The 121,309-nt window shown below is 40.8% G+C and overlaps 4 protein-coding genes across 8 annotated transcripts; 3 read left to right on the plus strand and 1 right to left on the minus strand.

Annotated features, from left to right (window-relative positions):
• Nucleotides 1-24,048: 24,048 nt before the first annotated feature.
• Nucleotides 24,049-26,800, plus strand: LOC131232725 (subtilisin-like protease SBT1.3). Its single transcript, XM_058229169.1, has one exon. It carries the CDS (start codon nt 24,302-24,304, stop codon nt 26,642-26,644), a length of 2,343 nt encoding a protein of 780 aa, XP_058085152.1. The 5' UTR covers nt 24,049-24,301; the 3' UTR covers nt 26,645-26,800.
• LOC131232726 (copper chaperone for superoxide dismutase, chloroplastic) lies at nt 26,663-60,586 on the minus strand. 3 transcript variants are annotated; one of them, XM_058229170.1, is made up of 6 exons: nt 60,297-60,586; nt 60,004-60,030; nt 57,965-58,049; nt 57,642-57,776; nt 54,807-55,030; nt 26,663-27,127 (listed from the first exon to the last, which is right to left on the minus strand). In XM_058229170.1, exons 1-6 carry the CDS (start codon nt 60,528-60,530, stop codon nt 26,864-26,866), a joined length of 969 nt encoding a protein of 322 aa, XP_058085153.1. In that variant the 5' UTR covers nt 60,531-60,586; the 3' UTR covers nt 26,663-26,863. The 3 variants fall into 3 exon arrangements, with proteins under 3 accessions (XP_058085153.1, XP_058085154.1, XP_058085155.1); XM_058229171.1 differs by having other exon boundaries at nt 57,965-58,037; nt 60,297-60,584; XM_058229172.1 differs by lacking the exon at nt 60,004-60,030 and having other exon boundaries at nt 57,965-58,037; nt 60,297-60,585.
• Nucleotides 60,587-67,513: 6,927 nt separating this feature from the next.
• On the plus strand, nt 67,514-79,087 carry LOC131232645 (protein CDC73 homolog). 3 transcript variants are annotated; one of them, XM_058229030.1, is made up of 4 exons: nt 67,518-68,748; nt 76,075-76,157; nt 76,301-76,418; nt 78,916-79,087. In XM_058229030.1, the coding sequence occupies exons 1-3, from the start codon at nt 67,704-67,706 to the stop codon at nt 76,391-76,393; spliced, it is 1,221 nt and encodes a 406-aa protein (XP_058085013.1). In that variant the 5' UTR covers nt 67,518-67,703; the 3' UTR covers nt 76,394-76,418; nt 78,916-79,087. The 3 variants fall into 3 exon arrangements, with proteins under 3 accessions (XP_058085014.1, XP_058085013.1, XP_058085012.1); XM_058229029.1 differs by lacking the exon at nt 78,916-79,087 and having other exon boundaries at nt 76,301-76,569; XM_058229031.1 differs by lacking the exons at nt 76,075-76,157; nt 76,301-76,418; nt 78,916-79,087 and adding an exon at nt 72,394-75,763 and having other exon boundaries at nt 67,514-68,748.
• Nucleotides 79,088-92,872: 13,785 nt separating this feature from the next.
• On the plus strand, nt 92,873-102,580 carry LOC131234018 (phospholipase D beta 1-like). The gene is made up of 10 exons (XM_058230973.1): nt 92,873-94,221; nt 95,438-95,554; nt 96,864-97,058; nt 97,670-97,921; nt 98,014-98,082; nt 98,172-98,319; nt 98,937-99,085; nt 100,493-100,666; nt 101,369-101,566; nt 102,084-102,580. Exons 1-10 carry the CDS (start codon nt 93,256-93,258, stop codon nt 102,375-102,377), a joined length of 2,562 nt encoding a protein of 853 aa, XP_058086956.1. The 5' UTR covers nt 92,873-93,255; the 3' UTR covers nt 102,378-102,580.
• Nucleotides 102,581-121,309: the final 18,729 nt, after the last annotated feature.

The following is a 121,309-nucleotide window of genomic DNA, read 5'->3' on the forward strand; positions in this document are numbered from 1 at the left end:
TTTCATAGTAAAGATCTGTCACTTTGTGTCATAGTTTTTTACGAAAAGGTTTTTCACATTAAATCTTTGTATTTTCTTGTGTTTGTTTGATGCTTTTGGATTGTTATCGTATATCCATTTCTGTGTGATTCGCAACATGATCCCTAACAATTTTATTTAGAAAAAAACAAGGCACAAAGCGATAGTGAATCACTATGAAAGCAAATTCAAAAAAAAACATCTTTCATCTTTCCGAAACCCTCAAAAATGTTGTCCTCTTTAGAATAATTTAGGAAACATTGTAATTTACCATAATTCCACAATTACACCCATATATAATGTTGCACCCATATTAGAAAAAATTCATGTAATTTTGTAAAATTATGCCCTTTTGTTGATAGGATCAGCATCATTGAAGGGATCTTCAATTATATCAATTTGGACCTAAAAACAATTGTGCGAACAAAGGGAATAAGATTGAAATTTTCTGGATGAAATCGAGTGGGCTGTCAATGGGATTGAGAGCCCATTGACAGCTGCTTGATGGAATCATTGAAGACATCTATCAATATATGGAACACGTGTTTAATTAAGATCTGTGCGTTCTACCTGATTACATGAACTATATCGATCCTTGATCCTAAAAATCTGGACATTTCAAACCTCAGGTACACCATAAAATCCATGAAAAATGGACGGCTAGAAAAATCGTTGTAACTTCAGTAGACAGTGGCCCAGCGCTCCGTGAAGAGCCAAATAACTTACTAATACAGACAATCAAACAACTGTTTCCAACCATGGAAAGCTTAGACCCAACACGTGATGTGCCAGGCTTCACACGTGCAAGCTTAGACGCATCAGATTTTGTCGCATTACATGTCTTATGATGGGCCTACCAAATCAACGTTCTGGATCATTGTATTCAACACACATGCCCCTAACTTTTGAAGAAGATAGGTAATTGCTGCCCTCATTAATGGTGCATGTACAACTAGTGACGTATCATTCAGCAAACGTGGAAAAAGGAAATACAGTTTCCGAGAGAGGAGGGTAGGAAAGTATTTTAGAAATCTTGCTATCAACTTTTATACATTGGAAATACAATTTCCAATATTTCTTATAGTTTGGATTATCCAAGCGGCCTACAATTTCTCTCAATCCATGGCGGAAACTAGAAGAAATAGTGGAAAATTGCATTTCCAATGTAAGTTTATGACAAAATCTCTAAAATCCGTCTCTGCTTTCCTTTTCCACATTTTCTGACTCGTCATTAGTTTGTACATGCACTAGTACCAAGGCAGCAATTACCCATCTTCTTCAAAAGTTAGGGGCATGTGTATTGAATACAATAATCCAAAATATTATTGTGGTAAGCCCTTTTCTTTTTGTACAGCACACTTGAATATATGTTCGTCGAATTTTTAAATAAACAAAGTTTGTGTTTGTTCTAACAAAAATAGCTAATTAAAAAAAAAAGATAGGTAATTTGATGCAGGGAAGGATGTGATGAGGTCAATGGCTGAGGAAGGGATCATTACTCCAAATCTATAAAGCTCTTTAGATTCTTCACAAAGTTTCTTCAAATACACAAGGGATAAAATAGAAATAATTTCTAATAAATTTGAAAATAAAATGATGAATGATAAAAAAAAAATGAAACTATAATAGTTTAAATAGTTAACTCAAAACTTAAAAAGAAGTTTTAGACTCGAACTCCCTAAAATCCCGACTTACTATAAGTAGTAAACTTACTATTTATAACCAATCATGATTCCTACTAGACTCCATGATTTTTGGCCAAAAGTGGTAAGTGTCCAATTTAGCTTAACCACATTATTCTCCTAATTTTTCTAAGCCCTTTTCATGTTGGGCATGGCTACTAAGATCAAAAGTTATGATCCAATTAAAACTTAGTATTTATAGTAAAAATGAAAATAAAGTGGACTTTTTACTGTCGATCTAATGGAATCTCACAAATTCGGAGTGAGCAACCCTGCCTAGCCAGTTGTTTGGCTAAAGTAGCTTTTCCTCCCCAAAAATCATATATGATATGTCGAAAAACACGGTTTGATTTGCGAGATATGACAGTTTTAAGGTTATAATAATCATGATTACTTCCACCCCCAGTCAAGCCTTCTCTAGTCCATCTTTGACATGAAAGTGTCTGCCACCCCTTCTACATCATAATGTGACCAAATCTGATGTGCCTAAGCTTACATGTGTATCCTGGCACATCAACATAGATGCACATATGGCATTATGGAAGGTGTTGGGTCTGAGCTTTCCATGGTTGGAAACAGTTGTTTGATTGTCTAAGCTTTACAGGAACTTTTCTATCTGTTTATTTTTCATATATTTTATTAGGGTTGCACACGAACTGAGTTAACTTGGTTAGCTCGCTTGATTTGACTCGAAACAGTTAGATTTGACTCGGTTCGAAACTGAGTTCAAGTCGAGTCGAGCTGATTTTTTGAGCTCGAAGAAATTTCAAACTGAGTTCGAGCTTACCTGAGCTCGTCTCGACTCGAATCAAACCCCAACTCGAATCGAACCAGTTCGATGACTCGGTTACGTTGATATTGATGTTGCTCACCAAGTGTTCAATGAAATGACTCAACGAAGTGTCGGCTGGTGGCAAGGAAAGTATGTATATGAAACAAATACCGTTTTTTCTTAATTTTGACGTTGCCTACAAGGTGTTTAGTGAAATACTTGTAAACAGCTGCTGCTATTTTGCGTGCAGTAAGAAATTGAAAGTACACTCCATGTGTTTGTGAAAATGCCGCACAGGCTCGAACTTGGATCAAACTCAACTCGAACTGACCGAACCGAGCCAAGTTGGCCGGTCAGGCTCAAGAACCGAGCTGATCTGAGTTCAAGCTGGGGTCAGCTAGTAGGAGCCACGTTGAGCTGGCACAGCTTGACTCGGTTCAACTCGTGTACACCTCTAGCTATTTTATGGTGTGCCTGAGGTTTGAAATGCCCTGATTTTTAGGATCAAGGATCTATATCATGTAATCAGGTGGAAAGCAAAGATTTCAAACATGTGTTCCATATTGATACACGTGTGCATATGGATGTGCAGGGTTTTCAACCACGTGTTGAATTAGCAATCCTTGCCCGGGTGATGAAGATGCTCATATATTGTTCATGTGACATGCATTGGCTCAACTGAAACCGACTAGATCACTCGTTTGGAGAAGTAGGAACATACAATTTTTTATTTTTTTTTTCATTTTTAACCGTCCAATAAATGTCTGCAACCATGTGGACCGTTGTTAGCTGCTACAAGAACAAGTCATCCTAAAGTGGCGCCATCTTTAGATTTTACATTTTATGTCATGAAAGGAGTCCACATGATTTGTTCATAGGTTTTATAGTAGGTCTTATCTCATAGGTTTCATAGGCTTTTAAATTTAAAGTTTTTTGATAAATACTATTTCCTGTCTCATGCTTTTCACGGATACAAATAAGAGCCAAACGAGGCAGGTGGAAAATTCATGACTTTACTGGCTCACGCACGAAACTTGGCGTCTGTGGTCTTATTTCCCAGGTCGTACTCTTCTCCACCAAGTGGCCCATCTCAATCCCAAACAGTCCCTGTAAGATGCTTTCTGGGATGACCGTGACGTGACTATACGTCTCAACAAACCGTCTCAGTTGATTACAGCCGTTGAAGCTTGGTCTACTCCAACAAGATACCTGCATATTATTTAGCATGATCGGGACAGTTTGATTGCTTCACATCAACGGTTAGTGATATTTTACATGAGTGAGGCGAGTGCAATCGATTGTCGTCACTGGTACAAACTACAAGCAGAAAACCATAGACGTTCATAAGTGGTACAGTTTAGAATACATCCGCAAGTGTGGGCAAGTTATAATCGCATATATGGTGGAGATCTTGCAAACAACACAGTTAGGGCGTACTTGGATTCGCGTATAATATTGTAATGGAAAGTAAAAATGTCCCATCAAGGTAAAGTGGCCTTGTAGCAGTAATGCGTCTGCAAATTGCAAACCTCTCACAATGTTTGATAAGAGTGCACTCCTATTGCACTCTGACCATGGTTTCCAAAATCAGTGTTTAGGAATGGAGTGATCATCAGCCGCACTGCTTTCCAAACATGAAATAGGTCTGAATTAATGTGGGCCATGAGAGGAAAATTGTATATAGACACCCAGCCCTCAAATGATGTATTTACTGTCCAAAGTCAATGTGGGCCCCACCATATATTGAGTAAGTAAAACCCCAACAGTACACCTGATTTATATATCCTAGATATAATCAGTATAATTAGTTAGATTGGTATCAATCCACGTACAACGATCTACATTTTAACGGTCCAAATTTTAATTATGCCTCCAGGCCACAACCATTATGGATCATCAGTAACCAACCATATCTTAGATGTCGTCACATGAAGTGGGACCACTATGACATATAATAATGCCCTCAATAAAAGAACATGTAAAAATGTTCATAGGATGATTTGGATGTGAAACATAGCTAGTGGTGGAGAGCAGATAACAGAAAGAGACAGATATGTACCACAATTTTTGTTGACAACCAAAAAAAATTAAAAAAAATAAAATAAAAAAGAAGAAAAAAGGAGCGTCTATATTTCCAAAAAAGAAAAACAATATCACTGGAACTAACAGACAATACTACAGCCGCTGCTAACCCGACACAGATGGTAGATGAAACAAAATGCAAGGTGGCTACGTAAAACAGCAGACGTATTTTCACTTGAGGAAAGGTTTGCAACGAATATGGACATAGCCCTGCAACTATATGTTTAGCCCTTCAACTATATGTTTAAGATACGATAGCAGAAACAATTCAGGCAATGGCTACATAAATCAACAACACCCAAATCACAACTTTGATTAGCGCATTCATCATCCCATTTTCTTGGTGTTCTCCTATCAAGTGTGTATGCAACACGCGTGGAGATTGCGTCCCAATAAAATCCGATTGCCGATGAGCCGAGCCCTGAGGAGGAGAAGCTTCAGTCCAAAATCTCCTGGTGGGCCCATCATAATGTTGGCATGTGGTGGGTCTTTCATGAATCTGCTATGTGCTCTGACAGACAATTAAGAACACAATATTCAACAAGATTATGATTGAGATGGTATACAAATCGATTCTCAAAAAATAAAGCTGGAATGTTTGATTCCAGCTAAACATAAGTTTCTTTTTCGCACCTGAAAATCCGGCCAAGCACTCGCAGCCTCCTCATATGACTTGTACGATTGGTGCCTACATTCACTGTAGTGATCGACATGTGCTCGTGCATCTTCCCACTTGTAATATAATCCAGGATGTCTGCCAACAAATACTACGTAGTATTTCCCCATACGTTGTTGAAAAAACATTTCAAATATCGGTCATTAATAAAATGAAATGAATACAACATGTGCCAGCACTTTCGAATCAATGAAAACTGATATTAGAAGAATCAGATAATAATAATAAGTACAACTGCTTCCATCCACACCCAATCCTGGGTCTTACCTTATAGTAGGTATTGTTGAAGTGATGAACCGATATTCAATCCCATTAAATCATAGAATTTAACACAATCCTTGCAAGAAAATAAAATATACATATCCTAGTTCATATTAGGTGGTACTGCAACAATGATAAAGTGCATAGTGTTTCTAGCATCAGGTAAAAAAATAGATAATGTACACATATGAAAAGAAGAGATGACATTTTCATCTGCAAGGAAATAGAACAGACAGTCCACATATAACAACATATACAACATGGAAATTGGTCCTAATGCAATATATGCAAACATTCGAAAGTAGTTGACTGTTCCTGCGTTCTGAGGCAAATAATCAGTTTTACCTGCACTCATGCATTTCACTCTCATTGCTAACAGATATTAGAAGTAATCCTACCACCAAGTATCAATTTGCAAAGTCAAAACTAGTAAAACATTATCAATAAGATCCATCTTGTTGGGTGCTAGTACCCATGTAGTACCCTAATCATCCAGCCCACCAAAAACAGAAATCCAAAAAACCACCTATTTAAATTACAAAAAATCAAAACAAAATATTTCAGTAATAGTTGTTTAAGAGTTTCAGAAATTGCCAGGGTAGGGATGTCTCAAACATCTGTGTGTCGGTTGAGGAGCTTTTCTACCCACTCCTTCTGCCTTTAATGTCCCATCTTGATGAAGAAATCGGCACTAATAATATCATTCTGCATCAGCCTAGCAGCCCGGACCTGGTCCTCATGGCTGAGACCATCGACATCCTCTAGAAGGCCCAGTATTTTTTGTATTCGGGTTATTGTTTTTTCCGTTGTCATAGTAATTGTTAGGGACCTGACAGCCTCAGTCACTTCACCCATCTTGTCTCCAATTTGGTCACTTGGTTTAACCCTTCGTTGACGGGTCGTGCCAGTACCAGTGCTCTGACTGTTTCTAGACCCAAACGAAGTCTCCATAGGGCCTGTATGAACCCTCTTTGACTGCTTGTGTGACCCCTCATTGGGACATCGTGCTGAACTACTACTGTTTTCATCATCATCGTCTAAAGAAAGACGTACTGTGAAATTACCATCATCTTCAAACTCATCGGAAGAGTCAACTTCATCTCTTGGGCAGCGGCGTCCAGAAATGGGGGATGAGTATGCGGTACTGGCATAAGATCCTTGGGCACAATCATTACCAAACATAAAACTCAGGTCATTATACCTGTCTATATGTTTTCCTCATACCCTTTCCGCATATGGATGGGACTGCAAGAAACAAAAAGTACAAGTTAGCAACCGAGCAACTATATAATTAGATACGACCACCCAAAGAAAATGAGGTTGGACACATAATTTAATTTCAGAGATGTCCATCTAATATCCCCAATGTCCATAATCATTTTTAAATCAGATATTGGATCTATAAAATTATTAGCAACAACCATTTTTCTCTTCTCAGATATGCATAGCTAAAACATATATATTCGACGAGACCACTTAAACAGAATAACACTCCGTTCAGTCCATTAAATTTCAGATATGCATTGCTAAAATTTGGGCAATGCATAAAAAATGCATAGAGATATGCATAAGACTGATATTATCAGCAGCAACTGCAGTTTCTCATCAATGGATGTGCATATATTAGTTGTTCCGCGTTACATAGAGAATGCATTTATCTTACCGCAATATAGGACTCTCATACATCATCGGTTGCAATGACCATTTTAGAAAGGGGATCCCAACCAAAACCACTCGCGTTTAACATATCCTTCACAGCCTAGAAGAATTTTTTCAAAGTACAAAGACGGTTGGATATATGTTTATTCTCTTGCTCGACTCCACATCTGACACTGATTTCAGTTATAGTTGCTTTGTACGCCTCCGGCTTGAAACTGACGTTGCTCTTCCGACCCAGATTTACCAGCTCAACTAGTGCATCGACCAATGTGTTATCCATGATATCAGACAATTGTATGCGAACAGTTTTTTTAGGGTGTGTAGATCTTCGATTTTTTCTAGTTGGAGACACAGGTGATGCTACTATCAGTAGTGCTGCTAAGCTGGTTGTAGCTGGTGTTCTGAATATTTTGTTGGGTGATGTCAGGGGACTGTTGGTAGAGCCTTTGCGTTTTGACGGAGATGCTAACACATTCTTATCTTTGCCTATCTTGTTGGAACTCCGTAGGAAGTTCAAATTACCTACGAAGCATTAACAATCAATGGAAATTAGTCTGAAACAAATAAGCATGTGGACAAGAAATATGAGTATGAGGCATTATAAGATTATACAATGCAAACTGACAATATTAATCGATTAATCTGTCAGACATCATGAAGTCCTTCTATAAGAAAATGAAAAGGAAAATTGTCGTAAGTTCCCAGAAGCACACCAAATGCAATATTAAAAAATGTAAATTTGTTGTTACAAAAAACAACTTAATACATGACAAAAAAAAGAGAAATTAACACTGTCGCCGGGTACGAGGAAGGCTGTCATTCCACATCCTCTTTGCAATTTGATCCCTTTTTTTGATCCACTTATCTCTCACGCGGTCTGTCAGACATGACAACCGCGATCTTCATTAGCATTATTGACCTCGATAGTGGAAGGCGAGATTTCCTCAGAACCATCTCCAACATCATCAACTGCTTCATAAAAATCATCTTCACTAGAAACACGGATGAAATTGTGTAGCACACAGTAAGCTATAATAATTTTTACTCGTGTTATAAATTTGAACTATGGTGTTATCCGCAATATAGGGAATCGGCCCTTTAAAAGACCGAAACACCGTTCGATAACATTTCTTAACTGGGCATGATGATAATTGAATAGTTCTTTCATATTTGCAGACTTCTTGTATGAAATTCATTCAAATGATATCGGATACCTCGATAAGGTGCCATAAAACCAGGAGAGTGGGCATATCCCACATCCACAACATAATATTTTCCTACACAAAGCAATATATGAGAATTTAGCATGTGAACAATCGCATCCTACATATGTACATGTATCAGTAAGTGTCATTGATTACCATGAGGGACAAGGAAACAATCAAGGCGACGAGTTAATGCATTTTGCAATACACGAGTATCGGAGGCTGAACCATCCCGACCCGCTAGCACATATACAAATTTCATATCGAACGTACATGTTGCCATTATGTTCTGTGACAGAAAACTTTTTCGATTATGAAAAGTTACACTTTCGCCTTTTAGCAAATAGGTTGGAATGTGGGTGCCATCGAGTGCCCCTATGCAATCCTACAAGCAACATTCATCTTACATTTAGGTCGTTATTACGCAAACGACAATATAACTGTATTATTATTTCAATATTATGGGATCGTATTACCTGAAAATAGGGGCTCCACATTAGATTATCGGATATCTCTTTCGGAGTATGTAAGCCCGGGAACTTGACATATTCCGGATAAAGGCCAATTATAACTTGAAGAACCCTATTGAAGTGTCGACTCACTGTCTCTCCAGACCTTGAAAACCGATTACCAATGACCCGATTTCACACATTGTGGCTAATTGTATGCAGGAACATGACAACTTGTTCCTCTAAATTACACCTTTTAGTATCACAAAGCAAATTCCTATCTCTTAACAAAGAACATAACTCGAAAAAAAATTCACAACCCATACGTAGTTGGGAAAGGCAGTCTGCATCACTTTTCCTTATGATTCCATTCACAAATCTATTTCTAACTACATGACAATCTCGAGAGGACGACTTCAAACAATAATAACGATAATATTCGGCAGCTCCCATGATACATGCAGAGGCTGCAATTACAGTCATTGCAGCTACTACCTCATTTTCATTCCAGTCACTATTGGATGAATCCTCGCTACTAGAGACATCGCTAACAGACCCCATGAGACAATTTGTGTCTGCCCTGTTACTAGGTCCAAGTTACTTTGAATATACAAATATAAATGTCATGAAAATGCCAAATGTACAGCAACATTATGATATCTTTTGCAGAGTTTTTCTGTTAAATATTAGTTCGATTATCAACATAATTGCGAATATCACATACATCTATTTCATCTAAAACATGAAAACCATTTTCATTCATCCGAGATAACACAGGATACTGACATTGTTCAAGCAACCAACAAGCATGTCTTGAAATACAGTTTGGGAATAGATATTAGTAATAGCAACGACATCAATTAGGGTAGCCTGACAATATATTCACATATTTTTTCATGCCTGCAAATGGAGAAATTTTTATAAAACATACATACACCGATCACCTTTCCAAAAATCGATCAACTAAGCTACGGAACGTGTGGAATGAGAAGAAGCATGTTCAATATATTAGAAAAGATTGCTGACACAGATAAGGAGGTAATACCTGGCCTAATGCAGAAGACCTGGAGTCAATGCAGCAGTTCACTATTTAAGGCTGAAGTTGAATGAGAGAAGAAGGAAGATAAAGATAGTTTATATAGAGTATCCGTAAATGGTTATGAGGCGCTTCAAAGATTAGTACACCCTATTCATTGACATGTTGTTCATTGACATGCACAGGTCAAGTCGCATGTCACGGTGTAGTGCATCCATCAACTGGATACACTGCAGATTCACAGTAAAAACAAAAGATTCATCTACCAGGAATATCTTTTCGATGAAAGCCTTCACACAGGGTCCATCATCTTAGCGTGAATCCCCACTGTGATCGTTACTCAACCCATACATGCATATCCAAATGGTATGTACATTTGGTCGTTTGGGGAGTAAACAGAGAGATGGCATCGTACTACATCAAATGAGAAATCTCTCCCAGAGATTCAAGGAATTAGGTTGTATATTACTTGTATTCTCGAAATCACCCACCTGTAATGTCTACAGGGAAGAAGGCGAGTGGTACAGCGGCACTAAGGATGTTCCTCAACTCCTATTCAATCAGTTCCATTCGGAGGCGATGGTGGAGGTATTTGGAGAGATGCACAACAGGACGAGTGAGGGGAGGAGGGTGGGAATCGCCTGAGACAACCAGATAGATGAGAAGAGAGAGTAGATGATAAACGATGGTCCGCAGATTTGCTTGCAAGGCTGAGGATTTTTTTTCGCTCTTTCTTAAACTCCCGTCTGCTATGGCGGTGCAGTGCTTTCATTACACTTGACAGACGCCTACGTTGTAGCAGTCTTTTACAAGACGCGTCATTTCGAGAAACTGGGCCGGTGACGTACTCGGCTAGCCAGCGTACCACGTGGCGCTGTTTGGAAAGCGTCGATTTGGACGTTGTATTTTACTAACATATACGATACATTACCATATGGGCCCGACATCCAAACACGCCCTTAGGGAAATACAATGACATGCACTTAATTGTCCACCGTTTCATGAGTGGAACTGGCAATGGGTTCGATTCGGGTCAGCACGAGCCCAACATCTTTACATTAAACAGGGCCGAGTATTGTGGCTTAAACCCCGACGTGCAGACCATTACCCTGGGGCCTGAACTGGCCCACTTAAAATTCATCAAGCCCAAGCCCTACCCAACCTATTTAATTCTAATCGGACCATGCTTGACCGACTCAACCAGACTGGCATGACCACGCTCAAGTTTAAGACTGGAATATCAGGTCAAAGGCATGTCGTGCCCAATTAGTGGATAGATACAAATGCACATGTATCATGTGTATGGATTCATTATGGGTTTTGGCCAGGTCAGGTCAGATCGTCTGGCCCAGCCCATTAGATAAGCTATGTAGCTGCTCACCGAAGCCTGACCTATTCATTTACTTAAACAGGCCACCTTTTCTAACCCGAGCCCGACCCACTACCTATTTAGCTTGACCCGAACCTAACGCAGGGAAGGACGTGAGGTCGAGCACCGTCTTCCTCATGGGGATAACTATTCTGAATCCACGGAACTTCTCTGGACTCCTTACAGATAAACTTCGAATCCACGAGAAAAAGAAAATAGAAATAATTCTAAAATATCCTAAATAATGTTATTGATGATGAAAAACGAGTTATCAACTCTTTAAATAAGGCTATGAACCCTTGGAGAAGTTTCAGAATCATACTATAACTAAAACTCCTGTAAATTGCGACTTACTACAAATAGTAAACTTACTATTTATAGACGGCCATGATTTCCCTAGACTTCATGGTTTTAGGCCAAAAATAGTGTCCTATTTGGCCCAACCATGTTATTCTCCTAATTATTCTAAGCAGTTTTCATGTTGTTCACGAATGAATGGTTATACTCAAACTAAAACTTACTATAAATAGTAAAATTCAACCTTCGCAAATTTGGAGTGTGCAACCCGACATAGCAGGGTTGGGTGGCTAAAGTAGCTCGTCCTACCCCAAAATCATATATGGTACGTCCAATAGCTCATTCTAGTTTGCGAGATCGTCTGTTTTAAGTTCTCATAGTTCGGATCACTTCTGGCCACGATTGGGCCTTTTCTGATCCATCTTGGCCATGAAAGTGTCCATGACCCGCTCTACATCAAAACCCACATAAGAAGCGGGTCAAGCGAGCTGCGCGGGTTGACTCAACCGGTCACCACCCTAGTCGAGCCATGGTGTTGGTTGACAATCAACCGGGCTGGACCTTCTGGGTTACGGGCATGGTGGGCGTCTTTCGAGACCGACAAATGTTGCTGGACCAGACAAAACTAGCGGAAAGAATCCAATTCGGACCCAGGTTTACCCCATTTATTGCTGTCATAAGTCTGGACCTGAACTTTAGGCCCAAAAGATGAAAGGGCTGGACCTGGACTGACATGGCCTTCTGGCTCTGGCCCATTTCTATCCTAAAATTCTCACCTGATTCACAGTCCTAAACACCATAAAAATTCTATTAATCTTTGCCCATTGAATCTAAACCGTTGATCACTCTCCTTTTTTACTACCCACTTGCAAGACATCATTGGCATGATTAGAATTGAATGGACCTCCGTACAATTTCCGGTGTAAACAACCAAGAGGTGGCCCTTCTATTGAATGGTGTGGATTGATCAGCTTGAATGCACTCTGCGGTGTGGATGATCAAGCTCATGATCTTGGTAATGTTAGACCATACCATCAATTTGCATCTATGCTAGGGCGAAGTGACAAGACAAAAAGAAAGTGCAACGAATGCAACTCCGACTCGTACTGATTGGACATTTGCATCAGTCGGTCAGTTCCTATGGTTGATTGTACGTGGTCCTCACTGTAGTGGGACCCGTGGAGATGTACTGTAATTTATGCACTTGCCAGTTAGAATTAGCGGGTTACAATTTAACAAGTATCAAGAATATGTTTGCTACTTAGGTGGGCCTACATGGCCAGCTTTGATTGTAGCTACAGCTCGACCGTCGGTTGCCGTTTGCCCCATGAAATCAAATTAATTATGTGATCCTAACCACCCAATTCGTGGATCACTCAAGAAGACTATTAAGTAGAAAATGATTCACATTCAATTGTCAGATAGAAAGTAAGAAAGGTTTGCTAATTCCAATGGCGTTTGGGAGCCACAGACAAGCACACGTGCAGGAATGAAAAACATTCGTGAGATCTCAGCTTTTCATCAGGTGAGCTACAATGTTACATCTTCTAGCATAAAATTCAGGCCATTTCACAACTTAGCCAGGCTACAGACTCTCAAAACAAATAAATAATTAGAAAAGAAATTAACTATGCAGTCCACCTGAAAATTCTTGTTTTTTAAGACAAAATCTACTGCTATTTTCAACCATATAGAAACTGTAGTTCTCACTGGGGTTGCCTTGCGGATGTTTACAGCTCTTAGTGCCTGTCAACTTAATAAACCTTTTAAAAGAAATAATCAAGTGGTAAAACTTTGATAAGTGCGGTGATGATGGATGATAGGCATGCACTTAGGGCCTGTTTGGATAGTAGTATTTAACGGTATTGTAATGAAAAAAATGTCATGATTATAATTTTGTGGTGTTTGTTTAAATAAATAACTCAATATATAATTTAATGATTAAATGCAAATATAAAAGGAGGAAAGTAAAATATTTGCAATTATTATGAATTTGCCAATATAGTATAGTAGAAATCTCTTTTTCAGAAATGAGACTTAGCGCATTTTTCTACCGGTTTGACATCTAAATAATGTAAAAGTATTACCATTACGTTTATATTACATTTATCCAAAACTTGTGTAGGAATTGTAATTTGTAATTATTGTACTTTTATAATTTATTATATTATAAATCATTTACTAAGTTACATTAAACTGTCCGAATATCTAAATTATGTTTGTAATAAAGCAATATTAATTGACCATAGGATTGTTTGACATTTCTTAATAGATAATTAAACATGGAAAATATCCAAGTGTTCACGAATCAGATGTCTCATTTGGCAGCATGAAATTGGAGGAATTTGTGTTTTATTATTATTATTATTTTTTCCCACTTAGGTAGCAAAGAACAAAAAGGAAATTGTACTAAAAATTATTTATATTCACGGAGGGGTTCTTTTTGAACTTTCACTTCACAAATATCATTTCATATCCACTGGATTCTATTCAAACTAGGTCCGCCTGATTTCACAGATTTCAAGGGTACAATTTCTGAGTGCCTGCGTGCCAAAGGAGCTCCACCCATTTTTTGAAATCCAACATCAAATCTATCATTTCAAATCCTCTGGATACGTACGGGCTAAAATTAAAATCCAGTCTACCAAACGAGTGGATTTCACAGTTCACTCGGTTTAGTTCCAGGGAATGTTTGCCAGCGTGTACAATTAAGGAGGGGAGCAGATTAGGTTCGGCGGGCTTCACCCAAGACGGTGCGGCCTACCCTGATGTATGTATTCTATATCCAAACTGTCCAGCCGTTTCAGGTCATTTCAGGGCATTAACCCAAAAATGAAATAGATCTAATTCTCCGGTGGACCATACCACAGAAAACAGTTGCGATTGACCATTAATGAGCCATATAAAGTTTTGAATTGTTTTTTCCCTTCATCCATACCGTTCATCACCACAGTTTCTTATAATATGGTCCACCTGAGATTTGGATATTTTTTATTTTTGAGATCCTGCCCTAAGATGATCTAGTAAAACGGATGGATGCCGTGGATGTAGAATACATGCATCAAGGTGGGTCCCATGGTAAGGGCCGCACCACCCTCGATGAGGCAGGGGCTGCACTTAATCTACTCCTGTTACACGGTGCGTGCGTACCGAAGTTATATGCTGCATGTAAGTACCATATAACCCGCCATCGTATCTAACTAGAGGTGTACACGCGTTGAATCGATTCATGCTTGGCACAGCTAGACTAGGCTTGATCACTAGTTAACCGTAGTTTGAACTTGGCTTGACTTGGTTCGGCCAACAACACGGTGAATTCGCATAAGCTCGATCCAAGATCAAGCTTCTACAATATTTTCTCAAACATATAGGGTATTCCTTCAATTTCTCACAAAATGTATAAACGTAGCATCAATGTACATGTATTTGAGGTAAGCTGTAGAAAAATCAAAATATAAAGGCAATTATTACATATTCATATCTTTTTCGCCAAATCATTTCATCAAGTACTTGCTGAGTAATATCAATATCAAAATCACCATGTCACTAAACTGGCTTGATTCCAGTTAAGGTTTGATCTGAGTTGAGTCGAGCACAAGCAAGCTCGAAATCCGCTCGAAAGTTTTCCAAGCTCAAAGAATCCGCTCGAACTCAATTTCAAACCAAGTCAAATCAAGCTTTTCAAGCTGCGTGGTGTACAGCTCTCATCTAACGTGAGTCAGCACCAAATATATGTGCAGGCATACTTAACAACCGTCCAATCAAGTCATATGATGTCCAACATGATATCTGATAACTATCCCACAATTTCAAGGCCGTTAGGTTCATTTGCACCTACTCCTATGATTTGGTAAGACTATTTAAGGATTTTGATAAGGTACGGTGCCACGTACCAACTGCAGCACAGTATGGTGAAGTGCAAGGCTTCGATCACCTGATACAATCTTATATGATGATTGAACCGTTCATGTTCTATAGATTATATGCTATCCGGGCCGTCTTAAGAAGGTGATTGTGTATAAAGATGAACGTTTAACGGCTCAAATTTGAAAGGTCTGGATCATCAATGATTATACGAGGATAGCTTCTAGTTGGTAGTAACTACAACATCAACGGTTCAGATCATTCTAAGGATGCAAACCGGGGAAGAATGAAGGTGGCACCGTACCCTATCAGAATCTTGGAAGGTGAGGAAAAGGATCGTGCCGTGAAGCACTCATCTCTGTGGCTAGGCCCCCGGTGGATGAGCCCTAAAGCATACCAATTGGTTGATCACAACCCCCAAATGAACTTTTGATGTTTACGGATGAACGGCTTGGGAATAAAAAAAGGGTCCAACAAGTGGTCAACGTTCAATGGAAAAAAAATCTTCCAATCAACGGTGAGAATCACCCATAAATTGAGATTTTTGGGATATGGGCCATCGGTGGCTGAGTCCATCGGTTGAATGATCTGGATCATTTACATGACTGCCAATTGTACAGATATGGATAGAGAGTGCTTGATGAGTAAGTTAGACATGTCCGGATTGGTTACTCCCCCTGGTGGCTGTGGTCGGTGCTCTGTGGGCCCCACTATGGTGTATGTGTTTCATCCATGCCGTTCATCCATTTTTACATATCATTTTACAATTTAATACCATAAATGAGAAGGATATAAATCTCAGGTGGACCACACCGCATGAAAACAATAGTGATTGAATATCCACCTTTAAAATCCTCCCAAGGCCCACTGTACTCTTTATTTGACTTCCAATCTGTTGATTACGTCATACTGATCTAGATGTGGGGGAAAAAATAAAGATTAGTTTGATCCAAAACTTTTATGGCCCCAAAAACGTTTTTAATGGTCAACGATCAATCAACACTGTTTCCTATAACGTGGTCCAGTTGAGATTTGGATATACTTCATTTTTGATCTCATATCATAAAATGATCAATAAAAATAGATGGACGGCATGGATGAAATACCTACATCATGTTGGGGCCATAGAGCACCGACCACCAGCCGGGGGAGTAGCCAATCCGTTTCCTGTCTTTTGCATCTTTTTTCCTCGAGTGCTGAAATGCATCAAAGCTCACTAGCTCAGGCCATATGTCGGCGGACGCGGATCATGTGGTATCGCCAACACCGACCCCGTAAGTGGTGTGTAGATGTGTTTGGGGTTGTGGGAACTAACGTGATGTATGTTTTATATCCATGCCTTCCATTCTTTTTCTCCCATCATTTTAGTTCATGAATCAAAAAAAAAGCAAATCAGAGTCTCAAGTGGACCACACTGTAGGAAACAGTGATAATTGAACACTCACTATTAAAAAATTTTAGGGGGCCATAAAAGTTTTGGATCAGTCTAATATTTGTGTTTTCCCTTCATCCATATCTCAGTGTCCTTATCAACAGCTTGGATGACAAATAAGCATAACGGTGGGCTCGAGAAAGGTTTCAATGGTGGGTGTCATTATCCCACTGTTTCCTGTGGTGTGGTCCACTTAATATTCGGATCTGCTTCTTTTTTGGGTTCATATCCTAAAATGAGAAGGAAAATGGATGGACGGCGAGGATATAAAACACATTACGTTACGTTGGGCCCCACAGCGCCCAACACGTCAACACACCGCTGATGGGGGTGGCACTGGCAACACCATATTATACGCGTTCTATGTCGGCAACAAAAATCTTAATATTTAAGAGAACACAAAAGAAAACAAGATTTTTACGCAATTATCGTTTTTCAGCAAATTCTGATTTAAAAAATATATATATATAAAAAAAGGTAGGTGGTTATTTACTCTCATGAGAACAGTCACATGCAGGCAAGGTACCACAGGTTGCGGTACTGTACAATCCTTCCCGCCAACATGCCACGTGGGTAGTACATCAGTGCCATAAAAACGGTAGGCCCCACCTAGGAAAAAAAGGACGCTTTTCAGGTGGGCCACTCCATTAGAATCATGGGAAACCAAGGAAGCGGATTGGCTGGTGTACCGCACATAAGCTAAATAGATGGTGTGTTGAGGTCAGCAAGTTCTGTGGGTCCTAGCATGAGGTATGTGTTATATCCAAACCGTTCATCCATTTGGCGAGCTTGTCTTAAGGCTCGAGCCTAAAAATAAGACAGATATAAAGATCAAATGGACCACACTGAAAAGAAAAAAAAAAGGTGGGGGATTGAACGTCTACTGTTGAAATCCTTTTGGGGTTACAAAAGTTTAAGATCAATATGAAATTTATTTTTCCTCTTCATGGATATATTTTTCACCTTATTAACAGATTGGATGGAAAATAAACGTTACGGTGGACCCTATGAATTGTTTAAGGGTGAAAATCATGATCCTCGCTGCTATTTTTAGTGTGGTCCATTTGGGCTTTGGATATGATTTTTTTTTTTTTTTTTTCTAAAGCTCTTGGATGGAAAATAAACGTTATGGTGGACCCTGCGAATTTTTTAACGGTGAAAATCATGATCCTGCTGCTATTTTTAGTGTGGTCCATTTGGGATTTGGATATGATTTTTTTTTTTTTCTAAGCTCTAAAATGATATCAAAAAATTTATGAACGGTATGGATATAATAAATACACCGTTTTGGGCCATGTAACTTTGATCTCATTTGAACCGTTCGTACAACTCGGAGCTCGAGGAGCGTCGGCGCTCATCTTCCCACGACACGTATTTACACCAGCTATATAGCTGGTGTGTGGTACACCAGCCAATCCGCTTCCGGAAACCAACAGTCTGACTGGACATACAGGTGTGGCCCACCTAGTGAAAGGCTCATCCTGATCTTGGAGAATTTGATCTTAATCGTGGGGCCTACCATTATCCTACACAGGCGGCATCTTTGCGGAATTGCGGGTAGCAAGTTACAGTACATAGGATATGGTACTATTGCCTTTTTATGGTCGGTTGTCGGCATTCATTCAATAGAGGTGAGTTTCTTGAATGAAGATTTTAAATCGGTGATCGTTGGTAGAAGGTGAGAAAGGACTAAGGTGTAAAGAAGAGAGAGAGACAGAGAGTCAGCTGTCAAAGATGCAAGTATCATCCTATCTTTATGAAATGCAAATGCTACTCGGACCAGTAAAGTCCCGATCCAAACCCAGGTGGGCTCCATTTTCACATTAATACATCAAATGTGGCCCACCTCATGATTCTTGAACGAACGACCAATCTTCTTAATTGCCCATTTATTTTATATAGGCCCACCTGATGAGCGTGCCAGCCATGTATGGCACGTCCACCAAGGGTATGGGTCAACGGTCCGGATCTTCACGTGTACCACAGCTATGTACGCGAGTAGCCTTAGATGGCTGAGAGGTATGCTGCAAATACGCCCCAGATAAGGTAAGATTGTAGGCTTGTAGCTGTTGAATGTGTGGTCATTTTTTAATGATTGAAAGCGTTGTATATGATGGGGCCTCCCATGGATAAGGCATGCCCCAAAAAGACACTTGCATTGAACGTGGACCATCTCCTTAAACGTTATTTTGTGGACCACTGATCCAACGGTCAGGATCTTTTGATGTTAAACTTTTTCGAGGCAGCCACCATCCACTATGTATCTGGCGAGTTCAACGGTTCCGATCATCGATCATGAATGCATACCCAACGGCTATAATCCTGATGTATCATGTAATAATAGTCGGTACGTATGGTAGAAAACCTTCACTAAGGGCAATTCCAGTAACCTGAATCCCCATGTGAAGTGGGACCCACATCACTTATTTTGAAGCAAGGGTGGGGAAGGGAAATGGCGGTGGATTGATGAGTCCATGTACACGTCACATTGATATTCCTTTTTCCAAAGGAGTTGGGAGAAAGATATCCATCCCTACGAAGGGGCCAAAGGTATTCTACCCCAACCGCTCTCATTAATACATTTATGATAAAAGGTTGATACTACATCCTAATGAGACACTCCTACACCTACTATCCTCAAAGGATTTTCAAAGGTAGAGTGTCCTTTTCAAGGTCAATATAAAGAACAAACACCTTCCCTCTTTATCAGGACTCCCCCTAGATGTTTTTTGGCAATATGCTGCAGCACGTGCAAGGCACGTGTGAATAGATAATTATCGGACAGAATTTATCAACACCTGATCTTTGCTCCATTCACCATTAGCCTGAGTTGTGAATGTCATCATTTACATCATCACCGCATGAAATTGCAGACAGGATCCGCACTCGAATTTATCTAATGGGGATTCGGAATCGGGGTTGAGTCGGTTGACACCTCTACTACCCATTTCCCTTTCGGTGCTGAAAAAGACCGGTGGGTCCCACCATGATGTATGTATTTATACATGCTGTCCATCCATTTTTCCAAGTCATTTAAGGGCATGAGCGCCAAAAATGAGGCACATCCGGATCTTAGGTGGACCGCACCACAGGAAAAAGTGGTGATTACCCACCATTAAAAAGATCCTAGGGTCCCCCAAAGTTGTGAATCAAGCTGATATTTGTGTTTTCCTTTGATTCAAGTCTGTGTGACCTAATCAATAGGTTGGACGGAAAACAAACGTTACATTGGGTCTTAAAAAGTTTTTATTTGTGGGTATTCAATTACCATTGCTTCCTATGGTGTGGTCTACCTGAGATTTGTACTTGCCTTAGTTTTTGGCTCATGCTCTAAAATGATCTGTTAAAATGGATGGACGGAGTGGATTGAACATATACATCATAGTAGGGCTCCCATGACCAACCAGTACCAAGATCTCAGCACTGGAGGGGTCACTAACAAGTCCGATTCCAGGGGGGACAGACACTTGGACAGGGGGTTCTACTTTCGATTGCACGCATGTCAATGAGACGCGTGTGTAAGATCCAAGCTGTCCATCAGGTAGTCCCACTGGCCCGAAAATACGCTTGCCGTGTCATCACGTGGGAATATGGATTTTTGGACATGTTGTCCTAACTCCTAACCGCATATTTATTCATACATGTGCTGGGCTATGTACTGTCGCTCACATGTCCCACATGTAGGAGAATCAAGAGTAGCCATCGCATTTCCTCGCATGCAGCACTCCTGCACAGCTATCCAGACTATCCAAAATGTGGGGGACGGTGTGGATGGAGCATATCACTAAAATCATGATGACCAAGCAATTGTAACCATCCAATTGATGGATATCAAATGGATGGTTAAAAGTAACATAATGAGTGGTCCAATTTCTAAGTGCAAAATCAGATGGTTAATATCATCTTCTCAGTGAAATTTGTGTTATGGTCCAGAAATGTGGTTGGTCTAGATTGCCGGACAACTATGCCATATTTCTCCGGTTGATGAGTCACAAGCATTGTTTAAATGGGGCCTCATCCCTAACTGGAGTCTTAACCCTGGAAACAAATGTTACAAATAATCTACCTATTTTTCTTCGTATTTGTGCATTGATGTAGAGCGGGTCGCGGACAGTTTCATGGCCAAGATGGATCAGAAAAGGCCCGGTCAACAACAGAAGTGATCCGAACTATCGGACCTTAGATCGGCTGTATCTCGCAATCCGAAATGAGTTATCTGACGTAGAATATATGATTTTGGAGTAGAACGAGCTACTTTAGCTAACTAACCCAACCACGCAGGGTTGTGCAACTCGGAATTGCGAAAAATCCCTGAATCGATGGTCGTTTCCCTGTTTTAATTTCATTTTTACTATGAATAGTAAGTTTTAGTTTGATTATAACTCTTCATCCGTTGGGCTTTAGGAGTTACGCACAACATGAAAAGAGCTTAGAATAATTAGGAGAACGGTTTGGTGAAGCCAAATAGGACACTTACTATTTTTCGCCGAAAACCTTGCGCACTAGTAGACATCACGACCCTCTATAAATAGTAAGTTTACTATTTATAATAAGTCGCGAATTCTAAGAGTTTTAGTTGTAGTTTGATTCTGATTTTTTTTCCCATTGCTTGATTCCCCTATTTAATGGGTTGTTAACTCGTTTTTATGCATTCATGAATCAATTTCGAATTTATTAAGATTTATTTCTATTTTCTGATTTCTTTCCTCGTGGATTCGAGAAGTCTCTGTGAGGAGTCCAGAGAAGTTCCATGGATTCACAATAGTTATCCTCTCGAGGAAGACAGTGCTCGACCTCACGTCCGCCCCTACGTCATGCATGGATAGAGGTTCCATACGCCCAAAGTTTGGTACCGTTAGGATTTTCAGTTTGTACAAGTAGGGCCCATAATTCGCTGATCCAAGCCGTTCATATTATAGATGTGCGTGAATGTGGATGGCCCATGCCCCATCTGGGACAATCGAAACCTTACTTTAGGTGGCCAACAAGTACAGAGATGAAAAGGAAAATACAACCCAACGGTTCACATTCAATACAAAAGAAAGGCCAAACATTCAACGGCTATGATCTTCTGATCCAAGAGATTTTGATTCACCGGCCATCCGTAGTGACTCCCATCATATCAGCGTTTCGGATCCCGGAACCATGGGCGACACTTGTACGAGATGTACCTACACTTGTATACTCGGAAGATATGAAACATAAAACAACAACAACAACAACAACAACAACAAAAACTCTCTTTTGACAAACGAATTATTAAAGTTTTTTACAATAAAATACATTTTCTTTTTTTAAAAAAATAGTTTTGGAGTCAATTTGACAATAAACACATATGGGTTTGTATGCAAATTATTTGAAGAGGAACATTTCGAGAGGGGTGAAGATAAAATGCATACATTGTTATTTCTACATATAGAAATTTTAATTATTTTAATTAAAGTATTTATTTTAATCCTTTTTTTTAAAATTCTGCTATGGGACCCACACGAAAAGTAGTTGGGACTTCCCACTAGTGGTGTATGAGCATTTTGGAAGCGCATTGCGTGCTAAGCACGCTAAACGCACTGAGTAAACTTTCTGGGGCGCACCTGTGATCTATGCGTCTTATTCATGCTATCCATCCGTTTTACCCATTCATTTTAGTGTACGAGGCGAAAATTGAAGTATATCAAAGGTTCCAGTGGACCACACCACAGGAAGCTCTGTGAATTGAACACCTGCGGGGAAATCTTCTTAAGGATCACGGAAGTTTTGAATCAAGCTGATATTTGTGTTTTCATTTCACCCATGTTTGTCTAACCAGTTGGCACCAGAAAGGTTTCAACAGTGGACATCATTATCCCCACTGTTTACTGTGGTGTGGTCCACTTGAGTTTTGGATATGATTTAGTTCTAGGCTTATACCCAGTATGATAAGACACATACATCCACAGTGGGCCTCACAGGGTTTACTTTTTTAAAAAAATTATTGTTAGCCGCATGCCATTTCCTTAAGGGGTGTTTGGCGTGTCGTATTAAGTGGGATAGAATTGATGATACACCAATTAAATCGCATACCGTGCTTATTTTACCATGTATATAAGTATTGTGAAGAATTAAAAAGAATTTCATGGAATTATAGAAGTCTTTTCAAATCCATTTGAAAATTATATTTGAAATTTGAAATATAGCACGCTCGCCCATGCTTTGTGACGATCCAAATAAGGAGTACGTTAATGTCAGCAAACTTTGTGGACCCCACCATGATATATGGAATAGCCAAACCATTCATCCATTTTTCAAGATCATTCTAAGGCATGAGCTAAAAAATTAGGTAGATCGAACGCTCACATGAACCACACCACATAAAGCAATGCGGATTGAACGCTTACTATTGAAAAGTTCTTGAGGGCCACAAAAGTTTTGAATCAAGCTGATATTTGTGTTTTTCCTTCGTTAAAGTCTATCTGATCTTATGAACAGATTTAATAGTTAAAAATACATCATGGTAGGCCCTAAGAAGGTTTCAATTGTCAACGCCATTATCTTTGCTACTTTCTATTGTGATCCATGTAAGCTTTTGATTTTCTTTACTTTTTTACCCACGCCGTAAAACGATTGCGAAAAATGGATGGACGGTGTGAATATAATACATACATTGGGGTCTAAATAATTTGTTGAAATCAATACAGTAAGAAAGCCCGCAATATTTCCAAACAGTGTCAACAAGTGGACGGTAAGTTTTGTTGATCTCATCTATCAATTTAAACATGATTTCAGATAAATCTTATGATTTAACTTTTCAATCTTTACAATCCAAACATAAAATATGGTATCTACAAAACTATAAAATTTAAAGACAAACCATGACACCGTGTCATCGTTACAAAATACCAAATCTATCCCACTTAACTCCACGCGCCAAACACCCATATGGCTTAAAAGGTAAGACCCATGTTAGCTGGAGTACAAACAAATGTACGCACTCGAAACCCAGCCCTGAGAACAGATATATGATCATGGTAATTTTGTCAAAGAAACCTCAAGAGCGACCATCAGATCTCACGTGTAAAAAGCCTATGCCTCTTTGAAAATTAGTTATATAGAAATTAGTAACCGTATACATAACCTTTCCATAAAAGAGCCCTTCAAATATTTATTTACTTCTGTTATTTTCTATTATTATATTATCTAAAACATCTAAAAAGTACATGCATGCCCATCCATTTCATTTGGATTGAGTTGCATGCATAGATGCCATGGGTGTTTGCATGACCACCATATGTCCATACTCAGGCAATGTCCGATACAATGACGGTGTGACTAACCTACGGCTCTGATTACAGACGCTGTCACAAATTCAATTCGACACCATTCATGAACAACCACCACCTTTATTACTCTGCACAAGTAGACCAAGAAAGCTTCCCAAGAAGCATCACTCACTCTCTCTCTCTGGAATTCCATTTCTCAGCAAACTCAATTAGTTGGAGAGTCTTCTTCTTCTTCCAAACTCTATGATGAAAATGGCTGGAAATCCAGGGAAATGGCTATTCCTGTTCCTAATATGCTACTCTCTAAGCATATCCTTCTCCATCTCTATCACCCCACCATCCAAGAAAACATACATCATTCATATGTCCAAATCAGAGAAGCCATATTCCTTCACTGACCATCTCGAATGGTACTCCTCCAAAGTAAAATCCGCAATCGCTGAATCCGAAATAGAGGACGACGCCAAAGAAGGCGCAGCCCAGCGGATCATCTATAACTATGACACTGCTTTCCACGGCTTCGCAGCTCAGCTCAGCCAAGAAGAAGCTAAGAGGCTGGAGAGCAGCCACGGCGTGCTGGCCATGTATCCGGAGACGGTCTACAAACTGCACACGACAAGGAGCCCTGAGTTCCTTGGTCTCGAACCAGAGGACAGCAGCAGCATCTGGTCGGCTGCCCTCTCGGACCATGATGTTATAGTTGGGGTTCTCGACACTGGAATTTGGCCGGAAAGCCCGAGTTTCAATGACCGGGGGATGGCTCCAGTCCCAGCTCGTTGGAAGGGAACCTGTGAGACTGGCCGAGGCTTCACGCGTGCCAATTGCAACCGGAAGATCATCGGTGCACGTATGTTTTACCATGGCTACGAAGCGGCCATGGGAATTATCAATGAGAAGGATGAATTCAAGTCGCCAAGGGATCAAGACGGGCATGGGACCCACACAGCAGCCACGGCTGTGGGCTCCCCAGTGCAGGATGCAAACCTCTTAGGCTATGCTCGTGGGACTGCGAGGGGGATGGCACCCGGAGCCAGAGTGGCAGCTTACAAGGTCTGTTGGGTTGGTGGGTGTTTTAGTTCTGATATCCTATCTGCCGTAGATCAAGCCGTGGCCGATGGCGTAGATGTGCTGTCGATCTCACTCGGTGGTGGGGTTGCTTCCTATTACCGGGACAGCTTGTCGATAGCAGCTTTCGGTGCAATGGAGATGGGTGTTTTCGTTTCCTGTTCAGCAGGGAATGGAGGGCCAGATCCAGCCAGCCTCACCAATGTTTCGCCATGGATCACCACGGTAGGTGCAAGTACCATGGATAGGGATTTCCCTTCCACAGCGAAGCTAGGCAACGGTCGGATACTAACCGGCGTCTCACTCTACAAAGGCCGACGAAACCTGTCTGCCGGAAAACAATACCCACTGGTTTACATGGGTGGTAACTCAAGCAGCCCCGACCCAAGGTCCTTGTGTCTAGAGGGAACTCTGGATCCTCACATCGTCACTGGGAAGATCGTGATATGTGACCGCGGCATCAGCCCCCGGGTGCAGAAAGGCCAGGTAGTGAAAGATGCGGGTGGTTTGGGCATGATCCTATCAAACACTGAAGCCAACGGGGAGGAGCTAGTTGCAGACTGCCATCTTCTTCCCACAGTCGGAGTTGGAGAAACTGCTGGAAAATTAATCAAACACTATGTACAGACCACACCGCGGCCCACCGCCACTCTAACCTTTGCAGGAACGAAGTTAGGAATCCGGCCTTCCCCAATAGTAGCTGCATTCTCATCCAGAGGACCCAACTACCTCACACCAGAGATCTTGAAGCCCGACGTTGTAGCACCGGGAGTGAACATCCTCGCAGCATGGAGCGGGGCTGCCAGCCCATCAAGCTTGCCAACTGATATACGGCGGGTGGGGTTCAACATCTTGTCAGGAACCTCAATGTCATGCCCACATGTCAGCGGCATTGCTGCATTGCTTAAGGCCAGCCACCCTGAATGGAGTCCAGCTGCAATCAAATCAGCTCTGATGACCACTGCCTATATTCATGACAACACCCACAGCCCACTGAAAGACGCCGCAACTCGAATGCCCTCAAACCACCACGACCACGGAGCAGGCCACATAAATCCATCAAAAGCTGTCGACCCGGGCCTGGTCTACGACATGGGTGCGCATGAGTACATCCAATTCCTCTGCTCACAAAAGCTAACACCAATGCAGCTGAAAGTCTTTACCAAGACTTCGAACCAATCCTGCCAACATGTTTTCACCACCCCAGGGGACCTTAACTACCCAGCCATCTCAATTATATTTGGAGAACCACCCTCTACTTCCGTGTTGACCGTACACAGGACCGTCACAAATGTTGGCCCACCCACTTCAACATACCAAGTTACAGTTTCCCCATTCAAGGGTGCTGAAGTTACAGTCGAGCCAACGACCCTGCACTTCACAAGCAGAAACCAAAAGTTATCTTACAAGGTGACTGTCACCACAAAATCTCGGCAGCCAGCCCCAGGTTTTGGTGGTTTGGTATGGAGCGACGGCATTCACACAGTTAGAAGCCCGATTGTGATCACATGGCTGTCATGATCACATGGCTGGCACCGATATAAAACCGTTCCCTCATGTTTTGATAGAAAACCAAGCTGGTTTGAACTTGAAATGTTTCAGCCACAATAAACAATGTTTCCTAAAAGTACTGTGACTTTCTCAGATCGTTTTATTACATGGAATGCTGTTTTTTCATCTGTTTTTTTTTTTTTCACATGATCTAATGCTGCTCAAGCATATCTAATATACATAGGATACTCAAGCCTTGCTCGTTGCAAAATCATTGTTACTCGATTCCCATATGGTAACGCCGTCACATGTACAGATCTTTTTGTAGTTTTCACCAACACCTGCACTTCTAGCAATGACTGCAGCAGCAATGCCTGTGTCTGATTTGTCTTCAGTTTCATACACCACGATGGATCGGCCAATTAGATCTGCAACTCTCAGCATCTTTTTAGAACCCGAAAAGAAGGCTTCACCAGACTCCTGTGCATCGAGCGTTCCCAGGTCGCCGAGTGGCTAAACAAACCCATACAATAACACTCAGGAAACTCTCTAAAATGCATTCTGGAATTGGCACTTGCCAAAATGGCATGAGAAACATTGCATAATACTAAACAGATTCAAGAAAAGAGAACAAAGATTAAGTTGCATGCGGTTCTCTTCAAAGAGGAATAATCGGGTCCTGATGCATCAGGATGTGGAGTGTCATGATCAATGTTTTCCATATCATTACCGAGTAACGTATTGCACCCTTGGCGTATAGATACATATCGGTTATCACATGGGATTATATCAGTTGTATCGCGTAATTTATTGCTATTGTAGGGAAACATTAGGAAATTGGTAGAATTTTTCAATGAAACCACGGGGATTGTTAAAAAAAGACACCAATACACACTTACAAATTTACACACACACACACACACACAAAAACAAACAAACAAGTTCACATAATACATTTCCCTTGTATAGGGGTCCTAATATATGCATTGTCTAACTAAATTAATACAACTATATTCAAAGTCAATTTATAAATGTAAGAAGACATGTATGGAAAAACAAGTATTACATTCAATAAAAAAATTTTTAAAAAAAAAAAAGAAGAAGAAAACTACCTATGGATTTCGAAAATAAATATTTTTAACATTTTTCATTTTAAAAAATATTTTTTTTCCAAAAAAAAACACCAAATTGTCAAGACTGTGTAGATAAGGTTAAATATATATTTGCTTTCGTGTTTGGATACTAAGATTGTAACCGATTTGGGAAAATTTTGAGGAAATTTCGATTTTCCTCCAATTTTCCACAACTTGACCAATCTCCCCCCAAATCTCGAAATCGAAGTTCCAAATCCATAATTTTTCATGCAAAACATGAAGAATCATGGATTTCTCACCATTTGACACTATTTACAACATATATAAAAACGAAAAAAAAAAAAAAAAAGATTCAAAACTAAAAAATATGCACCTTTTAGAATCCGGCCCCAAGAAGCTTCTGATCGTGATTTCGGTAAATTTTCAAGGATTTTCTTCCAACAAACCATAATGGACTGGTCGAAATCACCTTACAATGTAATAGGAAGAAGTTTCTTTTGGGAGGGAAATAATTTTTGTGAATTTTTTAGGATTTTCCAAACAAAACAGTGTTGGTTTCCTTTTCTCCCTTTCGATATCACCGAGGAGTGTGAACATATCGCATGATATCGCAATATCCACAATATATCGCGATATCATGCGATTAAGTGTGATGCCATAAAAAATTGAAGGAAAATCCATGGACCAATCCCATTGTCTCCCAACCCATAGGAACTACGGGATCACCCCAAGGACAATTAATGCAGGGGCATTTTCACATCAGGCTCGAGCGAGGTCGCCTGTGAGATGCAGGGGCACATTTGGGGTAGGCGGGGCCCACGAGGGAGGTCTCGTGTTCAAGACTCCTCACCGGGGGTGATTAATTTGCATTTCACACCGGGCTCAAGTGGGGTAGCCCATGGGATGCGGGGACACACTCGAGGTGGGTGGCCCGTGTGAGGCGGTACTCATGTGATTTGGGGCCCACAAGGGGGGTCCGGCCGAAGTCCTAACCCATGAGATGTGGGACCTTGGCTATGAGATAAATGGATTAATTCACCATGCTCTAACAGTTCGAGCTTTTAGAGGCAGAGCAAGTGGTTAATTGTCCTGCATCAAATTGGTATTAGAGCGGGAGGTCCCGTATTCGAGACTCATCATCGGGGGTGATTAATATACGGGCATTTTCACATCGGGCTCGAGTGAGGTCGCCTGTGGGATGCAGGGGCACACTCACACTCAGGGTGGGCGGGGCCCACAGGGGAGGTCTCGTGTTTGAGGCTCCTCACCGGGCGAACTTTTAGAGCAAGTGGTTAATTGTCCTGCATCAACACTTTTGGCATCTAGGGGTCACAGACCAATCATAGACCTTGTTCAATAAGTGGAACACATTAGCTGTCCACTCTCCAATTGGGTAGTATGGGTCGGAGAGCCCAATTGCAATAACCGATATATTGTGGGATATATCAGTGATATCAAAAGATACTAAAAACACTGATCATGATGTGCACCTGGAATGTAGAAGAAGGCCCATGTTTAGATGATCCAACCCATTGATTTGGCGGGAATAACCATGGATAGTGTCACCCCTAAACTCTTCTAAGTAGAAGTTAGGATCCCATCCATCCAATTTTTGGCCTCTTTTTCTGAAAGCATTGTTGTATGTATTTGTAGTCCGGTAGTCAAAGGATTAGGATCTTCCAATATGGGAGATTTTTGGGTACTTCCATCTACTGTGAGACCCATCAGATTGAAAGCTCGGATCATCCAACCATGGGCCTAATTTTATAAACAGTTGGTGCATCAGGATTTGTTAATTCCTCTTCACAATGCATGATTATCCAACCATGTCTTCCTCCAACAACATATGCAAGCATTTTTCACATTAAAAAAATAGCACATATTTCCATTAAAAATAATGCACTAATTTTGGAGAGACTTTTTTTAACATTATTTTGGAGAAAGATACCGAGCCATAGGTGGCATCAAACTGACCACAACATGCAGCCCATATAAACAATTGCCAGTTTTCAGAGAAAATTCTGGCCTGGTGATATCTGAGAAAACGTTATATTAAGGGAAATTTACCGGTGTTGGAATGCTGAAGACAAAACTTCTAAGTAAGAAAGCACCACTTGGAATCAGATCTAATGATAAAAATGAGATGGCAACACCAATTTCCAATACTCTGCTAAACTCTGAAATATCAGTGGACCTCAAAACTAAATGAAATCTTCAAGTAATGCGTAGTTACAGAAACTGACAAGAGCTTCAAGATCAAACATCAAATCTGATGCCATCTCACTAAGATCAGCACCGCTGTCAAAAGTAGGACCTCACAAGTAACATTCTACGAATTGGGTATTTGGGATTATTTATCAACTGATTTTGATCTTCCACTCAAACTCCTTTGTAGTTTGCCTTCGAAGGGGTGCCATCCCTCCTCAAAATAAACAGTTACAATAGGATGTGGAAGTCTCGTGTCAAAATAAGTAAATAATGTATTGTTCAAGTGTGATTGTTGCCGCATGGATCGTCCCTCGGTCCCATTTTGATATTATCAACTTATTTCACTACAATTATTGTCAACAATGTCATCATAGGCTCATTGCCATTGGCTTTATGAATCCTCTTTAAACATGAATTCACATGATTGCTTATGAAAATTTGCTGACCAGACTGCCCCCCTGACATTAACCCTTATGGTTCATATACTTCTTGAAGTTGATCAAAACGGTCTTCATTAATCATATTTCAATACATATAAACTGATGAGTACTTGCTCAGTGGCAATCCAGCAAGCAATTGATTGGGGAATATTTTTCCTTAGTGTTTGTACCTATGGAGCATTATATTTTTTTAGTGTGGTTTCCCCCATGTTCGGAGGAACCTGTTGGATGGGGAAGAAGATGAGCTCATCGGTCTGTTGAAGCAGCTCCAAGGCATTGGTCCTAATCCGGGTGTTAGGGATGCTTTGAACTGGAATAAAGAAAAGTCCAGTTGGTTTACAGTTAATTCGTTCTATAGGATGATTTGTGGGACATCCTCAAAAGGGCTCGAGGAGCACACTTCCTTTGTTTGGCATTATGGGGCTCCCCCCAAGGTAGCAGCTCTGACATGGTTGGGGGGCAGAAATAAGGTGCTTATAGTTGATAATATTTGGAAGAGGGAGATGGTGATCACCAATATTTGCTTGATGTGCATGCAGAATGAGAAATCAATTGATCATCTCTTCATACATTGTCCCTTAGCTGGCAAAGCTTTGGACGAGATTCTTGGTAGGGTCCAGTTTGTTGTGGGTGAAGCCAGGCTCCACTGAGGGCCTCTTTCTTGCCTCGCACAGTGGCAGGACTAGGAAGAAAGGAATGATGCTTCGGAAAATGGCCTTATTGGCTGGGATTTGGACTTTATGGGGGGGAGAGAACTAACCGGTGCTTGGAATCAGAGTGGCTTGGTTTCAATTGTTTTGATAGGGCAAAATTGGACGTAATAGAGTGTGCTTCAAAGTTTAAGGCTCTTGTTGAGTGTCCCCTTTTGTCTATCTCTTGGGCTGTCTTGTAGTCTTTTCAACCGATTTGGCCTTTCTTTAATATGACCTTACCTTTTGGGGAAACGAAGAAAGAAAATTTATGGATTGGTCAGCAGATTATGATGATGGGTGGGCATTGTTTCCCAACCTCAAATGAAGATTTATTTTTTTTTAGGGAGAGAAAGATGTAAGATGATTTTTTAGTTTAATTGATGAGAGATTCATGAAAACAGAAACTACAATCCATAAGTTAGTTACGATGAATCAAATAATGGTCACAGTCAAGAAGACCAAACAAAAGTAAAAGAATCACCTTAATCCAGCTGTCCGTATGCTTTTACCTTTGTCTACAGGCAAAAGTTCTGAGATATGTTACCTTGGAATGGGTGTCATCCTCCTTACAATCCTCTTTTTTTTCTTTTTTTTTTGAATGGTAACTCAATTTATTGCTAAAAGTGGAAAATGAAAACAATACAACAGAGATGATAAGAATGCATACATCACAACGAAATCACTTGAGGGCCAGAGAGGAGGATTATCCCTTTTTTTAAATGCGGGGTTGATCCTAGCCCACTCTAAAATCATAAACAAAATCTTCCACTTCTTTTTTTTAAAGAAGTGGAATTTATTAAGAAAGCCAAAAAGGCCAGCAAAGACAAAAGTTGTTCTGTAGGATGCCTTGATTCTGCCAATCTGTTGTGAAGAGTCGTCCTATCTCGGTTTAACCGAGTCCACTTTTGGTTCGACCGAAATTTGGTGGAAAGACAGTTGCATGCTGTGATGTTTTGCACTTTTTCAGTTTGACCAAAAAGTGTTTCGGGTTGATTTGGTCCGACCGAAGGTCCTATTCAGTTCAACCAGATTTGTTACGCAAAGTAGCGCAAATCGAGCTATTTAAGCCAAATCCGCGTTATGGCTTGTCTTATTACGAACATTTTCTCTCTAAGGGAAAGGGTTTGTGAGGTGAGAAGGTTTCCAACATTTATAAGGGCTTGAGAAGGGTTATTCTCAAAGGGCCAAAGTTTCCTAGGGTTACCGTATATCTGTAATCGAATAAGGTGAGTTGGTGTAAACTCTAAAGGTTTAATTATAGTGGATTTACGTCGCTTTGTGCCGTGGTTTTTTCCTGCAAGGGTTTTCCACATAAATATCTTTGTGTTTTGTGTGTGATTGTTTTATTGGTTATTCTACTTTATTGTAATTGTTCCATCTTCCTTATACGTGCTTCTGCAAAGCGCACGGATTAGGGTTAATCCGGGTTTGTTGTCGGGTTCACATCATTGTGGTGTGATATAAGGAGCTTGTACTCCAACAAAGTGGTATCAAAGAGTCAGGTTTAAGGACATTCAGGGATTCAGCGAATATGTTAGGGTCAAAATTCGATATATAAAAATTCGATGAAAAGAACAATTTCAGTTTGTGACAGCAGAAGGTAAAGGATATTCTAGTCTCATAAGGGTTGAGCAAGGCATTGTTAGAGACTAAACCGGAGAAGATGTCAAATGATGATTAGAGCGATCTCGGGGAGAAGGCTATGAGCACCATATGTCTATGTTTGTCAGACGAGATCATGTAAAACGTTGTATATGAGAAATCTCTCTTGAAGATGTGGAAGAAGCTAGAAGACCTATACATGCAAATGTCCCTCACAAATAAATTGTTTGTGAAGAAACAACTTTTCAAGCTACAGATGAAGGAAGGATCTGATCTCCTAGAATACATGAACTTCTTTACAAAACTATGCAGTGAGTTGTTAAGGCTCAGAGTGATGGTCGATGAAGAAGACAAAGCGGTGATACTACTAGCATCGCTTCCCACATCATATGACCATCTTGTCACTACTTTGTTACATTGGAAGAATACAGTGAAGCCTGAAGAGATCATCGTAGCTCTCATTTCCAACAAGATGAGGAAGAAGTCAGTTAATGAAGACTCTTAGGTGGAAGGGCTAGTCGCGAAAGGAGGTCAAGGACGTGAGAGATCCGTGGAGCAATCTCGGTTTAACAAGAAGAAAAAGTCTATGTCAAAATCAAAGGCTAAAGACGGATGCTTCTAAAATGGCATTAGGGGACACTTCAAAAGAGACTGTCAAAAACAGAATGATGACCTAGAAAGCAAAGGAAAAGAGAACACATGTGAATCAACAAGTGTAGCGGAAGAAAACTCAGAAGGAGACCTCTCAGTCTCTTCAGGTACAAGTCGTCTCACAGAAACTTGGATACTCGATTTAGGATATTCGAATCACATGTGCCCAGATAGGACTGGGTTCGATTCCTACATGTCCTATAATGATGGAAGTGTTCTGATGAGGAATGACACAACATGCAAGGCCATTAGAATATGGACCGTCAGGGTAAGGCTGTTTGACAAAGTTATACGGACTCTAGGTGATGTCAAGCATGTCCTAGATCTAAAGAAAAACTTAATATTCTTGGGGGTTTTAGATATGAACGGTTGCACGTTAACCAAAACGGGCGGTGTAATCAGGGTCACCAGAGGTGCGATGGTGTTGATGAAGGGACACAAGGTTGGAAATCTGTACAAGTTGGATGGGAGCACAGTTATGGATGAGGCCACTACCACCTCACACGCAGAATTCGGCACAGATGACTCAAATATGTGGCATATGCGGCTAGGGCATATGAGCGAGAGAAGCACGATAGAACTCCACAAACGGAAACTATTAAAGGGAGTTAAGGTGTGCAAGGTGAATTTTTGTGAGAATTGTGTCTATGAGAAGCAATGCAGGGTAAGGGAGAGGCATGATACTTTGTGACCTTCATAGATGATTTACTCGAGGAAGGTTTGGGTCTACTTCTCAAAACACAAGTCTGAGGTGTTCGTCAGGTTCAAGTAAAGGTGTACACAAACCAAGCTAGCTCGGTTAGCTCGCTCGACTCAACTCGAAAAAGCTCGATTCGACTCGGTTCGAAGCTGAGTTCGAGCCGAGTCGAGCTGATTTTTTTAGCTCGAAAATGAGATCGAGCCGAGTCCGAATAGGCCCCAGCTCGACTCGACTCGAATCGAATCCAGCTCGAATCGAGCTCAGATCGAACCAGTTCGGTGGCTCGGTTACTTTGCCATTGATGTTGCTCACCAACTGTTTGATAAAATGACTCAACGAAATGTGGCTGGTAGCAAGGAAGGTATGTACATGAAACAAATACCCTTTTTCTCTTTGTTTTCTTGGTTTTTATTTTGCTTAGAAGGTGTTTGATAAAATACCTGTAAAACCATTGCCTCTGTTTGTAAAACAGTGGGATTTTGAAGTTGCAATTCAGGTGTTTGTGGAAACACCTCAATGGCGAACTCAGCTCGATCTTGGCTCGAACTCAGCTCGAGCTGCTGACCGAACCGAATCAAGCCGAGCCGAGGTCAACCAGTGGCCGAGCCGAGTTGAGCTGAGGCCAGCTCGACTCAGTTCGACTCGATGTACACCCCTAGGTTCAAGCAATGGAAAGCGAAGGTAGAGAAGCAAACTTGGAGACAGCTTAAGTATCTCGGATCAGATAACGGTATGGAGTATAGCAAGGAATTCGGAATCGGTTACGTATCCGTCGTTACGTAACAGTAACGGGTCACGGCGAAACGGCAACACCCCGGATTTTGTATGCGTAACAGCCCCGTAACAGCCGTTACTGCCCTGTAACGGTCAAAAAATGGCCAGTTTTTTTCTTCTTCATAAGGTCCGATTTTTCACTTTTTTTTATACTTCTTCCAAACTCTTTCTAAATCATTCTATTGCAATTTTCGACCACTCTTAGCTTGAAATTACAGATAAAAACAACTTATATCAAGGATTTTCTTGATTCGAAGCTCCATGTGTTAATCATAGGAGAACATATTAATGTCCATTTTACAGATTCTTATTTGAATTTATATTTTTATATATTTTCGAATTAGTGACTTTATGTTTATATTTTCTTATATTGGACAGGTTTTGGAGTTTCTTGGGGTTTATAACATAAAATCATCTTTATCAATTAGATTTTGAAAACTGTATACAAATTTAGAATAGTGAGTAGACTCACAATCTCAGATAGACATAGGTCATATCTAATCTATATCTAGTATCTACCTGAAATGTCTGGGACTGGCCAATAAGTAAGTGAGGATACTGAATGGCAACATTGTCAGAGGGTTGGTGGTACTGGGCACCAAATGAAGTGCAATTATTATGATAGACTACTAACTGGTGGAATTACGCGTCTCAAACAACATTTGACACATCAAAAGGGTCAAGTTGTGGGATGTACTAGAGTACCGAAAGAGATAATGATTTTAATGCAAGCCAGTCTGAATGAGTCGAAAGGTAAACGTGCTGCTAGACAAAAGAAGAAAGATGAGATTTTGGATGCGGCTCACCAGGAGGTGTTTGGTCCTGAATATATAAGCGTTCGTGATGAAAATATTATTAATTCTAACAAAGATTCAGATTAGGAATTAACTATAGCTAGGAGAGAGAGCTTGCGTCTAGCTCATGAAAAAGAAGAATGTCGCCGCATGTTTGGCATGAACGGATCAATACGTGATACGGGGGGGTAGATTTGTTGGGTTATGACATATGTTTGGAAGCTGACGAGAGACATCTTTACGTGATGCCCCTATACATTTGGATGAAGAAGTAAATGAGCCTAGGAGACCCTCTATTGATCCAATCTTGTTTTGGAAAGAATCAACTAAAGAAAAGAAGATAAAACAAATGTGGAGTAGAACTTCCGTTGAGAAGCTAGGTAGGGCAGTAGCAAAGTTATTTATACATGCAAACATACCTCCTAACGCAGCCAATTCTCCATATTGGCAGGTGGTAATTGATACAGCAGTAGAAGCTGGTAAAGGAATTAAAGCTCCCACGGCTAGGGATATTAACGGAAAATGGACAGATGCAGAGTATACGGATGTGAAAGCATACGTGGCTACCTTTAAACCTGTATGGCAGGCCAGAGGATACACGATCATATATGATGGTTAGACTAGCCCAACCAGACGCAGCATGATCAACTTCATGGTATACTGCCACTTAGGAACTATATACCACAAGTCAATTGATGCCTCAGACGTAACAAAAGATTCTAATTATATTACTGGCCTAATAGATAAAGTTGTGGATGAGATTGGAGAGGAGAATGCAGTGCAGATTGTGACAGATAACGAAGCATCATATAAGCTTGCAGGATATAAGTTGATGATAAAGAGACCACATCGTTTTTTATCACCATGTGCTGCCCATTGTATTGATCTTATATTGGAAGATATTGGAAAGAAAAATAATGTTAAGTAAATGGTCGAAAGGGCAAGAGAAGTGACAACGTTTATTTACAATTATAATCAAGTAGTCGCAATAATAAGGAAGTTCACAAAAAGACAAGAGTTGTTGAGGCCTGCGGCGACTAAATTCGCAACAAACTTTATAGCATTAAAGAGTTTATACTAATATAGGGGAGAGTTGAGTGAGATGATCGCTTCTCGAGATTGGCTCAACACAAAACATGGGCAGAAGACATCAAGGACACCAGTTGAAGTTGCAAACACCATACGGGATAATAAATATTGGAAGTGGGTCAAGTCGATCCTAAAGATGATAGAGCCACTAATGAAAGTACTCCGTCTTGTTGAAATTGACAAAGCACCATTGGCTTCCTATACGATGCCATGGATAAGGCAAAGTTGGCAATTTAATGTTATTGTAAAAGTTGAGTCTTATTGGAGGATGATCGACAAGAGATGGACAAAACAACTCCATCACGATCTTTATGCAGCAGGTTACTACCTAAATCCTAAGTACAGATATCCAATCATTTGCTATGGATAATGAAGTTCGTATCAGGCTAAAGAACGTGATAAAAAGATTATAGCCTCATTTAGATTTGCAAATAAAGGCGTTGAATAAATTGGATACATTTAGAAATTGCCTGGATAGCTTTGGAGATGCTCTTGCACAGTGATACAGGACATGAAATTTAAGTATGAGATGCAAGAATTCAGGCTTAGATCATATCAATTCAGAAACAGTTACACAAATTCCACATCCCACATGACAATCCAAATCATTCAATTAAAAATGGGAATCTATGCGGGTCCAGGCCGACACAGGCTACGACTGGACCAATAAAAATTATAAACCAAACGATGTCAAAGGGAAATAGAAATCAACCACACATGCATAAAAATCAGTCCCTAATCCAAGGGATTCCTCAATTTCAATTCAAGGAACCCTAGGGTAAAAAAAAAGGAAGGGGGGGGAGGGGGGGAATAAATTAGGGCTAATGCAAATTAAGGCTAAGGTTTAGGAAATAAGAATGAAAAGAGAAAAACCTGACCCGGAGAAAGCTCCTGCGCGCAGATGGTGACCCGAGGCTGACGCACGTGCGCTGGTGGGCTGGCCGCACGTGTGATGAAAGCCCGCCTCCCCAAAGTGACACCTAGGCCTTGGTCGGCTAGGGGAGACCTCCAATCCCTCCAAGTTTCACGACGATCCGACGTAAGGTCTAGGCGTAGTGCTCCGCCGAAGTTTCAGCCCTCCTACAGGTCCACATTTTGGAAACTGGCTGTAGGGGGATGAATAGCTGAAAAAGCTGAGAAATTCAAAACAATAATGAAGATAGAAGATGAGAGATATGGATGGAAGAGGGTAGGGGCGGATGGGGATAGATGTGGCTTCGCATCACGGTAGTTAGCCCTTCGAAGAAGGGAGGACTTCGCACCCACTTTTGAATTCTTCCACAACTCACGAAGAGAGCAGGAATTTTTATTAAACTTAAATAAATGAAAAGAACTACAAGGGGTGCCTATTTATAGAGAAAATCCCATACCCCAAAACTCGCACCATGTACGCAACCTATTACTTGGCGGTGAAGTAAACTAAAATAAAAACCAAACAAGGAAATCTAAAGCGTTCACGATGTTCTAAATAATAACAATAAACAAAACCTAAAATATGACATCAATCCAAAGAGTGGGCCACGATCATGAGGTCTCATGATGGGCTTTTCTTGACTATCGGGCCCCCCCTTTTGAACCAAAACTTCGTCTTCTAGCTAGGAGGCCCTCCCTGGACGTCATCATTAAACCAAATCAATGGTGGGGCCCTCCTGTGTATGTACGTGCGTAGGGGGGTGGCGTGGGTGCGCGTGTAGGAGGCGTACGCACAATGTCCTCATCAACTCTCTCCGGCTGCGAAGATTTCGCTATTGGCGAAATAAAACTCCTAAACTGCTCCAAGATGTCAGGATCAAGTCTCTGAAGCTCCTCCTCAGTGAGTCATGTGCTATCTAAAGCTAGGCGTGACTTCCATTTAACTAGGTACTTCTGAAACCCGCCATCTGACGTTGAAACTATCTCATGGTCCAGGATATCCTCTATTTCCTTTCTGGGTGTGTGAAGGCTAGGTATGGGAGGCAAAGGCTAGGATGAAAGGTTGGGAAGAGGCCATGGATCAAGGGGTAAATCTGGGGAACCAGGATGAGTGGGCGAAGAACCGGACAAAGTATCAGTGAGTCCCTGAAAAGCAACTAGATCCTCCACATTGAATGTGGAACTAATTCCCATGGAAGGTAGAAGATCTATCTCATACGCATTGAGACCGTTTCGCTTTATAGGCCCAGTGCTACGCGCGTGTAACTTACGAACGGCCCCTGGAGGGTACCGCTCAGGCCTGATACAGACCATCACAGAGTCCCCAATATTGAATTCTTTGAAACGTCTATGTTGGTCTGCAGAAAATTTATAATGTTCATTACTAGTAGTGATCTTTCGCCTGATTTCTTAATGCAATGAATGTATGTGATGCGCAAAAGACTGCAAACTCTGATGGCCTATGGGACGATGACATGGGGATAAGATCAATAGGCTTTCTAGGCTTGTAACTAGTAACGACTTCAAAAGGACTTACGACCTGTGGATCTATTGACAGAACTATTGTATGCAAACTCGGGTATGGGTAATATGGTGTCCCATGTCCTGGTATGCTCCCCCACTAAACATCGAAGTAAACTCTCTACGCTCCTATTAACCACCTCAGTCTGGCCATCGATCTAAGGGTGGTAGGCAGAAGAAAATTAGAGCCTAGTATTCATCATGTGCCATAGTGTCTTCCAAAAGTAACTCATACAACGCACGTCACGGTCAAATACTATGGTTTTTGGTAACCCATGCAGTTTGATGACCTCACTAAAGAACAGCTTGGTAACATGAGATACATCGGAGGTCTTAGAACAAGGAATGAAGTGGGCAATTTTAGAGAAACGGTCCACAACAGCAAATATGGAATCGTGTTTCCGAATAGTCTTGGGAAGTCCAAGCACGAAGTCCATACTGATGTCCTACCAAGGGATGAATGGGACTGGCAAAGGTGTGTATAATCCTGTATTCTGTTTTCTTTGCTTTGCCAATTGATAAGTACGGCATTACCCTATAATTTTGGCCACGTCTCGCTTGAGGCTTGGCCAATAAAACCTATCATCCACTAGGGCAATGGTCTTGTCACGACTAAAATGACCTGCGACCCCTCTGAATGTAACTCTCAGATAAGAAAATCGCGGAGGGAGGTGCGTGGTATACACAAGCGGTCACTCCTAAACAAGTATCCGTCCAAAATCAAATATTCACTGCTAGCTCCTGACGAACTCTCTAACAATGACTCGTACACAACTCCGAAATCTGGACATATAGAATACTCTTCTTTGATGCGCTCAATGCCTGTAACTTCAACGCTCATGGAGATGAGTAATGCGACTTGACGACTCAACGCGTCGACAGGCTTATTCTCGACACCGGCCTTGTGCTTAAGCATGAAAGTGTACTCTTGAAGGAATTGAACCCATTTGGCATGCCTGGGGCCTAATTTCTTCTGAGAGTTCAAGTATCTCAAGGCCTCGTGATCCAAGAACAAGACGAATTCTTACAGTAATAGGTAATGACGCCAATGGCGTAGTGATTGCACTACCGCGTAGAATTCCTTATCATAGGTGGAATATTTTTGTTTCGCCTCATTCAGTTTCTCACTAAAGAAGGCGACATGGTGCCTTTCATGACTAAGTACTCCTAGGCCGACTCCTGACGCGTCACATGCGACTTCAAAAGCTTTTGAAAAATCTGGAAGTCGTGTGACTGGAGCTTCAGTCATCTTGACCTTTATCTCCTTGAAGGCCTTCGAGGCAACCTTTGTCCATTGAAACTCTCCCTTTTTTATATAGTCCGTGATGGGAGCCACAATGGAACTGAAGCCTCGAATGAACAGCCTATAAAAGGTGGCTAAGCCATGAAAGCTGCACACCTCATGAATATTGCAGGGTTCAGGCCAATTAACAATGGCCTTGACTTTCTTGGGATCCGCCGATACGCCCTCAGTTGACACAATAAAACCTAAGAAGATTATACTACTAAACAAGAACACACTTCTTTAGGTTAGCGTACAACTTCTCGGCCCTAAGGATCCCACAAACCTGCCTCAAATGGTTGAGGTGTTGCTCCTTGGTCATGCTATAAATCAAGATATCATTAAAGTATACGACCAGGATATTCCCATGAATGGTTTCAACACTTGAGTCATCACACGCATGAAAAGTGTTTGGGGTATTAGTTAACCCAAAAGGCATAACTAGTCACTCATATAGCTCATCCTTCGTCTTGAAGGCCGTCTTCCACTCATCACCAGGGCGTATACGGATTTGGTGATACCCACTTTTGAGGTCAATTTTTGAGAAGATAGTAGCATTGGTCATCATATCTAGCATATCATCAAGACGCGGTATGAGAAATCAATACTTGACGGTGATTTTGTTGATGGCCTTACTATTAACACACATCCTCCATGTACCGTCCTTAGGTGTAAGAAGGGCGGGCACGGCACACGGACTCATGCTCTCTCGAATGAAACCTTTCTCTAGGAATTCATCAATCTGCCTCTTCAACTCGGTGTGTTCCTTTGGGTTCATTCTGTAATGCGGGAGGTTTGGTAGAGTCGCCCAGGGATTAAATCAATGGCATGTTGTGTATCCCTCATAGGGGGAAGCTCATTCGGTAGATCATCAGGAAAGACATCAGGAAACTCATGTACTACCTGATGGCCTCAGTGGGTAACTCTACGCTAGTCTCTAGTACACTCTCCCTAGCCACAAGGGTGTATATCATCTAGTCCGCCTCCGTTTCTCGCTCAAAGTCTTTGGCATTCAAAATATGGAGCGGTTTGGACTTGGACTTCGACTCCACTTCTTTTGGGCTGCTTGCACCACTCTGTGTGGTGGACTCTTTTCCAGTCGTATTCTTAGATGGCAAAGGATTGAACTTGACTTTCTTTCCCTCAAACCAGAACGTACACACATTTGAACGACCAAATATGGTGACATCCCTGTCATAGAGTCACGGCCTACCCAAAATGATATGGCCCACGTCTATAGGAACAACATCACACCAAATTGTCTTTGTATGATCCAAACTGAATAGGGACAAGACAACGGTGCGAGACTGGAATGGATGTTTCATCAACCCAAGAGACTGTAGGGTTAAGGATGGGCTTCCAGCTTCAAACCCAAACGACTCACAGTGCTAGTCGGTGCCACGTTGGCATAGCTACCACTATCCACGATCATCTTACAGCTCTTTTCCCCACATTTTGCATAAGTGTAGAAGATCGTGTTGCGGCACCAGTCATCGGTGATCTTAGCTTGAGCCAAAGCACAACGCACAATTGCGAGGGTCGCAGACTCTTGCGTTCCCTCTTCCTCATCACTAGGAGTTTCGACTGGCTCATATTCCTCCTCCTCACCATCTCTCTGGGGGCACTACTACTTGCCCATCAATAAGGAGTACTTTGGTGCCCTCTCGTGCCGCACTGGTGAGCAAAATGACCAAACCCCTGACACCTAAAATACCTAGTGGCCCCGCTTCCACGCGAACTAGACCCGACAATCTCTTTACCCTTATCATCCTTGGGTCTGGGCTGAACATTAGAGGAAGGTTTGTTTTGGAATCCCGTGTTAGGTCTAGCCCAAGAGGGGTTGACCTTAGCACCGGATTCACGACAGTCAAACCGTCTTCCCATAGATGCTTTAAGGTATTGCTCGACATCTAACACTACTTGGTACAATTGTTCAATAGTGTCTATCTCTTTGGCGAGCAATTCTCTCCTGATGTCAGGACAGATGCCCGTTTTGAAACGAGCAAGGGTAAGTACTGGGTCCTCATCAACCTCACAGCGGGTCGAGTATTCTTCAAACTTCTCGATATAGTCCGCAACACTCATGCAACCTTATCGAAGAGACTGTCACTCCTCAATCAATCGTAAGCGATAAGAGAAAAGGAGGTACTTTTCTTTAAGTATTTCTTTCATCTCTACGCAATGAACTATTGGGAGTTCCCTCACTTTCTTTCCTTCGTTCAACCGTCGCCCAAAACCTCTTTGCTTGACCCACAAGCTTCGTCTTGGCGAATCAGACTCGTCGAGCATCTGACATATCATACCACTCAAAATAGTCGTCCATATCTGTCAGCCAATCTAGAAAGGCTTTAGGGTCCAAGTGGCCATCAAATGTAAGGGCATCTACCCTAACTCCCTTGAGGAGTTGTGCATCTGGGTCATATTGATCATGATATCCCTCACGGAGTGGGTGCACAGGTACGCGCCCATGACCAGCTCCTTGGCCGCCTCCATTCCTTGCTCTAACCTCCTAACCAACTGCCTGAGAATAGGCATCCTCACCAATGGTAGGGTTTGCCCTGAAGGAGGCCTCTATTTCTTCAAGGCGTTTATCTATGCGTTGTTCCAAGTGCTTATTCAAAGACTCAACCTGCTGGGCTAACTTGGCCATTGTTTCTTGCAGTTGCTCCATGTTTAGTGTGGGGTGCAAACCGAAACCACGACCCGTACGTGTGGACATACACTGACTTGCTCAACCTAAGGACCTGTTACGGCAACTATATGCGTCTAAAAACTAAATAACCCTACGAGACTCTATATGAAGGAGACTACACACCGTTACGAAAATTCAGCTATATATATCAAGGACTACGATTTTCTAGCAGCTATATATGATGGACTGGATGCATGAAGGACTCAAACAAACTAAACCCTAAATATGTGGTGAATTCCCCTACAAGAACCCTAGGCTCTGATACCAAATTTGATGCAAGACATGAAATTTAAGTATGAGATGCAAGAATTCAGGCTTAGATCATACCAATTCAGAAACAGTTACACAAATTCCACATACCACATGACAATCCAAATCATTCAATGAAAAAGGAAAATCTATGCGGGTCCAAACCGACACAGGTTAGGATTAGACCAATAAAAATTATAAACCAAACGATGTCAAAGGGAGATAGAAATCAACCACACATGCATAAAAATCATTCCCTAATCGAAGGGATTCCCCAATTTCAATTCAAGGAACCCTAGGGTTTTAAAAAAAAAGGCAAATAAATTAGGACTAATGCAAACTAAGGCTAGGGTTTAGGAAATATGAATGAAAAGAGGAAAACCTGACCCGGAGAAAGCTCCTGCGCGCAGATGGTGACCCGGGGCTGATGCACGTGCGCGGGTAGGCTGGCCACACGTGTGATGGAAGCCCGTCTCCCCAAAGTGACACCTAGGCCTTGGTCGGCTAGGGGAGACCTCCAATCCCACCAAGTTTGAAGACAATCCGACGTAAGGTCGAGGCGTAGTGCTCCGCCGAAGTTTCAACCCTCCTACAGGTCCAGATTTTAGAAACTGACTGTAGGGGGATGAATAACTGAAAAAGCTGGGAAATTCAAAGCAATAATGATGGTAGAAAATGAGAGATGGATGGAAGAAGGTAGGGGCGGATGGGGATAGATGTGGCTTCGCACCACAGTAGTTAGCCCTTCAAAGAAAGGAGGGCTTCGCACCCACTTTTGAATTCTTCCACAACTCGCGAAGAGAGCAGAAAAATAAAGTAGGAATTTTTATTAAACTTGAATGAATGAAAAGAACTACAAGGGGTGCCTATTTATAGGGAAAATCCTATATCCCAAAACTCGCACCATGTGCGGAACCTATCACTTGGCGGTGAAGTAAACTAAAATAAAAATCAAACAAAGAAATCCAAAGCGTTCACGATGTTCTAAATAATAACAATAAGCAAAACCTAAAATATGACATCAATCCAACGAGTGGGCCACGATCATGAGTCCCATGATGGGCTTTTCTTGACTATCGGGCCCACCCTTTTGAACCAAAACCCCGTCTTCTAATTAGGAAGCCCTCCCTGAATGTCGTCATCGAACCAGATCGATGGTGGGGCCCTCCTTCTGCTTACGTACGTGCGTAGGGGGGGTGGCGTGGGTGCACGTGTAGGCGGCGTACGCACGATGTCCTCATCACACAACATGCAGTATCTAGGTCGCAACCAGCCGAATGGTGGATGAATTTCGGAGATAGTACGAAGGCTCTTCAAAAAATTACAGTAAAAGTTTTGAACCAGACATCTTCTTCTAGCTGTGAAAGGAATTGGAGTTATTTTGCGCTTATTCATTCAAAGAATAGGAATAGATTGTAAAGTAGGACATTGGATAGACTTGTCTTCATGCACTACAATATGAAGCTAAGAATGCGACGACCTCATATGAGCATTACAGCTGCTGATAACACAGACTACTGTCCAATAAACTTGAACAATATTTATAATGAGAATGACCCGCTTCTACCTTAGTTGGAAACAAGGGAAAAGTAAATTGAAGAGGATAGTAAAGAATTGGAAATTGATGACCCACTAATACGCGCAATGCAACAAGAGAGTCATGCAGATGTGTTGGACCCAGTAAGAGGGGCAGCTTTTATGCCAGGTACGGCTCAAGATCAATAAAAGAGTATGAGCAGTGATAGCGTTACCGTGTCGGATAATGGTGATGATGACGCCCCTGCCCCTGGTGCTGGCACTTCTGGTGTTGCTTAGCACACCATACAATCATCTACGGATCGCAATGCTGATGAACATCGACAAGGTAGTACACGAGGTCGGACTTATGAGTGTACTGAGTCACGATACAGCCAACAGGACGAGGGTAGGTCTAGTGGTGCACCGGGTCCGGGAGGTCCGGAACATCAACAGACTCATGGTCCTGATTATTATAATGGATATTCTTATGGCCAATTGGATTATGATTATAATTATACTGAGCCTGTTCCATCACATTCATCTTGGAGTAATCCTCCCAATCCGTATCCATATGATTATAGATATACAGATCCAAATTAAGTTACTCATCACAGACACACTCTCAATCTCAAGATTCTCAACAGCTTGAGTACGGGCACCAGTATGGCTATTCGACGGGCACTAGTGGATATCCTTACTTGGGGTCGGAGTCGTTGCCTAGTCAAGGATCAGTCTTCCTCTGGTTTCGTTGATTTAGTATTTCCTTCTAGCACTGGATATTATGGATATGCAGCACCTCCACCTATTAAACAGCCTCAGCCTGATGATGACGATGACGTGGAGGTCGAGCAACCACAAAAAAGTAGATTTTTATTTTGGTAGTGACTTGTGATTGTAAGTATATATTTGTATTAAGGTAAGTATTTGCAGCAAACAACAGTATTATTGCAAGTAGCCAAGCACACACTTGACACTGCCGAACTTGTATATAAAATAGCTCCCCTAACAACCAATCAAGTAATCCTTAATCAAGTTGCAAGGGAGTATATCAGACACTACTAATTTATTTATTTTTAATATTCTTGACTTGAGGATGACAGGTCACAGGACAGGAATCCCAGTCACAGCCACAGTTATGTTAAATTGTTAATAACTTAATATAAAATAAATTATGAAAAATAATTGCAAACACCTACACATGTAAGATATTTTCATATTACATTCATTCTAATATATCTATCATTGATAGTAGATAGTTAGAAAATTAAATATATGAGTTTTGCAATCAAATCCAGGTTGTCTGGTTCATAAATTCATTAGACAGTCCGATACAACTTCTCACCAAAGAGTGGACCGTTACACCACCATAAACATGTTCCAATTTATAAATGAATGTATATTTGGAATGCTTAGAATATTCCAGATTTAATCCATATTTTTTTGGCAAAAAAAAATTGCACCATTACGGGCCATTACGCCCCCATATCGCCGTTACACCCCCGTATCCGTATAGGTAACGGCGGGCACCGTTACACCAACCGATATCGATACGGAATACCTTGGAGTATAGAGAGGCAGGATTCATGGAATTCTGCAAGGAACAAGGCACTTCTCAACTCCACGGACCCCACAACAAATTGGTGGCAGAGAGGATGAATAGAAGTCTATTAGAGAGGGCAAGAAGTATGAGGTTGCATGCGAGGCTGCCTAAATGCTTATGGGTAGAAGCGGTGAACATGGCATGCTGCATAGTAAATCAATCTTCATCTACAGCGCTAGACTCCAAGGTTGCAGAGGAAGTATGGACAAGCAAGGATGTCAATTACTTAGTATTGAGGATATTCGAGTGTCCAGCATACATCCACGTGCAGAGTGGACAAAGGTTGAAGTTGAATCCAAAGTCTAGGAAGTGCATCTTTGTCAGATATAAAAAAGGCATCAAGGGCTATAAGCTTTGAGATTCAGTTTTACAGAAGGTGGTCATTAGCAGAAATGTTATCTTCGATGAGACATCAATGTTGAAGGCCAACAAGGAAGCTGCAGATAAGTCAGACAAATATGGTGAGACCGAAAAATTGTTGGTGCAGGTGGAGCCAATTAAGCCACTTACTAAAGGGGAAATTCAACAAATGCAAGAAACTAAACAAAATAATCAGCAGGATACACAGGAATGTATAGCTAGGAACAGGGAGAAAAGGACCATTAGAGCTCCGGTTCGATACGGGATCAAGGACATATTCTCTTTTACATTGTTCACAGGGAGTGAAGTTCCATCCACCTTTTAAGAGGCGAAATCTAGAAAGGATGGCGACAGGTGGATGTCGGCCATGGCGGAGGAGATAGAATCTCTACACAGGAATCAAACATAGGAGTTGGTGAAACTTCCAAAAGGTCAGCAACGTATAGGGTGTAAATGGGTCTACAGGAAAGAGGAAGCATTAAAAGAAAAGGAGGGCAAAAAGTACAAGGCATGGCTTGTAGCAAAGGGGTTCTCACAGAGGAAAGGAGTGGAGTACAATGAGGTTTTCTCTCCAATCATGAAACATACCTCAATCAAGGTGCTAATGGCGATGGTAGCGAAATCCAATTTGGAATTGAAGCAGTTCGATGTGAAGACGGCATCCCTTCATGGGAACTTGGAGGAAGTCATTTACAGGAAACAATCTAAAGGATTTGAGGAGTTTGGTGAAGAGGGTCACGTGTGTAGACTAAAGAAGTCATTGTATGGGCTGAAGCAGTCTCCTAGGCAATGGTACAAGCAATTTGACTGCTACATGGTGGAGATTGGGTATAACAGGTGTGAGTGCAATTGCTACGTTTATTACATGGCACTTGATGACGGGTCCTACAATTTACTAATGTTTTGCATGGATGATATGTTGATCGTTGCAAAGGACAAGAATGAGATATGCTTGCTTAAGTCTCTGTTAAGCAAAGAGTTTTCCATAAAGGATCTAAGAGTCGCGAAGAAGATCCTAGGCATGGATATACACAAGGACAGAGTCTCGAAAGTTGTCGTTGTCTCAAAGGGGATATGTGCAAAAAGTGCTAGAGAGGTTCAACATGGAAAGTGCTAAGCCAGTTAGCATGCCTCTAGCAGGTCACTTCAAGTTGTCAGTCAAGTCGTGTCCAAGTACAAAATAGAAGATTTCAAAAATGTCACGGATGCCGTACGCAAGTGCAATGGGGAGTAATGTATGCAATGGTTTGCACGAGGCCGGATAACTCATAGGCAATCCATGTGGTTAGCAAGTATATGGTGAATCCAAGGAAGGAGCATTGAAATGATGTTAAGTGGATTCTTAGGTATCTCGAGGGTATAACTGATACTGAAATCATGTTTGGGGGATGTAAAGCTTCAAGTGAAGTTGCAAGCTATGTGGATTCATATTATGTAGGTGATCTAGACAACAGAAGTTCCACTATGGGATATGTTTTCATATTAGGAGGTGGACCAGTATGGTGGAGATCTACTCTACAGTCTATGATAGAGTTGTCTACAACCGAAGCGGAATACATGGTGGCAATGGAGGCGTCAAAGGAGGCATTGGTGGTTGAAAGGTCTGATAGAGATCTCGGGTTGAACCAAGAGGCGATTCAGTTGCACTGCAATAGTCAAGAGTGTTATCCATTTGGTGATGAATCGAGTGTATCACGCACGAACCAAAAACATCAACGAGAGGTTCCACAAGATACGGGAGTTCATTACTTCAGGAGAGATTCTGTTTCAGAAGATTCATACGAATGAGAATGCCGCGGAGATGTTGCCAAAGTCAGTGACCGCAAACAAGTTCAAATGCTGCTTGGGCTTGATCAATCTCACTAGCCATTGATGAGATTGGGCACTCTTGCATAGGGGTGCAGATGGAGCTGTGTTCCAGGTGGAGAATGCAAAGAGCGGTCTACACTCAAGGTGGAGGTTGCAAGGTCTTTAAGGTGACTTGGTTGAATGCAAGTCAAGGTGGAGATTGTTGTGTAGGATGCCTTGATTCTGCCAATTTGTTGTGCGGAGTTGTCCTGTCTCGATTCAATCGAGTCCATTTTCGATTAGGCCGAAAATTGGTGGAAAGATAGGTTAAACATTGTGATGTTTTGCACTTTTTCGGTTTGACCGAATGATGGGGACATCACCGCGCACACGCGCACGCACGTTGCCCCCTACGCACGTACGCCAGAAGAAAGAGGACCCCACCGTCGATCTAGATCGATGACAACGTCCAGGGAGGGCCTCCTAGTTAGGAAACGAAGTTTTGATTCAAAAGAGTGGGCCTGATAATCAAGAAAAGCCCACCATGGGATCTCATGATCGTAACCCACTAGTCAGATTGATTTCATATTTTAGGTTTTGCTTATTGTTATTATTTAGAACATCATGAACGCTTTAGATTTCTTTGTTTGGTTTTTATTTTAGTTTACTTCATCGCCAAGTAATAGGTTGCATATATGGCGCAAGTTTTGGGGTATAAGGTTTTCCTATAAATATGCACCCCTTGTAATTCTTTTGATTCATTGAAGATTAATAAACATTCTGCGTTTTCCTACTCTCTGAGTTGTGAAGCCCTTCCTTCATCGAAGGGTTAACTACCGTGGTGCGAAGCCACATCTATCCCGATTCTCCCCCATCCATCGCCATCTCTACTACCCATCTTCTACCATCCCTTCTTCTCATCTCACCCCATCATCTGCACTTCGAATCAATCATCTATTGCAGCAATTCTCCTCCCCACATCAGAATTTCATAATCTGGCCCTACAGGAGGGCTGAAACTTCGGCGGAGCACCACACATAAACCGTACATCGGATCAAGCTGAGATTTAGGGGTTTTGGAGTCCATCCCTAATCAACCAGGGCCAAGGTGGCCTTTTTCTGAATAGTGGGCCCCACACACGTGCGGTCGGGATCACACGCACGTGCGTCTGGGCCATTGTTGTTGTCCACGCGTGCGGTACTTCTCTAGTTCGTCTCTCCTCTCTTTCACTCCGCTTTCACCCAAAATCCCTAAACCTAACCCTAAATTACTCAAATCTCTAATTTTATGCCCATTTTCTTATCCTAGGGTTCTCCGAATTAGAATTTCTGAATCCCTTGGATTAGGGACTGATTACTATGCATGTGTGGATTATTATTTCTTATCTTTGAGTATTGTTTGGTTCATAATTTTTATTGATCCAGCCCTATCATGTGTAGGCCTGGACCCGCATAGATTCCCCTTAATTGAATGTTTGGACTTTCATCTGGGATATGGAATTTGTGTAATTTTTTCTGAACTAACGTGATCTTAAGCCTGAAATCTCACATATCATATTTAATTTTCATGTCTTGCATCACCGAAAGATGCTTCTGGTTTATTCGGTCCGACCAAAGGTCTTGTTCGGTTCGACCAAATCTGTTAGGTAGAGTTACACAAATCGGGTTATTTAAGCCTAATCCGCGATTAGGACTTGTATTATTACGAACGTTTTCTCTCTATGGGCAAGGGTTTGCAAGGTGAGAGGATTTCCAACGTTTGTAAGGACTTAAGAAGGGTTATTCTCAAAGGGTTAGGGTTTCCTACAGTTGCGCATCGCAAGGAGAGATCGGGTACATCTGTAATCAAATAAGGTAAGTTGGTGTAAACTCTAAAGCTTTGATTATAGTGGATATTTGTCAATTGGTGTTGTGGTTTTTTCTTGCAACGGTTTTCCACGTAAATATCGTTGTGTTCTGTGTGTGATTGTTTTATTGGTTATTCTGCTTTATTGTGATTGCTATATCTTCCTTATATGTGTTTCCGCAAAGCGCACGGATTAGGGTTAATTTTGGTTTGTTATGGCTCGGGTTCACATCATCGTAGTGTGATATAAGGAGCGTATACTCCAAAAAAAGCAAACAAAAAAAAAACAATTAAAATACAGGCAGCAACTCAGGGCACCCACTCCCTGATACACAGTTTAATCCGACCAATAGCCCTCAAAAGAGAGTCGTTACTATTACGGAACCAGCGGTTGTTCCTCTCTCTCTCTCTCTCTCTCTCTCTCTCTCTCCAGAGTCCAAAGAACGATGAGCAAAGCAACCCTCCACCTTGACCTTCCGTTCTTCCCGGAACCCCCAACATGCTGAGATTGGAAGAGTCGCTCAATAGAGCTCGACATCACCCAGGAGACATTAAAAGAAACCAGAATACTAGACCAAACACCCCTAGCAAACTGGGCAATGGATGAACAGATGGTCTACCAACTCCGCATTTTTAAAGCAGAGAAAAACATATGTTCAAAAGCATCATAGCCCTTCCGCAAAGGTTGTCAATGTTAAGGACCCTATTCCTGCGTACAAGCCAGGTGAAAGCCGAGACCTTAGTAGGGGCTTTGTAGGACCAAAATCGTCCACTTAAAAGCAGTTGGGTGAAACATTTTATCCTCAAAGATCCTGAGGTTCCTCTCTTTCCAAATATCCAAAGAATCACACGAGGGTCGATAGACCCAATAGGAGTAAAAGGGCCTTTGTCCTACCAAGCTAGAAGATCCGGAATAGACTCATTCATAATACAAAAAGTTTTGAAGAGGTTAAAAAATGGCTCCATGTGTCCCTCACAACCTAGTTGTGAATAAATAAATGAATTAAGAACTCTTCCTCCTGCCAGCAAATAGCATGCATGTTTCGGATGGTGATATTCTTCTTTTAAGATAGTCAATTGCAAGGATCTTGTTAGCCATTGGCCATGGCTATACACGCGAATGCTTCCATTCTATGAGGAATGGAGCCTTCCACCTTAGCAAGCGGAGATGGATGATCACCTCTCCCAAATATTGACTAGAGATAAGAGCTTGAAGAGTATTCTCAATTTCAACACACCAAAACCTTCTTCTCTTCAACTAAAGACCCATAAACCTACTAAAAGAACTGATTTCTTCATCTCGAAGACATTCTCCTCAATAGAACATTCCAAATCACTGCATCTCTATCCAAAGTATAACAATCCTCCAGCTTTGCTACTTTACAAACAGAAAGCAAGAACAGAGTGAGAAAAGATCCGCCAAAGGAGCCTCACCTAAGCAAACATCAATCCGAAACCACATCTTATCACCTCAGCCAACAAAAAGTGAATTCCCTTTCTTGAAAGTCTTACTCACCTTGACCACAAGACTTCAATTATCATTGTTGACTCCACACTTCCTAGTTGGCATTCCTTCGGGGATCCCTGCAAACTAACCCCTGGATATCACATATTTACAATTAATGGCATTCCTCCACAAGTCCCTAACTCTTCCCCAAACCTCCTCCACCAGTTCCCAAGCAGAGCTAAATTAAAATTCTCTCCCATGATATCCCAATGTCCTTTTTTTTTCAGAAGGTATACTGTCCCAATGCCACCTTCCTTTTCAGGCGTTTGCATGCCCTCCCACTTTACCAAGTGAAATTTATGCTCATTCTTTTTCATACCAAAGTCTCTCTGAATTTTCTACATGGGAGAAAGACACTCTTAACTTCAGTCAAAAAAGAAAAATATCATTTAGAATATTCATCACACTCCATGCTGTGGAGAAAAAAAAAAGTGAGATTATTCCATTTCATGACATCAAATGACACACTTTCAACCATAAGAGTACCAAACAAATTAAATAAGTCTTAGGCCTTCCAAAAGCACACGTGTTTCACGACATTTGAGGCTCCGTACACCAGAATATAAAATCTGTGTAACAAACAATGCAAGCGAGCATCTCCTCTAGCATATACTAAGTTCCTAAATACCAAGTGAGCAACATAAAAAGCCTCAGTCAGTATAGAAGTATGCCTTTTTCCATATCTACCTCACAAGTTTTGATCTTCTTTTCAGCTTTCAGCCATCCAAAAAATAAAGTTTTGATCTTCCATTCATACATATCTAGTCAACGCATTCATGAACTGCCAATACACCATGTAAGATTTGTCCACCTCTCACAAAGACATCTTGAGGGGAACACAAAAAATCCATGACCTCATGAATCCTCTAGCAGAACCCTTCAGCAATATCTGGAAGCCAATCCAACAAGCCAAAGATTAAAAACCAGCAGCCCTCTCAGCTCCTTTCTTCAACACCATGCTAAAAAATATCAAGTTAAAACTTCAATCTAAAGAATAACCTGTGCAATTTTGGCCTCCTCAAGTAAGGGGGTAGCAAGAAGCAAGAACATGGAGGATCTGAGTGCCAAGTGACTGTCTTAGTCTCTCACACACAAGCCAAAACAATATGCAAGACAAGAAAAAAAAAAACGCCAAAAGGACGCAAAAGGCATAGATAAGAGAACAAGGGACTCGACAACACTAAGAGCTCCAACCTTGACACCCCAAAGTCCCCACCCTACTCCCCTGAAATATCCGCCACTGGGCATCCTTGGAGCTCTTGCCTCCACAGCACCCAACTAATGATCATAGGCATGACACCTCTTTTTAGGGTATCACCTGACACGCATTGTTTCATCAACTATTCATTTTATTCCCCTTTCCACAATCCCTGCAGAACCCCCAAAAAAAAAAACCATATTCCACAAAAGCTCCTTTCGGCCTTCGAATAATCCATAGCACCATTCCAAATGCAAATCACCGGGGGAACCATCAAAAGAGCAACAAACCCCAAAACAGGCAAGGAAGAAAGCCCATATCTCCCTCACCATAGTGCAGTGCATGAACAAATGATCAATTGGTTCCTCATCATTCTGCACATAATGCACATGTTGGGATAGCCTATGCTTCATTTCATTAGGTTATCCAGTGTCAAGATCTTGTCAGCCAAAGTGATCCAAGCAAAGCCTTGGCTCTTGGAGGAACAAGAACCTCCAAAACAGTACAGGGGGGGATGCAAAATCACTGACTATCAACTTTGAAAATGAAGATTTCATTGAGAAACTTCCACCTGGCAACCATCTGGACACGTTCATGTCTTCCTTTGAAGCATCTTTAAACATATACCTCAACCTGCTTAAGAGATTCATGAAGAAAGATGTTTCCTCATCCTGCAAGTTCCTTCTTAGCTTGATATTTCACACCACAACATCAACCATCTGAGCAAGAGATTCATGAAGAAAGATGCAAAATCACTGACTATCAACTTTGAAAATGAAGATTTCATTGAAAAACTTCCACTTGGCGACCATCTGGACACGTTCATGTCTTCCTTTGAAGCATCTTTAAACATATGCCTCAACCTGCTAAAGAGATTCATGAAGAAAGATGTTTCCTCATCCTGCAAGTTCCTTCTTAGCTTGATATTTCACACCACAACATCAACCATCTTAGCAAGAGATAACAAAGAATTGTAAGAGTTCATCAACAGCAACTCAACCAACGAGGCATCCTTCCAAAAGCAAATTCTATCCCGCCCTTGCCCCCAAAAGCAGATGCCCTTGTAGAATTCCATGACTATCCTATTCACAATGCTCATAATCTTCATTCAGGACAACCCACTCTTGCTAATAGCCTTCCACACCTCCGACCCATTAGATGTAACATAGACGCCTGGATGTACAACCTACATGTGCATATTGATTAACCTACAGTGGTTGAAATCGAGAGAACTCCATGTATGTATGCATGTATGTTGTGCATATAATACCCAAGAATGACCACAATAGCTTGGTTTTACCAGTAACATAATACAGGCACCAGCATGCAAGATCTAACTATATCAGCAGTATTTAATTTAAGAAATCTACCTCCAACCCATTAGATGTAACATAGACACCTGGATGTACAACCTACATGTGCATAATGATTAACCTATGGTGGTTGAAGTCCAGAGAACTCCATGCATGTATGCATGTATGTTGTGCATATAATACTCAAGAATGACCACAACAGCTTGGTTTTATCAGCAGTATTTAATTTAAGAAATCTAGAATGATTCTATTATCAATGCAAATCAATAACTGAGAAAAGTAGTGCAAGAAACTATGGAATTGAAGGCATATTGCTGACTACAAATATAAAAATACAGCAAACAAACACAATTATGTGCAAACCTCTTCCAAAGCTGCTTGATTGTTTGGGTTGAACACTTTTCCAGTGCTTGCTGCTCCTTTTGTGAGATCTCCAAATTCATTTATAGTCCAACCATGTTTACCAGGTGACAAACCACTGAAGCTGGCCTCTACTCTCGCCAATTCCATATTCACTTGAGCCAAGCGAACGACACCAAAGATAACTGGACCTTTGAACTCAGCAACAGCAGCCGAAACTAAAAAAGCTGCATAGCAATACTACATTCCTTTAACAACTGGATGTTAATTGCCAATGTAGAATATAATGGCACTCATGGAAATATCACAAATTAAAAAGGCAAAAGATATGTCAGTAGGCAAACTTTCAGTTACTGATAAGACTCTGAAGAATATTAAGATGCACTTAAACAGTCAAATTATAATTTCCCTACAACACTTCTGCATCTCCTAAAATGATTTCGCTAGATGAGTGAAGTTTCTTGCTTGTGTTTTTTTAATTTGCTTGCTAAAATGAGAATAGAAAGCAGATTAAAACACAAGCTTAGCCTGGTTCCAGACAAATTTACTGAGCTCACCTTAGTGTGAAATTCGAGCACTAGTTTTCCACAATCTCCTGGATTCTCCAACTTAGATCAATCACATTTGACAATGTGTTTTTTTCTTTTTTCTCTTTTTTTTTTTTTTGCATTTCTTTTAGACCTTCAGCATGAATTTATCCTGAATTCAGAATCCACATTGGTTTCTCATCAGGTTGAACAAAGTTGTAAGTAAGGTTAACACGTCAAGGGCCATTCCACTCTATCAAGGGCTGTAACTTCAGTTAGACCATAGGTATGGAATGTCATATTGTTTGGATTCATGTTGGAAGTTCTGGCATAAGTTTGATGCTGCCTGCCAACATGAAGCATCCTTCCTCCTTTTTCCAGGCTATGGACCTACAAGAGAGCACAAAAACCCCACAGACACAATGTAATAGACTATACATGGGTTGCTTACAATCAACCGTTATCTAATAGTCTATTACATAGCTTGATTACAATCAACAAGTTACCAACTTTTCATAGCTTTCCATCAAATAGTATAGTAAAATTACCAACTTCCACATAGGTAAATTGACTAGTCATGATCCACTACATAGCATACATTTATTAGATACCTCTGCTAGTTAAGTATTTTGGTTCAAACAGCTTGTAGCCCTGTCATCATCACCATCCACGCCTTATCCCAAACACAATATATGGAATGCAATTTAGGTAATAATAGGAATGAAAACGAGGAATTAGTCAAGATTGTCGACCAAGAGGTACCTCAAAATGACCACTTTCAATATCTTGGGGTAATAATTAAGGAGAGCAAAGAGATTGAGAAGCATGTTGCTCATAGAATCAGAGCTGGGTGGATGAAGGGGGCTGGGTGGATGAAGGGGAGATGTGTCTCTAGAGTTTCATGTGATTGCTGCATACAAATGAAACTCAATGAGCAATTTTATAGGATAGGTACAAGACAAGATATGCTTTATGGGACACAATGTTGGGCAATAAAGGAATAGCATGTTCATAGGATGAGCGTAGCGGACATGAGGATGTTGAGATGGATGAATGGCTTGTGGCCCTGTGTTTCTTTGCCACAGAAAATGTAATGGCAGATAAATACTCAAGAATGAAAATTATTTCAGGGGAACTCAGGTATTGAAGCCTAAAACCTTAACTTTCCTAAATTCACAAAAGATACACTATCTTACAACCTGAGGTCTTTTCTATGAAAGCCACACATTTCCTTGGTTCATGCATATAATACCTTTTGTGTTTTTTAGATAGCAAAGAAAATGGTGGATTCCACCAAGAAATACTAGCCTTTTCCTTAGTTTGGATTCTCGAGCACAAGTACGAGGTGACCATTGTGAGAAGAATATGAGATTCATCAAAACAAGACCCCTAAAAATGTAATCCATGTTTGCATAGTGCTTTGGAAATAATCATTACATAATGATCGAGATTTCCAATCCAACACCAAGGATCCCTCCAATCCAAACATGCACTTAGTTTCTAGTACTACAACATCGCTAGGGTGCAGTTTAGTCATGCAATCTACTCCTACAACATCGCTATTTGTAATTATTCTACTTACGGTTCTATTTACTAGAGGAAATCAAGTAGCTGCAAAACATATTTTGAGGTTTAAATTTCTAGTACTAGTTTTCGGTCATGAGACCTGACCAGCAATTTGAACTATTACCCTACAATTTGTGTTTATTAGACTTGAGCTCATGAACATGCTATATATCAGCAGTCTGAAAGTCTAATCATGAACAAGTGAATGAATATCATTTGGCATACATTGACATTAGACATTATAACCTCCAATTTTCACAAACACTAAATTTTATGAACCACTAAATCAAAGTCTAAATATAAGGTTGTTTCAAATCCCAAGGAAATATACCAAGGGGATCTACATTTAGTGTTTAGGTAATTAATCTTTTCAACATGGATGGAAAGTACAGTGCCATTATCTCTGTGGAGACACTTTCAGGTCCCACTTGAAGTTATCAGAATGGGATTGGGGTGGAAAGGTGTCTATTATGGACATGGTTTCCAAAGAATCATCTACAACAGATGCCATTTTGTTTAGATGTTTATATAGGTGGCCATGGATCTCCATCCATTGGTGATGTGGAGTACATTCAAGCAGCCTATTCCTATTGAGTTGAAATGCATTCCACACTTAGACATCAAGTTAGCAAATTGATGATGGAAGGAACAACAAGATACACAACAATTAAGGCAAGATAAAGAATAAGTCAAAGACTCAGACTATGAAGATGTGCATCAAAAAAGTGGTATATGGATGCCCAACCTTCGGGGATCCCTTGACCAATCAAACGAGTTTTTCGACCCGTCTGTTCCAAAGCATCAACCATGGTCTTCACAGGTAAAGACCCAAGCACTCTTACTACTTGATTAGTCAAGTCTACATCAACTCCTTTGACTCCTGAACACAAGTTCATTTCTTGTAAGGACTGATGACATAAAAGAACAATTAGAGTTGTAAAAAGATTGTAAAAAGATTGTAAAAAGAGAGAGAGAGAGAGAGAGAGAGATTCGAACAAATAAAAACTGAACATGAGCACATATTTAATGATTGATTTACTGGTTCCTATGCGACTCACGGTCACTTACCATCAATCGTCTGCAATTTATTCTTGACGGCTGAAACACAACCATCGCATTTCATATCCACCATGAATTCTGTCTGAAATCCATACTAAACAAAACTTCAGAATAAAACCCGCATACTTCAGATTCAAGAAATCCGATGACAAATGATCACAAGTTGAAAAACTTCTCGCAAGTGAAGCAAAAATAGTTGGTTCATAAGATTGAATTCATAATGGCAACTGGATTAAGAACTCAACTGTGCTGAAAGTTGATACTAATTATAAGTTTGGAACTAATATGAGAATGAAGATCACTCCATAAACAAAACACTAATCATATGGGAAATGGATAATCATTTTGTAGTTATCAGCTACTGCAACTCATCATGCTTAGAGAAAACCACAGTGCCTTATGAGCAAATCCCCAGCCCACACGTGTGGTTTGCCCAAGGGGGTACCCCAGGGCACCCCACTTGATTGCATGCTTGGTCCCAGTAAGTTGTATTCGGGGATTGGAGAGTGTAAGATCAGGAATATACTCAAAACTACAATTTGATTGTGTGAAATATACCAACATACTATACACATGTTTACAGCTTATACTTCTGTACGGTGTGCAGTAAAGTTAGGAGTCTTTTATCTATTCTTTCTATTTTGTGTTTTAGAAATCGGTTCGGGTTCAACCCAGATATTGAGTCGATGATATCTTGACACCAAATTGCAAAGAAATAAACACATATACACTCATAGGGAATATTAGAATGAGAGAGAGAAAATAACCTCATTGACATTCAAACTTCTTCTCTTACAATACTTAAGAAACTCACAACTCAAAGAAATGTGGAAACTTCTTGGTCAACAATCTTAGCTAATACCTCGTTCCAACTTCTATTGTTACTGGAATTGCACTCCATATACTCTGCTTTAGTCCGACTGATTTTAAATTCTTTAGGTTCTAAAGAACCCCTTCCGTAAATCTAGCTTTGTGTTTACGCCTTCCTTGATCTTGCTAATCAAAACTATGTCATCTGCAAACAACATACACCATGGGATCTCTTCCTGCAAATGCATTGTTAACTCGTCCATCACTAATGTGAAAAGATACTGGCTCGATGTTGACCTCTAGTGCAAGACTACTATAATTGAGAACTCACTTCTGATGCAACCAAATGGCCACACAAGCAGATTGATCAAGATTTGAAGAAATGGCCCACATCTCACACGTGCACGCTCCGCACGTGTGTGCAAGAAAATGCCCACTTTCCCTTTCTAGATCATCTCAACTTTCCATTTTTAGGCAAATCTCTACATTAGGAAATATCCTCACTTTCTATTTCTTTTAAATTTCTACATTAGGTCATTTCCTTTGATATCTATATATTAGGCAAGAAGTAATCTCAAATTCTTCTTATTTAAGTAATTTCTTATTTAAGTGATTTCTTATCTAGGTAGTTTCCTATTTCCTGAGATCTTGGCTAGCTAGGAATTCTATTTCTAGATTCCATAGCTTTTATTGTAGATTGTAAGGATTGGTTATAAATAAGGCCTATCACCTATGGAATAACATAAGTTGGATGATATTCTTTTTTATGAAATTCTCTTAATTTCTCTACGGTAGTTGTTGAAGGGGGAAAAGTGATCTCTAGTTCATGATCAGAGACGGTTTCAGATTCAATTCAGAATATAAGTTTAAGAAGCGTTTGGATGCACCATTGAATTAGATAAAAAGAAATAGCATGATGAGTACTATAAAAGTGGGAATAACCAAATTGGCAGTTTCATTCCTTAGCATCCACATTGACTGACGGTTGAGCTCCAATTTGCAATGATGTTAATTTCAAGTTGGACTGAAAGGAACACAACTTCAATCTTATGGCTAATTTCTCATTACGAATACCCACAAACATCAATAACTTTTGTCACTTCCTCTTGATCAAAACGATCATTCACAATTCAATCCGCCCGGGCAACTAAACACAGCTTAATTCTCACATCAGCAACAAAACAAGAAGAATCATAGAAAAAGAAGAACTCCTAACCCTAACGGAACGAACAGCTTACCAGCAGCTCCGGTAGAACCTCATTTTTCTGCACATCAATAAGAAGAAGAAAAAAAAAAGACTTTTAAAACACAAATAGGTATAACAATCACTCCAAAAGAAGGATATACGTATGTGAATACGTAATTCTTCTTTTTTCCTTTGGATAATTCAAGATTTGAGTCTTATAGGGTGTTTCAATAACAAATGCAAGCCGAAGAAACAGATGGAAAGGGGGAGAAAAGAAGGATTTGAGAAGATAGAAGAGAGTGGAGGGAGTTATATATGTGGTGGATTTCGGCGCACGTTACTAACCTGCTCGGTGGTTGCCAGGGAATCCATGTGAAGGGCGGAGTGTAGAGGGGTGAAGTTTCTGACGAGAGGGGAGGAGGAGCGATCCGGTCTGGGTTTTGATGGGAAGGAAGAGAAGGGTAGAATGGGAAAGTGAGGTTTGGAGGGTTGGGATGATGAAGAAGAAGAAGAAGAAACGAATGCGAGCGCTGCAGAAGGGAGGATTGACGCTGTTGTCAAGGACCTGAGAAATGCCATCCCAAAATTCTCTGTACAGACTCTTTTAACTACTAAACACTTCAAACGTCACGAATAAAAGAAAACGAAAAAAAAAAAAAAAAAAGGGTAAAATGGTCATTTGAGTTTACAAGGCTAGAATGCACCAGCGCCTTCTAAAGGATATAATGTAATGCAGTGCGTCTAGCAAACCCGGGGGTGATGCCGTTGATAATTGTGGAAGGGAGTGCAAACGGAGCCGTTGATCGAAGAATTCCATATTATTAGGAACCGTCTATCTAATTGCTATTATTTGGATGCTTGTGATCGTTCGATCAGGGGACTTTCCGGCTAGGCACCATCCACAAAATATGCCACGGCTTGAACGGTCCAGAGACTCCTGACCGCAGGGTGGACTAGCAACCGCGAGCGTGGATTAGGTGATACAGGGATAACAGCTTAGCAGGTGAGGCTCTGACCGTGGGGCCCACCACGATTTATACGTTGTATATCCATGCCGTCCACCCATGCCGTCGATCTGTTCTTTTAACAATAGCAGGTGGAACACACCATGGGAAGACGGGTGACTGAACGCCCACCGTTAAAATTTTCCTAGGGCCTGTTGTAATGTTTATTTGCCATCGAACCCGTTGATAAGGTCACACAGACCCGGATGAATGGAAAACACAAATAGCATCTTGATTCAAATCTTTTGGGGCACAGGAAGTTTTTAATGGTGGGAATTCAATCCTTTTATATGGCCCACCTGAGATTTAGATTTACCTCATTTTTGGGACCATGCCGTACTATAAGCTGGAAAAACCGATAGACGGCGTGGATATACAACACTATACATCTAAGTGGACCCCATTGTCAGAACCTCACCCACAACTGACTCCAGCAACAAACATGTGACGGGCTTTCACATGTAACATGGTGAAAAGCCTTGTCCGCGTGTTATTCACAACTAACGAGACTTCTCGCGCGACTGGGATCTCCTCGTAGGCTTCCACGCACGTGCTGTTACCGCAAGTGTTTGGTTGCCCACCCCACTCTCCATGTAAAAAGGCCGTCTACGAGTTGGCCTGTAGATCTTGGATCTGGGCTGATTCGGATCGGGACCTGTGGGTCTGGTTCTCAATTTTTTAAGACTTTGGACCTTATTGCAGTTTGGTTTTAAGCTGACTATGTCCACATCAAATAATTGTATTTAATAGTCAATTTCATCATCAATTCAATCGAATTAAGCCACACATGTAAATGAGAATATTGATTGATTGTTAACATGAGAGTAACATGCACAAGCTTGCCAAAGTCTACTTAACTCAAAGGTTTTGATTGAATAGTTGTTGTTTACATACATTTTTTGGTGACAAAATATGGTCTAATAGAAAATTGTCACATGGTGACACGACTTATTTACCATACACGGAAAACGTACTCGCACTCAAAGAGATTTTCAATTGATTTTCCTTTGACCTTACTTATTTAATCATGAATGTGATGGTATAAACCCTTACGCATGTCTTTAGAGGGATGATTCGTCGCATGTCTTATGGCCATGATCAACGTGCTCATTTATGAGGTAGCATATTTATCACCTCTAAAAAAAGGATTACCGAGAAAACAAATCTAATCACAAATTTGGCGATGATATTTTCAATGAAGTCACTTTTCACGATCCTTCTAAAATGAGAGATTTTCCTGAAGACATTCCGAGAAACAAAAACAGTTGAGAAAGTTCTAAATATCAAAAGATCAGACCATGTCCAAGCTAATCCAGCTATGGGGCTATTAGCAATGTCCAAATACTTTTGAGACATATAGTGTCTAATTTTTTATCCTAATCGTTCATTCATTTATAGAATTGGGAGCAAGCAATGATGAAAAGATACACAAATTGGATTATCATAAACACAATTAACAGCATAGAAAATGAACAATTAAGTTAAAGTAAAACAAAAACAAAATAGATCCAAATATCATATTCAAACATTTATTCAATAGATCCAACTTTATACTAGTTATGATTCCTGTAATTTGATTTGAAGAATCTAACCATGTGATCTATAGCTTGTAAAAATACAAATAGTTGTAATAAGTTGGCTCCATTCAAATAATTATGATCATTTGCTCAACATGATTTTTTTCACCATGGCTTGCCTTTAATTTTATGAATGGATGAATGGTCCAAATCAATGGTTATACACTCCACATGTCATTATGTCCGAACAAATTAGCAAAATGCTACACAAGTTATTTTAAGAAGGGTTTAAAAGCAACTACGTGACTTGAAAGACTTTAGAAAGACTAGAAAGTCGTTGAGATGACTTTGATATATATATATATATATTTTTTATTTTTTTTTTGTTTTTTTGTTTTTTTTTTTGGGGGGGGAGAGGGGGTGTTTTTCTTAATCTAAGATAGTTAAATCTTAATTAAATAAATTATCCTTACACATGCATTTTTACTAGCTCTTTCCTAAAAGACTTGTGAAAAAGTATTACAAATGTAAGGGGTTTTAACTCCAACATCCTTGTGAAGGGCCCATTTGGATACTACCAAATAAGTAGCCTCTTTAACATGAATCCAGATCCTCTACTTGCTACAAGCACGAAAATCTTACTTGTTGCAATCTAATTGGATTGTATCATCACATTGTATTTAATGAAGTAGTGCTGACATCGTCAGTAATGACATGGACCAATCATAGAAAAGCATAATTTTTCTACTTGTGATAAGTAAAGGATTCATATTATTTTAACTTACGTGAGTTAATAAGTTAAATTTTTTCAAATAAGTAGTTTTTTTTTTAAGTAATTTATTTTTATAAGTTATTTTTTTTTATTGCTTTTCAACTTTCAAAAGTAACTAATTTCCTTCACTTTTACTAATGATAGACAGCTTAAGAAAACATTTAAGAGCTTATGTTTTTTGTGGCCATGAACCCATTATAAGTTCACGAAATAAGAAAATCATCCGATGAATGAGTAGATGATCTAGTGGGCCCCACATTGCGATGGTCCATATCAAAGTGGCCCTACATAATGGACAATCCACATCAAAGGTCCGCCCCTAATGGTGAATGGCCCGCATCTAAGGTGAATCAACCTACATCCAAGGTAGGGCTCACATGATGGGCAACTCACATCAAAGGTGAGCTCCACATGATGGGCAATTAATAATGGTGGGGCCTACACGATGGATGATCCACATCAAGGTGGACCCCACATGATGGATAGTTTACATCAAAGGTCAGCCTAATGATGAGTGGCCCATATCTAAGGCGGGTCCTGCATAATGGATGGCCCACATGATGGACGGTCCACATCAAAGGTGGGCTCCACATGATGGGCCATGGATATTGAAGATGGGCCCCACGCAATGGACAATAACATTGATGGTGGGCCCCATATGATAGATAACTAACATCAAATGTGGGCCCTATCTAATGGACTATGCACATTAAAGATCAAGCCCTAATGATGAATGACTCACAACCAAGGTGGGCCCTGCATGATGGACAATCCACATCAAAAGGTGGGACCAACAATCCACATCAAATGTTAGCCCCACATGATGGACAGAACTTATGGGATAATTACTTTTAATGTTGGGAACCAAATATGCTTTTTTATTTTTTGGATGATAAATACATTGTTTACCCAATATACTTATTGGTTAATTAAGTAGAAACCAAAATAAGTTATTAATGACATAAGTAACTTATTAAAAGTAACTTATGGTCTATTCACCCCCTAAATGACAAAATTAATCTAAACTCCCTACTTAAAACAATGGCACCCCTCTCTCAAATTCACAATTACAATGGCCTTCATTTACAATGTTCAGGGTCTGTTTGCATGCATCATGGATTTCAAAGTTTAATAATTGACATCCTCATGAAATAACGATGTTAGGTTCTGCTGTTTGGAGTGTTGCATATCAATTTTTTTTTCTTAGATTTGTTCTGTAGTTGGGCTAATTAAATTTCTACATTTTGGATCATTCAAACCATCCAATCATTGGTCATGGAATTCCTAAATGAAATAACGCTGTAAATTTTATTTTTAATTTTAAAAAAAAAGCTCCACTTCCTCCTAAACAAAAAAGGTTCCGTGCTCAAAATCTTTACTAAGCACACGTATTCTTGAAGGCACAAACACATGTATGAGATAGATCTTGCAAACGCCGTCCCACCATGTGGGCACAATACATGGAATGAGATCAAATCTACCCATCATAACAATCACTCTACATTGATTTCCTCGTCTAAGCATAATGTCAGGCCTCTAATCAAGTGGGCCAGAGTTTACGAAGTAAATGCACAACTCTGAAAACTGGCTGAAGTTTTCTAAGCCATTCATCTCTTTCTAACATAATGGCTCAGCTGACAAGTGGCCAGGGCTGATTTTTGGGCAAGAATGCCCATATGATTAGACTCACCTAATAAACGTTTTAGATATCGCACTTGCCTATCATGGTGGCACGCGTGGAATCATCCAGATGGCATGCCATTGTACTTGAACATAAGCTAATGGGATGTTAAATTAAAAGGGTTAAAAAGAAATATTTTAAAAAATAGTTTCTTTCTTTGTTAACTAACTTGTCTTAATTTGATTTAGTTTTGCCTACTTTGAAAAATTATTAAGAAAACTAAGCTTTTATATTAAAGCCTCCGGGTTGCAGCACGGCATGATATATCTTTTGATCGAGCCTTCTAATTTTCTTAGCATATGTTTTGTGCTTATGCCCATGAAGATAAAAGTGTTATTGTACACTTAAATTTTGTGAGCTGGCATGCACTGACATGCATTTATTATGTCGCTCGCATGCATTTTGAATCTCAACAACTACCTATTTTTCCTTTATAAAGACATATCCTCTCTACTGTAAAATCATTCATTTAAAATTTTTTTTTTTTCTCATCTCTGATTTTTCCCTTTATGTTATTTTTTGGTAAATCAGAACAGACATCCTTAAATTCATGTGGTAGAGATTGAAAGTGCACTTGATCAACACCGTTCATCTTGAAAGAAGGGTGTTATATTTCGGAGACAGACTTATCGGAACCGGTGCATCTAGAATCTTTCTACGAGAGTAAATTTGTATTTAAGAAAAACTATAGTATGCCTCAACTTCCGTATTCTTGTTTTATCTTTCTGAGTCTATTATTTTGATTTTTTTCTTTTTTTTTTTTGCTGTATGTATCTCGGTGCATTAAAATAAACACGAGATTCTAGTCCAATTTATGTCATGAATTTCATGCTTTTCTGTGCACGAGGCTTGATGGACCTCCTTGATTCTTACAAGCACACCTAGTATTTATTTTTCAGTGGAGAACAATAGACAGTGTATGGGCCATAAACAATAAATGGCAATGCCTAGAGGATTTCAAGCATGTAATTAAGCAATATACGAATGGGCACTAAAATGCACAACCCACATTATCCGATGGCTAAGATTGTTCTTTCAAGTGAACTTACAAGCCGGCTGGATGGCATGTGTATGACGTGGTAGACCCATGTTCCATTTAGAAGTTTCTATAGCGGGTATTGTCCTCTTCAATGTCTACCATAATTCCCTTTGGCATGGTCCATCTAAGTTATTGACGAGGCCGGATATCATATATAAAACGAACTGTGGCCTGCAACCTTATGGCTCGGCTCAGTGGTAAACTCACAAGAATCTCAACTCCAGGTCATGGGTTTGAGCACCCATTAGGGCGTCAGTACGTGTGAAAAAAAAAAAAGCACCAACATTTTGTGCATTTAATGGGCAAGTTGGAATGGACTCACAAATCAAGATAGGCCATACAGCTAAAACATATTGTAATTACTAGATTCACGTATTATTAGATCAGTCTAAAGTCTAATAACCCATTATGCCTGCCTAACTCATTTTCACCCTTACTGATACCAAACAGTAAGGCTGGCTCTATTGGCCCAGTCCACATGTGGCTCACCTAGCGTGTGCATGTTATGGGCCAAAATGAATAGGCTCAAGCTTGACTATGTAAGCTAATAATCTACTTAGCTAGAGTGTGACCCTAATCCAACTCTAAATATTAATTTATACTGATAAGTTATTTAATCTACATTAGTTATTAAATATTTCAATAAATTCGTTAAAAAAGAGTGAAACTTATGAATATACTTTTGGAAATCATAAATGGATTAGGCGGGGGTGAGACTCAAGCCGGGCTGATGGGCCTTTTTACATAGCCTAAGTCCAACCTGGTTAATAAATGGACTTCTTCAATATTAGGCCGAAGCCTGGCCCTTGGACCATATCTCCCAACCCAATTCTAGCTTGAAGCAGGTGAAGCTAGAGCGCCCCAGGGGGTTATTGATGGGCCCATTCATACCTAGAGGTGGGTATTGAGTCCAGTCGGACAAAGCTAGGGTTGATTTGACTTGATTTGATTTTGAAAAAAGGCTTGAATTCGACCCGACTTGGTACTGAGTCCATCATACCTAACTCAATCCAAGTCCGGGTCTAGCGTGGACTAATATGGCCTAAGTCCGATCCAATCACAAGTACCAGGCCGAGTCAAGTATCCATAGGCTGAAATCATAACTCAAAACCTATATTCACTTGTTAGAAATGCAGTCTCACCCACTCGGTTCGATGGGATATAAATGAGTGGGACAGTCGATTTTATCGAGTCAAGTCAGTCAGTGCCCAGCTCCACGCCTTTTATCTCCAACTGTTAGATGAGCTAGTAGTCTCTACGTGTGTGTCAATGAGCCAGGTCCGATCCTGGTATTCTTACATTATAAACCTAACACCTACTCAATTATGCACACCACTGCATCAACTCAAGTTAAACGGATTAAACTGTACTAACTCATAATCGAGAGGTCCAGTTGCCAAAATCAAATTGATTGAATACTAATAACCTCTGATTCGTGGACACTTGTTTGTGACCATTGGATATTTTCATTTGTAACCGTCCAATAAATGTCCACCAATCCGACAGACAGAATCAAATAAGCGAAATCTATCATGGTTTAGGTTAAAACTACTTGGTACCAGGTACGCCATTTCAAGCAACTCTGTAGCATCATCCGTCGTACGCTACGCAGGTCTTTAAACTTTTACCTGCAAACGGCTTGCCGTCACTCCCTCTTTCCCTCCTATACTGCTACTCTTCATCACTCCCATCTTGAAGAAAACCCTCGTATCCCCTCGAAATTGCACTGCGTGCCCTCAATGGACCCGCTCTCTGCCCTCCGAGACTTCACCATCCGGGGCGAACTCGACAAAGTAGTGCGAGTCGGCGACGAGTTCCGGTTCGGCTCGGACTACTCCTTCCCCTGCTCGGCCTCCACCGGCTACCGCTCCAAGCAAGGGAATCTATATACCCTTGAAACTCTCGTTTATTACATAAAGAACCACCACCTGAAGCACATAGAGTACCTTCAGAACGCTCGCAACCTCAAGATCCCTTCCGTCACTCTCCCTGACAGGAAGCCCTTGCTCGAATACCTTCAGGGCAAGATCGCCTCACATGACGCTATCGAACTTCTCATCCCCACCGTCCATTCCTCCGTTGTTGACGTGGAAGAATACCGCCCCGAGGATCCATCCCTACCCTTCCCCAAAGACGGACCCCCTGCGGAGAAAGACGAGAACGGCGAGGATTCGAGGATTCTACCTGAACGGCCTGTCGACTATGTTTCCATGATTAAGGCTCTGGAGAAGCCTCTTAAAGACAGGGAGTCGCTCCTGGAATGCCGGCACCGGGACTTTTACGGTGTTCTAGTGGCGTCAACGCGGCGGGAGGAGGAGCGGCAGCGGGCGGAGTCGCAACAGCGGAAGGATGGGCTGGTGGCGAAAAGCCGGCTGCTGGGGCCTGACGGCGGGGTTGGTGGGGGTGATGATGCGGGATTCGAGTCAACGCCGAAACCAAAGATGCATCTGAAGGGGAGCAAGATTGGGGAGGGGGTCCCAATCATCCTGGTGCCGAGTGCATCCCAGACACTGATCACGATCTACAATGTTAAGGAGTTTCTGGAGGATGGGGTGTTTGTGCCGACGGATGTGAAGATGAAGATGGGGGCGTCGAAGCCGGACTGTGTTACGGTGCAGAAGAAGTTCAGTAGGGATCGAGTGGTGGCCGCATATGAGGTGAGGGACAAGCCATCGACGATGAAGTCAGAGGACTGGGAAAGGGTGGTTGCAGTCTTTGTTTTAGGGAAGGAGTGGCAGTTCAAGGATTGGCCTTTCAAGGATCATGTCGAAATCTTCAATAAGAGTGAGTCAATAACGAATTTTATTTTTATTATTATTTTCCTTTTTCTGGATTCGTAGATGGTGATATTTTTTTAACAAGCGAAGATGCATTCGGTTGATGAAGGTAATGCAACTGGATCAAGGAAGAAACTAATTGCAATAAGATTCAATGTATTAGATTGAAGTTCGAACCACAAAAAGAGAAAGAATGCAAGACTATGATCAAGCTTAATAGTCTTCTAGTCTTAGACCAGAGATCACTTCTCCCCTTTCAACAACTACTTCAAAGAAATAAGAGACTTTACTCAAAGAGAATACCATTCAACTGTGTCTTATTCCATAAGCCGAAGGCTTATTTATAATAAGTGCTTACCATCTTCTTCATAATATATGAAATCTAAAAACAGGATTCCTAGGTAGCCAAGATCTCCAAAATAGGAAAAATAATGCTTATTTCCTGATATAGAATCCCTAAAATAAGAAAGCACAAAGTAAGAAAAATCTAAGATTTACTTATTTCTTAATATAGAGATATGAAAGAAAAAGGAAATTAGATATAGGCTTAAAAAAGAAAGTGGACCTTTTCTCGTGCACATGTGTGGGATGTGGGCCGATTGCATCAAAAGGCTTAATGTGTTTCAAGATCGACCAAGAACATGTACAGAGCAAACGCATCTGAAAACTTTACGAGCTATGCAAAAAAGATGAACATCAGGTCTCAATGCTTTTAAAGGATAGCTACCATCAAGCAAGTGCTAGGTGTTGTATTGATCACATAAGTTACCATCAGTGTAACCTCATTCCAATAAGATTTTGGAGTAGACATGCCAACCAAAAGAGGTTGTGTGACCTCAAAGAGGCAATGATTCTCCCTCTCTGCGATGCTATTCTATTTTGGGCACAGGGACAGGGTGGTTGAAACTCTACCTCATTTTGTGAAGATATCCTTGTGCATTGTTAGAGCAAAAAACATTTAATTTTGGTATTAAATTGAGTTAAGACTGTCTTAAGAAAAGTCTTTGTGATCATAGATGCCTCTTCTCTACCTTTTATTATGTAGATCCATGTGTGTTGGGAATAAGCGTCAAAGAAGGAAATAAAATATTGAAAACCAAAGATGGTAGTAATTGGGGCAGGCCTCCAAACATCAAAATGAATAAGATGAAATGCATTAGTGCTTTTATTATGGATGGAAGGAAACAAATTTCTACGGTGTTTATTATTTCACAGGTTTCACATTGGAATTCATGAATACTGTCAAATTTATTGGGAAATACTAAACAAAGATTTTGGAGACAAATGTCCTAATTCAGTTTGCCTAAGAATGACTCAAACTTTATTGTTGGAATTAGATTTAGACACCAAAGCTGATTTTTTTTTTTTGAAGATTGAAGATATTATTAAGGGAACCAAGGCAATCCAAACAAAGGAAAAAGAAAAAGAATTCCACACTTCACAAAAAACAGACTCAAAAAACAAAGAAGCTATACAACTTGAAACATAAAACTGAAAGAAGTTGAAACAATTGAACCCAAAAAAGGGAGAAAGGCCATCCCAGGAGAGGAAATAATGGAGGAATCACTGAGGGAAGAACTCACAACCTTATCCTTGAGATCCCTGAGAAGGGAGGAAAACACCCGAGTGGAGGAAGAGGAGAAATTCCGAAAGCAGCAGGAGTTTCTCTCTCTCCAAAGAGACCGTAGAGAGGCCATCATTGCTAGGCGCCGAATGGTAAAATAATCACCACCATATCTTCTTTCGAACTAGGCAAACAACAGACCAGAAATCGAGTTGGGCATCACCCAAATGAGATGAAGCTTTCACAGGATGGCCGACCAAACTTCATTGGCAAACGAACAGTGCCGGAAAAGGTGCTTGATCGACTCAGCATTGCTACTGCAAAGGAGACAAACGTTAAGGAGTATCATGCCTCTCCTTTGCAGATTGTCCACCATTAAAACTCTTTCTCGAGCTAGGAGGCAGACAAAGGCAACCACCTTAGGAAGAGCTCCAACCTTCCAAATGAGGGGAGGGAAGAGCCCATCTGGAAGTTGGGAGGGAGCTTTGAGTAAGGGCAAGAAGAACTTTGTTGAGGAGGGAGACCAACGAAAGGAATTATCCATTCCAGCAGCCAGGTGAACGCCTTGAAGAAGCCTCAAAAGCTCCAGCAAATCATTGATTTCGCTCTTAGAAAGTCCTCTTCTGCAAGGGGAACTCTAGACTCCTGAACCAATAGTCGAAAAACAATTAGCAACAGAAATAGAGAGATTAGGAGCAACTTTGGCTAGAGCAGGGAACGCATATAAGCCAAAGGTCTGTCAGGAATCCAATGATTGATCCAGAAGAAAATACGAGATCCATCAACCACACCGAAGGAGACATTTTCCCAGAATTGGGGGAGGATTCCAGATATGGCTTTCCAGATTGAAGACCCTCTCTATAGAGGAGGAGGATTTGGTAAACCAACCACCCTCCTCAACCCCATATTTAGAGGCAACGATTCTCCACCAATGACCTTCTTTTGAACCAAAGCGCCACAACCACTTCCCATGAAGAGAATATTTGACATTGGAGAGGATCCTAATGCCAGTTCCCCCTTCTGTATAAGGTTTGCAGACGTCATACCAACTTAGGAGGTGAAACTTGTGGCCATCTAAATTGCCATTCTAGAGAAAATCTCTCATAAGCTTATCTACTCTTCAAATGCTGGACTTCGGACATCAGAATAAGGAGAGGTAATAGGTAGGAAGGTTTGAAAGTGCTGAAATGGTCGCTGGAGTTCTCATGTTCAATTGAAGCTGAATTGGTTCGAGGATTTTAACTGAACTCCTTGGATGAAGGTTTGGATTTAGAATCCAAAATTGTTCTCTAGCATGCTGTCCCTGGGTGGGTACTACACAAATGATTTTTTTACGTGTATCCTCATCCTGGTCCTTGCCCCTTAAATGCCTTGGATTAGATTGCTAGAGGAGATCTTTCTCGTTAGTATTGTTTTCGACTTTGGTGGTTCGTCTACTGGCCTTACCCCTTTTGTAGTTGTATACTGATTCTAGGGGAGGTAACTAGGCAAGGGTTCTCTCCTAAGATTCTGTACATGTGGCAACTCAAAATTGGGCGAAGACCACCCAGAAACTTAAAGATTCTTAGCTGCCCTATCTGTTTCTAGACATCCTCAGGATTTAAAGATGGTTTGGCAGTGATCCAATTATTTCCATTATTGTTGTAATCCAGCAAAGTATTCCTTAATGGATCTTCCTCCCTGCTGCAGGTTGGAAATTTCTTCATGAAGTTGATACAGGTGGGTAAGATCGTGTTGTTGGAAATGTGTTTTGCCACAAGAACCTAAATCTCCTTTGCTGTTCTTAGGACTAACAATCCATGGCTTATGCTTGGTTGCATTGAATTGCAATTGCATGACATTACAGTCAGATATTCACTTTCCTAGTCATTGTGGGGATGGATCATCTGCTTTGGGTTCTTTTTTAATTGCAGGGTATGTAGTCTAATTCCTTTTTAGCTCCGATGAACATCTTTGCTTCTTTTCCCTCTCTTCTTTCTTTCCTTCTTCTTAATGAAGTATAACATCGTGCTATTGGCAATACTGAACGAGCAAATTAGTTGGATCTTATAGGACAAGTTATGCCTTCTTGTTGTGGTTTTGCTGTAGTTGCATGAAGCGTGAAGCAAAGCGGCAACATATTCGGGAGTGGGAGCGGGGAAGTGTTTGTGTCAACATGTTGTTAGGTATAAAAAGGCTAGGAAGCGGGAGTAGAACCGCAAGTAGTGTTGTCATGTGCGATCAATAAGTGATTATGTGTTTGCACAATTGCATACATTGGTCGCACAATCGCATACATTGGCTCAGATTACATATGCGATGATCGCATATGCCATGCACGGAGTATGCCCTGGCAATATGGCATACTAAAGTATGTGATGGTTATGCCATGACATAATCGCATAACCATGGCATACTCTAGTATACGATGGCATAATGGCCAACGGTCATATTTCTTGTAGATTGTAATAAGTTGTAACTTGTAACTTGTAGAGTACCTTTAACTTGTATTGTATGCATCAACTCATCAAGATTCAATTTATCAATACAATTTCTATTTTCGTAGTTTTTAATAATTAATTCTCTTTTAGTGTAACTTGTTGATTGTTTAAATTTATTTTGTTATATAACGTATAAATGGTCTAATTGACAAACTACAAGGAAATAGGTAAAAAATACCCAATCAAATCACTTGTAGTAATTAGACAATTTTCTTAATTAATGATTTTTTCAATATTATTTTTTTAAAATTTTTTTTAAAAAGCCATTAGTCTGAGAGATCACATAAGCGATCAGCCTAGGCTGATGGCTTATGCAATTATATGCTATTTGACGACATTGAGCACAAGTCCGAAGTGGGAGCGGCACCTCAAGTTTCCCTCAAAGCCAAACTTGTGGCTGTAGTTTGGACTCGAGCGCAAAGGTTTTTGTTGATAATCATGGGGTCTTCTTAAGGAGATCGTGGGTTGTCCTCTTTTATCCTGGTTGATGTCTTTCATTCTTTTGTATAAGTTCTTTTCTAATAAAATATCAAAATCCTTCACAAAAAAAAAAAAGGTCGAAGGTTAGCATGTTTTCCAAAGTGTGATGTCTAATAAAATGGGACCTTTTTTTCGTTTCCAAAAAAGAAAAAAAGGGACCTTTTAGCTTATTTCTTTGGAGAAAAGCACTCAGAGGATGTATGATTCAATGTCACTCTCATGGACCATTGTTATTTGATACTCGGAACACTGTGGATACATAGTTGAAAAGCCATCCATGATGAAAATAAGAAAGCATATAAATTCATGAAATGTGGAAGAAGGATCATCAGTGAACCTGTTATTTGAGATCTAGCTGTTCTTCAGGACTTCAGGAGAGGAAGGGCGAAAACTGGCGAAAGTACCAAAGGAAAAGATGGAACCTAAGGAAGTGGCATTTGAAAATCATAAGATGTTCCTTATGAAAGTGTCCCAATCCAAGGAAATGAATATGAGTAATCGACTGTTGGATTGACTAATATATCAATGGATGGATTGACCAACGGATAGGAATCACAAGGTGAAGTGGTTGTGGCTCAAGCATCAAGTTGAAAGTAAAGGTGGCTGTGATTTGGTATTCAAATTGGTGAATTCCAAGGAAATTGTCAAAGGTCAGTCCCATGCCAACAACCAAAGCTCATAGATTGGGACTCGTGGTGAGAAAGGTGACAAAACAACAACAGGAAGCCTATCAAGAGCAAAGGAAGAAGCCATGATCAACAATCCGGCCTTCAAGTCCAGCTAATCCACTGCTATAGAAGAAACGAAAGCCAACGTCTAATATTCAGAGGACAATGATGTGGATTTCTACTTGATTTTTTTTTTTCCTAACATGTTGAAAAATAAAATGAACTCAAACAACTTTTTTCACCCTTGGCTTTTCAACCTGATTCTGCTCTCAGATCATGATTTCTCCATCACATTCGTGATTTAATGCGAAACAACTCAAGTGGAGTTGTTAAAACTTATCTAGGAATATACGTCTCCCCAAAAATGTGGTCAATTTTTAATTTTTTGATATTTTTTCAAAGATATTTATTGTTGTCATTGTCGTGCTTAGAAATATTGCAACTATTAATTGATACCTGGTATTTAAGCAACAGGACCATTGTCAATATATCATAATAAATTCAATAGTGTTATATCGGCATGTATTGGTGATAATATCGTAGATGCATTGCATCTTTTGTTACACACCCCTGTTTAGAATATCGCACACCTGTGATGCTGATAGTATCAGCCAATACAGTCGATGATTCGAACAACACTGGAGTTTTGCATGGTTTCCGTGTTATACTCTGTGTTTGGGACTAGCGGCCTTCAATGATTTTGTTGTGAATATGGAGAGCCTGCTCATCCATCTTGATATCATCCATGCGTGCAACCTCTTTTCTGGACTCTGTTTACAATGTTTTTATATGACTTTGTTCGGTAACATATAGTAGGTCTTGATTGATTTAGCAAGGAAAAAAAAGGAAAAAGAAAAGAAAAAGAGTCTTAGTATATAAACTCTCTAGCTATATTTGCCTGGATTATGGTCTCAGAATTTGCTTACTTGAAAAGGTTCAACCACCTATTGTTACTGTTGGATCTCGTTATACTTGGAAGTTAAATTCCATGTTTTGGAATGTTAGATTCCGTCAATGCAAAAGTTTTCTTCAAATGGTTCCTTCATACTCTACATTTTCTATCCATCAAAACTTGACGTTTCAATAATAAACTTGAGTTATTCCAGTCCATCTCACCAGATTGAAGGAATTAACCAGAGTATTATGTTGCCTCATTGGCCCCAATAACAAGATAGCATCCTTGAATATATACCCATCAATAAATCTTCTCTTTTGATTATGTAATCATGTCAAATTGTCCTACTCAGCTGCATAACCAGCATGCAGTCTCATATGGAACTAGTTGGCTTGTGGGGGCTCACCATGGTGTTGTATGGAATCCAACCCATCCAGAAGGATTTCACCACTATGACATGGGACGCCTCAAAAATTAGGCCGATCCAACCATTAAGATGGGTCCCATGTGAATTTGGGGTTTTTAGGTGATTTTCCAATGGCTTCTATGCTGTGGCCTACATAATGGTTGAATTGGCCTGTTTTGGGTGCATCCATTCTCATGGTGAGGGGACCCTGCTCAATTGGTTGGATGTACAAACGCCATAGTACGCCCCACAACTGGCTGCACGAAGAACTCATCTTCAGTCAGTGCATGAGATGTTTGCTTGTTTGGATTTCTGTATGCATTGGGTGCAAACTGGACAACACTCAAAGATACCCCTAAATGACCTCATTTTCGATCAAAATATCTTGAAAGAATGACTAAATGTAGACCTAGAGGAGCAGCTGCACTTTATCACGTTCCTGAGGAAATCATCATTATGGGCTATGTCTCACTTTTAACCATAATTCTAGGAGTAGAATTGCATTAAAGGGCTCTACCAAAATGTTTTTTTTCCTCCTGAACAGCCCAGTCCTTTCAGTTCACTTGGCCAAATTTCTCTATTGCCTTACTTGACTGGCATCATGGCTTTTAGGATTCAGTTCACAAGGACTAGATTTCATTCCCAATTCTCTACTTCCTTTGAAAGTAGCCTATGAAACTCTAAGCATTCACATGAACAGGAAAGGATTTGTTGCATGCCAGATCTTCCTTTGTAAAAGTTCACCTGCTTATCTCAGTGCTTGTTATCTGTGAACTGACTCAAGTAGAGTGAGAAAGGAGTGGGTTCCACTGAAAATGTATGTTGTTTGAATTAATGCAGTCATCGGGTTTTACATGCGTTTTGAAGATGACAGTGTGGAGTCTGCAAAGACAGTGAAACAGTGGAATGTTAAGATTATTTCGGTGAGTAAACTTATCTTTTTGACCTCCTTGGTTTGTTGGAAAACTCAGGCATTCATTATATCGCTTGAATATCTCCTCTTTTTTCTATCATGGTTGTTTTGTCATTTATCTTAGATTGTGTGTGGTGTGACTTTGATGGGCAGATTAGCAAGAATAAAAGGCACCAGGACAGGGCTGCAGCACTTGAGGTATGGGACAGGCTAGAAGAATTTGTGCGTTCAAGGTCACATACGTGAGGTTTCCAAAGAATTATAAAAATATGTGAGTTTCTGTTGGTGCTTTTGATATGCTAATTTGCAAATTATGTTGGAAATTCATCTTTCAAAAATTTCTCACTCATTTGTATGAAAGATTCACAATCAATGTAAATTTGATTTATGGGAACGTTAGTTATTGGACTGTGATGATCTCACGTGTGGTTTCTCAGTATTATTGGGCTAAAATATGTTTTAGAATAGAGTTTAGGCCCATGGGCTTTGCTTATATAATAACTCAAATTTGGAGGTGTAATTCTGTACTCTTGCTTTTATTATGAAAGCCCTAATAATAAAATAGAGAGGTTAGGGGTGTGAGAGGCTAGCCCTCCCTTCTTCTATATATTCTTTCATATCTCTCTCTCTCTCTCTCTCTCTCTCTCTCTATATATATATATATATATATATATATATTCCACCTCCAAACTTCACTTGTCCAACAAGATTTTCCCTTCCCCAACTCTCTTTTCATCTCTCTCTCTCTCTCTCTCTCTCTCTCTCTCTCTCAAGAACATGGTGTCAGAGCCTGATTGATCCGGTAACTTGTCTATTTTCCTTTCTTTCTCTTCCCTTTCTTTTGTTATTTCTATAAGGTGAAATTCTAAATCGTTTAGGGGCTAATTTACACAAATCACATTTTCTATTTGTTCAACCACTGCATGGCAGGTTGTATAGTTGTGTCCTGTAAGTGTACTTGAGGTCCAGTTACACATCCAATCAATTGTGATCATTAAAAGTGGCTAATTGTGCATCTATGGCCAGACTTGAAGATCAAATAGAAGTAATCTATGGCCATGTTTGAAGATCAAATGTGCATAAAGTTGTTAATGAATGTGAACCATCTTTCTTATTTGTTATGAATCTGTTTGTACATTTGTAGTGGTGTCCAACTGTCCATTGATTTATGCTCTTGAAGCAAGTGTTGGTTGAGTTTAATTTAAGTTCTTCCCTATGTATTTGATTTATTCTCCTCTAAATATGTATGTCAAGAATGATGCCAAAAATAGTTTTCTGTCTCGATATGAGTTGAAGAATCTTCACATTACATCATCCAAACTTAATAGTGCAAATTATTTACATTGGGCCACATCAGTAAAAGTGTTTCTCATAGGAAAAAAGAAAATTGAGGTATTGATGTCCCATACACCTATTGAAAGTTCAAAAGATTATAAAGATGGGTGGTAGAAGATGCACATATTAAAGCTACGTTATGGAATAACATGAAACTGCATATTAGTGCAAATGTCATCTTTTTCAAAACAAAAAAGAAGTGTGGGATAATTTGAAAGAAATATATTTAGGTAAGATGAATGTAACTTGCATATACGAGTTGCTTCAGAACATCTTTGCGTTTTAGCAAGAAGATAAGGGTGTGGGTGAATATTATTCAGCATTGCAGGATATATGGAAAGAACTGAACGTATATCAACAACTGTTGATTGATTATGAGACCATGAGATGACAGAGAGAAATTGCATGTTATCAAATTCAATTTTGGTCTTCATCTTGAGTTCAAGCCCACATAAGCTTAGATCTTGGAGTGGAGAAATTCCATCCATTATGGAGGATGTTGCCCATGTTCAATGTGCAATTAGTATAAATACAGAGTTCAATTACATCTTGATCACTCGGCGTTTGTTTCTTCATCTGATAAGGGAGATTCAGGAAGTCATGGTGGCCATGATCATGGTGGGCGATTTGATGGTTGGAGATGAGAATACTTGGGAGGTCAGGGTATAGATTTTGGTGGCAGCTGCGGTTGTGGTTGTGATAATCGGTAGTGTTGTCCCCATCACTTTCTGAGCACACCGTTAATGTGTTGCAATAATCATGGTCTACCAACATTAGTAATAAGAATTGACAATGAGTTCAGCCCTGGGCTGAGCAAATAACAAAATTTAAATAAGCCTGGCCTGTAGGCCCAGCCGGCCGTTGTGGTCCAAAATTCAGGTCTGGGGCCTTATAGGGCTTGAGGATTGTAACCCCCTATAGTAATCAGGTTTGGATAGACTTTTTATCTATTTAGAAATTGATTTGAGTTAGACTTCAGTTGAGCATCTACCATTCCATTCACAGCACTGCTGTACTTTGTTGATCACTTTCAAGTTGTGTTTGCTGGGGCCCCTTGAGAGGCAGCTTTACTTGGGTATCATTTTTAATTACAAGCACCATTAGTATGGTTCTACTGGTGTGATGCCCTAGAAAGTCTGTTGAAGTTCTTGTCCCTTTCAATCTTTCGGTGTGATTCTTCTATTCAACAGTCACTTTTGTCTACTGCTATCCTTCTGCATAGAAGTGGTTTTTTGGATGATATTATCTGCAAATTTCTGCTACTATTGGATGCAATTGCAATCCACCCTACTTGTGCCCATTCCACATGTACAAGAAAATGCCCAAACTAGGTCTCACTTGATCACACGTGTGGCATTATCCCACAAAAGCATATTGCATCTGCTTATGATTTTAAATAGCAGGAATACATATAAACACCAATTTTTGTACAGGTGTATGATACAAAGAACTGGTACGTGCAATACTCTTACGGCTTGTCTAAAGCCATATAAATCACTTGCCTGACAAACAGCGACAGTGATGATCTTTCTCTGTTTTCTTACATTTTTGGAAGTCCAGATTTCAATCGGGCTTTGATGAATATCAGTGATTGGGTTCCCTGAAGGGTAGCTTGTTGTTTGGGTGTGTGTGGGTTATATGTTTCTTTTGTTTTCTGTGTGCTTTTTCTCTCTTTAATTTCTGTTGTTTTCTGTTTTGTTGGCACTTTGCCCTAATAAATTACTTCATCTTTCAAAAAAGAAGTTGGATTAAAAGAGGGAACCCTTGTAAATAGCTCTATAAATATTGGTTTTAAGATATACATGTAGACACATTGACGATATTTTGAGGGGCTTTATTTCTATGCTTGTTGCAAAGACCTCCCAACTGCTAGATTTGGCCTCGAAATCTATTAGATTGCCCCCCGTCATTGCATTTGTCTTCATTGCTGTCTACTTTCAGGCAGCAAATTGAAAGGATGAGATTTATCTTCTCAAGACTATTTTTAGGCCACTGTCGACAGGCCAATGGCCTGGATCTCTGAACAATGGTCCCACTTTTATGATTGGAGCACTCACATATACTGTGCATGTTATGTCATTCCCATTCTATCTCTACCACACACACCGAGAGAAGCCAAGGGCAATTGATGGCTACATTGAATGCAAGGGGGCTTTTTATTGGGTAGGGCATTGGGCCACTTGCGTCACTGTATCCCTATGGGTAAGACTCATCCAATGCCTGCGGTAGGACTTACATGGGCCATGCTTCGTCAGGAGAGTGGTGCATTGTCAACTTGAATAAAGGGTATTTTGATAATTTGGAGGTGAATCAATTTAACTTTTCGTAAACATACTTATTTTTAAGATAAAGGACGCATTCGTACTTTGGCAAAGCATGACAATTGATACACATACATGAAGAAATTGTACACGGTGTTTGCATAATTTAATGAAACACGAGGTCATACGTGTTAGTGAGCGCAGTTGTGAGCATGCTAAAGTTGTATTTGACTTAAGTTTGATTGAATGCCAATGCCCTTATCCCGAGATAAACTAATTAAGACCGAACTTTTGGGATTGACCGGCCTCTCAACTACCGATAGTTACACCGAGCATGCAATTTTAAAAAGGTAGGGGTTAGTTCTTTCGAATGAATTTTTTTGGCCTTCCGCTCAAGACTTTTCTTTCATTAGTGATTGCAGACTTTATATTTTTCGATAGAACAAAGATGGTCAAGTTTAAAACAAAAGGGGTTAAAAATGCCGATTTTATTGATCTAAATATTTGATGTTCAATAAAATTGACATATTGACAAAATAAAATAGAGCAATAAACAAAAGATAAATACTTGTAATTGTTTGTTGGACGAACAACTGAGGCAATTCCAAGTAAAGACTCAGTTGATTAGGATCTAGCAACGGAAGGTTGTGGATATTTATACTAATCCCAAGTGTACTGTAATGATGACAATGGGCAGTAGCAATTTAAATCTAACCTAAATCTTAGACATTTTGTAGTGCAACTGGACAGAAGTGCATAAACTAAAAACTAAGATAAAAGCAGCATTGTGCTATGTAGAATGGTTGTGTTCGATGTGGGCCCGAAGGTTTTCATAATGTACTCATTTTATAGGCTTATAGGAGGTGGTGATTGTGTATAAGTTTCCGTATCATGAGAGATTTGAATGATCAATTGTATAAATTTTCATGATTCTTCACGTAAGCATAACTTATCATGTACATTCATGTATGTAAGAGAGATACTCTTGCTTGTACAAATGGAGCAGTCTTCACGTCACTAGGCTCTCGAATAGGAAACTTGCTAGAGTCCATGTGGCATCTATGCTTTTGGCAAGACTTTGACATTTAATGGTATATAGATATTTTCTTTGATGTAATTTTTAGCATTAAATGCGTGGAGAGAGAATTGCTTTAATAAGACTTGCCTTTGTAGAGAGTCATAGAATTTTAGCATTTCATACACCATATTATGCATGTTTATAAGTCATTTTTTAAAAGTTTATCTACACCACATGAAGCACAACTACCATATGATGCCTTCTAGATCATATGATTTGGCTGTGCCAGACTAGGTGTAAACAATATCCTTAGTACATTGGTAGGGTTTCATTATCATTTGGCCCATAGTATAGGCACACAGTGACATCTTATTAGTCTACATGTATGTGCCAAAACAGGTGTGAACGTATGGAATACAAGTCAAATTAAATTATTCAAAATTGTTACTCACAATTTTGACCAAGACCAAAACATTATACTATTTTGATTACTTAGATAGCTTATCAGCGGGGACATTCAATAAATGCTTCATGAATGTGCCGAACTTCTATGAAACTACTTTTGAATGACGACCGCATTAGGGGTGGGTTTTTTCAATTTTGACGGTTCAAATTGACTAGTTCATGTCTTGTGCACAAGTTCAAAATCCACGTTTGAAGCTTCATGCTTTGATGGGGTAGTAAATAACTCACTTCTTACAAGGGCTTCTCCACCCACGTGCGTGGCATGTGACATGTCTACTAATCTAATTAGCTTTTAGGTATACCTTGTGTAATGAACACTAAGATATTTATATAAAGAAAGGCTCTAGTGCTTAAGGTCCGCTCTGAGAAGGCGTGCCATTATTGGTTGGTCTTATTTTTGTATAAGCAATCTTGACCATACGTATTAAAGGCTATTGATAAGGTGTTCGGCAGTGTTAGACAGGTGTGGTTTGCATGGTAGCCCATGAATTGCGCGTTGGACTTAATGAACAGTCTAGGTTAGTGGATTGGACTATATAAATGTCCTAATGAAACTAGAAGCACTGTAATTCGTGGTGGTGTAAGGGCAATGGAGCATTTCTCATTTATATATTGCTATATTTTAAATATGAAGTATTATTATGTGTTGAAGATAAAAGAAAGAAAGCTGAGGTCAGGTGATGTATTCATCTCACTCTACGCATGTGCCTTTGCATTGAATTTCGAAAGCTTGGTTGACGCGTACCCGATTTTCACTACGAGCCCACGGTCTGGGGAAGCGGGCTGGGACGCGGATTAGATACTTACAGGTTGAGTAGCGAGTCGGCTATTGAAGTGACGTCATCAAGTTCTGTGGGCCGCACCATGATGTATGTGTTGTATCCACACCGTTCATTGATACAACATCCATTCATTTTGAGATATCATTTCCGAGCATGAGCCAAAGAATGAGGTAGATAAAAATCTGTAGTGGACCCCACCATAGAAAACTATTGGGAGAGTAATTTCCACCGTTGAAACTATCCTAAAGCCCACCATAATGTTTATTTGAAATCCAACCTGTTCAAAAGTTAAAAAAGCCATAAAAGAATGGAAAACACAAATATCAGCTTGATCTAAAACTTTTGTGGCCTTTAGAAGTTTTTAATGTGGACGTCGCTGTACCAAGATTAGGATTTAACTCATTCTTTGGATGTTGTCCTAAAATGTACGCAATCCGCGTCGGACGCGGATTTCCTTCGAAAGGCTTTCGCAGAAACTTCCTGCGACGGGAAATTAGTTGGGACCCACCGAGATGTTTATGGTAAATCCAACACGTCCATCAGCTTTTCAAGATCATATTATGACATGGACCCATAACTGACGGAAATCCAAATGTCATATGGGTCACATAACAGAGGATTGAATGTCCACCGTTGAAACAGGCGTGGGGCTATAGAAGATTTGAATCAGGATAATTTTTATGTTATCAGCTCATCCCAGTAGGAATTACTTTATGAATGGTATGGATGGTATATAAACAATAAGGTGGACCCCAGTAAGGTTTCAACGGTAGGAATTTACCTATACACATTTACCTGATGTACGGATCACCTGAATCTTAGATTTAGATCATTTTAGGGTCCATTATCTAAAATGATATTGCAAACCTGATGGACGTAGTGGATTTCCCGTAAACGTCACAGTGGGTCCCACCTAACTTCCAGTCGCAGGTAGTTCCTGCGAAAAGCTTTCGCAGGGAATCCGCGCTTGCCATGGGGTTGGTGGCAGTCACTTCAGTAGCGAGTTCGGTACTGTCGGGTTCAGAAGCGAATCCGCATCCGAATGGAGCGGCCGTGGAAGGACGCGGATTTCCTGCGAAAGCCTTTCGCAGGAAGTTCCTGCGCAAGAATGCTGTGTGGGGCCCACCATCATGTTTTTGGGAAATGTAATCCGTTTATCCGTTTTGTGAGCTCATTTTAGGACAATATACAAAAAACTAGGTGGATCCAAGACTCAAGTGGGCCACACGAGAGGAAACAGTAGGGGTTCAGTTAGAACCGTTGAAACATTCTTATGACCATAAAAGCTTTGTTTCAGGCTAATTTTTTTATATTTTCACTTCATCCTTGTGTTAATAACCTTATAAACGGTTTGGATGGCATATAAACATCAAGGTGGAGCCCAGGAAGCTTTCAACGGTAGGTATTTCTTTTCCAGTTAACTCTCGGGATTTCAGAAAAAGAGTACAAAACTCGAGTTACGAAATCCAGGGCATTACAATGGATATATTGAATCTCAATAAAACATGATGGTGGGCCTCACACGTTGATTTGTAGGTTGGACTTATTCTAGAAACACATGCATTTATGGGAAACGGATTGGCTACTACCCTGCCACCAGCCTAGTGGCTGGTGGTCGATGCTCTGTGGGCCCCACCATGATGTTTGTGTTTCATCCATTCCATTAATCCATTTTTACATATCATTTTAAGGCTTGATACAAAAATGAGATGAGGGGAAGAGACAGGGGACAAGGGAGGAGTGAGAGAGAGAGAGAGAGGGAAGAAGGGGGTTTTCGTTTATTATTTGGAGGAGAGAAAGAGAGAGAGAGAGAGAGGGGGAAGGGGGCATGGGTGGCCGCACGCAAGAAAGAGAGACACTGAATATTGAAAACATGGTGCGTCCCACACACATCGTCCGAGGACGGACGGTGTGGATAATACCCATACGTCACGGTGGCCACTCAAATCTGCTGCCCGTTCCAGCTGGAGATGGCGGGGTAGGAGGCAATCCGCGTCCTCATCACCCGGCCTTTAATTAATGGATCGGGTGTTATCATCTCTACCGTGGATGAATTCGGGTTCCAAAAAGAAATAGCCTACGCAGCATAGAATCCAAAAAATGAACGGTTTAGATCATCATATAAGATATAAACGGTACCACACCAGGCATACCGTATCCTATTAGAACTATTTTTTTTTTTCAGATCCATTAGTATGAAAATCAGGCAATCTCACTCACTGTGGGACCGATCAGCCGATCCCACCACTTTCACCTCTCGACCCAACCGTTGTTTGCCACCAAACGTGAAGATGAGAGAGAGAGAATTCCGCTGCCGCCAATGATAGCGGAGAGAGGGAGAGGCGTTGCCGCGTTGCCACCGAGGTTGGTGGAACGAGAGCATCGTTTTATTTTTTACGTTTGAACTGAAGAAGCACATCTCACCCCATCGCGGGAGCGCATGGAAACGGATTGGCTGCTCTCAGTCCCTGCCACCAGCCAATGGCTGGTGGTCGGTGCTGTCGGCCGCAACATGATGTATGTGTTTCATCCATGCAGTCCATCTATTTTTCCAAATCATTTTATCGCTTCATCCCAAAAATAAGAGGGATATAAATCTCAGGTGGACCACACCACAAGAAAACAATAAAGATTGGGATATACTTCATTTTTTGTCTTATACCTTAAAATTATCCATAAAAATAGATGGACGGCATGGATGAAACATATACATCATGATAGGGCCCACAAAGCACCGACCATTGGCTGGTGGTAGGGGTAGTAGCAAATCCGCTCTCGACTAAAACGCATACATCACGGTAGCCTCATAGAGCCGGAGACGGATTGTGTACTGAGTAACTCGGTACGCTGATAAGGGCGTTTTTGGCCAGACCGATCCGACGGGATTAGGAGGGATGGAATGGAATTTAATGTAAAGATGGTGGTGTCAGTGTTTGTCCCCTGATCCCATGGGTTTGTGATAGCCCATGGGATACACCGCAGAGTGTTTGGACGGTCACTATTGGATGGGATTGCATCTCCACTGCTTCTCGTGGTGTGCCCCAGTCACTAATGGATATCTGCGTCAAAATTGGTTTATGGCTAAATGTAGGCGGGTAAAAATGATGGACGGAGTGGATATTTCATTGATATCTCGGTCGGTCCCATATAGTGATGAAAACATGCACCCCAGGATTTGGGCGGCGTTTACGAGGGTGCGGGGATGTGTTGGGATTGGCCGGATCCTGGCGGTGTTTACGAGGGTGTGGTGGATGAAATACATCCCCACCATCCCAAACAACATACGGAATGGGATGGTACAGGATAACCCTCCTAATCCCACTTAATTTCATCCCTCTTGACTGTCCAAACGGTAAACTCTATGGGGTCCACTATGATTTATATATTTTATCCAATCCGACCATACATTTTACTAAATTATTTTAGGGCCTTATCACAAAACTGAAGCATATATGAAGCTAAAATGGACCACACCATAGGAAACAATATGAATTGAATGTCTACCATTGAAAATTTCTTGGGGGCATAGAAGTTTTGGATCAATCTTATTTTTGTTTTTTCCATTCATCCATGTTTTTTGGATCTTATTACAAGTTTGGATGACAAATAAACATCACTGTGGGGGCCAGAAAGGTTTCAATGGTGGAAATCATTATTTCCATTGTTTCCTGTGCTATGATCCACTTGATCTTTGGATAATCTTTAATTTTGGGATCAACCCCTAAAATGATATGGAAAAACGGATGGACGGTGTGGATAAACCACATAAATTCACAGGGGCCCAACAGAGTTTACTCTTTACGATAAGAGCGTACTGAGTAACTCCGTACGCAATCCGATTTCCATAGAGCCCACGTCAGCAACGTCTGTCTCCAGCAACGTCCTGGTCGTATAGGACGCGGATTGCGTCCTACCCCCGGCCGCCCGGAAAGTAATCCGTCTGGCTGGGGCTCTGTGGGGCCCAACGTGATCTAAGTATTTTATCCACGCCGTTCATAGTTTTTCTCATATAATTTTAAGTTACAAACCAAAAAATAAATCCGGTCAATGGCTTAAATGGACCACAAAGTGAGGATTTAACTTATACCATTAAAAATTTCTTGGGATCCGGAGAACTTTTGGATTAAGTTGATATTTGTGTTTTCATTTAATCCACGTCTACATGACCTTATGAATACGTTGGATGGTAAAAAAACATCACAGTGGCCCTTAGAAAAGTTTCAACGGTGTGTGTCATTATCACTGCAGCTTCATCAAGTGTGGTCCATTGGAGCTATGGACCTGCTTCGTTTTTAGTATTATATTTTAAAATGATCTGAGAAAAGCTATGAACGACATGGACGAAACGCTTACATCACGGTGGGCCCCACAGAACCCTCTCCGGACGGATTACTGTGGGGGCGGGGTAGGACGCAATCCGCGTCCGGTCTCGTCTCGTGTAGCACCCAAGTCTCCCCTGAAACTGGACGTTTGCCCTCCAAAGCAAACTTATTGGGACGGAAAGCTAGGTGGGCCATCGTGATCTCATCCGTCCATCCATTTTTGGAGATCATGCCAAGGACATGGCTTCCAAAAATTATGCAAATACAAGACTAAGTGAGACGTTCAATAGGAAAGAGTGGGTAAGTGAATACTCACCGTTGAAACCTCCTTGGGCCCACCGTGAGTTTTATATGCCATCCATACTGTTTCATAAGATCACCTCCGACTGGGATAACTGAAAACACAAAAAATCATGCTGATCCAAAACTTATGTGTCCCTACTAATGTTTCAACGGTGGAACTTCAATCCTCTGTTACACTTGAGTTTTGGATTTGCGTCGCTTTAGGGCCCATGACATGCAAAAGGCTCTCGTAAGAATCCGCAAATCCAGACCGTTGACATTGGATGCAGGGACCCCAAGAATCTTTAAGATTACTAGATTGGTCATCAGATCACCGGTTTGGACCAACGAGCCACGTGCCCTGTATGTGCATATTGGTCGCATAAGTACAGTAGTCACTTGCTTCTTCAGGCACCTTTTGTCAGATCATTTTAGGCCATCAGCAAAGGAGCAGATAAAGCTCAAGTGGACCACACAGTGGGGATTAAATGACCACCGTTAAAAATTTATTGGGAGCCGTGGATGTTTCAATCAAGCTGATATTTGTGTTTTACTTTCATACAGGTATTCTTGACCTTATGGATGGCAAATATACATAACGGTGGGCCCTAGGAAGGTTTTGGATGGTAGGCATTATTACCACCACTGCTTCCTGTGTTGTGGTGCACTTGACTGTCTCATGCCTAAAATGATTTTTAAAAATGGATGGACGGCATGGATAAAACAAATACATCAAAGTAGGGCCCACAGATCCCCTCCCAGGATGGAGCATTGGAGCTCATCCTCGCACGGGCAGGGCGCAACAGCCGTCCTTGAAAGCGAGGGGAAAGCAGGGCTTCCTTCGGTGACTCCGCTTCGATGGCTTTAAAAAATCAAGTGGCGTCTTTTCATAGCGTGAATTACACAAATGCCCTTGTTCAAATTACATTGACCCTCTTACAGGGAGCGGATTAGGTCCGGCCCTTACCGTTGGGCCCACCTTAATGTATGTATTCTGTAATCCACACCGTCCATCCGTTTATCCAAATCGTTTTATCGTATTATCCCAAAAATAAAGTATATCCAAATCTCAGCTGGACCATGCCATGGGAAACAGCGGTGAATGATCATTAAAAACTTATTACGAGCTGCAGAAGTTTTGCATCGAGATGATATTTATTTTTTCCTTTCATCTACTTTTTTATGATCTTATCGCCAGGTGATGGCAAATAAACATTAAAGGACATTAGATGTGTCAAGGAAGATTTTAATCGTGAAGCGCTCAATAGCCACGATTGCGTCCTACCCCTTTCCGTCCCTAGCCCCGAACGCACAGTTCTGTGGGCGGGCCCACCGTGATGTATCTGTTTATCCAAGCCGTCCAACCTTTTTTCATATCATTTTGACGCATGAAGACAAAAAATTAGGAAAATTCAACGCTCAAATGAACCCATCCATAGATGACTCTGGCATTTAATGCAACTTGCATTTCATGATCTGTGCATTTAATGCAACCAAGCTTATCATTTGGTATGATCCACTTGATCATTAGATCTGCCTCAAATTTTTTAAAATCATGCCTTAACATGATCTAAGAAAAGAAATAGACGGATTGGATAAACAGATACATCACGGTGGGCCTGCCCACATAACTGCCCGCTCGGAGCTAGAGACGGGGTAGGACGCCAGTTTCCTATATTATGGTGACAGCGTAGATGTAGAGTACATACATCAACGTGGCCCCATGGTAAGTGCCGCACCGTCGGAAGTGGATTGCGTGAGTAACTCATGAGTAAACTCCGTGGGGTCTACTGTGATTTATGTATTTTATCAACTCTGTCCATCCATTTTACTAGATAAGTTTAAGGCTTAAGCCAAAAAAATGAAGTATATCAAATCTCAAGTGGACCACACCATAGGAAAGAGTGTGAATTAAACATCTATCATTTAAAATTTCTTGGGGCCACAGAAGTTTTGGATCGAGCTTGTATTTTTGTTTTCCCTTCAACCATGTCTGTGTGATCTTATGAACAGGTTGGATGAGAAATAAACATCATTGTGAGCTCTAGAAAGGTTTATGTGCCATCCATACTGTTTCATAAGGTCACCTCCGACTGAGATAACTGAAAAGACAAAAATTCTTGCTGATCCAAAACTTATCTGTCCCTACGAATGTTTCAACGGTGGAACTTCAATCCTCTGTTACACTTGAGTTTTGGATTTGCATCGCTTTAGGGCCCATGACATGCAAAAGGCTCTGGTAAGAATCCGCGTCCCCTAAATCCAGACCGTTGACATTGGATGCAGGGACCCCAAGAATCTTCAAGATTACTAGATTGGTCATCTGGTCAACAGTTTGGATCAACGAGCCACGTGCCCTGTATGTGCATATTAGTCGCATAAGTACAGTAGTCACTTGCTTCTTCAGGCACCTCTTGTTATATCATTTTAGGCCATCAGCAAAGGAGGCAGATGAAGCTCAAGTGGACCACACAGTGGGGATTAAATGACCACCGTTAAAAATTTATTGGGAGCCGTGGATGTTTCAATCAAGCTGATATTGGTGTTTTCCCTTCATACAGGTATTCTTGACCTTATGGATGGCAAATATACATAACGGTGGGCCCTAGGAAGGTTTTAAATGATCTTTAAAAATGGATGGACGGCATGGATAAAACAAATACATCAAACTAGGGCCCACAGATCCCCTCCCAGGATGGAGCATTGGAGCTCATCCTCGCACGGCCAGGGCGCAACGGCCGTCCTTGAAAGCGAGGGGAAAGCAGGGCTTCCTTCGGTGACTCCGCTTCGATGGCTTTAAAAAATCAAGTGGCGTCTTTTCATAGCGCGAATTACACAAATGCCCATGTTCAAATTACATTGACCCTCTTACAGGGAGCGGATTAGGTCCGGCCCTTACCGCTGGGCCCACCTTAATGTATGTATTCTGTAATCCACACCATCCATCCGTTTATCCAAATCGTTTTATCGTATTATTCCAAAAATAAAGTATATCCAAATCTCAGCTGGACCATGCCATGAGAAATAGCGGTGAATGATCATTAAAAACTTATTACGAGCTACAGAAGTTTTGCATCGAGATGAAATTTGTTTTTTCCTTTCATCTACTTTTTTATGATCTTATCGCCAGGTGATGGCAAATAAATATTAAAGAACATTAGATGGGTCAAGGAAGATTTTAATCGCGTAGAGCGCTCAATAGCCACGGTTTCCTGGACGCGGATTGCGTCCTACCCCTTTCCTTCTCTAGCCCCGAACGGGCAGTTCTGTGGGCGGGCCCACCGTGATGTATCTGTTTATCCAAGCCATTCATCCTTTTTTCATATCATTTTGAGGCTTAAAGACAAAAAATGAGGAAGCTTCAACGCTCAAATAAACCACTTCATTGATGACTCTGGCATTTAATGCAACTTGCATTTCATAGTTTGTGCATTTAATGCAACAAGCTTATCATTCGGTGTGATCCACTTGATCATTAGATCTGACTCATTTATTTTATTTTATTTTTTTTTATCATGCCTTAAAATGATATAAGAAAAGAAATGGACGGATTGGAGGAACAGATACATCACGGTGGGCCTGCCCAACATAACTGCCCATTCGGAGCTAGAGACGGGGTAGGATGCCAGTTTCCTATATTATGGTGACAGCGTGGATGTAGGGTACGTATATCAACGTGGCCCCATGGTAAGTGCCGCACCGTCGGAAGTGGATTGCGTGAGTAACTCATGAGTAAAATCCATAGGGTCCACCGTGGTTTATGTATTTTATCAACTCTGTCCATCCATTTTACTAGATAAGTTTAGGGCTTAAGTTAAAAAATGAAGTATGTCAAATCTCAAGTGGACCATACTATAGGAAATAGTGTAAATTAAACATTAACCATTTAAAATTTCTTGGGAGCCACAAAAGTTTTGGATTAAGCTTGTATTTTTGTTTTCCCTTCAACCATGTCGGTGTGATCTTATGAACATGTTAGATGAGAAATAAACATCATTGTGGGCCCTAGAAAAGATTCAATGGTGGAAGTCATTATTCTAACTATTTCCTATGATATGGCCTACTTGATTTTTGAGTATGCTTAAATTTTGGTCTCAACTCTTAAAATAAAATAAAAAAATAGGTGAATGGCGGAGAGACTAGATACATTCACAGCGGCCTAACAGAGTTTTCTCATAACTATAAGACTACTGTATAACTCAGTACGCAATCCGATTTCCGCACCGTCTCGGGTGAGGCTGGGCCGCACTATTCCGCCCCCGTTTTATACACGCTGTTCATTTTTTTTTGGCAATTTAATGATGAGTCCAAAAATGAAGTTGATGGAATGCTCCAGCAGGACATATCACGTGAAACAATGAGGATGGAATGCTTATGGCTGAAAACCTTTCAAGCTTATATTTATATTTTCCCTACATATCTGTCTACGTGACCTTACGAACTGGTTGGATGTAAAATAAACATTAGTATACGCCCTAGGAAAGTTTCAATGATGGTGGTCATTGTCACCCTACTTGCTATGACGTAGTCAAATTGAACCTTCGATTTTTCTCAAACTGTCCTAAAATGATCTTTCAAAATGGATGGACGGCTTGGATGAAGCACGTATATCACAGTGGGCCATGCAGAGCCCATGACAGGACCGTCCATCTCTAGATAGCTCCTGGTGGGTAGTACCCAATCCGCGACCGCTGAAAACGGACCGCCGGGCAACCGTGACGTGTATGTTTCATCCAAGATTCATGAGGCTATATCAATTCACTTGATCAATGCTACGCGATTCGCTCAGGAATCGAACCCAGAGGTGAGTCGCAGTAAATTTCATTCACGTGCAAGATCAGTGCCAATCACTTGGTGGGTCGTACGGCAAACGCAATCAAGACCGTAACTCAGGTCAATCGACTCTAAAGGAGACCCATGCATATTTGAGAAGAATGGACGGTCAGAACGAAAATAATCAATGCCCATGTTCAACAAACACACGCGACCCAGTTGGATTCTGGTGTTTTCATTCTTCATGTTGGGCCGCACCTGGAACATGCCTTGGATCTCACACGTGGTCACGTAGGCCCATGTGCTGTATTCGCTTCTTCAATGTCTCCTTTTTTCGCAAATACCGCGAGTTTGCCCGCAACGTGATTCGTCTGAAACACCTGTTTTACGCAATCTCCGTCGGACGCGGATTGGCTACTCCCCCTGCCACCAGCCAATGGCCGGTGGTCGGTGCTCTGTGGGCCCCAAAATGATTTATGTGTTTCATCCATTCCGTCCATATATTTTTCCATATCCTTTTATGATATGAGACCAAAAATTATATATGTATAAATCTCAATTGGACCACATTATAGGAAACAATGTTGAATGAGCGTACGACCATTAAAAATCTTTTGGGGGCCATAAAAGTTTTGGATCAAGCTGATATTTGTTTTTTCCTTTTATCTGTGCCTTTATGACCTAATTAACAGATTGGATGTCAAATAAACATTACAGTGGGGCCATGGATGATTTTAACGGTAGATATCCAATCACTATTGTTTTCCTGTGGTGTGGTCCACATGAGACTTGTATCCCTACAATTTTTTGTATTAGACCCTAAAATGATCTTTAAAAATGGATGAATGAAATTGATGAAACGCATACATCATGGTGGGTCCCACAGAGCACCGACCATCAGCCGCGGGGCTGGTGGAAGGGGGAGTAGCCAATCCTTTCCCATCTCTGTCCGTCAGGCGTGCTCTTCAATGCTAGATCCTGAGACCAAAAATCAACCTTATAGAAGACTCAGGTGGGCCATAGTACAACAAGTAAAAATGGGGATGGTACGTCACCATCGGTTTCTATATGCGGCCGCCATGTTTTTTTTTATCTTTCATCAAACCCTTTGATCAGGTGTGGCTCACAACGATGAAAGTAAATAACAACCGCATGATTAGAGGTTTTATCCAAAATTTGCTTTGTTCCATTGGTATGGAACATCTGATTTTTTTAACCGTGCTGATCGTTTGTATGTACGGTGACCATAAGTGTTCTCAACTGATGGACGGAGTGGATTTTACATCCCCACGCGCTGCATAAAACAGTTTCGTACTGTTCCGGTCCGTTTTTAGCCAACGTGGCGCGCCCTAATGGTCCCAGACGCACACGTAAGTGATGATCGAAACCGTTGATCTGGTGGGCTCTCTACCTGCCCTCCGTTCTCCTTCACACGCCTAACCCTTCTAACGACAACAACGGTTTCCCTCCAAAAGCTAACCAAACGCAATTCAACTCTATTGAATTTCCAACTACATTCCAATCCAAACAGTGTGAATTGCTCTTGTCGTGGTAGAGATGAAGAATCTTTTACTCAGTCATCCATGGAAAATTACAGTTCCTGCCCATATCCCCATCGCCGTCCTCTTTCAGTTCCTGAATGTACGTACCTATCTTCCACCCTCACACGTATATAATTCATAATTCATATATCATACCTTTTCATCCAAAGACTCAGTCTCCACCCTCCTATCGCTGTCGCCTTTGGCAACTCCTTCCCAACGCCAAGGTCGATTTCTTTCTATCTTGCTCTCTGTTGCTGCACACCGACTATCCTTTAGCGACTGCTCGCTCATCGGATCATAGCTAGTCTGCTGTTCGGCGGCATCCGATGTCCAAATACATCAATCGTATTTTTAGTTCTGATGGCTCTTCGCAAGGCCATGGTCAGCAGGGAGTGCCGGTCCTGACGTCGGGAGCGTCTCTGAAGATGCTTCTGTTACATGGAAGCCTAGATGTCTGGATCTTCGAAGCCAAGAACCTTCCGAACATGGATGGATTCTCTAACAGGCTAAACGGCATGCTCGGGAAAGTTATGGTCAGCGGCAAGACCGACAGCAGCTCGAGTCATAAGATCACGGGCGACACGAGCGACCCGTATGTGTCGATCTCGGTAGCAGGTGCTACAATTGGCCGGACGTATGTGATCGAGAACGACGAGAATCCCGTTTGGATGCAGCATTTCTGCGTGCCAGTTGCACATTACACTGCGAATGTGAAGTTCATTGTGAAGGATGATGATGTGGTGGGGTCCCAGCTTATAGGGTTCGTTTCAATTCCAGCAGATGAGATCTACTCAGGAGAGAAAATCGAGGGATCCTTCCCCATTCTCAATTCGAGTGGGAAGCCTTTAAAGAAAGAATCAACTTTGAAGCTTTCGATTCAGTACATCCCGACTGAGAAACAGGACATGTATCTTCATGGAGTTGGGTCCGGTCCTGATTATTGTGGGGTACCGGGCACGTATTTCCCTCTGAGGAGAGGTGGGAGAGTTACGCTCTATCAGGATGCGCACGTCCCAGATGGGTGCCTTCCGGATCTGGAGCTTGATCGAGGAATGCACTATGAGCATGGGAAGTGCTGGCAGGACATCATCAATGCAATAAAACAGGCCCGACGTTTGATTTATATAACAGGGTGGTCCATTTACCACAAGGTCACGTTGGTCAGGGAGGGGGGTCCTGGCTCAGATGTCACTTTGGGGGATCTTCTTAAGGCCAAATCACAAGAAGGTGTGAGAGTTTTGCTTCTCGTGTGGGATGATCCGACTTCAAAGAAACTTTGGGTTCTTCAGACGGTAAAGCAATGAGCCCTGTTTGGTTTTGGATTTGTCGATGCGTTCTGTTTCCACTGATTTATTTTCTCATATTTTGATTATTAAATGTCTGAAGATAAGTGATGCATCAGAGAAATTCATTTGGTAGAACATGAATTTTGTGGTTCATTTCAACTGCTGACTGTCTCTCTGTTTCTTGCTTCTAAATTCATGGGAGGCTTCCTATTTTCATTTGGTAGCTCATGAATTTTGTGGTTGATTTCGACTACTGGTTGTCTCTCAATCTCTTGTTTCTAACCACTTCTAGTGCTGTGTCTGGATGCACTTTTGAATTGAATTGCAATAATTAGTTCAATAAAGTGAAAGTAACCAACTTTAATTACCTTATCCAGATTTAGGCACCAGGCTCCAAATTGTAATTGCCCTAGTTTTGGGTTGGACTTGAAGGGATGTCACTTAATATTTTGGGATACTTCTAATTATGAACTTTGGAAAACACAACACAATTTCATTATATAATCTTAATTGAACCGTCTATTCATGATTGAATCTAGTTGTGCATCCAAACACACCCATAAGGCCCCATTTGGTTGCTACTTAAAAATGGGTTCATCTCATTTTAGTTAATTGTACTTATGTATTAGCGATTGTGATTGTAACCATGATCATTTTTAATCCTCACCGAAAAGAAATATGATCTTGAATGCATAATTACGATTAATGAAAATGAGATGAACTCATTTTTAGGCGTCTACAAAACAAGCACTAAGAGAACAAATGATAATCAGTAGTATCTAGGTGTACATTATCATGCAAGAGTTTAAGATCTATGAAGTTTCCTATCAAGTATTTTAAAATCCATACCATTTGTACTTCTAATTTTCACTAGTATGGAAGGAAATAACATCCTTTAGCTTAACCTTTGGAAGCTTACACTTGCATTGTTTGTTTGCGCATGTGATTCCATGCATTTACGTGTGTCTGCAAATCCTTGTGGTTTCAATTTGGATCTTTGAAGGGATTGACCTAAGATTTGGTAGTGAGGTGTTCTTTTTCTTTTATATGCTTCAATGTTTTTTTTTTTCCTTCTTCTTCTTCTTCATTTGGACTGTTATTTGCTTCAAATTCTTGCAAGCGAGTTAAGTCTTCTTGCTGGTTCATCCACACACAAAGTTGCTTTTAGAGAGCCTTGATATTTGGGTCTCACTAGGTTTTCTCTTGTATTTCACAATCGCAGGGTGGACTAATGGAAACCCATGACGAAGAGACTCGTCGGTTTTTCAAGCATTCGTCGGTGCAAGTATTGCTTTGTCCCCGATCTGCAGGAAAGAAACACAGCGTGGCAAAACAACAGGTTTTTATTTTTATTATCTTTTTAAATTGACTGTTTTCATGCATGATTCATATTAGATGTGCTATGGAATTTCATGAATACTTTGGAGTCAAACTGATGTCAACCAGGTTGAGTGGGAAACTGAAATGTGCAGGCTTAAAAGGTTGGAAGTGTTGTGGTGTCTTTCTGCTTTTCATGCCAGATACTTTGAAATGCTGGCAAAACAGATAAAAGATAGAACATAATCTTGTAATTCGTTGCATTACATAGGCTACCATTGGATTTCTTTCATTTGTCAACGATCCATGGATGTGGTTCTACCAATATATGCATTTTAAGCATACCTCCTTTTTATCCTTTTTTCTGCTTTCAGTACTGTTGTTTTGCTAATCTTCGAATCTTTGCCTTGTAATCGTTTTGCAATGAATGATTAGGTATGATAACAATAGGAATTATGAGGATAGTTGCTTGGTTACATACATACATCTAATGAGATATTATGGACATTTCTCCTTTTGATCTGATTTAACCAAGTGCCTGTAAATTTCATTCGCCATATCATTCTGCTGATGTAGCGACAAGATTTCATTTTATTTTATTCTCTCATTGCCAGTCCCCAGCTGGATAAATGAGGGTTGGATCGGGTTGGTGACCAGCATCAAACTTATACCATAAATTTCATCATGAATCCACAGAACAGGATTCATGTGGCTGACCTCAATTAATTGGGACAAGACTTGATGATGAGTAAACCGTTTGTTGAAATTTTGATAATCAGAATCTTGTCCTTCTCGAGTAGAGACCATATCCTTGCAGGTGAAATAGGGTGCCTAACCCTTTCCTATTCCATAACCTAGGTCCTTATCCGGAAGATCGGTCTGGAGACTAAGCTGGAGTCAATTTCTCAAAATCAAGAAGATTACTCTCTTTGATTTTGAGGAAGAAAAAAAGAAGGATTCTAGCCATCCTTGAAACACGTCTAAAAATGCTAGTGGCAACACCAAAGCCAATAAATTAGACTTTACAAAACCCAGGGGTAGGGCTTTGTCGCTACATCAACCCATACTTTAGTTTCACTGCTTCTTCTTCTTCTTCTTCTTCTTCCTTTTATTTATTTATTTATTTATTTATTTTTTTAAGATGTGTTTATGTACCAGCTTATCAAACATCCTGAGTCTTAAAATATCAGATGATTCAAAAGGATTTACCTTTGTACTGAACATCTGTAGTTCTTCTGCATTAATTGTATTTTCTGTGGCCTAGCTAGTTTCTTTCAATTCATATAGCAAAGCATGGTTTTTACTTGGTTCCCTAAACTATTGGTAATCAGGAAGTTGGAGCAATCTATACCCATCATCAGAAAACTGTGATTGTGGATTCTGATGCTGGTTATAACAAGAGAAAAATAATAGCATTTGTCGGAGGACTCGATTTATGCGATGGACGGTATGATACCCCAAAGCATCCTATATTTATGACTTTGCAAACGGTGCATAAAGATGACTATCACAACCCTACTTTTCAGGTAATCTTTCAACCTTTGTTGTTCTTTTCTAGATCATAATTTGCATGGTGCCCTTACAATCTTATGTTTGTGCTAAACTTGATAAAAATGAAGATAAAGGTCAAGTGCTACAGTATACATTGTCGCCGCTAGTAAATGCCAAACAGGCAGTTAGGTGTTTCTAATTCCGTATGATGTCAATAATGATAATCTAGTGCCATACAAAACATTTAACCATGGTTTTCAGGAAGCCCATTTTTAGTCACTCTCTGTTTCCTGCATGTTAGCCCTACTTCAGCCAGTCGATCATTTTACCAAGGCTGTGTCTGGATGCACAAATAAAAGGAATCATGAACATTCAGTTTAATTGAGTGGTAATATAAAAAATAATGACATTTCCATGAGGAAGAGGCTACGAATTGGAGTTACGATAATTTTCAGACCAAAATTTTGAGCCTGCCCTCAATATGAATGCTCAAGAACGAAATAATTATTTGGTAATTTCTGCTTTATGACACTAGTCAATTGCAATTCAATTTGATAAAGCACCCAAACACATCTTAAGTTGAGCCAGGTAATATTTTAACCTTCTGCCTAATTGTTTTTCCTATCTCCTTCTCTCTCACAAATAGGGGTCGACTCTCGGTTGTCCTAGAGAACCATGGCATGATCTGCATTGCAGGATTGATGGCCCAGCAGCATATGATATCCTCACCAACTTTGAGGAGCGGTGGGCTAAGGCTTCAAAACCCCGTGGAATTGAAAAACTGAAAAGGTCATCATATGATGATGCATTGCTCAAGATTGACAGGATTCCTGACATCATTGGGATGCATGATGCTCCGTGCTCAAATGATGATGATCCAGAGACTTGGCATGTGCAGGCAAGTAATACGTTTATCAATTGGTGGAGTTTGCTTTCACATGATTGTTAAATGAGTTTATATTCATTTGTTCACTTCCCCAACTTGTGCAGGTTTTCCGTTCGATTGATTCAAATTCGGTGAAAGGCTTCCCAAAGGACCCAAAAGATGCCACTAGCAGGGTAAGAGAAAACCTTTTAATCGGCCATCTTATTTACTTTTTATGATTTCTACATTTTTCATGTCTTAACTTCTATGTTTAATGATACAGAACTTGGTCTGCGGAAAAAATGTATTGATTGATATGAGCATTCATTCAGCTTATGTAAAGGCTATCCGAGCAGCGCAACATTTCATCTATATGGAGAATCAGTACTTCCTTGGATCATCATATAATTGGTCTTCAAACAAGGACTTAGGTGTGCATTATAACCTATGTGGAGTTGATTTTCTAAGTAGAGAAAACTTTGTCTGTTGCATGTGTGACGGATGAATCATAATATTTCAACTTTCAAGTGGTATTTTCTTGTTTTCTCAGTGTTTCTTATTGTTGATTAATGTGATGTTTCTAAATATATGCAGTCCTTAATCAACTCACATAGATTATATCCTTTAAGGAGATGCGTAATGCTTGCTCTTGGGAAGGCAAGATAATGCATCTTCTTGAGACTGTAAATCTCATCTTCTTGACAGCCTACAATTGAAATTTGGAATTTGGAATGTTGGTGAATCATGATATGCGGTTTTGATGAAAATTGTGCAATTGAAAATGCAGAAGTTGTGTTAATTCATCCTGTTGTTGAAGTTTTACTGTCTATTTTGTTCGTGTGTTCCCTTCTAGCATATGCTTTTCTATCGTCTATTTATATGAGGATATCTTCAACTAAAGATAGCTTTTTCCACTATTAGCAACTCGAATTTCTTTTGTTTGGATGACTGGTTGAGCATTTTCTACTTTTTGACTAACTTTTAACACACTTTCATGTTTCTAGTTATCGATTTCAGAAAACTCACAGGAATTTTGCTAATTGTGTAGGTGCCAATAATCTAATACCAATGGAAATTGCCCTTAAAATTGCAAGCAAAATCAAAGCAAATGAGAGATTTTCTGCCTACGTAGTTATTCCAATGTGGCCCGAGGGTGCTCCTACAAAGGCTCCCTTACAGAGGATTCTTTTCTGGCAGGTGCTACCCAGCTCCCATCTTTGATTCTGTTTTTGATTTGGTTTCTTGAATTGTGTTACAGGTTCATGATATAGTTATTTAACCAGGCTTCATACATCAACATGCCAGTCGTGTAATTTCTTTCATAAATGTTCTGACTGAGAACTTTAACTGTAACAAAGGAATGAGTGATCACTTTGGGTCAAACTGCGGCAAGAAGCTAGTAAAGGGCAATATGTATTGAAATTGTGCAACAAGAGAAGAAGATTTGAGGTGCAACAATAAGTTAAATAGCCCATCTAAAAGATAACAATGTTAATAATAAAAAGGAGAAAGGACCCTTCCAGGCATAGACACCCTTAGCAACCCCACGTTAGAAACTCGAAGTTGCAATGTAAGAAGCAGAATGACCAAACTGTTCCAATAGAAAATGTAAAACTCAATAACTTTCACTCTTCTCCTTTGCTTACCCATGTCTTAACTCAATGTAGTCTCTCTTTAGAATCTAATGGAGGACTTCATATTTCTATGGTCCGCACTTCCTCACCTTGGACCATAGAAAGGAACATATGAACAGAATTTAGAAACACTGAACTGCAATATCAAAATTCCAAATATATAAATATGGGTGACACCTTTTATTTTTTCTTGATTTGGAGCTAGTGATGAACTTTCGTCTTTTATGTTGAGACCTTTAAACTTCATTTGAATGTATCCGTAGGGAATAGTCTCACTCAAAAGGGGCGGGGCCAACTCGTGTCATAAAAAAAAAAAAGAAAAAAGAAAAAAGAACTGAAATAATTCTATAAGGTGAAAATGACCGAAGTGGGACAAGCCCTTCTCAATTCATAAGAAGGGACTAGCCCAAAAGTTTGGATTATTTATATCAAGTTAAAATTGTAACGCGTGGAACTACAATTAGGATTACCTTTTGTTAATGTCAGCCCCATCCACTCATCAGGCAGACCACACTGGTATTTTGTCATTTATCAGTGGCAAAACACGTTGTCATGCACGTGATGAATGGATGGTGCTGAATTTTGCACATGTGGTTCTCATGGTGGGGGCAACCTACTGGAAGGGGAGGATGTTACACACACATGAGAAGTTGGGATCCTTTTACATGATGCATTTTGGAACCCTGTAGGCAGACCACCTCATCTATATTTTGTTCAACGTACACCATTGAAAAAAGGCATAATCATAATGATAATGAATCTTTAAAAAAATAAAATCACAAGGATAACTTTTTGGAATCCTTTTACATTATGCATTTTGGAAGCTGATAATACATTGCCTAACATCCACTTTCATCTCCTCTGTTGAGATGTCTCGTCCTGTATATATTGAAATGAAATTGTATCTTATAGTTTGTATTCATGGCTCAGTTCAACATTGATTACATGGAATTCTTGTCGATTGCTGCAGAATAAAACAATGCAAATGATGTATGATGTAGTTTATAAGGCTCTAGAAGAGGCAGGTCTTGAGAAAACATACGAGCCACGAGATTACTTGAATTTCTTCTGCCTTGGCAACCGTGAGGTTGTGGAGGGAAGCAATGCTACTAATGGAAGTGCAGCTGTTGCAAAAACTCCTCAAGTAAATTTCTTCTCCCTGAATTTCAATTCTTTCATTGCTTCTACATAATCATGATTTTCTTCAATGCCACAAACTTTATGCCTTTACCACTATGTTGCAAGGATCTTCCTCAATGCCTTTTACATTGATATATGGTGGGAGGGGTTTGATAATCTCATGTGCATGTAGAGCCCTGCCCTTCTACACTCAAGTACATGTTTGTGCGATCCAACCTTTCCATCGGGTGGGATAGATTGTTTAGATCTTCTGGCCTAAAAATCAAAGCCGTTTCACTGCACAGGTGGGCTAGTGTACAAAAATGAATTATGGCTAGAAAAATAACCACCTATTCCTTTTGTACATTGTGGCCCACCTGGGCAGTGAAACAACCTGATTTTTTAGCAGGTCTCAGTATCACACATCTGATGTATTGGCCCACCGGGGTGCTTGCATGTAGATGGGCAGGGCTGTACATGCTTGTGGGCTTAGTAGACCTCCATTAAGGATGCAATCTTTTTTTGACCAATCCATTTGAAAAAATAATTCGTCTCAGTATTGCTGTTCTCACCTTGGATTTATTGTTCCTGCTCACTGATTTTTCTAAATCAAATCTCGTTCTTGTCTAGAAGTGGAACCCATTGTTGTGAGTTATGCAAATGCATTATTATTATTTTTTTCTTTTTCTTTCAATTAACACAACTTTGCTCTATGTTGGTATTCAAGGAACTTACTCAGAAGAATCGACGCTTCATGATCTATGTTCATTCTAAAGGAATGATAGTGGATGATGAGTACGTGATACTGGGATCAGCAAACATCAATCAACGGTCCTTGGAAGGTACAAGAGACACTGAAATTGCAATGGGCGCATACCAACCCCACCAAACATGGGCACGGAGACAGTCTAGGCCACATGGGCAGGTGAGAAGTTACGATTTTGATGATTGAATTCCAATCATGGTGTATAGTTGAATTATCAAAATGCCTGGCTTCCTGTGGATTAGTTTTAAAGTGCTTATCCACTAGGAATGATCATATAAAACTTCAACGGATGATAAGTTATCGTCAATCCACAGCATGCTTGCTGATGAATTAGGTGTGTACAATGTCCATTTGGTGCAAAAGTGGACCCCACTTTGAGGATCACAGGGCACAAAAACTCAAGCGGCCCAACTATCAAGCAGGCCACCCTTTATGAAACAATGGACGATTTAGATTAGAACTACCAGTGATCTAATTCAACCTATCAGTGGGCTGCCTGATGATTGGACTGGCCTGTTGCTTTTCTCTAATGATGTTTATGGTGAGGCCCACCTTTTCCACAGCTCAGATGTTGCATACATGTGGGCACATATCCTGGGTGGAGTAACTTACTGTCCATTGAGGCGTCTGTGATCATTAATCAGTAATCTAAACTGAATTGGTTATTTGCATGTAGATCTATGGCTATAGAATGTCACTGTGGGCAGAGCACATTGGAGCTCTGGAGGAATGTTTCACCTGTCCAGAGAGCCTTGAATGTGTAAGACGGGTTAGAGATCATGGGGAACTGAACTGGCAACAGTTTGCAGCCGACGAGATAACACAGATGAATGGACACCTCTTGAAATACCCCATTGACATTGACCCGAAAGGCAAGGTGAGGCCTCTTGCTGGATGTGAAACTTTTCCAGACGTGGGCGGGAATATAGCAGGTTCATTTCTCATCGTTCAGGAAAATCTCACCATATGATTGCACAATGGTCTACTGTGGACCCCAGTATTTTGGAAGGTCAGATTAAAAGCTACGATTGCATTGTTGCTGAGGTTACACAATTAGTGCCTTTGGTTGTATACTGGTATGATGATTGCGTCTATGGCTTTTGTTTTCATATGTACATACACACAAATTTTCGTCCTAGTTTTGAGGACAAACAATGATAATTTTAAATTGGAGCGTAGGGCCTTAGATAGGAATTATTTGTAAAAAATGGCCAGGTGCCTGATCCAGATTCAGATAGAACTGGAGTCGTTCCAAATCCTATTCGCTCCAGGTTCTATTTCCATAACAGTTTCACTTTACCCAAGATATCAATTTCTCCCTCCGATTAATCAAATGCTGTCCTTTCTGGAGAGAAGCAAGTTCAGTTCTTTCTGTGGCCTGCCTATTTTGGATGTCCTTAGTTTAAACTGGAGTAAGGGCCTTTGATAAGAATCATTGGCAAGAAAAATGATTCACCAGTCCCGATATGTGCCAATTTAGTCCAACAATATGGCTGTATCAGCCCAAAACAGCCTGATTGGGGGTGTTATGCACGATACAACCCAGTTTTAGTGGCGCCCAGACAGTACACGAAACTGATTTTCAAACCTTGGCTGAGACAAGGCTGCCTTGATAGCTTTGGTATACTAACTTTAACTGCCTTCTAATTCACAACATATGCATGTATACAAATAATTCAATGGGTGTGTACTTCCTCAATTGTTTCCTTTCCCTTGCTATGAGAATGGTTTTTTTTTTGGAGAAATTAATTTGAATGGACGTCAGTTGAGCATTTCACCATTCCATTCACTGGACGTCTGTACTTGGTTGATCACTTTTCAAGTTGTCTTTGCTGGGGGCTCCTGGAGAGGCAGCACTCGAGATACCGCTTGTACTTTTGAGCAGTGTAAGTATGTTCTATAGATATGTTATGTTTAGAACAACGACAACTACAATATCTCTAAAAAAATGTTAAGAACAATAAAAGTTATCCGAATTTGTACTAAGTGATTGAGTTTTTAGAAGGTTGACTCTTCTATTGTTTTCTAGTGGTGTGATGCCCTAGAATGCCTGTCGAAGTTCTTGCCCCTCACAATATGGTGGTATGATTCTTCTATTCAGCAGTCACTTTTGTCTTCTGCTATCCTTCTGCATACAAGTGGTTTTTTTAGTATCTTTTCTGCAAATTCCTACGACTATTTGATGCAATTGGACCCCAACTGCTCGTGCCTGTTTCACTCATTGTAGACACCCCACCTTGCGTGGGATGACTAATTGCAGTAAGATTCGGACTATGTATGGCTCGTGAAAGCTCATATCCGTCAACCCTTGAAAGCACAAAACCAAGCCTAGACCAAGCCCAAATCTAGACCCAAACCTAGGCCCAAAACCAAGCCCAGAGCCAAGTCCTAATCCTAAGCCAAGCTAAGTCTGAAGCCCAACCCGAATTTTAGCCCAAAATCTAAGTCCATACCCTGTAAGGCATCCACAAATCCCATTGGAGCTCCCCACGAAATTTGGGGTCAATCCATGTGGTGAGTGGAACAATGATGTGTGGCCTGCCACGTGGGTTGTTTCGCAATTCAAGGTGCTTTTTGCTGGTAGAGAGAGAGAAGAGCGTCTTTTACCTAGTTGGATGGGCCTGATTTTCAAAATTTCATAAATACCCTCACCCCTCTCTTTTTACCGTCCATGCCACCTCTTTTGCTCAATGAGAAACTGCCATGTGGCACTCTTCTCCACCACTCACAACACTCCACATCGTCATTCACCCCCCAAACTTCATTCAAATCATCAATATGCCACTCCCTCCAACTATAAATACTTATTCATCACTTTATTTCTACACACACACACCAAATGGGGAGTAGGGAGACGGCTTTAATCCAACCTCGCCATCCCTTCTCAAGCCTAGTCCAAGTAGCCTAGCCCAAGTTTAGCTCATTTAGCCCAAGCCATTCATACAATCAAACCTATCCAACCTAGCCATCCTTCCCAACCAACCTAACCCATCTAGCATATCTAAGCCCAAGCCTAACCCATTCTACCTAACCAACCTAGCTCATCTAACACATCCGAGTCAATCTAAGCCATTCATCCAAACCTAGCTCATATCTTAGTCAATGCAACATTTTCAAAGCCATCATCCAACCAACACAAGTCATCTCAACATTCTTGATCTTGCGTAGTAAGGTCGGGGTTGAAGATATCCGACCATCTTTCCTATTAAGAATGATATGACTATTCTTCCCTCTCCCACATCTCCATTTGTTAGTCATCTTTAAAGCTAGGCATGTCTGACCCGATCCGACCCGATTCGAACCGAACCGACAGCCTGGATCGGTGCGGTTCGAGTAGGGTCAATCTGATCTAACCATTCAATGGATCGAGTTCGGTTCAATGCCAATCCGGACTGATTCGATTCAGAATCCAATCCGATCCGGTCATATGGTATGAAGTTAAAATAGATTGAGAAATAAAGGGCTGATGTATGACTTATACCACTCATTTTTCTCATGTGCAAACATCTCCCCTCTCATTCTCTTTCTACCACTCACCTACTCCCTCTAACAAAACAATAGCTGAGATGGTAGTACTAGGGCCTCCATCATCGGGAGAAATTAAAGACAAGAAGTAAGCCCAGATGGACGTGTTGAAGGTAGTAGCTATCCTTTTAATTATGGTTTGAGCCGTTGGAATTGGAGATATCTCTGTTGGGGTTGGGTTTTATGCAGATCCAGACAGGAATTTCTCTTAAAAGTCTACACCATGGTGATTCTCACCACCTTTGAATTGGGCATGGGACTGCTTTTGATCTCTATGGTACTTGTGCAGGTGCCTATATCGGTTGTTATAACCAAGAAGCTAGTGTGGGTAGTTGTTGCATTGGTTTTCATTTCAAAATAGATCCGATCCGGTTAGTACTTCTATTTTTTCCAATGGTATGGTCCACTTGAGCTTTGGATATGCATAAACTTTTGGGTTCAACTCCTAAAATGATCTGGAAAAACAAATGGACGGTGTAGATCAACCACATGCATTCACGGTGGGCTCACATGCATTCATACTATATCACACCAACTATACAGCAGTGTGTTGCCTAGATAAACTTCAAATTAGTTTCTTCTATCACACGCAAGCTATGACAAGTGACAGGTTGAGTAGCCAGCGAGACTCCCTACTGAAGTAGCGTCACCAGGTTCTGTGGGACCCACCATGATGTATGTGTTGTATCCACACCGTCCATCAATTTGTAGAGATCATTCTAGGCCATGAGACAAAGAATGAGTCAGATCTAGATTTGGAGTGGACCCCACCACAGAAAACAGTGGGAAGAGTGACTCCTACTGTTGAAACCTTCCTAAGGTCCACTATGATGTCTATCTGAGATCCAACGTGTTCACATGTTAAGACAGACATGAAAGAAGGGAAAACACAAATTTCAGTTTGGTCGAAAACTTTTGTGGGCCTTAGAAAATTTTAATGGCGGGCGTCACTCTCTCCACTATTTTCTGTGGTGGGGTCCATTTGAGCTTTGGATCTAACTCATTCTTTGGCTCTTGCCCTAAAGTGATATCTCCAAATGAATGGACGGTGCGGATACAATACATATATCATGGCGGGTCCCACAGAACTTGGTCACGTCTAGTTACTCAACCTGTCAGTAGCGAATCCGCGTCCCACACGCAAGCTACAAAGGTGACAAGCTGTTGTAGATACGTGTCGTGCGAAGACGAGCACATACGTTTAAATGATTTTTAAACTCGCAAGTATACGAATCGGATGTAGATACGGTACGTATTACGAGATCGTTCCCACGAGGACTGGTCGTCACAATTCAAATCGATGTAGATACGGGACGTATTACGAGATCGTTCCCACGAGGACTGGTCGTCACAATTCAAATCTATGATTCTTCTTAACTAATCCAACAAATAATGGAATGAATTACTAAGCACAATTTTATGAAAAATAATTAATTAAGAACAGGGAAGAAAATTCAATCCGAGAGAGAGCACTAGGACTTTCGAATCCACCCCTAATTATCCTAACCCTTGTTTTGTCTGTTGATTCACCTTGATCTAGATTGATACCACTTATACAGAGAAAGCACAATCTGTGTCCTTAATCGGGCATACAAACTGTCTAATTCCTTTAAGCAATGCCATGAATGACATATCCCATATCCTTGGTCGGGTACATGGAATGTACATTCATTAAAGCACCCTGTTTCTTCCTCTATAGGAAACTTGTTCTTGATCCGACATAAGCACCTATAATAAGCATCCAAACAACATCCATATATATACTTTAATCAAGTTCATAGATGGAGAAGTATAGAATTTAAACCCATAAAGCCCACTTAGAGAAAGAAACAAATTAATTGAAATTCAAAGTAAATCAACCAATACAAGAGCTGATCAAATTAAGGGCTTCATCTCAGCCCTAGCTGAGAGATTAGTGACCCATAAAATCCATAAAAAATATTAAATAAAATTCATAAAAAAAACATCAAACCAAACAATCTCTCTCTCTCTTCTTTCTTCTCTTTCTTCTCTTTCTTCTCTCCCTTGCTCCAGATCTGGAATCCCCTGGTTCTGAATGACTTTCCCACGTCCAAAACTCCCCTTCTATAGCTGCTGGATGGCTGGGGTCGGTGGCAGAGTCGTAGAAGGACTCGAAGTGCAATTTTTCGCAGCCGTGATCGGTGGGCCCCACAGAGGCATTTTCTGAAAAATCTACCCCGTCCATTGGATTCAGGACGAAATTTCAGTCAAGAATAGGTGGTTTTGAAGGTCCATTAGTGCGGCCCAGAGAAGAAAATACAAAAAGATCAGTTTTGAACGTCCCGGGGCAGTCTACTTTTGGCCTCTGCACCGCACACGTGTGTACGCATGGGCGAGGAATATCAACATGGTTTTGAAGCTCTCGACGCCCTCTACACGATGGACGGATCAGATCTTCCATCTGATCGAAGATGGTGGGCCACAACCGCCCGGAAGTCAGCTCTTCGCGGACGTGCGTAAGCCTTCGCACGTCCGGCGCTGCGATGCTCGGTGGGCCCCACATAAGCGTTTTCGTGGAAATCCACCCCGTCCATTGGATAGAGGACGAAATTTCGTTCAAAGATGGATGGTTTTGAACTTGCGTGGACGCGACCCAAAGAAGGAATCATGCTGTTTTCATTCTGGACGTCATGGGGCAGCTTGCTTGTGTCCTCTGTACCGCACACGTGTGTCCGCATGGGAGTGGAATATCAGCATGGTTTTGTAGTTCTCGAACCCATCTACACGATGGACGGCTTGGATCAGACTTACCTGCTACCGGTGGGGCCCACAGCGGTCCGCAAAAACGGACTTTCCGTCCGTTACGCGGTGCAGAAACGGCAACTGCCGTTTTTGAAAAACAGAAGTCGGGTCAGCAGCGCTGACCGACTTAGGTCGTTCGGTGTACGGGGGGTGCACATGTGCACTATGTACACACGTTATACATATGGGGTCCACTATGATACTTTTAAGAAATCTGCACCGTCCATCCTTTTTCTCATATTATTTCCACCGTCAGGACCAAAATTGATGTATATCCAGATATCCAGCGGGCCCCACTTAATGAATTAAGGGGATGATCTGGCCGTTAGACCACTTCCTGAGATTTTCAATGGCTGAAATTTAATATGTACGGTTCATTTATGGTCCCCATCACGTGTATGAAGTTTTGAGTTGATCGGATGGCGGGAAACATGTGATCTTACATTTTGGACCCTTTTCGAGCCCCTTTGCCTTGCTTTCCTCAATCCCGGGTGTGTAAAATCTTCACTATTGGTTTTCTGGAGTCCATCCCGTGCTCTGGTAATTTTGGAGCGCCAAATCCATGTTCTTAACATCATCTTTCAGTACACACTCCTGATTTCATCCTATAATAAAAACACGATTAAAATATGGCATTAAACCTTATCATGTACGTAAATTTAGGCAATTACTGGGGTCTGATATGCAATATTGCGAAGACGAGCACATACGCGCCTTGAGCTCCGAGTTTTATGAACGGCTTAAATGAGATCAAAGTTACATGGGCCCCACCATAACTTTTATTTTCCATCTAATCTGTTAATAATGTTAAAAATACATGGATGAAGTGGAAAAACAAATTTCATATTGATTCGAAGCTTTTGTGATATGAAAAAGGGTTTCAATGGTAAATGATCAATCCCCCATTGTTTTTACAGTGTGCTCCAACTGATCTTTAGATCTGTCTTATTTGTTGGCTTAAGCCTTAAGACAAGCTCTCCAAATAGATGGATGGTTTGGATATAACATATACCTCATAGTTTGACCCAAAGAACTTGCTGACATCAATACACCACCACCAGCCAATCCGCTTCCGGTTTGTATCACCCACTGCTCTATTCCAATCCGAAAGGTACCCAACCCGATCTGATTCAGTTTTCTTGATCGAGTTGGTCTCGGTTCGGGTCAGGCTAGTGGTGCATTGAATCGGATCGAGTCAGATGACCCGGACTCGATCCCGGATCGGATCGAGTTCGGGTCAGGCCATGTAGAATTTGGATCGAGTCAAGTTGGACCCAATCCAATCCAACTCAATCCGATGCCTAGCTCTAGTCATCTTACATAGCATCATTTACTGCATTTTATTCTACTAATAGTTGTTCGTAACATTTCTTCCTCTTTCAACCTCCTTGCTTTTATAAGCATTTTCTGAGCATATGCTCTATGACTATGCAATTTTCGGATCCTGTTACATCAAAAATCCGGGATCGTCTAATCCCATTTTCTCATTCTTCTTGTCTCTCTTAGGTAAATGAGTGGTTGCAGGTCACCAACGTTTGGTCTCTCAGTCCTAATCTTGAGTTGAACACTCATTATCATTTATTTTTATTTTTTTTCTCATCACTTTCAGGTAAACGAGCGCCGACAGGTCACTTGCGTTTAATCTCTTACTCCCAATTCTAAATCGGACACCCATCATTCATCATTCATTCATTTTTTTTTCCTCACCCCTCTCAAGTAAATGAATGTTGGCAGATTGCCTGCGTGGATCTCCTACTCTTAATCCTAAAATAGACACTCACATTTATTTCATTTCTAGGCATATATAAGTCATAAATTGATCAATCCCTTAAAATCTGTAAATCCCATAAAGGAGAGATTGCACTTATGTGTGGGTAGAGAAGGTGCCTAACACCACCTTTCTCTATCACTGAAGTCCTTTACTCAAATTTCTAGGTTGTAGATAAGGATTCATTGCAAAGTAGGGAATTCTCATATTCTCTAGTTTCTAAAGACTCTACAAGGTCTAATCCATTGTGAAAATCTAAGTTACTAGTTAGTAGTGATTCCAAGTTAAAAGATTTCATATCCAGAGTCAAACCACAAGCAAAAAAGCATAAAAAGGGCCTTTTAGGTGTGATCCTAGCATTTAGCGTTCACACGAATGTACAAGAAAAATGCCTAGAATGGGTCTTGATCAAGTATGACACTATGCCAAAAAAAAAAGTTGGCATCTACTTACGATTTTCAATAGTAGGAAATGAATTCGGAGTAAATGAGGTTGATTTGAAATCTTGCGAAAGAGGAGAGATTTGGGAATAAATAGGGTCAAATACCTTTTTGGGCTCCCATGGAGAGTCACACAAGTAAAGAAAGGTATTGCTATGCGTGTGTCTACTATACACATAGCATGCTGATGATACTAAAAAACAATTCAATTATCAACTGCATCACTAAAACCGTACCAACAGAATGAACCAAACCATCCAAACATTGGCCATCTAAATGAAAGGTTGAAAAATATTGGCAAGTTGCTTGTTCGTGATCCTTGAGTTTATGGCCCACCTGAGGCTTGGAATTTCTTCCTTAAATAGTATGAGTGAACATAAATAACATTTTTTGTACAAATGTATGATAAAGAGAACCGGTGCACACAACTGTACTGATGCCCATATACTCTTACAGCTGTGTCTAAAGCCATGTAAAATGGGTGCTTGACAAATAGTTCTTCGTTTTCTTATTTGGGTAGTCTAGATTTATGGCCATTTATAAAGTGAAGTTGGATTACAGCTGTGTCCAAACACTTGTAAATAGCTCTGTAAATATTGGTTTAATCTTTACATATTGATACATTGATGATATTTTGAGGGCCTTTGGTATGAGCAGCCCGTTTTATTGGCTTTTTACATGAAACAACCGTCCTTTTGTTTGTTAATATTTAAACTTTGCATGGAGGCGCCCAAATTTTCGGTGCTTTATGCAAAGACTCACAACTGTTAGATTTAGGACAGAATGACAAAAACTTGGATGGACTGTGGCCTCGAAATCTACTTAGATTGGAAGATGGCCATCTATTTTGGCCTTTTTTTTTTTTCAGTTGAGTGTTGATTGTCATTGCATTTCTCTTCTTTGCTGTCTACTTTCAGGCAGCAAATTGAAAGGTTGAGATTTTCTCAAGATTATTTTTAGGCCATGGTCCATTCACAGTGGAACCTAACAGGCCAATGGTTTGGATCCCTGAACAATGGGCCCCACTTGTATGATCGGAGTACTCACATATACTGTGCATATCATGTTATTTCTACCTATCTCTGCAATATATCTCTACCCATCCTTCTGATCTTGAATTGGCCTTATTTGTTCTCGCCACCCTTTTTCCATGTCATGGATGGGAAGGCCTGGATCACCTAACAAAAGTGATTCTTTAGAATCATAAACAATCTATAATCTAACAAATAGAATAAATTATTGGTTGGTCATATGTTTGTATAAGTAATCTTGACCTTACATATTAAAAAAGGCTATTGATCAAATGTTTAACATTGTCAGAAAGGTGATGTGTGAATAGTAGCCCATGAATTGTGTGTTGGACCTAATGAACAGTCTAGATCAATGGAATGAACCATGCATACAAATGTCCCAATGCAACTAGAAGTACTATAACTTGTAGTTAGAGCGGTACATGAGTCAACCTTGGCACAACTCAACTCGGCTCGGCCACTAGCTGACCCCAGCTCAAACTCGGCTTGACTTGGTCCTCGATCCTGACCAGTCGGCTCGGCTCGGTTCGGTCAGTAGCTCGGGCCAATTCGAGCCAAAATCAAGCTTATGTGGCATTTTCTCAAACACATGGATTAATGCACCTTCAATTTCTCACGGTATGTAAAACAGCATCAATGGTTTAAAGGTATTTCATTAAACACCTAGTAGGTAATATAAAAATTAAGATACAAGGGTATTTGTTTTATATCCATACCTTCTTCACCACCAGCCAACACTTTGTTGAGTCATTTGGTCAAACACTTGGTGAGTAACATCATTAGCAAAATAAGTCACCGAACTGGTTCGATCTGAGTTCGATTCGAGCTCGAAATTTTTTCAAATTGAGTCGAATCGAGCTTTTTTGAGCCGAGTCGAGCAAGCTAACCGAGCTAACTTGATTCGTGTACATGCAACTCCCTTTTTTTTTTTTCCCTTCGGTTAGCTTGATAGTATACCCACTATCAGTTCACACTTCACTGTTAGCCACCCCCACTAGGGAATGGATACCAAGACCACAGTGCCAGTTCACAACTCCCATCATGTTGCCCCATCACTGCTTGGGGCGTGAGTGTACCCAATCCGCATCCCATCCATCCAGTATCGCACCACTTGATGTGTGTCTGATGTGGACCCCACCTTTCGTTAAGGGAGGGGGCATTATCGTCTGCTCCAGTGGATGTAATTGAGTAAAAATAAATGAAATAAATGATTCGTCTCTCTCCATCATCCCCAGTCTCTCTCTCTCCCTCCCCTTCTGAGACGGCGAAAGCTAGTTGGATCAAAAAGTAGATTTCAATGGCAATTGGTGAGTTTCAAATTTTGCTTCAGGAAAAATGTGGTGGGACGAGCTCTAAGACAATAAGTGTCTTCTAGGTTTCTAAAATATATTTTCTTTGAAAAATAAATGTCATGTTGGAATCAAGCCACCTCAATGCGTAGAAATGCTTAAGAATACCAATATCTTTTATTTTAAATCTATTGTGACGTAAGCCTTTAAGAGCATTTGAGCTGATATCATTGCTGACAATGATAATGTTGTTGACATAAACAATAATTACAGTTAAAGAAAAATTAGCAGATGGCCTGAATAAAGAATAATTTGCCTTTAATTGGGTACAGCAAGAATCCATAGTGTTACAAGATACAATATGGAGAATACAAAGATGGAACCCTATGAATTAAGAGGCTTGATTGACAATCGACGGGCTGGATGAGATGCAATTGCCTAGCTAATACCTTCCACCATCGCCTGTGGCGACATAGCTCCAATTTTGAACTCTCCCTCTCTCTCATTTCTTTCTCATCTTTCTTATGTTAGAAATGAATTAAGTCATTAATCATGAGATTTCCTAGGATTATATCGCCATAATCAACCATTTGCCATTAGACATCATGGTGATCCAACAATCCTAATAATTGACTCTTCGAATTTGAATATAAGCCGTTGATGCAAAAATCTGGTCTACCCTCACCGAGCTCCTGAACTTCCAAGCACTTGCACAGGAAGAAGACAAAAGGAGACCTTGACTAGAGAAGGGGACCCTTCGATGCCAAACTCGGGCTAGGTATCTAGGTCTAGTCGTGTAGAGGGGTTTTTGGGTGAGATTTTGCATACCTTTTCATGTAAGTGAGTCCTCTATTTATAGTGCATGTAGAGCAGGATAATCCGTGATTTTAGGCATGACCTCAGCGGTTACGCGAGACGTGTGCAAGTGTTGACAGTTACCTAGAATCATGCAGCAGACGGTTATGCTGATATGCCACCCTTATTAGATTGTGGGTTATCTCAATATATTATAAGTGTATTTTTTTTTCGAGGCCGACCTTCAAGGCCCAAATCATTTGGTCGAGGCCGAGGTCTTTGGTCGATGTCGACCTCTGAGGCCTAGATCATTTAGTTGAGGCCGAGGTCTTTGGTCGAGGCTGACCTGTGAGACCCCTCAAGCACTTCATAATATTCGAATATGTACATATGGTAAGTCCATTTTTACTCACAATAGAAGCCCCATACTTTGGAGCATTCTTCAAGAGCTCGGGAAGTAAGTTAGTGAGGACTGACCCTGTCTGATGCCTTGCGCCAAAGAGGTCGGGAGGTCGAAATGTAGGATGGAGTAAAGTGAGTGGAAGGGACTTTTCTTCTCTTCAATTGAGGGTAATCCCAATCATCGATCAAAGGTCGGCTGAGCACTCGGTAGAATGACTTTCTTCCCTTATACTAAGGGAAGTCTTAAATCGTGCAGACCAAGTAGTATTAGTGGTTTGACATCTTCTTTAAGGGTCGGATGACTAGTGATGACTGTTTTTCCTTTGCACTAAGGGAAGTCCCAGGTAATTCGTGTAGCTTGGATTGTAGAAAAATAGATATTTTTCCTGATCTGGGGAAGCTCTTACATTGTAGAGGACTTTTCTCCCTTTTAAAAAAAAGAGAGGTCATCTTTGTCGAGGCAGTCCTAGTTGGAGGACTTCTTCAGTCCTTAGGAGTAGTAAATCTTTAAGTGGTCAACATTCTATGAGGAAAGAGCCCCCCATGTTGAGGACGGAGTTGGCTGATGAGTTCAGTCGTTGGGTTTCCTTGATCAGCTCGGCTTCTTTCAGTACCTGCTCCGGCTTGGCGTTCAAAGGAGTGTACCGATGGAAGCAACTTCTTAGTTTGCTAGTCTCAATCTTGGTCGTTCTCTTTCTTTCTTTCGGCGTTAACGACAAAATGCTTCCCTTTTTCCCTTCACTTCCTATCCCCGGTTGAGCTGTTTCCTCTTCGACAAGTTCTTTGTGAATTAAAAAGCTCATTGGCATTGGAATATTTTTTAGCTCGGTTAAGTAGGTCAACGAGGGTAGTCGGGATGTTCTTACCAATAGAGAAGATGGACTTTCCTTCCTTGTTTAAGGCCTGCTACCATGGCAGTCAAAGCTATCTGGTCGGAATAATCGTCGACCTGGACAGCTTTGGCATTGAAATGGATGAGGTAGTCTCTTAACAACTCATCCTCCCTCTGCTTGATTGTGAGAAGATGAGCTAATACTTTCTTCTTTCTCTTCCACCGATGAACTATGTGAAGAAGACTTTGCTGAGCTATGTGAAGGAGCTGATGGATCTTGGCTTCAACTGCCTTACCACTTTCGTGCAATTCCTTGACAAAATCAAGGAGAAGGCTCGACACATAACCGAGTTTGACGTGCCGTGGAACTCCATCCATGTCTTGAACAATTACAGATGCTCGGCCGGGTCGCCAGATTCGGGGTAGGGGGTGATTTGCGGCATTCGGAATTTCGACGGGAGTTAGGCTTCCATAATGTTGTCAGTAAACGGTGACTCGGTCTCTTCCAGCATAACTTCGACGGAGATCGGTATTTGAGTGTGGTAGGCTTGGTGGATATAGTCGATCTGACCTTGCAGTTCTTTGAGTTCTGCCTTTCAGGGGCCCTCATTCTTGGCTACCACCTTGAGAGCTTTTACACGCCTCTTCTTCTCCAACATGTGATGCAAGTCGATGGACGCGGCAGTTTCCTGAGGTGTGGGAGGGCACATGGCTCGGCTGCCCAGGATGTTGCTTGGTTCTCTACAAGTCGGCCAGTGCCTGAGGTGGTGCAGAGACTTCGGTGGTTGCCCGTGCATCTATTCCCTAACTAGAAGGCAGGCTTTGTCTCTCCAAAATCTGCATTACTTGGTTAATGTTACCGGTCAATGCTTCGACTTGATGTTCCAGAGAGGTGAGCCGACCTCCTCGGTTTTAGGACTGATGCGCAAGGCCTGTAGGCGTAGAATCAACCTAGAGTTGGGAAGGCGGATCTCCTTGGTCCGCGCACTGTTTCGCTGATGTAGGAGTAGTTACAACAATGATGGCCAAAGCTCTCTTTCTTCCCTTTTCCATTGTAGAATCTCAATAAGATGGTAACGGCTTTGATGTTGTTCCCACAGGCGACGCCAAAATGTTGATGCAAAAATTTGGTCTACCCTCAATAAGCTCCTGAACTTTCGAACACCTGCACACGAAGAAGACAAAGGAGACCTTGGCTAGAGCAGGAGACCCTCCAATGCCAAAGTCAAGTTAGGAATCTAGGTATAGTTGTGTAGAGGGGTTTTTGGGCGAGAGATTTTGTGTACCTTTTTATATAGGTGAGTCATTTGTTTATAGTGCAGGTAGAACAGGATAATCCGTGATTTTAGGCACGACCTCAATGGTTACATGAGACGTGTGCATGTATTGACAGTTACCCTATAATCATGCGGTGGACAGTTATGCTAATATGCCGCCTTTATTAGATCGTGTGCAAATCTTATCTTAATATATTGTAAATGTATTCCTTTTTCGAGGCCGACTTCCGAGGCCTAGATCATTTGGTCGAGGCCGACCCTTGAAACCCCTTAAGCACTTCATAGTATTCAAATCTGTACATATGATTAGTCTATTTTTACCCACAACATAAGCCATTGAAATGATTACCTTCATGGTCTTATATCCATCACCATACACATTATTTACTTGGCAAATGTTTCTAATAATAATCCATGTAAAATAAGATCCAGAAAGTGAATGATTTAGATCGTCAAATAAAATGCAAACAATACTGCATTTAGGATGGGCACCCTAGCTATCCTATCAAAACTCTTTTTTCAAATCTTCTGATCTGAAAATCGGGCCGTCTCACTCACTGTGGGCCCGAACAGCTCGGCCCACTTTCACCCCTCGACCAAACCACTGTCTACCCAAGCACATCCCTGGGAGTGCACGGCAACGCCTCTTAACTAGGGGAACGGATTCAGCGAGACCCCGGATCCAACTGGGTGGGTGGGACCCTCTCCGTGGGGTCCACTGTGATGTGTGTGACTACATCCACAACGTCCATCCGTATTGTTTTATCCACACCATCTATCCATTTTTCCATGCCATTTTAAGTTATGATATTAAAATTGACACAGATCCAAGGCTCACGTGGACCACAAAATGGGGATGAAATTATTATAGTTGAAAAACTTATGAAAGCCACGAATGTTTTGTATCAAGCTGATATTTGTTCTCTCTCTTCATCCAGGCCTATATGACCTTATGTACAGGCTGTAAGGTAAATAAACATCACGGTAGGCCTTAGAAAGCTTTCAACGGTAGAGATCATTAGCACTGCTTTTTCCTGTGGTGTGGCTCACTTGAACTTTGGATCTGCCTCATTTTTAGGCAGTCTAAAATGACATGAAAAATGGATGGACTGTATGGATACAATACATACATCACAGTGGCCCCTCCGCGCCGGCTTAAGTGAGGTCTGTCTGATGCTGTGATGCATATCACGTGATGCCCTGTGATCGGTGTTTGGATGGAGAGCGTCCAGCAGGCTGTTGGATGCAGTTGGGCGCGGATTAGGTGTTACCCGGTCACAGCGCAGTGAGTGTGAAATCGGATTGCGTATTGAGTTACTCAATATGCTTTCATTGAACTGAGTAAACTCAATTGGGCCCACTGTGAATGTATGTGGTTTATCCACACCATCCCTCCATTTTTCCTTCTAATTTTAGAAGTTGATCGCCACATTGAAGTAAATCCAAAGCTCAAGTGGACCTTTCCACAGTAGACAGTGTGGAATAATGATTTCCACTGTTGAAACTTTCCTAGGGTCCACATTAATGTTTATTTGTCATTCAAACTATTCATAAGATCACAGAGACATTGAGAATAGAAACCACAAACATCATCTTGTCCCAAAACTTCAGTAGCCTAAAAGAATTTTTCAATGGTAAAGGTTCAATCACACTGTTTGCTGTGGTGTGGTCCACTTGAGCTTTGTATATTCTTCCTTTTTGAGCTAAAGCTCTAAAATTATCTGTTAACATGTATTAACTGAACGGAAAAGATAAATAAATAACGGTGGACCCCACAGAGTTTTCTCAGGACGCGAATGGTAATGAGTTACTCAGTACGCGATCAGCTTCCGAGTGAGTGTTACCCTCATGCAGGGCCCACCTTGATCATAGGAAGCGGATTGGCTGGTGTACCACACACCAGCTATATAGCTGCTGTCGATACGTGTCTTGCGAAGAAGAGCGTCGACGCTCCACGAGCTCCATGTTGTACTAACGGTCCAAAGGAGATCAAAGTTACATTGGCCTCACAATGATGTATCTATTATATCCACACCATTCATCCATTTTTCGTGATCATTTTACAGTATTACAAAAAAAATGAATCATATGCAAAGCTCAAATAGACCACACCAAAAATAGCAGGGAGGATAATGATTTTCACCGTTAAAAAATTAGTAGGGCCCACCATGACGTTTATTTTCCATCCCATCTGTTAATAAGGTCACAAATACATGGATGAAGAGGATAAACAAATTTCATATCGATCCAAAACTTTTGTGACCCCCAAAAGGGTTTCAATGATAGACGTTCGATCCCCCAGTGCTTTTTGCACTGTGGTTCAACTGATTTTTAGATCTGTCTTATTTTTCTGCTCAAGTCTTAAGCGAGATGGCCAAATGGATGGACGGTTTAGATATAACACATACCTCATGATGGGACCAACAGAACTTGCTGACGTCAATACACCTGCAATGCAGCTGGTGTGTCGCACACCAGCCAATCCGCTTCCCCTGTATCCACTCTGTACATTCGTTTTTACAGCTCATTTCAGTATTTAATAAGCGTATCCAAATCTCACGTGTACCACACCACAACAAACAGTGATAATTAATTGCTCACCATCAAAAAATTTCCAAGGTCCACTTTAAGAAGATCTGTAATATTTATTTGCCATCTAATCCGTTGATAAGTCAAAGTAAAACTAAATAGAGAGAAAATGCAAAGATTACCTTGATCCAAAACTTTTATTGCCTATGAAAAGCTTTTAATGGTCATTCACGGTCCATCAGAAATTTAGATCTACTTAAAAATTTGGAATGATATACTTAAATGAGCTGAAAACTTGGATGGACAGCATGGATATAAAAAATATTAATCAAGGTGCGCCCACACGGTTTATTGTGCGACCGGTTGGAGGTTGGGGGAAACGGATTGGCTACTCGCCCTGCCACCAGCCCGGTGGCTGGTGGTCCGTGCTGTGTGGGCCCATCATGATGTATGTGTTTCATCCATGCTGTTCAGCCATTTTTAAAGATCATTTTAGGGCTTGATCCAAAAAAATTAGAGGGATATAAATCTCAAGTGGACCATACCACAGGAAAACAATAGTGACTGGATAACCACCATTAAAATCCTCCTAAAGCCCACTGTACTATTTATTTGACCTCCAATCTGTTGATTAGGTTATACTGATCCAGATGAAGGGAAAAAACAAAGATCAGGTTGAACCAAAACTTTCACGGCCCCAAAAAGTTTTTAATGGTCGACATTCTTTCAACACTGTTTCTGTAATGTGGCGCACTTGAGATTAGGATATACCTCATTTTTTGTCTCATACTATAAAATGATCTAGAAAAATAGATAGACAGCATGGATGAAACACATAAATCATGACAGGGCCGCAGAGCACGGGCCACCCACCATCCATTAACTGGCGGCATGGGGAGTAGCTAATCCGATGAGGCAATCCACTTCCTCTAATGAGAATGCAGGGAACGGGAATTCCGGACTCCTTGGTAGTATGTCAGTGTCGATGACCGGGTCTCAAATAAGAGAATCATGGGTGTGCGGGGTGTGTGTGCGTGTGAAAAAAAAAGAAGACAATCATGTGACCTTTGAATTTGTGGCAAATAAATAAAAAGAAATATTCCAATCAAGGAATTCTTGTGCAATTAAATGCGACCGATATAATTGTTTGACTGATTAAACAGGGTGGGCCACTTGACTTAATTGAACGCGTGCAACTCACACGTGTCTTAAAAGTTTAAGGTAACAATGAAACATTCCCCATCTCCCTCCAATCAAATTCATAGTGGGGATGATACCTTAGGGCTGGTGGAATAGTGGGAAGAATTGTCTAATAGTTGTCCCTTGATAAACACGTTTATCTGGCCATTGTATGATGGAGAGATGACGTCTGGATTGACACATCACCCTACCAATTGAAATGCAGGAGAGATGAGACTACAATATTCCAATTCTTCTAAATCTACTATATTAACTCCCCAGTTATAGCTAGGGTGTGACTTTGGGTTCGGACAACTGGGTTCGAGCCACCCAAGGGGGAATAAGACTACGACTGGTTTTTGTAGTGACCCCTCCTGTACCACGTCAATGATGGTCCTGTTGAAAAAGCTCTATGGCACACCATAATGTATGTATTTTATCTATGGTGTTGATGTCATCAAGTTTTATGAGTCTCATCATGAGGTATGAGTTATATCCAAACCGTCTGTTCACTTGACAAGCTCATCATAAAGCTTGAGCCAAAAAATAAGATGGATCCAAAGATAAAGTAAGCCACACTGTAAAAAGTAGTGAGGGATTGAACGTTTACAATTAAAACCCTTTAGGGGGTCATAGAAATTTTGGATCAATATGATATTTGTTTTTCTTTTCCATCTAAGTCTGTGCGACCTTACGAACATATTGGATGGAAAATAATCATTATGGTGGGCTTTATGAATGTTTTAATATTAGAAATTATTATTCCACTACTATTTATGGTGTGGTCCACTTGAGCTTTGGATATGACTCATTTTTTGGATCAAAATCTAAAATATTCTCATCAAATGAATGAACAACGTGGATATAATAAATACATCATTATAGGCCCATGTAACTTTGCTCTACTTTGAACCGTTCATACAACTTGGAGCATGAGTAGGCTATGTACCCACCCTATGGTATAAGTAGATTGGCTGGTGACCTGGCTGGTGTATTGTTGTCAAGTTAGGTGAGTCCCAAAATGAGGTTTGTACTATATCCAAATTATTCATGCATTTGGTGAGCTCTTAGGAGGCTTGAGCCGAAAAAATAAGATAGATCTGAAAATGTTGCATAAGTAAATTCGGCTCCAACTAGGCCAGGCTACTAACCAAACCGAGCTGAGTTGGCTAACCAGGCTTGGGGATCGAGCCAAGCCGAGTAGGAGCTGAGGTGAGCTACTGACCAAGGAGAGTTGCGCTGTGCCAAGCTCGATTCGGATCGACTCGTGTACACCTCCACCGCAATTACCACACTAGCCAGGTGTGCGGTACACCAGCCAATCCGCTTCCCCATTTTTAGGGTCTGGATTCAGGACAGTTGCATCAGGCATTTAAACGGGAGATGTGCAATGAGATTCGCTGGGGAGCGTTCAAAGAGCTGAGTCGCAGTAAATGTCACGCATGTGCGACATCAGTGCCAGTAACTGATATGGGTCCAGCGGCGATCATACCCAAGGCGGTAAATCAGGTCAATCCATTCATCAGGCGACCCATGCATATCCGAAGAGAACGGGTGGTTACAAAGAAAATCACCGATAGCCATGTTCAACAAACACACGCGCCCCACCTGGATTCTGCGTCTTGGATTCTTCATGTTGAGCTGCACCTAGAACATGTCTTGGAATCTCACACGTGTTCACGTGTACACATGTAAACCTTCACAAGTCTGCTTTCGCCAGACCCAAATTGTCTGCACCACTCTGTGTAAAACACCTGACCTCTGTGGGCCCACCATGTTTCCTGTCTAGCATCCACTCTGTTCATCAGGTGTGCTCTTCAATGCTACGCCCTGCGACCAAAAATCAGCCTTATAGAAAACTCAGATGGGTCCACGCCTCAGAGAACAATGGAGATGGGACGTCAACCATAGGTTTCTGTATGGGCCCACTATGTTTTGTATCTTTCATCAAACCCGTTGATCCTGTGTGGCTCACAAGGATGAAGGTAAATACCGATAAAAAGAAAGAAAGAAATAAAAAAAAGAAAACTTGAGCGGGCAAGACCGCGAGAGGTTTTATGCACAATGTCCAT

Source organism: Magnolia sinica, chromosome 18 (assembly GCF_029962835.1).
Source record: "Magnolia sinica isolate HGM2019 chromosome 18, MsV1, whole genome shotgun sequence".
Taxonomy (NCBI): Eukaryota; Viridiplantae; Streptophyta; class Magnoliopsida; order Magnoliales; family Magnoliaceae; genus Magnolia; species Magnolia sinica.

What these genes read in the sequence shown, in the direction of transcription:
- LOC131232725 (XM_058229169.1), top strand. Translation starts at nt 24,302, where the DNA reads ATGATGAAAATGGCTGGAAATCCAGGGAAATGGCTATTCCTGTTCCTA.
- LOC131232726 (XM_058229170.1), bottom strand. Translation starts at nt 60,530, where the DNA reads ATGGCATTTCTCAGGTCCTTGACAACAGCGTCAATCCTCCCTTCTGCA. An exon ending in AGGTTCTACCGGAGCTGCTG is followed by an intron (nt 58,050 to 60,003) that starts GTAAGCTGTTCG and finishes AGTTTTGTTTAG; the next exon opens with TATGGATTTCAGACAGAATT. An exon ending in ATCAAGCAGCTTTGGAAGAG is followed by an intron (nt 27,128 to 54,806) that starts GTTTGCACATAA and finishes GGGTTTGTTTAG; the next exon opens with CCACTCGGCGACCTGGGAAC.
- LOC131232645 (XM_058229030.1), top strand. Translation starts at nt 67,704, where the DNA reads ATGGACCCGCTCTCTGCCCTCCGAGACTTCACCATCCGGGGCGAACTC. An exon ending in TGTCGAAATCTTCAATAAGA is followed by an intron (nt 68,749 to 76,074) that starts GTGAGTCAATAA and finishes GAATTAATGCAG; the next exon opens with TCATCGGGTTTTACATGCGT. An exon ending in GGAATGTTAAGATTATTTCG is followed by an intron (nt 76,158 to 76,300) that starts GTGAGTAAACTT and finishes TTTGATGGGCAG; the next exon opens with ATTAGCAAGAATAAAAGGCA.
- LOC131234018 (XM_058230973.1), top strand. Translation starts at nt 93,256, where the DNA reads ATGTCCAAATACATCAATCGTATTTTTAGTTCTGATGGCTCTTCGCAA. An exon ending in ACAGCGTGGCAAAACAACAG is followed by an intron (nt 95,555 to 96,863) that starts GTTTTTATTTTT and finishes ATTGGTAATCAG; the next exon opens with GAAGTTGGAGCAATCTATAC. An exon ending in AGTCTAGGCCACATGGGCAG is followed by an intron (nt 101,567 to 102,083) that starts GTGAGAAGTTAC and finishes ATTTGCATGTAG; the next exon opens with ATCTATGGCTATAGAATGTC.